The following is a 102622-nucleotide window of genomic DNA, read 5'->3' on the forward strand; positions in this document are numbered from 1 at the left end:
TGCACAGTAGCTTCAATATCCTTGTCCAGATATGGCCACCAAACATAATTTCGTGAAAAGGCCTTCATTCGGACAATTCCAGGATGAGACTCGTGTAGTAATCTCAGAATGCGTAATTGGCCCTGTGCTGGCACAATCACTCTACTTCCCCAAAGAATGACGTCGTCTTGCACACTCAATTCTGTTTTGCGGACAAAATATGGCTTTAATTCTGATTCATCCGCCCTTATACTCGCTGGCCAACCATGATGAATAAATCTTCGAACACGTGATAGGACTGGATCGCGGTCTGTCCATTTCTTAATATCACTTGCAGTCACTGGTGAAACATCTAAGAACTCCATTAATAATACAGTATCTGTTGGCATAGGAATTTCTGGTGGACTTTCAGGTAACGGTAACCTACTTAGCGCATCTGCATTACCCATCAGTTTTCCGGGTCTATACACGAATGTGTAGTCATAAGCAGACAATGTTAAACTCCATCGTTGTATTCGTGGTGAGGTCATAATTGGTACACCTTTGGCTTCATTAAATAATGACTGTAAGGGTTTATGGTCACTCAATATTTTAAAGTGCCTACCAAAGAGATAATTATGAAATTACTTAACCCCAAATACAACTGCAAGTCCCTCCTTTTCGAGCTGTGAATAGTTTTTTTCTGCTGGTGCCAATGTACGCGAAACGAATGTGATCGGTTTCTCTGAGCCTTCACTTGTGATGTGAGAGAGTAAGGCTCCAATACCATAAGGAGATGCATCACATGCAAGTAACAAATCCTTACTTGGATCATAATGAACCAACAACCTTGAAGTATTTAACAACTCTTTGAATTTCCTGAAAGCATCATCCTGTTTTTTACCCCAGAACCATTTTGTGTTCTTGTTTAGTAACAGGTGTAGTGGGGCTAACACGGTAGACAGATTACCCACAAAACGACCATAGAAATTGAGAAAACCCAAATATGACTAATTCTGCGACATTACGTGAAATGGGTGCTTCCATTATAGCACGGACCTTACTTTCAACAGGATGTAACCCTTCAGCATCAATTTTGTATCCCAGGTATTCTACTTCTTTTGCATTGAAAATACATTTTCTTTTCTTGCTCGAATCCCCGCTTCGGATAACTTGCACAGAACTGTCTCTAAATTCTGCGAATGTTCAGATTCTGACTCCCCAGTAATCAAAATATCATCAATGTATACACAGACATGTGGTATACCTTGCAATATCGACGGTGATGAAGAAACACCAAATGGGAGGCGGTTATACTGGAAGAGACCACGGAGTGTATTTATTGTGGTATATTTCTTGGAATCTTCATCCAGAGAAAGTTGTAGATATGCATTGCTTAAGTCAAGCTTGGTAAAGGTTTTTCCTCCACTCAATGTAGCATATAAATCTTCAATTCTTGGAATTGGATATGTGTTGACCTTTGACACCTGGTTTATTGTTACCTTGTAATCCCCACAAATACGGACATTTCCATTACCCTTCAGAACAGGGACAATAGGTGTGGCCCAGTCAGAGAACTCAACTGGTTCTATGATTCCATCACGGAGAAGTCGATCCAATTCTAGGTTAACTTTTGCTTTCATCGCATATGGTACTTGGCGAGGCTTGAAGAATTTTGGTTGGGCATTTGGGTCTACATGAATTTTCCCGGACATTTTCCTAACAGTGCCTAACCCTTCTTGAAAGACTTTAGCATACTTGTCCACCAGTGTTTCATGAAACTGTGAACTCTTAATATGACAAATATCAGCCCATTTTAGCTTGAATACCTTCAACCAATTTCGGCCTAATAAATTTGCACCACATCCTTTAACTACTAGGATTGGAACAGTAGCACTTTGACTATTATACCTAGCATGAACATTCATTGCACCCAATACTCTGATTTTCTCACCAGTATATGTACTAAGCACAGAGGTAGATTTACTAAGAGCTGGTGTATTTTACCTAAAACATTAACATATGTTTCTACGCTCATCAGAGACACAGATGCCCCAGTATCAATTTGCATGGTTACAGGCTTATCATTTATCTGAAAATCGACCTCTAGAGGGCGCACTTTCTCTTGATCTGACCCCACAACATTGAAAAGTGTATAACTAGTGTCAAGAGTTTCTGAACTAATGTCACTTTGTACTAAGTTTGTTGCATGTTGATCATCCTTTCGTTTCCATGCTTGTTTACCATGTTGTTTACTTCTGCATGCTTTGGCAATGTGTCCTTTCTTGTGACAATGATGACATTCAGAATCTTTGAAACGACACATTTCCTGTGAATGATATTTCCCCAGACAACGGTAACATGGTTTGGTATTACCTTGGTTGTTGCCACTGTGGTTTCCATGACTACCAGAACCTCTCTGTTTATTCTGGTTAGTTTTCTTGGGTTTGACCTCTTGAACTGTGTGAACTTTCTCTTCCCTCCCTTGTGGAGTGGCTGCTTTCAATACTTGAATATCTGTTGCATTTTTCGTTGCAATTTCAATACCTTGCGCAAGTTCCATGGCTTTCTTGAAATCAAGTGCTGATTCGGACAGTAGCCTTCTCTGTATGCGATCATCCTGGATGCCACATACTAGCCTATCCCGTAGCATCTCTTGCAAAGTAGCCCCATAATCACAGTGCTCAGCAATATGTCTGAGATCTGCTACAAACTCGGCAACAGACTGACCCGGTTTTCTAACTAGCGAATTGAACTTAAACCGTTGAACAATGGGTGAAGGCTTCGGGTGGTAATATGCTTGCATTAATTCACAAAGTTCTGTGTACGTCTTGTCGGAAGGTTTGTCGGGCGACACCAAGCTACGCATTAAACTATACGTTTTTGCCCCACAGACACTCAGTAAAACAGCTCGACGCTTTGTCATATCAGTAATTTCGTTTGCGATGAAGTATTGCGTCACGCGTTCCGTATACTGTGACCATTCTTCGTCTGCCACATTGAACTCTTCAATTTTCCCAAAAGATGCCATTTTCATTCAATATTGATAAACGAAATGAATCTTGGGGTACTTGCCAGTTTACCTCGTCGCCAATATGTAATGTATTCACACAAGTCCAACCAGTGAGGCAGAAATAGCTTTTATTCATTCACACGATGTTTCACACAGGCCGCCATTACAAGAATGTCGTCATACCAGAGAATAACTTACATCACGTGTTAGGGGTCATCTCCAATGACCTACAAGTAAGAGGCGTCTCACAAATATATATAACATGAGTACAAGTATACATTACAGTAAGTAAGCATGAGATAGGTCGATCTTGCTAAAGTGTTTACCCCCAGCGAGGTTTGCAAACATGTCTTCAACCCGTGGCATGGGATATTGCTGAGCAGACAAAACAGGGTTAACAGTTATTTTAAAGTCTCCACATATGCGAACTGAACCATTTGGCTTTACTACAGGTACAATAGGCGTGGCCCATTCACTGTTTTCAGTAGGTAGTAATACACCAGAGTTCACTAACCTCTCCAAGTCAGCATCTACCTTACTTCTTAATGCATATGGCACTGGCCTGGCCTTATAAAATTTTGGCTGGCATCCATCATCCACAAGCAATTTTGCCTTAATAGATTTCATTGTGCCCATCTCGTCTTTAAAGACAGCTTCGTGTTTCCTCAGTAAGCCTGCTAGCTTTCCTTCTGTTATGGTAGATGAAGCTACAGACATTGACTTTATAGTTTTCCAGTCAAGCTTTATTTTTCGCAACCAGTCACGACCAAGCAGTGGCGGTCCACCTTGTTTGACAACATACAACTTTAGTCTGTGTTGTTGTTGTTGGTACTCTACCATTACATTTATTACACCCTCAGGGGCAACCTTCTGACCAGTATATGTTTTTAAAAGAATACAAGTATCTTCTAGCGGTATATTTGTAAATTTTTCGTGATATTCTCTGTAGGAAATCACAGAAACACCTGAACCAGTGTCAAGCTCCATTTTCAGGATTTTACCATTAACCTTAGGCTTCAACCATATCTCTCGATCTTCATTACTTTTTAATGTGAACATGTTTGACATTGATGGCTCTTCTTCGCTGTCACTTTCAATTGAGTGATTGTTATCCAAATACTTGACTTCTACCCCTTTTTTATGAGCATTACCTTGCCAAGATTTAGTAAACTGGGGAGCTCTGGAACGACAAACACGCTTGATATGTCCCTTCTTTTTACAATTATGGCAGATCTCATTTTTAAAACGACAATTCCAATGCTCATGGTCTGTACTGCCACAGCGATAACAGGGGTTGTTTGAATCACGTGTTGTTTTTAATTTATGAATATCCCCCTTTGCATCATGGCTAAGTTTCTGTATGTCCTTGGCAGCAGTTTCCATAGAAATTGCAAGTTCAACTGCCTTCGTATAAGTGAGATCATGCTCTGTGAGTAGTCTTTTCTGTATTGTTTCGTTACGCATGCCACAAACAAAACGATCACGTAAAGCATCATCTAAAATGGGACCAAAGTTACAGTGTAATGTCAATTTCTTTAACACAGCAATGTACTGGGACAGTGACTCTCCCTCTTGTTGATTCCTTTTGTAGAATCTGAATCTCTCGGCAATGAGTAAGGGTGTGGAGTTCAAATGTTTCTCCAACACTTCAGTTAATTCTTCATAAGTCATTGTTGACGGTTTGTCAGGGCTGACTAATGATCTCAATAAAGCATAGGTCTTACCTCCGATAAGGCTTAAAAATGCTGCTACCTTATTGGCTGGCTTCACCTTGTTTGCAATGAAGTACATATCTATACGCTCCACATAACAGCTCCAATCACCAGTTGTTTCATCAAATGGTTCAATGCTGCCAATGGATGCCATCTTGTCACTTGTAAATGGTAGTCATCAAGAAAAAGGGAAAAAATATACTGTTCGTCTGGTTACAAATTTGAAAATCTATGGCTGTGCAAACTGAAGAAGTATCCCTTTTGCCTTTTAAGAACAAAGAGATCCCATCCTCGTCGCCAATTTGTTGGATTGCAACGGATTGTTAGACCATGTAAAAAAGCTGTACTCAGTAGACAGTCATCACCAGTGTTCTATTGTTCTGTGTTGAGCATGTGCAGGAAACCCAGGTGTACTCATTTGCATAAAAACAAGAGAATACATTACAGTAACTATGGCAGCATTCTGCTATAGGATGACTTATGCTTATAGCAGCCTTATTTAATAGTGGTTAGAATCATTTTTTCTCATCTTTAAAGCAATAATCCACTCCTATCTGTGGGGTATATATTCCCCAACTCATCCGCTATTCCCGGGCTTGTTGACTTTTCAAAATGACATTGTCTTCTTTCGTCTTTTGTCTGATGTACTTTAGGTTTCAAACAGAAACCATTTGATTATGACTCACAGGGGCGTCGATCCATTCTGAAAAGTGAAGGGGACACTTTTGTGTCCGCGTAAGCGGCCAATGTCCGCGCTTGCGCGAACAGGGGGTGTCTGAGAAGGGGGGACTGCCCTATGTTCCGACATCTCTATGTTCCGACACACAGTATACTTGTGTCAAACTTGATCTGACTAGCCGTGCGTGACCTTTTACTACTTTGATATAACCAGGATGTCCTGTGGGTTAATACTGGAAATCCAACTGTAGTGTAGTCCGGCCATGATGCTCGAAGGTCCGTGAAGGCGGGATCTTGCATAATGTTATTGGATAATTATCAGAGAATTATCAAACAATGTTGCCCATTGTATCATTCTAATAGTTCGACAATTATTTGACAATATCCGTGTCAGTTGGATGTGGTTCCAACCTTAAATCCTCCGATTGCTTAACTATCGAAGTTTTAGATCGATAATTATCGGAGAATTGTTTTACCTTTTTTATGAAAGTTGTACTTCGATATTCATCAGTCGCGGAATTGCAATGTTGCCGTTTACATCCGGTAGCACCTTTCCAAGTTTATCTACATATTAATTAAAATCATTTATATATTTATTTATTATACGAGAGATGAATAGGCACTGCATTTAGCATTCCGTAGTGTTTGCATAAGTTTTTGAGATTGCCAAAAAATACAAAGGTTTCACACTATCTCTTTCCATTCCTATATTGTGTGTTTTCGGCCAACATTCCTTGTTTACCTCCACACGTTATACGTTTTCCTATCAATCTAAGACATTGATAGGTCTCAGAGAATTCCATGTTTAAAAAAATTAAACCACCACCCAGCTGTAGACCCTGTCTAATATCAATCTAAAACATCGAAAATTATCAGATATTTATCCGATAATTCAAATGTACAATAGGCCGGCTTCCTCTAATGCGAGGATATTGCACAAGTTTATACTACCTGCAAATTTGATGCATAATTCATCGTTTAAGGTTAAGGTCCATATTAGACAGATTTCCTTAAGGAAGTCAGAAAGCACTATTATATTCCATTCTTCGTTGTTCCATTGCATTGTTCTGATATTCCTCTTTATTCTGAAAATATTCCCATATGTTACACTCATAAATTACAGTTGGTATAATACACAATTTAAATACTTATCCTTATATCTGCCAAAACATGTATATCCCGTATTTATACTTCACATTATTTCTTCAATATCCTTCGTGTTCCGCAGATGTATTTGAAACTGCCTATTCGCTCAATTGTGCAGTCGTCGATTTTGTATTTTACGTTTGTGTAAATTACCCAAACTTCTTTGCTACATATGTTTAATTTACTTATGTAAATCTTAGGTCAGGCAACGTCTCGCCATCTATTTGAATTCCATTTTTATCTATATGTAATTTCTTGGCAGTGTAATAGCGTTCTCTTAAATAAATAAATATATAAATAAGTAAATAAAATATTGACAAAGCATAAAAAGACTTATTTTCAAATACATGAATATGTCATGACTAAATCATTTTATCATAGACAGGATTTGCCCAGAAAATGCCATTTGATGATTTTGAATAACGTATAATAAAGTTAATGAATTTATAATGTCAATAAGTAATGGATTATACGATGTAATATCCAACGTAATACTTGTACGCTACACCAATATAGCATTAATTTGATATATAACATGATGGTGTTTGTCTGAGGTATTCCTATTTAATATATGACAGGCTATTACGTAATTATATCTTTGTATAAGGTTGACCCCATAAAATTCCCTTTTTATTTGACGCTGTGTATAATTTTGTAAAGCTAACATATTTACCCTGATTTTCGGGGGCAAAACGGCTCAGATTCTACAGCCAAATTGACCAAATTAATTCCCATGTTTCTGTCTATTTTATGGCATGTAAATTTGACAGCCTTGTCTTAATTTTAATTGTACAGTCAGTATTCTGTAACTAGACTGATCACGCTGAACAGAGAAAAAACATGTTGCTTTGTTCTACCATGGGAAGGGGTATTTATCCAATTTTGGCTTCCGACCACTGGCGTACATATTTACGTTGAAAATATGGCACATTCTGGCCGGCTCAGAATTTATTGGATGATCGTTGAACATAAAAGTACAAAACAATGTAATTTAGGTCTCCCCGAGTACAAGTTGTCAGGAGTCCACATGAAGACTGTTAGGTACATAGTTAATTGTTGATCTGAACGTTTGGCAATAATTAAAAAAAAAAAAATATTTTGCGTATGAAGCTTGATAGGATACATCGCATCTGAGAATATTGCCGACGATGATCACAAAAACACCTCCATGAAAGCCCATGGCCAGAAAAGTGGCAAGTATTATAATCCGGCATAGTTATTTTTTAATGTAAAGATGTAACATTGTGTTACAAAAGGTGAGCGTAGAATAATATTTGAAGAAGAATAATGATATTTTTTCTTATAGTAACGAGATAAAAACGCAGTGAAATGTCAAAAACGTTTCTAAAATTTCGTAGGTGTCAGAACCTATTAGCATCTCAACATAGGGTTGTCGGAATATAGGAATGTCGGAACATAGGGGTGTCGGAATATATGGATGTCGGAACATAGGGGTGTCGGAATATAGGTGTGTAACCCCGAGAAGGATGTGCCCCCCCCCAGAAGGTAGAAATCTTTTAAAAATGCAACCAAAATGAAGTCATTTGGTGCATACTTGGGGATTTTCATTCTTGATCATTAAGAATACAGTACATGTACACAGAACCAAAGGCCTTACACAAACGCAGGCTTTGACATAAGCCTATTATTGATATTTGGGTAAGTCTGGAAAGTGGAGGGGACAGTTGATATTGTGTCCCCCCACCCTTCAGAAAGTGGGGGGACGTGTCCCCCCTGTACCCCCATGATCGACGCCCCTGATGACTCAATATATGGCAACAGAGGTACATGTTGACTTTTCAAATGGATATTGTCTTCTTTCGTCTTCTGTCTGATGTACTTTAGGTTTCAAACAGAAACCATTTGATTATGACTCAATATATGGCAACAGAGGTACATGTTGACTTTTCAAATGGACATTGTCTTCTTTCGTCTTTTGTCTGATGTACTTTAGGTTTCAAACAGAAACCGTTTGATTATGACTCAATATATGGCAACAGAGGTACATGTTGACTTTTCAAATGGACATTGTCTTCTTTCGTCTTTTGTCTGATGTACTTTAGGTTTCAAACAGAAACCATTTGATTATGACTCAATATATGGCAACAGAGGTACATGTTGACTTTTCAAATGGACATTGTCTTCTTTCGTCTTTTGTCTGATGTACTTTAGGTTTCAAACAGAAACCATTTGATTATGACTCAATATATGGCAACAGAGGTACATGTTGACTTTTCAAATGGACATTGTCTTCTTTCGTCTTTTGTCTGATGTACTTTAGGTTTCAAACAGAAACCATTTGATTATGACTCAATATATGGCAACAGAGGTACATGTTGACTTTTCAAATGGACATTGTCTTCTTTCGTCTTCTGTCTGATGTACTTTAGGTTTCAAACAGAAACCATTTGATTATGACTCAATATATGGCAACAGAGGTACATGTTGACTTTTCAAATGGACATTGTCTTCTTTCGTCTTTTGTCTGATGTACTTTAGGTTTCAAACAGAAACCGTTTGATTATGACTCAATATATGGCAACAGAGGTACATGTTGACTTTTCAAATGGACATTGTCTTCTTTCGTCTTTTGTCTGATGTACTTTAGGTTTCAAACAGAAACCATTTGATTATGACTCAATATATGGCAACAGAGGTACATGTTGACTTTTCAAATGGACATTGTCTTCTTTCGTCTTTTGTCTGATGTACTTTAGGTTTCAAACAGAAACCGTTTGATTATGACTCAATATATGGCAACAGAGGTACATGTTGACTTTTCAAATGGACATTGTCTTCTTTCGTCTTTTGGCAACAGAGGTACATTAAGTAATGTGCTTCTGATGGCAATTAATTAACTTACTTGGTAAAAATGTTGTGCTCATATTCATGCGAATATTTCAAAAACTCTCTCTTTGTCTGTGGAAATCTTTTATTTCATGGTATACATCACGGACCAAGCGCTCCCACGGATTCACAATTGTTTAAATGTAGTATATCCCCCGAAGCACATATACAATAAACAAACAACATATTGCAAACAAGTCTTGGGAGTAAACAGAAAAGCTTCAAATAATGCTTGCAGGGTCGATATCCAATTATTATCAATGTCTATACTACAGTTATGAGTTATTTTCAAAGATTGTATTGTAAGAAAACAAGCAATTTTATTTTAGAAGTAGCTTCTAACTTTAGCAAGTCTAGTAGTTGTGATTCATGGTACATCTATGTCAAACAAATATTACAAGTTACACAGCTTACAGTTGATGACCTTAATCAGAATGACTTTGGTGAGATGTTCAAAGAAAAAATGGAAAACATTTACCTTAGTAAATGGAAGAAGGAAATCACCAAAACAGATAATAACAAACTTTGCACTTATAGCACTTTTAAATCTTGTATTAAATTTGAACAATATTTAGAAAACACCAAAAACAGGAAATTTAGAAATGCTCTAACCAAATTCAGGATTTCAGCCAATCAACTACCAGTCGAAAAGGGTCGACATAGAGGCATTAAAAGATAAGACAGATTCTGTCATCTGTGTAACTGTAATGAAGTTGGTGATGAAAAACATTACCTTTTCAGATGTAAGCATGACACAATTATGGAATTAAGAAATCCATTATTTACAGCAATCTATGTTTATGCCCCTAACCTACAACAAATAGTTAGAGATGATATTTTTGTTCTGATCTTTATATTAGTAGTAGTCTAACAAAATTTGTTTTTCATGTTTTAGAATTGTTTTAACTTATTTTGTTTGTGTTATTTTGGACTTTACACTAGCTGTGTATTGTGTACGTGCCAAAATAAAATATCATATCCTATCCTACAATAACATACAGTCGGAAAATTACTCTTCGTATGAATGTCAACTTATATTGAAAAACAGTGGCACATTTATTTCAAACATGCATTTCTAAGCTTGTTAAAATCTATTTCTATATGTAGATCAGGAGAGTTGTGTCTATAATTCCCGCTACTATTGATAAGTGGCGCCGTCATGTTTGCTGTGCGCAGGACCACACCAGGTGGCGCTGTGGTGTTCACTACAGTAATACACCTGATGGCGCTGTCGTGTTTGCTACAGTACCACATATAAAAGTCAAAAATATTTCCTGCTAATCTGACGACATCTCCAACATACGCAGTTTTAATGAATGCAGTGTGTGTCGCCTCGTTTATAATGATGGGCAGAATCGACTCTAACCGTTGTTGTTATAATGATGGGCAGAATCGACTCTAACCGTTGTTGTTATAATGATGGGCAGAATCGACTCTAACCGTTGTTGTTATAATGATGGGCAGAATCGACTCTAACCGTTGTTGTTATAATGATGGGCAGAATCGACTCTAACCGTTGTTGTTATAATGATGGGCAGAATCGACTCTAACCGTTGTTGTTATAATGATGGGCAGAATCGACTCTAACCGTTGTTGTTATAATGATGGGCAGAATCGACTCTAACCGTTGTTGTTATAATGATGGGCAGAATCGACTCTAACCGTTGTTGTTATAATGATGGGCAGAATCGACTCTAACCGTTGTTGTTATAATGATGGGCAGAATCGACTCTAACCGTTGTTGTTATAATGATGGGCAGAATCGACTCTAACCGTTGTTGTTATAATGATGGGCAGAATCGACTCTAACCGTTGTTGTTATAATGATGGGCAGAATCGACTCTAACCGTTGTTGTTATAATGATGGGCAGAATCGACTCTAACCGTTGTTGTTATAATGATGGGCAGAATCGACTCTAACCGTTGTTGTTATAATGATGGGCAGAATCGACTCTAACCGTTGTTGTTATAATGATGGGCAGGATCGACTCTAACCGTTGTTGTTATAATGATGGGCAGGATCGACTCTAACCGTTGTTGTTATAATGATGGGCAGAATCGACTCTAACCGTTGTTGTTATAATGATGGGCAGAATCGACTCTAACCGTTGTTGTTATAATGATGGGCAGAATCGACTCTAACCGTTGTTGTTATAATGATGGGCAGAATCGACTCTAACCGTTGTTGTTATAATGATGGGCAGAATCGACTCTAACCGTTGTTGTTATAATGATGGGCAGAATCGACTCTAACCGTTGTTGTTATAATGATGGGCAGAATCGACTCTAACCGTTGTTGTTATAATGATGGGCAGAATCGACTCTAACCGTTGTTGTTATAATGATGGGCAGAATCGACTCTAACCGTTGTTGTTATAATGATGGGCAGAATCGACTCTAACCGTTGTTGTTATAATCCGGATTGAGCGATAAAATAAACATTTTTTTAGGAGCCTACTTTCAAACTTCAAATCTTCAATATTCCTTGTCAAAATATAGAAGACTCGATTTAGCGCATAGATAAAATAAGGAAATTGAGTAAACGTTGCATTTAGTAGCGGACAAACTTAATATAATGCTGAGTTTGTATCTAACTAGACTGGCCCAGTCGTGGCAATTTTATTGTTTTATAATCTACAATATTTATTAGCCGCATACAATCTTTAGAAAAGGATAAAATGGGTCTTACAAAAATAAATTTAAAAACTATAACCAAAAAAAAAAAAAAAAAAAACTATTCTAAAAATATATAACAAAATCAAGTATGAATAAACAATTGCAACCAATGGTGAATACAGAATATAGAATGATCACTAATTGTAATATAATATACTGATAGTTGTTGCTGTTTTGTTTCATAGCTAAGGCTGGTGATATGGTTTCCCGTAATCAATAAGATAATTCCTGATAACGACTCTGTAGAATCTTCCGCGAAATTACGCGTCGGACCAAGATTTAAGATCAAACTACTTTTTGTCTATCGATTTTTATTTTATTTATTCTATAGCTAATTAACAGTGTCTAAAAATAAAATTACCATATCAGTAATAAATTAGCAGTCGAAACAAAGTTGTTTCGTTTAGATTCCATAAAAGACGTGTAGTAATGCGTGTTTTTTTTTTTTGGAGATAATGCCAGTTCCCTCACCTTCCAGCATAAGAGCCATGTTATGATACCTAATTCTGTTCGCCGTCAAGGACTTCGTTTTTGTCACGTTGCACCACGCAGGGAATAGAAAATATAGTAAGTATTTAATTTGCTGCATGTTGTAGTGTGTTACCTCCCTGCAAAGTGTATTTTTCTCATGTTGATTATTTGAGTAAATCAACTAGTAAAATGTGAAATACAATCGTCTAACCAAATTTAAATGTTATATCAGCAATGAAGAGTTAGAAAGAGTAACTTCTTACAATTGTGTAACTTTTCACATCAATAGATGAACTGCACACCAAATTTTACAAGATTTTGCTGAAAGTGAATAGCAGGGCTACCAATCTAGCGTGTTTACTTGAATAGGGAGCTATCCTCTCCCCATAGAAAGCACTAGACAAATGATGAAATATTGGATAAGGATAAAGGATATGCCTTGGATACTTGGGTATCTATAGACTGGCGCATTCAGGGCGATTAATTTGTTTTTGTAGTTTAAATAAAATTTAAAAAATCGCCAAATGGAGGTGTTAGCGCGGTTACAGGGGATTTTGCGCTAACACCTCCATTTCGCGAAATTCTTTATTTTATTTAAACTACAAAAACAAATTAATCGCCCCGACTGTGCCAGTCTAGGGTATCTAGTGTGATTCAAATATTAGATGTGTTAAAACACAGTGAAGCTTTATTAGAGATGTTCGTGAAAAACTTGAAACACAAAGACAGAAAAGATTTGTTTGTGAACGACGACAAACGCACAAACCATAAAATTAAGCTGAGAACGTACAGAAAATTAAAAACGGATTTTTCAATTTCACTAGAAAAATACTTGCAAATAATAAAAATCTTTATCGCTCTGTAATGACCAAACTGAAGATAAGTGCCCATCGCTTACAGATTGAAAATGAAAGGTATAAAAATGTACAAATCTAAGATAGAAAATGTTCAGTTTGTGAAAATAATGAAATTGAAAAAGAGCTTTTTGCTGTCATGTCAGTTATACGCTAAAGAAAAAGAAAGTTTCTTGAAAAAAAAACTCAACATTATTAATAACAACAAAAACAATGAACAGTTATTAATTAATATTTTAAACAATAAAGATAAAAACATTATAAACGATGTGGTGAAACACATTTGTAACAGTTTTCAAGTTTAATATACGAGAAAATTCAATTAAAAAGGATATGCTTAAACGATTCTTAAACCAGCTGCTTCAGAAAATACAAATTAATAATTTTTTATATGTTTAGACATTTGAGCGTCTTTTTTCCCTATATTATATTTTTTATATGTTTTCAGAATGTATTACTTTTATTGTACTTTGCAGGAAAACCTCAAATATGGGGTACGATAGCAATAAAGATTCTATTCTAGAATCATAATTACAGATTGACTGTTCGTTTTGACGCCTTCTATACACTTATATACATATTTTCTGTGTGTGACTGTTTTTATTTGTTTTTATTTGAGACTACAATTTTGGATTTTAGCGCTGAAAATGTATGCCCCCATTGAAGTAGTATCGCCATTCAAATGTCACGGAAGCGTCAAGTACTAGTAGATCGTAGGTATGCAAATGAGGCAATGGCCGGCTAACAACAACTGACTACTAATCTTGCCATATCTGTGAACTATGATTGAACTCGTTTTTTCGGCGATGTGATATTTCGTGTTCTGCATGATGTGGTGACAACATTCTGTCTAAAGGGCATTCATAGTTTGCTACGTGCAAAATGAGTGCTTCAGAACAGCGGAAGCATCAACAGGACGTCGCTCAATCTTGTGACTACGATGTTATCGTTGTCGGGGCTGGGTTATCGGGGTTGTCAGCAGCACATGAAGTGAAGAAGATCTACCCTGAGTGTACTGTGTTGGTTTTGGAAGCCAAAGGTAAATGAGATTATACGTGCACAATGACAAGATCGAACTGTACGTATTCTATCAAATCAAATCTGTGTTCCCTCAAGCATGAACTTGAATGTGCAAATGCATATCAAAAGTCAACAGGGTCAGGTCACTCCGATACAAAGGATGCTCCCGAACTCTTCGCATAACAGTATTAGACGAATGATTACTTTATGTATTGCATGGCCCTATATTGTATATCAGTAACAGTGTAACTGGATCCTCTTTGCAGTTGCCAGGGCCGTAGCTAGCTTTTTTTCACTAGGGGGCAGCAAATGCATTTTTTTAAATTGCGTATAAATGTATGAAGGCGTAGAAGTGTGCAGTTGCGCCATACGTTAATGGCTATGGGGGGGGGGGGGGGTATATCTATCTATTTTTAACAATAAAATCATCTTGATATATTTTATGAATATATACAAAACACTTTTGTTCTATCTTCATATAGGATCAACATTAATGTAATGTACAGGACTGATTGTAAAATACACAATTTATGTTTACAACTTTGGCGATAGCATATTAATTTATCTCCAGTTAGCTTTCCTCGAATAAATCACTTCTGGGGAAGGAATAATGTCTGTGCCTCGGTGTACTAGTAACATTGCAAGAGCACCGAGTCTGTCTTGAGCCATGCTACATCGTGTCCATAACTTCACCCGCCGAAGTGCAGAAAAAGAACGTTCACATGACACGCTTCCGACAGGTGTTGTAAAGAATATTGTGAGAATTCTGTGGATGGCTGGGAAATAGTTGACATCACAAACAGCAAGAGATGAAACAGCATCATTGGGCCTTTGCTCAATTGGTGTATCACTGAACTTTGTTATCCACTTCTCAATTTCAATATTCAAAAATTCATCCCTTTGCAACAATTTCCTATAGTAGTTGTTAATTGAGGTCACATGGGTTGATGTGAGCTGACCGATGTTGCATGGTAAAAGTGCTTGTGCAGCTATCAGATCACAGTGATGATCAGCAAATCGCGTCTCAAGATCTTGGATGACATGATCTGAAAAAAGATAATATACATTCAATATTTTTGAATATATTCCGCATTGTTTACGAAATTCTGTCAATTGCTTCCCACTGCCGCGAGGCATTGCCGACCCTGTGGAATCTCGACCACCAAGAAGATCATAATGAAGTGATCGAGCTTGATTAGTTGCTTCATAGCAACCAAACTAAACGGCCCTTTTCAGGGCCACCACATATTCCAATAAGAGAGAAGCCATAATTTAAATGATTTATATCATCAGATTGTGCCGCGTGTGATCGATTTTTCGTTCAGTTGAATTTACTGTCATACATACTGTCAGAGCGACGTCATACATCAATCATACTGGTATTACTCACTTTACTGCTTGTATTAGAAAAATTCAACATTGACAGTTGTGTGCAACCTTTCCTCGAAGCTGACATGGCTGACGTGTCAATCAAAAATACTTGAAGGTAACGTTTGACCCACTGTGCGTCAATGTGTTAACATGCTCAGTAATAAATATAAAGTACACGCAACTGGCTTACCATTTTTTATTGCTGTCAACCAATAGAAATTATTTCTAAGAATGCAATAAATTCATTATTATTATTATTATGTTTGGATAATTTTTATAAATGATCAGTTGCGAAAATGTAACAGTTGACACTAATTAAGCCTGTATTAATATTGATTGTATATAAATAGCTGTTATCCCCCAATGCAAACACAAGGTCCAGTGGTTGAAACCAGGGGTGACTCATACCCCTAAAATCAGAAGATACATATAAAGTGTGTGTGTTTTCATTTTTTCTGGTTCACTGTCTAATAATTATTAATTTCTGGATCTACTGCTGAGGTTATTGATGTATGACTAAAAATTCATGAAATTGTGTAATTAATTTCTACAGACAGAGTGGGTGGACGAACATTAACAACTGAACTTCAAGGTGCAAAGGGCAAAGATAATTGGGACATGGGTGGACAATGGATTGGAAGGTTTGTAGTTTTTAGCTCCGCTGTCGACTTTGTCGAGCGGAGCTTATCATATAAGTGATTGTCCGTCGTTGTCGTCGTCCGTCATCGTCCGCCGAACGTCGTTCGTGTCAATGTTTTACTTTTTCGACTTCTTCTTGAAAACTACAAGCCTGAATGCTTTGGTAGACCTCTCTTAGGTTTGTTCGTTTCATGTTGATATCTTCAATTCTCTAATTTTGGTGAATATTTTTGTCATTTTTGGTAAAAAGTGATATTTTCGACTTCTTGTTAAAAACCGCAAGTCCAATTGCTATGATATTACATATATAGGTACTACATGTGGACCTCTCTCAGATTTGTTCATTTTGTAATGATATCTTTAATTCTCCAATTTTGGTGAATATTTTTGTCATTTTTGGTAAAAAGTGATATTTTTGACTTCTGGTTAAAAACCGCAAGTTCAAATTCTTTGATATTACATATATAGGTACTACATGTGGTCCTCTCTCAGATTTGTTCATTTTGTAATGATATCTTTAATTCTCTAATTTTGGTGAATATTTTTGTCATTTTTGGTAAAAAGTGATATTTTCGACTTCTTGTTTAAAACCGCAAGTCTGATTGCTTTTATAGTACATATATAGGTACTACATGTAGACCTCTCTCAGATTTGTTCATTTTGTAATGGTATCTTTAATTCTCTAATTTTGGTGAATATTTTTTTAATTTTTGTCAAAAAGTGATATTTTCGACTTCTTGTTAAAAACCGCAAGTCTGATTGCATTTATATTACACTTATAGGTACTACATGTGGACCTCTCTCAGATTTGTTCATTTTGTAATGATATCTTTAATTCTCTAATTTTGGTGAATATTTTTGTAATATTTCGTAAAAAGTGATATCCCATTGCTTGATACTATACATATTGTTCATTTTCTAATGACATCTTCTGTTCTTTAATTGAAATGTGCATTGCTAACAGCGGAGCTATCTCAGTCGAGAGGCTGCTTGTTTACAGATGAACTGTAGACGATTTAGCAAATATGCAGTCCTCGTATGTACTAAATCTGTGTATGAATTTTAAAAAGAGTTCACATTAAACGATCTTCTTTAAGGTCAAAGGTTAAATTAAATATTTACAGTGTTGGAGACTAAACTACCTTTCATTATCTAAATATCTCGTTTGTTACACATCTCCTGTGTATACCTGTGGTGATAAACATTTCTGATTTCAGTATATAAATTCATTGTATTGTTAAAAACAGTTTCCATTTTTTTACAGCAATAAAATGTTAGTAATAGAATTCAATAAATTACTATTTCATATTTCAAATATTTGTATACTCCATATTTTCCAACTTTGCTTGACTTCTCTTAAATATATTTAAATATCTAAACATCACTTTTTAATTCTTCTGGAATATTGATATTACTAATAACTGTCTTTCTGTTTGTAACTTGAATCTTTAAGAACCTGAAAGTTTGTATCTTTACTCTAGGCCCTATGTTATATTCAAATCCAAGTTTTTATAAGTGTAGGTACATTCATTACCCATAAGTCTCTTGTGTTAACTTGTACAATTCTTCAATCGCTGATATTTATATGAAATAGTACAAGTACAGTAGTATCATTAATGTAATTGGGCACGGAATGTTTAAATTGTAAAACATTCATTTTCAGGTAGCAGAGAAATGTTTCTTATTAGTTAAAAGCCATACAGATAATTATAGAATTTTATTTAGGAAATTGCTAATTCATTTGCTAATTTTTTCAAGGCATTGTGATTGTTTTAAACTTCTCATTTAAAATTTATAAAAGATGTTTATGTTCATTTCTGACCAAAACCATTCACAGCTTTCTGAAATATAATGACACACGTGACCATAGTACATTTACCAATAAGTGTTTTTAATGCTATTAGACTTTATCGTTTTTAATCCTTCTTAATTTTGCAACAGTTTGGTGATTTTAGTGTGAAAATAGCCATAAATTGAATTATATGAAATCTGGTATTAATTAGAGCAATAAAGATATTAGTGTTCCACAGTTTACAACTGTAGTGCAAGTATGTAGCAATATATTTTTAAGTTTAGAATTCCTGAAGGCATATGGATTAATTATATCTATATTAAGTATTTTTTATTTGTTTCTATTTAAACCAGGAGACAGCCACATATTCTAAGTCTGATGGAGGAGCTGGGAGTTGATAAATACAAGCAGTATACTGATGGGATTAAATTCATGCAGATTGCGGATAAAAAGATTAAGACATACTCAAGTAACATTCCTTCCATGTCACTATTTGCATTGATTGATCTTCAGCTTTTCATTAACAGAGTACGTGTCAGTATACTTAAAGCGAGGGAGTTGTCACCTGCCCATGTGTCTTATGGCCATAGCGTGTCATTGTTTACAAAAAAGCGTCTACCCATGAGACTTTGTGTTTTTAGCGTGTGTTGTTATCATCGCATGGGACTCATTTCCCGCGTATACGCAGGTGACGACCCTCCCGCTTTAAAGGGCCAACAGCTGTATTTTATCAATTTGTATATCATGTATTGTTTTACTGTTTTTATATCGTAGATAATGGGAAAAGTGTACGAAAGATCTTTCCTTGTTATTGTTGTTTTTAATGTTGATGTTGTTATTATTGTTGACGACTCTGGTTACAATTAATCAAACACTTTTTATCAAATCATATTCAACTTGGATATATTAATTTGCGATTCAGCCAAGTTTGATTATTAAAATAGTGCAGTTACCCAATATGATAGTTTGGTTATGTCGTATAAATAATCCGCCATATTTTGGTGATTATTTTCCCTGCCCAGACTAAAATCGATGTACTACTGTGCTAAAATGATATCTCATGACTACATGCAGTGTAATATGTTAGGATGTGTTTTAAAATGATATCTATTTTCTATGTATCCCATTTATTATTAAATACTTTTGAACACATCTATCTCAATGGATTTTGATCAACAAAAGCGACCTCCGAAAAGAAAATAGCCTGAAAACTCAATAAATTTTTCCACATTCTACCATACATGATACACTGTTCGGACGATCCTAACATAATCTGGAATTGTTGGAAGTGCTTCTAGTGAAACAATTTTTCCACTCAGCTTAGGGGATTTTTTAAAGCAGTTAAATTTTATTCTAGGTTGAAAGAATGAGGAAAGTTGTTCCTTTAGACAACCCATCTAAAGCCAAGAAAGCATTAGAGTTGGATAGTATGACAGTAGAGACCTTTAAACGGCAACATTTAACATCAAATGGTGAGAAAGAAATCTTCTTATACTTTGAATATACATAGATTTACTCTATTTTGTTTTGTTTTCACATATTATATTAAATGTTACATTAACAATTCATTGGAAACAGTAACTATGTTCAAGGACAAAACATTGTCATAATAATAATAATAATAATAATAATAATAATTTAATTTATTATATATATTCATTAATTTTGCTTTCGATTTGATCAAAATAATATTTGAAATTGTCTGCAAGTAGTTCTTAGAAATAACTGGATTGGCTTCAATCAAACTTTGTACGTATGATGAAAATACATATTGAATTGTGCACTTTTTTTGTTGTTGTGATATTGTTAATTGTATATCTAGATTTTTTGGCATAATTTCAGAGACTTCATAAGTTTTAGAATTTTAACACATTCAACTGACTACCAAGTGTGAACAGGGCAACTGAAGAATAATACTACTAATAATATTTTTTTTCAGCTGCTCGTGAAGCTATAAATGCAGCTGTTCGTGTCATGTTTGGTATGGAGTGTTGTGAAATGTCAGTACTTTATTTCCTTCATTATGCAAACTCTGCTGGTGGTCTTACTGCATTAATTGAAGCAAGTGAGGGCGCTGGTCAAGAATTCAAAATAAAGGTGTGTGTATATTTTACCATATAGTAAATTCTGATTTGTATTGACATGTCACAATTACAATACTGATAGTAATATTACTTGTACTGAAATTATAATACGATATAATTACCCATTCGTAATGTTATAATCATTTGTGATATACTGGTAAAAAAATTACATCAATTCGCATAGCATCGCATCATATCACATCACATCACATCACATCACATCACATCACATCACATCTTATCGCATCCCATCATATCGCATCGCATCGCATCGCATCGCATCGCATCGCATCGCATCGCATTGCATCGAATCCCATCCCATCCAATCCCATAGCATCGCTCACAACGCTCACATTGCATCCCATCGCATTGCTCACATTGCATCCCATCGTATAATATAACACACTCTTTACAAAGTTACATCACACTATGGATATTCTTCAATAAGTAAAATTTATTTTTTCAGGGTGGAGCACAACCACTTAGTGAAAAGTTAGCAGACAAGATAGGAAGAGAAAATGTCTGGTTGAATGAACCTGTTGTACAAGTCAACCAGGAAGACAAATCTAAAGTAGTTATTACAACAGCAAGTGGTAAAACTGTTTCAGCAAAACGAGTTATAATGTCTGTCCCGCCTAACTTTGTAGGTAAGCTAGAGTTGTGATGTGTTTACTGCCAGACATTGCAAATAGAATGAATATAAAAGATAAAGAGCCTGTTGATCATTTCAGTTGTCAGTATGGTGGGTGTCTTTTATTTTTTTGAATTCCTGTGATATTTAAATATAAGTAAAAGTAAACCTTAATTGAAATTATATCACAAAAAAACTAAATTTACCATTCTGTAAAAACTGTATCTTTATCACCATCATTAGTTCTAACGTTCAAATTTGCCCTTATATGGGGTAAATATTGAACAAGTTCAAGATCATTAACATCACATTTGCTTTGTTTGACACAGAAATGCTACAGTGCATGATGGAGATAGAATCCCGTCATGTTTGAACAACACAAAACGTTTTTATTGGTATTACAGCCAAAACAAAGTCAGCTTGGACATTCAGTTGTGAGACAAAACAAATACAGCCAGTGTTACATTTCAAAAATAAAAATACAAAATAAACGCAATCAGAGGCGGCGACCACGCGTGTTGGAAATAAATAGAGCGCTTCGTTACATAGTCTCACCAGCCTCTTTCACTCACGCAATATAATTATGCTATTTCCCAACGCACTTATATAATACATCGACGGCGAAAAAAACACCGCAAAAAAATTTAAATCAGGCTTGTAATTACTAGTAACTCAACTCGACCGCAACATTGATCACTGTAAAAGTGGACAAATTCAAACCAGCCATCAAATTAAAAATTGAAACGATCTCGTTGAATGTCAATCAAAAGTAAACTCGATGTTTAGAAAGACAAAAAACAACAACATATAAATATTACAAACAAGAGTGCAAAAAAAAGTTGGAAGCAAAGGACGAGAAATGCATGTGGAAAAGCAATGAGTGAACTCGAGGAAAATTTTGCTATTGTGAGAAAACGCTATATAGCCCGGTGGAGTACTCGCTAATACATCAAGAAAATTTACCATTTCAGAAGGCATCCTTACAAATATTTGTCTGCGATTGTGTGAACTTGATAACGTGCAAACAAGGAACAGAGCTTGTGGTCCACCAAGAAAACTTAACGATGGCGAGGTTAGATGTATACGGCTGTTGAAAACAGACTCCTTTGATCTCATATGAGCACATTCACGTGGATGATGTATCATTTTCAACTATTACCAACACTACGATGATAAAGACTCTCCGTTTTCGACATTGTGAAATTCTTTTGTTTTTATGTAGAAAATTACAGTATTTTTACCAAGTAGAATCATATTTATTACAGTTATTGTTCATACATGAGTTGTCAAAGACGCTACATAGTTTGTAATTTCATCCAGCTCCTTTCAGTCATGATTCAAGATAAATAAAAGGCACAAATATAGATAATATAGCAAATTATTATATTTTTCTGTAATGTTCGTGTGTAATCAGTAATTATAAAAATAATTTATGGGTGCATATGGAATACATTTCGTTATGAATTATTATTAATATAAATTTCTAAATTATCTTGTCAAAATCATTTTTTTCAGGGTTTTTTCTCCTAAAAAATGAAAGAATTGTATAATGTTGAAAACGGAATATCTTTATCATAGTGTTCAACATTGTAAAATGTTGGCTTCCTGATAAATGCATGCGGATGACAAGACCATTGCTAAAAAGACTTTCGGAGGCAAATTTAATCTCCACTCAAGGCTCTCTTGAAAGACTGCAGGAAATTGACCCTTACCAAATCATATTTATCGATTAATTGGGATTCAGCAACCCAAGTGTTTGTAACACAGCATATCTAAAGATACGCAAAAAACCGAACTTTCGCGTGGGTTTTTTTCATGCAAACATCGTCAATGGTTCCCAGACACAGATTCCTTTTTAACCTTTAATATATCAATATGTTGTCTTTTTCAGTTAAAATAGATTTTTCTCCATCATTACCATTGGATAAAAGGAGTCTGTTACAACGCCAGCCAATGGGACATCTTATAAAATTCATAGCAACATACAGTAATGTAAGTATAGTAATGTTTTCCCACTATTATCTGGATTGTTTAAATAGCACATAATAGTTTTTTTACATTGAGAATCCTGGAAATTTCATCTGTGAAATTTTCTATGAGTGTGTTTTGGTATGTAAATTCGTTGTGAATGTTCCTTGCAAAACTGAAATCAACCGTTGATTTTTTTTTTCTCAAGCATATTATTGTTAGTACATTCATTCAATTTTTAAACATTTCAACATTTCAGGATGTATAATAAATTAACTAAAGGACTCCATGCTGTCTATTATTATAAATGGATAGGGATGTGGTGTAATAATGAGTAAAACGCAGTCAAGCCTGTTATTTAACAACCTTATCATGCAAACGGGTGTTATCCTTTATTCAGTAAATATACATACAGTTTTTGTTATGAAAAGCATAATATCATAATTTAATGAGCATTTACTGATACATAGGATGATAGATAGTGATGCAATTTTACATACTATTCATGAATATTATGATAAAGCGGATTGTTTCAAGCGTTGATTCAAAAAGGCATCCTTTCATTGGTGATATTGAAATATTCTTATTACATTTCAGACGTTTTGGAGAGAAAACGGTCAGTCTGGTGAAGTTGTATGTAGCTATGGTGACCCAGTATTAGCCCATGACAGTGGGCCATTATGTTTAGTTTATGATGCGACTAGTCCTAATGGTAACCCAGCACTTGTTGGCTTCCTTGGCAAATCAAGAGAATGGAGTAAAAGAAGTGTAAGTGATACTAGTATTAGAACTGTGTACAAAGTCAATTTTTGAAACCTTTAATTTTTCAACTTTTTGGCAAAATTTTGATCAAGCTGAAAAAAAATAAGACATTTTAGATAAAGCGTGGTGGTCGTCGTGCAGTGGCGAATTTCATCTAATAAACAATGTATTTTACACGCGTTGTATACGTCGCTATGAATCATCGCTATCGAACAGGACACGACACAACGATTGTCACCCCTTAAATGTAGAATGAAGTACCAATAATGTTTTATTTTACTGTAGTCAGAAGAACGAAAAAAAGCTGTCTTAGATCACTTGATGCAGTTTTTTGGTGAGATGGCAGGGACTCCTATTGATTATGTAGAGAAGGTGAAGTATTACCATATTTCAGTTATGTAATCTATCACAGGTAAAATAATTTTAGCTGGATTTAATTTTCGTCTTTTTGGTGTTTCGTATGGAATTTATTTTCACTGATGTTGAATGTAAAATACAGGAAAAAAGGTATATTCAATGGATTTTATTTTCACTGAATCATTCCTTCAGCGAAAATTAATTCCAAGCAAAAATACATTGTGGGCATCAATAATTTCAACTTTGACTTTATAACTTGAATTCTATTTATGGTAGGATTGGGGAGAAGAGCCATATAATGGTGGATGTCCTGTCAGCGTGATGGTTCCTGGTGCTATCACTTACTTTCACGAATCTCTTAGAAAACCATTTGACAGGTAAATACCTTGTATTCCCTGTATAAATTGATACAAATGCTCACCATCTTTGTGATCATTTCATATTTCTTAAATATTTGTATTTTTATGAAACATATTGCTCATCTTAATAATCTTAATACTGGTGTTGGGTGCTTGATTCTGTTACCATAGCTACATCATTTGTTTATGAATGCATATTGATGTTGTGTATTCACTTAGGCAACATCTATTATTATGATTGCCATGGTAATGTAGGGTTCATCAATGTGTGATATTCAGGCTCTACCCCAGTTTGGAGCTTCTCATACTCTCTGATCATTACAAAGGTAGCAATGTTTTACTAGCACAAAGCTGTTTCTGCTACAATCTGTTTTGCTCGCACCATTCTGTCGCTTGTATGCTATCATTGCACCTCACTTTCATTGACAGGTTACATTGGGCGGGTACCGAGACAGCTACTCAGTGCGTTGGATTCTTAAGTGGTGCTATACAGGCTGGTCAGCGTGCTGCAAACGAAGTATCAGCCAATCTGAATCTAGATGTTGAAGTAGCCATTGAAGCCCAGTAATGTGTGTAATTGCATTTTTAAGCTCTATTCTGAGTTTTATGGAAATATTTTAGAATTAACTTTTAAACTGTATAGAATTACACAAAATTAACAAGCATCTGGACGGCTGAGATAGCTCCGCTGTTAGCAATGCACATTGCAATTAAAGAACAGAAGATATCATTAGAAAATGAACAATATGTATAGTATCAAAGCAACAGGACTTACTGTTTTCAACAAGAATTCAAAAATATCACTTTTCACCAAAAAATTAGATAATTGAAGATATCACCACGAAATTAACAAATCTGAAAGAGGTCCACATGAAGTACCTATATATGTAATATAAAAGCAATCAGACTTGCGGTTTTCAACAAGTCAAAATTATCACTTTTTACCAAAAATTAAAAAAATATTCACTAAAATTAGAGAATAAAAGATATCACAAAATGAACAAATCTGAGAGAGGACCACATGTAGTACCTATATATGTAATATCAAAGCAATTGGACTTGCGGTTTTTAACAAGAAGTCGAAAATATCACTTTTTACCAAAAATAACAAAAATATTCACCAAAATTAGAGAATTGAAAATATCATCACAAAATGAACAAATCTGAGAGGTCTACATGTAGTACCTATATATGTAATATCAAAGCAATTGGACTTGCGGTTTTTAACAAGAAGTTAAAAATATCACTTTTTACCAAAAATGACAAAAATATTCACCAAAATTAGAGAATTGAAGATATCATTACAAATAGAACAAATCTGAGAGAGGTCCACATGTAGTACCTATATATGTAATATCAAAGCAATTGGACTTGCGGTTTTTAACAAGAAGTCGAAAATATCACTTTTTACCAAAAATGACAAAAATATTCACCAAAATTAGAGAATTGAAGATATCATTACAAATAGAACAAATCTGAGAGAGGTCCACATGTAGTACGTATATATGTAATATCAAAGCAATTGGACTTGCGGTTTTTAACAAGAAGTCGAAAATATCACTTTTTACCAAAAATGACAAAAATATTCACCAAAATTAGAGAATTGAAGATGTCATCATGAAATGAACAAATCTGAGAGAGGTCTACCCAAGGTACATATACACTAAGTATCAAAGCATTCGGGCTTGTAGTTTTCAAGAAGAAGTTGAAAAAGTAAAACATTGACACGGACGACTGACGCCGGACGCCGACGGACAATCACTCATATGATAAGCTCTGCTCGACAAAGTCAACAGCGAAGCTAAAAAGTGTGAAAGGTGATGTATGCAATGTCATTCTTTCCAATGTAGTGGGAAATCATGACGCATCTGCTTGACTTTTCAATAAAATCAACACCTCTAAATGTATTAATTCATACAGGTTGTGATAGACACATTTTATCTTTTCCAGTATTAAATAGTATTTTAAGCCCTTTTGGTTGAGACATCAACAATAATAAAAAAAATAAACCAGCAATCAAATTTAGTAATATCATTTATAGAGCCCATATTAGAGGTCAAAGCACTCTGAATGTCAAAATAATAAATTTTTCACACATTTCTCAAAATTCAACCCATAAAGATTTTGTACAAACAAAGAAATTCTAGAAATACATAAAAATGTGAAGAAAATTGCACTAAAATTGTTACTGTGAAAATAATGGTATTCAAGTGATTAATATCAAAGCTGAGAATGTGATATCATGAAAAATGTATGTGCATGATTCACATGTACATCAGTATCTAAAATAATTTTGGAAAATCTGTTGATATTCTCTAAATATATGGGGGGGGGGAAATCCTTAAACATGAATCAGATTTTGAAAAATTGAATGAACTTCCAAATGGATACAATATATGCTCTAATAATATTTAAAAAAAATTCTGTATTTTGTTTAGATGCTTTTACAACTTTATGCGGAAAGAGTTATATTTGTACCCCCATCCCTAACCCTACCCCTACCCTCCAGCACTCCCCATTTAATTGTACATGCCCCTCCTAAGGACATCTATAGTTATCTAGAGGAGGCATATACAAATGAATTGGGTAACTGGGAGTGAGTGTTAGGTTAAGGGATGGGCGTACAAAAGGAACTCTTGCCCTTTATGCTTATTTGACATTATATTGACTACATATGCAAAGTTCCTATGAATATATTGTTCAACAAATTCAGTTTCAGTAATTGTAATTAATAACTTTTCTAGCTATGATGTATCAGAACATGAATGTGTATAAATGAAAATCATATTTTATAATTTTTTTAATTTATTTCTACAATAAATTGTCCTATATATTTCATTACTGGTGTTTTATACATGGTTATTGTAAGATTCTCTGCTAAATATAAACTAGATTAAACAAGTTACCAATACTTGTTTGTGAAATGGTTTAACTGTCAGTTATATACACACATTTAGCTGCAGTGCAGAATTGATGACACTTTATTTTAACATGTGACTGTTACTATAGTAACTCATGTTTAACCTGCTGACTGGTCGACATACTCAGCTACGCTATATACTCATTTAGCTGCAGTGTTGTAGTAACTCTCCATGTTTTCATAGAAAACTTTTTCTCAAATTTCCTACCTCCTCACCTACCGGTAGATTATAAATGGTCACCTCCTATGATAATTTCCAAAACAGTAAGTCATGCATCCTGTCAATTCTTGTATGTGGTGTACATGTGTGTGTGAACAACTTTGATACATATTTGTCAATATCTGTTGAAATATTTGATGTTATTATTAAAATTATTGATGTGATGCATTTTTACTAGAATTCACTGGGCTGGGACCGAAACGGCTAGTATTGCTGTTGGATATCTCAGCGGAGCCGTTCAATCTGGGATACGTGCATGTGTGGAAGTTGTTTCCCATCTCCAACCATCATTGGTAAAAGACACAGACAGAACAAAAAAAACACCTTGTGGTTTTCAACACCAGCCTGCGGCTGAATCTAACTTCTTTAAATCAGTGGTAATTAATATGTTAATAGGTCTCACCTTGGCAATGATTGTTTATTTCATTTACAACTAATACAGAACAAAATTTTTGTTCAGAGAGCCCATTAATTTATGTTTGTTTGCAGTAATAATGTAACTTCACTACATAGGATCACACTCCACATGGTATATTTTGTGAATCTCCGTAGTCAATATGTGTGAAATAGAAACGTTTTGTTTTTAGGATGAGAAAGAGGTTATGATCAAGTTACTATAGATCAATAATGAAAGTATTTGTGAAAAATATCCAATTGAAAATAATTGTATTATAAGGCTTTTGTAAATACATAACCATCAATATAAATACAAAACTTTTGTGACAAATATTACAATAAAAACAAAAGTTCTGCATAATCAAATCTGTGGTGGTGCTATAACCTGAAAAGATGCATTCCAGTAACATTTATTCATAGAACCCTTTACGGTCTATAGCTTAATTAAGACATGAAGTTGAATTGAATTAGTACTGCAAACCACTTCTGTATATATTAACACTGGTCTGTATTTACTGTAAATACATGTTTTGTTGGATTGAAATGTTAATAAACAAGGAACATTGGAAACAATTTTTTTTTTCATCTTTCAAATTAATAGTTCTAACTGACTTTTTCAATTTTTGTCAATTTGTAATTTTTGTCTTTAATCTTAGCTAGATTTAATATACAATGGTTAATTGGTGTAAAGCTGTTTTGATAATTTGTTAAACTTCTTAATGTTTATTTTTTAAAAGCTTTTAAATAATTGTATCAATAAAGATTTCTCATAAAATAAAATCTACTGCAACAATAGATATATTAGTTATGAAATTGTCATTTTGTTTAATTTTCTGTTTCCATGACAGCTTTTGTCACATAACACTATTACGGAAAAGTTGAAATTGTTTGTATAGAACCTTTATTTGCCCCCAGGCATTTGGTGGTCCAATAGAGTATAGATTGCTGACATCCATTTTTATTCAAGATTCTCATTTGAACTTATTCATACTATTTGATATCAGGTTTTGTTAGAAAACAATGTACATCCATACTGGATGCAAAGGCCTACAAATAAATTAATTAATAGTGGGTTTATTAGAAAGCCAGTGTTAATTAATTGTGATAATCAATTTGGTATCATTTATTCATACACAACAGATTGTCACATTCTGTGATACAATCCTGAAAGTAATCTGTATTTTTGTTAGACTTTTCTGTACACACCCATTTCTTGGCAACCCTAATGGCTTCAAGGATCTTACTTTTGATCCAACATGGAATTAGATGTCCAGATATGCTCCCAAAAATCTCATTAGGTTTTTTCCTTATTTGAAATTTTATTCACATATGCTAGACATTAATTTCTTTATTCATGTTTTCTCATTATTTTAAATCATCTGTAGCAATTTGTGTTTTCTAGTCCCAAGTTTTCAAATTGATAACCCCTTACTTGTTTTTAAGTCTGGGTAATCCAATGCCATTTCCATTGCATGCTAGTAACAGGTGTTTGTATACAACATTACATTTGTTATTGCAAACCTTGTAAATGTCAACTAGGCTTCAAAAAAGTGTGGATTTACAGGAATAAATGAACAACTACATTAAATATAAAGTATTCATGTAATTTTTTTTATGACTATTTTGTTATCTCATTGTCATGTTAACACAGGACTTTAAATGACTAGCTTTGTTTTAAGTTATTGCACCCTTGCTGATGGATTCACTCGGACATGAACCACGTGGCATTAACTCATACCGACCAAGCATTAAAAGTTATATTATAGTATATAGGGTAAACACAAACTCACTTTTATACCTTGGCACATGGAGTAAAAACTCACTGAACAATCATTATACAAAAACAACACAACATATATGGCAGTTATTTCAATTTTATTGGCTAGCGATGTATAAGTATAAGCTGTCATTTAGGAAATATGAACGTTCATACGTTACAGTCTTCATGTGATATGAGTTGTTGCATATAGCCAATGCTGGGATGGTATTGTCTATATCGGACATGCCCAAATATGGTGTGTTCTTGAGAATAGTGTAGACAATTCCATGCAGGCACAGCAGAGCAATTGAATACTATGAATAAAATAAAGTAAATCTGGTTGCCTACTGTAAGATGTAAAGCTGTTTCTGATTGGCTACTGAAGCAGTTACTCTATATTGTAGAATGTAAAGCTGTTTCTGATTGGCTACTGAAGCAGATACTCTACATAGTAGAATGTAAACCTGTTTTTGATAAGCAAATTCAAATCACTTCACTGAGTGGCAAGTACTAGTACATTTAAACTCTGCTGTCACTGGTCTAGCATATTTTTTTCCTTTTATAAAAACCTTCTGTTGAAAGATCCCTATAAAGAAAATACTTTTAAAGTGAAAAATTGACAAATTACCAATACACCATATTACCATGGAAATGTAAAAAATAACTGCAAATAGTTTATTGTTAAAACCCAATACTATAATATATTATTAGTTAATATTTAATAATTTGTTACACATAATAAAAGTGATAACACTAATATTCAGCAAAGCATAGATTCATACTACTGGTAGATAATAAAACTTACTCCACAAAAAGAACTACTTTTGTATGAACCACAATTGTATATGATATGTAACCTTTTACACCGACTGTATAAATACAAACATGTACACAGTAAACAAGCAACATAAAGAGAAATGGTTTGGAATTAAAGTCAAATATAGTTGGCACAAGTTACTTCATACCGATGGAACAACTTAATTGCAATCTACTTTGTAATTGACTCATACCAACTATAGGAAGTAAAGTAAGAAAATAACACCGAATAAACGGCAAGGTAAATACTACGTCTAATTATAGTAAACACGTACTGCGTGCGTGACTCGAACCGGCGCTCGCGTACGGCACCTAATCGCCTAGCTTCATGCCACTACACGTCTTCCCCTCGGCCACCGGGCATCCCCAAAAAAGGATGCTTAATAACCGAGCTTATTACGTGCAGAGAACATGAAACCCGTCCATGCGATCCGCGCCACACAGCGTGGCTTATGTTAGGCTACAGTCTATAGGTTATAGATTAATGATGGACAGGAATTTTATAACATGGCTGAGATATTTCCACCAATCAGATCGCATGATATGCTCATTCTATTATTAACATATATACTTGAGGAATTTAGGAATATGAACGCCATCATTTGGATTGGCTGTTGAAAGGAATAGAATTGCTTGGAACTTTATTCTAATTGTTCGATTTGCAGTTCAAGTCACTTTGATTAAATGTCAATTTTGTTATCACAATTAACAATGATACTGAAAATAACGCTAACAATATCATTAGTGAGATCAATAGCGAAATTAACATGACATCAACAAAAGTCGCCCAAGATAAACACGACTATGACTGCATCCTTGTTCGAAGACAGGAGAGTAGTGAGTCATATCAACAATATATATTTTTTTTCATTAGTAATTCATGTTACATATGGTTACTATGTTTTGATCCTCCTGTCTTGTTTAGTGTCTATTTATAATACAATTTTAGGACTTTTTACTGTAAATATATTGTTTAGGTGCAATCACCTGTGTATGAGGTAATAACACCATCACAAGTGCTGACTTCACTTTTTTTTTGGATTATTATTTCTGTTTATTGATGTTTTAGAATGTTGTAGCTTTTGTTACTGAATTACAGAATGATATGTTGCTGATCGCCTTGTTTCAAAATTAATTTCTACACAAATTGACACACTCAAAAAGTAGGACAAAAAGCATATAGACAGAACTTGATACGTTGAAAAAAACCTGTCAACGAACAAGCTGCTCTCTGATTGGTCAGATTGTTAGGGATGGGTAGCCAATCAGATATGATCTTGTTAGTAGATTTGTATTGAAAAACAAGAAATACAATAAATATGGAATGCACAAACAAAGTTTATATGAACTAAACATTTACAAAAGACATGATAGTATTTATTTTAATCTTCAACTAGTCAAGAAAGTTAAATTTTAATGCATGCATCCCTGAAATTACCACAAAACAACATATACACCATATAAATATTTACATTTAATTTAAGCTGCTGCCATTTCACGAGACAGATGTTCACAACATTTTGTGAGCCAAATTGTTCATAACTACAAATCACAGTTCTTTAGAAAACACAACAGATTATCATATTTTCAGATTCTCAAAAACAATATAGTCGAAGTCAGTTTATTTTTATCACTAGAATCATAAATTTTTTTTCCAGGCTGGTGTAACTCATAAACATTTGCCTCTGAATTTTCTGCAGTTTACAGTATTTAAGATAAAGTCAAGTATGGATAAAGTTCAAAAGTCGTAAAGCTGCATTCATGCTTTGCACATCTGTGAGGTACCAATCCTCTGACCAATTTATATACCATAAAATGAGATTGTAGATGGATACTATAAAATATTTTATTTTAGCTGGAATAAATTTTAGCTGAAAAGACTTTTTGTGTGTTTTGTATGGAATTTATTTTCACTGATTTTTGGTGAGTTGAATGTAAAATATAGGAAAAAAGGTAGATTCGATGGATTTTATTTTCACTGAATCATTCCTTCAGCGAAAATTAATTCCAAGCGAAAATAAAGCATTTTACAGTATTGAGAAATTATCTGCAAATATGAATATAACCAAGCCTCACAAATTACCATAGATATATTTGTCTTTCAGAGCACTGGTACCCACAAAAGGAATGCATGGAAAGGTTAGGGGCAGGATAACTACTTTTAAACCATACATAAAACAACATAATTTTTACACATTTTTTTAGTTTGTTCTGGGAGTGATATTTCTCATAGTTTCAAAGTGTGAATGCAACTTTTAAGTGGCACAGCCATTGCACAGCGCATGTCAGAATGTTTTTACACAGGTTGTATACGTTGCCTGGCAACCATATCTAACACAACTCGCTATGACAACTGTGTCACTTTAAAGATGACAAGCAGATTGGATTGATGTGATATTTTAACTTTCCAAAATCTTCATTCTGGTCCCAACTCGGTACAAATAATACAAAAACCTCTACCCAAAGTGGAAAATAGAATATGATTCCTTAAAAATATATTCCCATTCATATATCATCGTGATTATTATGGACTCTTTGACAATGTTTTTTTTACCAAAACCAAAAATTTAATGTAGAGGTTTCTAAAAATGTATATTATAATAGGTAAATAATAGTTTGCATTGTATGTACCTGGCACTATTTAATGAGCAGCGATAATTTACCTGGGTAGGAAGTAAAAGAATTTTCTGTCAAAATTATTGAAAAGTTAACATTTCCTGTTTACAGTTTGTTTATTAAAATGTCTGCCTAACCAGTATTAATCTGTGTTAAGCAGAAACTTGTCTGAATGTCTGCCTAACCACTGTTAATCTATGCTAACCAGTGTTAATCTGCATTTACCAGAAACTTTACTAAATGTCTGCCTAACCTAAGTTCTGAACCAAACATTATTTTTACCCTTGTCGGTGTTTAATGTTAATAGACATATGTCACTGCAGTGAGAAAGATACATTATGAATATACAGAGACCTTGAACTGTTCAGCCACTGACACAAAGTCTGCATGAAAATGAATTTATAAAAAAAGTCATTTTTCTAATTTAAATATTGTCAAATATCTTTCACAGACTTTTTTACTGTCCTATAAATAAAATGTCTTTTAACATATTAAATACATGAATATACCATACCGTACATCCTTTCACTTGTGCAAAATACCCTTTTAAGACAATTTTATACTTTTTTATGTATTGTTCTATAAGTTCTTTGTTATTTTTTATACCAAATGAATATAGTATTTATTACTTATAAGTATAAATATGAAAAAAAGTATATTTGCGAAAGTTTACTTTGGCAATTGAAGGATTAGATTAACATCAACAACAGACATATTAGTCTGCATAACTGGATTCAACCAGTTTACCCAGCATGCATCACAACTATACACTTATTACTAGCCCATGAGAGCCAAGCTAACAAACCATAATTCCATATTTGTGTCTACCTTAGCCTACCACAAATAAAAAACACACATTTTTTGGTATGCAAAAAAACATTTTTCAAAGTGGTGCAATGTTTTCACTGTATTATCTGATGTGAGGTACAGTCGAGAGTGCGGTAGAGTAACTTTGCAGCAACTTTTTTTATTCCTTCTTCTTCTTGCGTAGGATGCCACCAATTTTTTCTAGTATGAGAGCATAGTATTTAGCTAACAGTCCATGATGTTTCAACCCCGGAAGTAAGACCAAGAACACACCTGAAACAAAACGACAGCGACAATAACCATTGTTCCTACAGGACTATTTGAGACCAGCCTCAAAAAGATACTATACAAAAATAATAGTAAATCATGCTATTTAAAATATAGAATATTCATTTCAAAACACCCTCATCATCAGAGTTGAATTGAGTTATAAAACACAGTCAAAAGTGAGCACAATTTCAAATTGCTAAGTCTGAGAATATAATTTAGGATTTATGGAATATCTGGTTTTCTAGACCTTTTTAAAACCTCAACAGATTTCTCATATTTTAGATTTTTTAAAATTGTTTAAAAAGAATAAAGTTGAGTTAAGATCATTTTAACACATTTGTGGGAACCCAGAAGAAAGACATTTTACTTGGCAAATTAAACACAGTGTATGGTATCCATTGTCAATATGAGTCGGAAATACCAGTACCGTTAATTATGTAGAATACGTCAATAACAACTTTGCACATGATATCACCAGGGCTCAGCTTGTTTTACATGTGTTCTAATAGTAAGTTTTTTGTGGAGATCCAATATGGCTGCCAATGTCTAGGCAACCACTCTCAAAATAGTACTGCAAAACATGTCTTTTTAGCTAGCATGTTATTTTAGCTAATTTAGCTAATCTGTAATTTCGCTAATTCAAGATGTAGCTATTTTAACAGAAAGTATATTCTCACAGGGAGAAAGTCAACACTTTAGCTAAATTAAGATTCTGTTAATTCATGCCAAGAGTCAAACCTGCTAAAATTGCATGCAGCTATTTCAACATGTTCTACAGTAACTTATTGTTGAAATGGCCATAAAAAGGTACATTCCACAATTTTAGATGTATTGTACCGTATTTGTCTTCAATTAGGCGCCACTTTGTTACACTTTCATGTCATGGTGGCGCTTATTTGTGGTTAAATTTGAGCAACTTTGTTTCAAATGGCGCTTATTTCAAGCACTTCAAGTTCTAGTACCGGTAACTGTGTTACAAGCCATTGTTTTTGCTCTATTCTGGTGATAGATTATTGACAATATTTTACATTACAGTCTGGCGCTTAGTCACTGTAGCCTTTATTTTAAATACTGAGTAAATGACCCGTTTTCAGACAGTTTAGAAAGTTATACAAAAAATATCATTCTTTAGAAAACATTCACAGTTTGCCGTACAATCAACAGAAAAATAAAACAAACACAAATTCAACGCTTAGTAGTCAATGATCACGGTAGCAAAATCCGGTCATGCTTCATTCCACGGTTACGATTATTACTCAGTAGTAGTTATAATAACGTACAAAAAATAAAATGCAAGTAAAATTCAACTTAATTTCATCGTAAGCGAATGATTCTGGTCGCATGTAAACGCTCGGCGCGATTCAATGTCTGCCATGCTTCCTGTCTAGGACTTGACCTGGAACGCGTTTTTTGACCTGATAGGTCAAGTCGTTAATTAACCAATCAAAATGCTGGATGATGCCAACGTGATCAAATTACCATAGCTCATTTAAATAATGTATGAACGCAATGCGGAAGTGATTTGCCGATGTTTGCGATATTTTGGCTTTGATTTTGGTGGGAAAAACGGCATGATTTTTTTTTTCAAATCAAGAAATTAGTTATTTTTGGAAAGTAAACTGAGCATTTAAAGAATAATTTAACACTGTTTACTGTGACAACAGCGCATTTGAAACAGAACATTTTCGCGTTGTTTTAATTTCGTTTTTATGGACTTACTGCGAAATTAAAAACCACGCTGATATTTTCTACAGTAGACTAAAAAGACATGTTTCAAGAGATTATAGACCGATTTCTTAAAAATTGTTAGAAACAAAACCAATTTTTTTTACATAAAAGCCATTCGTACAGTAACAGCGAGGGACTTCCGCGATCGCGTCCATCGCTACGAACCGGTAACCGGTAGTCGATCCGCCGGCGCCCAATTCACGATCATTACGTGCCAAAATTTCAACTTTGTCTGGCGCTTAATTGAGGTGTAAAATACAAAGTTTTTGTGGCACTGGCGCCTAATTGAAGGTGGCGCTTAACTGAAGACAAATACGGTACTTTATGTATGCAGGTGATTGCACCAAACATTATGGAACTCCCATGGTGAACCTTGAATCTAGAAATCTATCTTTTGTTTTTTACAAAAAGCAATGAACACACAAGTAAAATGAAGCATTGAGTTTAGAAGAGGAAACTGACTTACCAAAGAGATAACCCAAGAGAATATTAGGTATAATGTTACCGATGAATGCAACCACTGATAATATTATCATCACCAGTATAAAATACTGCTTAGGTTTCTCATCACGTAACTTCATCAATGAGTTGAAACGACCACGAATAAATCGTTTAGTGTCCACAATGTCCATGCAGACGTGTTGATACTGACGTTCATTATCAGGAGTCCTGTCAATAATAGCAGTTATAATGTTTTGTTTACAAGATGCTAGGTTTTCAATATAATTGTTTAATGTAATTGTTACATGACAACTTACCATTCCTTATTATCCAAGTATTTGTTACAGAATGTAGGAACGAGGTAATCAAGTAAACAGAGCTTCATAATAGTCAAAGAAATCATCGTCAACACAGAGGGATCAAATAACCACAACAATCTGGAGAAAATAAATAGAAATGATCAACATAAAAATATGAAAATAAAAGTAAATGTGAATTACAATGTATCACCTACTGTTGTGTTTTACCGAAAAAAATTATTTGCTGAACAATTTATCTGATTGCTCTGAATTTTCTATTATTTGCTGACATTGGCATCAAAAAAAAAAATAAATAAATAGCAGTAAAAAAACAGACAGTAACCATGGGTTGGGAATTGTAAAAGTCTTTATTTCAATTTTTTTTCAAATTTTTCGTTACCACAATGTTTGATCTTGAAAGTCGTTAATTGTCTGAGCATGAATTTGATTGCGTTTGAGTTTTCAGCATCTTTTCAGGGTGCCACCAAGTCACTGAATTGCATGTGAGATTCTGTGTTTGGTGATCGAAGATGGACTATACCATACTATGTCCAAGCAAACTTCAAACACCTCTTATGTTAATTGTGTTTTTCACACGCCCAAAGCAGAATTCAAATAGCAATGCATGATGGGATTTATTGTAGAAAAAACAAAACATATAGTCTATAAATGGTGCAATAGACCATTTTCCGTACACTGCGAGAATCACGCGTTATGCGTGAAATCGAACGTAAAAACAGGACAAACAAAGGTCATAGCGTCGTAGTGGCGTCAAACATCGCGTGGGATTCGACAAACGCGAAGTATTTTGGGGGACATTTCCATGCTTAATAATGTGCTGTTCACATTTGATGATAGGCAATTTCGATTAAGTAAGGGTATTCGGAAGCAATATTCCTCTGTCGAAGATCGGCCGGTCGGTTTGATCTACGAAATAAAGAAATTCGTTCGATTTTTGGGGCAGACGTTCGACGCGCGTCTTTCATGCATCTCGCGAGATCTCGCAATTGTACGGAAAATCACCTATTAGAATAACTAACAAATGTAACCATTCACATTAGTGGCAATAAACATTGTACTCTTGAGTAGGCATCAGTGACTAAGAAAAATTTAAATTACCAGGAAAGAGTGAAATGACGCCTAAATTTGATTATTTATGATATCTAATTTTTCTAGTATTTGCATTGTATCACAAATATTACAAATTAGCGAAATTCAGGTTCTGTGTTACTACTCAAAGAGAGGGTCCAAATGATGAGGAATGAAAATTTTGGTAAAAGATGCCATGGGGTTCCAATAATCCTTTGTCATCATTGTTATTAAACAATCCCTGAGTTCTTATCTGATCGCAATATTGATAAATATAGTAAATCAGCCAAAAAGAGCACTTTACATATACAGAATATACTCACACAAATTGGAAGGTAACAGCTCCAACCAATGCATAAGGATAGAATGGTTTTTGCCATGTTAGCACTCTATCTAAGAGTATAATCACATGTCTCCAACTCCGTAGAAATTTCTGATGTAGTAATTTCTCTACATCAAAAATTTCCTCATCCTACAATTCAACAAAAACAACAATTTTATTACATGTATATGTTGATACAAGAAGGCAGTCGTATAATTTAGCATTGCAGAAAAAATGAAGGATATTTATCAATTTTCAACCCATTACTATGCTTTCACAACTAACTTCACAACCAGTATTTCCCACATTTCACAACTCATGGTTACCCACGAAACTATCAATATTCACCCATTTCACAAACTCAGTTACCAACTTCACAACCAATATTTACCTATTGCACAACCCATGCCTAGCCACTTCTCAACCAATATTTACCCATTGCACAACCCATGCCTAGCCACTTCACAACCAATATTTACCCATTGCACAACCCATGTCTAGCCACTTCACAGTTAATATTTACCCATTGCACAACCCATGCCTAGCCACTTCACAACCAATATTTACCCATTGCACAACCCATGTCTAGCCACTTCACAACCAATATTTACCCATTGCACAACCCATGTCTAGCCACTTCACAGTTAATATTTACCCATTGCACAACCCATGCCTAGCCACTTCTCAACCAATATTTACCCATTGCACAACCCATGCCTAGCGACTTCACAACTAATATTTACCCATTGCACAACCCATGTCTAGCCACTTCACAGTTAATATTTACCCATTGCACAACCCATGCCTAGCCACTTCACAACCAATATTTACCTATTGCACAACCCATGCCTAGCCACTTCTCAACCAATATTTACCCATTGCACAACCCATGCCTAGCCACTTCACAACCAATATTTACCCATTGCACAACCTATGCCTAGCCACTTCACAGTTAATATTTACCCATTGCACAACCCATGCCTAGCCACTTCACAACCAATATTTACCCATTGCACAACCCATGTCTAGCCACTTCACAACCAATATTTACCCATTGCACAACCCATGTCTAGCCACTTTACAGTTAATATTTACCCATTGCACAACTCATGCCTAGCGACTTCACAACCAATATTTACCCATTGCACAACCCATGTCTAGCCACTTCACAGTTAATATTTACCCATTGCACAACCCATGCCTAGCCACTTCACAACCAATATTTACCTATTGCACAACCCATGCCTAGCCACTTCTCAACCAATATTTACGCATTGCACAACCCATGCCTAGCCACTTCTCAACCAATATTTACCCATTGCACAACCCATGTCTAGCCACTTCACAGTTAATATTTACCCATTGCACAACCCATGCCTAGCGACTTCACAACCAATATTTACCCATTGCACAACCCATGTCTAGCCACTTCACAGTCAATATTTACGCATTGCACAACCCATGCCTAGCCACTTCTCAACCAATATTTACCCATTGCACAACCCATGTCTAGCCACTTCGGTCAATATTTACCCATTGCACAACCTACAGTACAGTTCTCGCGAAAGCTTTGGCTTTTGTGGCATCATTGTCGCATATGCATGGCTTCAATGTCGCCTCAGCATCGCATCGTTGTGGCATCAGCTTCGCGTCATTGAAAATTGAAGCTGTGTTCGCTTCTCTTATTTTGTGGCATCATCGTGGCCTCAGCTTCGCAGTCTCATGGCATCAACATGGCATCAGCTTCAAAGTATTGTGACATGAGTATGACCTCATTATTTTCACATGGAAGGGCAGTAGAGAAAAAAACACATGTACAGAAGTTCGATATGTAATCGATTTGAAATTCAAAGCGGTAAGGGGAATAAAATAATATGACCAAGAGTAAAATTACATTTTAAAAAGATATCTTGTTTAATTATTTAATGTTGCGAGTATTGGGTACCAAAAACTATGTGAAGTACATTGCAATCTGCAAGGTGACGAGCGTCATATTGACTGCAAGAAAAATCGTGATAAATTTAAAACGCACGATGCAATCGTCGTTCGGAAACAACACAATTTGCTATACGAAATGAAACTGTTCTTGTTATAAAATTACCATATTTTCGTTCATTTTATTTGCTGGTAAGAGAACAGATTCAGATTCCTCATTTTGGTGGTATTTTTCTGTGTTTCGTTTAGTTTTAGCCGAGTCCGATCCCATGCCCGGACTACTAATACATGCAAAACACGCGAACGCCGCCTGGCGTTGTTGCCTGCCTGCCATCTTGATACAAAGTTCCAAAACAAGTGCGTACATTTCCAACTATGATTGGATGGTTGTGGTGGCGTCGGTCTGGTAAAATTTTACATCCAATTTTCAAAATTAAGTCACGATCAGTGACCTGAGCTCGATCTATACGTACTTTAAAAGTATTCTCACAAAAAAAATATTTTCGAATAAAAACGAGCCACAGGCCTGGTAAAAAATCGAATAGCACTTGACGTGCAGAAATAATTTATTGGGCTTCAGAAAAAAAGTGTTCATTTAGTTGTAACCGTAAATATTTGGTGACCAGTCAATGAACAATTTGAAACTCATTATACACGGAAGTCCTTCGATACTGAATATCATCGACCCCAATCTGGTTTACCTTATTTCCCAACTTGCAAAACTGATTTGTATCTCCGCCCAGTTTTTCTTTTTTCTTTTTTTATGAACTGAGGTCAAATCCCAGCCGTTTGTCAAAATATACCGATGTTTTTCAGTGAATGATTGTGAAGCCTGTCACAGCACAGTTAATCGACGCCGGAGATTGGACAGTACGACGACCCTTCAATTAGCGTCAAATATGCTTTGTTACAACATCATTGATTTGCTGAAAGTCACCTGATCGGAGCATGACCTGGGTTACAGAACCATATTTGTCCGTATTATCAACGGGACTTTGCGAGAGAACCACACCCACATTTTCAACCATTTTTAGTGCGGAAGTTGCCAACAAATGTCAAAAAACTCGTGAATTTTATGGATTTGAATAAAATAAAGCTAGCGATTGGTAAGACTGGTTAATAATATATCCCCCGATGCTCTTCGAATTTTTTAAATTTTATTTCAAGGCGAGAAATGGATAATTGAAGTTCCATCGATTTCAAGGCGACTGTTTCACCGCGACAACTCTACGCTGTGTTGTAGTTTCACGAGGTAAAAAAATATATATAATAAATAGTACATGTTTAATTATTTGGTTTTACAGCCCGCAAATTACGGGACATGATCCCCATGAATTACGATAAATAAATGCTGATTGTGTTGAATAATGGACGTCGGGACCGTTTGGAGAAACCAACGGGGATCAATATTCCAAACAAATTATTGGGACACGGTCGGTAGACATTTCAAACAAATGAAATTATTAACGAAAGACGAGATTTTTCCAGATATTTATGAACATGCTGTCACAACAAATATGCAAATTGACAAATACACAAAGAGATATTAGGTTTTATTTTAGCCTTAGAAATATTTTCTTTCACTCAGTCCATGCGTGGGACTTCTATTTAGTTTCATGGTCCTTCGGCTTGTGTTCTCCTTGGGGGAAATAACAATAATTATACAAATCGTAAACTCAACACAGTCAGGAAAAGAAACCCGGACAACCATGTCGTACTTCTGTTGAAATACATTTTGTAGCAGTGCGTCACGTCGGAATATTGTTTAAAATAAAATAGTCAATCCCAACCAAATCTAGGTCAAAGGGTCAGATTGCGTGCATATAATTATAGATAGTTAAAACAAAAAGTATTTGAACTTTTGACGGTTGTTTAACATTTATGCATCTATGATAAACTGTATATGAAAACCAGAAAATTGTTAGTAGTCAGAATTTTTGCATAGTCGAAAATAAAGCGGAAATTCAACAAGCGGTCGCAAAAGCGAGCGATTGAAAAGCGGAAGCGGGCGAGAGGTTGGGCGAAATGAGTTCTGTACTTCTTTGTTTGATGAAGCGATGCTGATGCCACATTGTCGCCATAATGAGGCCACAATGAAGCGAAGCGATAACCGCCTAACTTTTTAATGTCGCGACATTGAAGCGATGCTGAAGCCATAACAATGCCATAATGATGCGATGCTGAAGCGAAGGTGAAGCTGAAGTGAAGCCAAAGCTTCCGCGAGAACTGTACTGTATGCCTAGCCACTTCATAGTCAATATTTACCCATTGCACAACCCATGTCTAGCGACATCACAGTCAATATTTACCCATTGCACAACCCATGCCTAGCCACTTCACAACCAATATTTACCCATTGCACAACCCATGTCTAGCCACTTCAGTCAATATTTACCCATTGCACAACCCATGCCGAGCCACTTCACAATCAATATTTACCCATTATGCAAACCATGGTTACCCACGTCACAACTAATATTTACCCATTACACAACCCATGGTTACCCATGTCACAACCAATATTTACCAATTATGTAACCAATATTTACCCACTTACCATGTCACAACCAATATTTACCCATTACACAACACATGGTTACCCACGTCACGACCAATATTCACCCATTACACAACCCATGGTTACCCATGTCACAATCAATATTTATCTATTACACAGCCCATGGTTATCTACTTGACAATCAATATTTACCCATTACACAACCCATGCCTAGCCACTTCACAACCAATATTTACCCATTGCACAACCCATGCCAAGCCACTTCACAGTCAATATTTACCCATTGCACAACCCATGTCTAGCCACTTCAGTCAATATTTACCCATTGCACAACCTATGTCTAGCCACTTCACAGTCAATATTTACCCATTGCACAACCCATGCCGAGCCACTTCACAGTCAATATTTACCCATTGCACAACCTATGTCTAGCCACTTCACAGTAAATATTTACCCATTGCACAACCCATGCCGAGCCACTTCACAGTCAATATTTACCCATTGCACAACCCATGTCTAGACACTTCAGTCAATATTTACCCATTGCACAACCCATGCCTAGCCACTTCACAACCAATATTTACCCATTGCACAACCCATGTCTAGCTACTTCACAGTCAATATTTACCCATTACACAACCCATGTCTAGACACTTCAGTCAATATTTACCCATTGCAAAACCCATGCCTAGTCACTTCACATTCAATATTTACCAATTCCCCAACCAATATTTGCCCATTACAAAACTCATGGTTACCCACATCACAATCAATATTTGCCCATTATGCAAACCATGGTTACCCATGTCACAACCAATATTTACCAATTATGTAACCAATATTTACCCATTATGCAAACCATGGTTACCCATGTCACAACCAATATTTACCCATTACACAACTCATGGTTACCCACGTCACGACCAATATTCACCCATTATTACATATGTACTGCAGTTTATTTTGAGACGTCCCTGAAATCAATATCGGTATTTCCACAACCCATATGCAAATGAGGTCTGAGAGCAAACAAAGTAGTCCCTTCAGGAGTACAGTTTTTCGAAATAAACAATATTTAGAAGTATGATATTTTCCCCTTGGGGTACATGAATATACTTGCCGAGTGAAATGAAATTTGAACAACAGTTAAGGTACTTTTAGGCAGTCACTTATTTTGACCCAAACTAATTTGCATATCACCCATGCAATAATGTTTTCGGTATTTTCACGGTCGATATGCAAATGAACATGGTATTTTCATTGGCTACCGAACTACATTTTTGTATTTTTATTTTGTAAACACATTTTCGTCTGCTATTTTTATCCAGTTCAAATTGTTCAACAACATTTTTGGCATGTCAGGTGTACATCACATGGAATACTACGATTGGGAGAACTTAATGTATGTTGACCACCTGGAAACTGAGTTTTATAAACCTTGAAGGGCTCTCAGAAGATCCACCAGCAGTAAAATCAGCGATTACTATGCAGCCGCAAACATCAGCATTGAGATACCAGGTTTCTGCTGGCGACGTTGCAGCGTTACTCAGTTCCAAATAAAAAATACCAACGCCAAAAGAGCAACATTTTAACCGGTAATCAAGACTCAGTCAATCTACGACCAGCAAGCAACATCACACACGAAGTTGTAGCGTGCAGCTCAGCGACAACCGCTGTCGACGAAAGTCATCCCCGGCCGTCAGTGGAGTACCGCAGTTGCACGGCATGTTTGTCAATGCACAATTCTGTGGCGGAACTTTTAACTTCAACATAAACTGTGTATCATAGTCGTCCAGTTCAAGTTCTGGTTCTGCCGTGGTCCCAACTAAACGTCAACGAGTTATTTATTCGGACAGTGACTCAGATTAGACGTCTGATTATTTTAATTTCAAACAAACAGTGACACGCGTTCTCCGGGCGCGTTCTACACTGAAACGCGCTGCTAGGGCGTAACACTTATATTGGAACATATTAATGGGCAATGGGGTTCCCCGACCTAAATTCCATCCCGGTTTGCACATTCTTTCTTTAATACGAAATAATCAAGTATGGAACATATATAATAATAACAGAACCCCACACCCTCCCCGTGGCCTTCGTTGCGTATGGAAGTTATTTTCACTCGAGATGCGGTGTATTCTGCTGTACTTTCACTAGCTTCGCTCGTGAAAGTACGGCCACAGGATACACCGCATCACTCGTGAAAATAACTTCCATACGCAACGAAGGCCACGGGGAGGGTGTGGGGTTCTGTCATATTACACAACCCATGGTTACCCATGTCACAACCAATATTTATCTATTACACAACCCGTGGTTATCTACTTGACAATCAATATTACCCATTACACAACCCATGGTTACACACTTCACAACCAATATTTATCTATTACACAACCCATGGTTACCAATGTCAGAACCAATATTTACCTATTTCACAACACATGGTTACCCATGTCACAACCAATATTACCCATTACACAACCCATGGTTACACACGTCACAACCAATATTTATCTATTACACAACCCATGGTTACCCATGTCAGAACCAATATTTACCTATTTCACAACACATGGTTACCCATGTCACAACCAATATTTACCTATTTCACAACACATGGTTACCCATGTCACAACCAATATTACCCATTACACAACCCATGGTTACACACGTCACAACCAATATTACCCATTACACAACCCATGGTTACACACGTCACAACCAATATTTATCTATTACACAACCCATGGTTACCCATGTCAGAACCAATATTTACCTATTTCACAACACATGGTTACCCATGTCACAACCAATATTTATTTATTACACAACCCATGGTTACACACGTCACAACCAATATTTATTTATTACACAACCCATGGTTACCCATGTCACAACCAATATTTATCCATTACACAACCCATGGTTACCCATGTCACAACCAATATTTATTTATTACACAACTCATGGTTACCCATGTCACAACCAACATTTATCTATTACACAACCCATGGTTACCCATGTCACAACCAATATTCACCTATTACACAACCAAGGTTACCCATTTCACAACCAATATTTATCTATTACACAACCCATGGTTACCCATGTTACAACCAATATTTATCCATTACACAACCCATGGTTACCCATGTCACAACCAATATTTATCTATTACACAACCAAGGTTACCCATTTCACAACCAATATTTATCTATTACACAACCCATGGTTACCCATGTCACAACCAATATTTATTTATTATACAACCCATGGTTACCCATGTCACAAACAATATTTATTTATTATACAACCCATGGTTACCCATGTCACAACCAATATTTATTTATTACACAACCCATGGTTACCCATGTCACAACCAATATTTATCCATTACACAACCCATGGTTACCCATGTCACAACCAATATTCACCTATTACACAACCAAGGTTACCCATTTCACAACCAATATTTATCTATTACACAACCCATGGTTACCCATGTCACAACCAATATTTATCCATTACACAACCCTTGGTTACACATGTCACAACCAATATTTACCCAATACACAACCAATATTTATCTATTACACAACACATGGTTACCCATGTCACAACCAATATTTATCTATTACACAACCCATGGTTACCTATGTCACAACCAATATTTATCTATTACACAACCCATGGTTACCCACCTCACAACCAATATTTATCTATTACACAACCCATGGTTACCCATGTCACAACCAACATTTATCCATTACACAACCCATGGTTACCCATGTCACAACCAATATTTATCTATTACACAACCCATGGTTACCCATGTCACAACCAACATTTATCCATTACACAACCCATGGTTACCCATGTCACAACCAATATTTATCCATTACACAACCCATGGTTACCCATGTCACAACCAATATTTATCTATTACACAACCCATGGTTACCCATGTCACAACCAATATTTATCTATTACACAACCCATGGTTACCCACCTCACAACCAATATTTATCCATTACACAACCCATGGTTACCCATGTCACAACCAACATTTATATATTACACAACTCATGGTTACCCATGTCACAACCAATATTTATCTATTACACAACCCATGGTTACCCATGTCACAACCAATATTTATCTATTACACAACCCATGGTTACCCACCTCACAACCAATATTTATCTATTACACAACCCATGGTTACCCATGTCACAACCAACATTTATCCATTACACAACACATGGTTACCCATGTCACAACCAATATTTATCTATTACACAACCCATGGTTACCCATGTCACAACCAACATTTATCCATTACACAACCCATGGTTACCCATGTCACAACCAATATTTATCCATTACACAACCCATGGTTACCCATGTCACAACCAATATTTATCTATTACACAACCCATGGTTATCCATGTCACAACCAATATTTATCTATTACACAACCCATGGTTACCCATGTCACAACCAATATTTATTTATTACACAACCCATGGTTACCCATGTCACAACCAATATTCACCTATTACACAACCAAGGTTACCCATGTCACAACCAATATTTATCTATTACACAACCCATGGTTACCCATGTCACAACGAATATTTATCTATTACACAACCCATGGTTACCCATGTCACAACCAATATTAATCCATTACACAACCAATATTTACCCATTACACAACCCATGGTTACCCACATCACAGCCAATATTTATCTATTACACAACCCACGGCTACCCACATCACAACCAATATTTATCCATTACACAACCCATGGTTACCCATATCACAACCAATATTTATCTATTACACAACCCATGATTACCCAAGTCACAAATAATATTTACCCATCTCACAACACATGGTTACCCACGTCACAACCAATATTTACCCATCTCTCAACACATGGTTACCCACATGACAACCAATATTTACCCATCTCACAACACATGGTTACCCACGTTACAACCAATATTTACCCATCTCACAACACATGGTTACCCACATCACAACCAATATTTACCCATCTCACAACACATGGTTACCCACATCACAACCAATATTTACCCATCTCACAACACATGGTTACCCACGTCACAACCAATATTTACCCATCTCTCAACACATGGTTACCCACATGACAACCAATATTTACCCATCTCACAACACATGGTTACCCACGTTACAACCAATATTTACCCATCTCACAACACATGGTTACCCAAGTCACAAATAATATTTACCCATCTCACAACCCATGGTTACCCAAGCCACAAATAATATTTACCCATCTCACAACCCATGATTATCCACTTGACAATCAATATTCACCCATTACCCAACCTATGGTTACCCAAGTCACAAATAATATTTACCCATCTCACAACACATGGTTACCCACGTCACAACCAATATTTACCCATCTCTCAACACATGGTTACCCATGTGACAACCAATATTTACCCATCTCACAACCCATGGTTACCCACATCACAACCAATATTTACCCATCTCACAACACATGGTTACCAAAGTCACAAATAATATTTACCCATCTCACAACCCATGGTTACCCAAGTCACAAATAATATTTACCCATCTCACAACCCATGATTATCCACTTGACAATCAATATTCACCCATTACACAACCCATGGTTACCCAAGTCACAAATAATATTTACCCATGTCACAACACATGGTTACCCATGTCACAACCAATATTCACCCATTACACAACCCATGATTGTCCACTTGACAATCAATATTCACCCATTACACAACCCATGGTTACCCAAGTCACAACCAATATTTACCCATCTCACAACACATGGTTACCCAATCTACAGCTTGTATTTCTGAACTAAAAGGTTGGTGGTAATTAATCACAGATATACAAAAAATACTTTATTTTTAAAGCAGCACTTCAACATAATTCATAGAAGCTTTTTGGGGTCTCAAAATTATTGTGTGAAAGATTTGATGGGTTGAATATGTGAATTTGTAATTCATAACAGACAGGGTTAGCAAATGAAACACACAAAGTACACGAGCTAAAAAACATGTCTTTTGATTCATATTTCACTGAAAACTGAAACTGAAAACTTAACACTACATGCTGGAATGACGTCAGCAAGGTATCGATTTACGATAATTGGGAATTTATTAATTGACCTGCCCTGACCTAACTCAGTGACCTAACCAACTTGCCCTGAATAAGTAAATTTTGTTTGCAATTGTGAGAGAGAATTTATAATATATTATTTTCCTCAGTGATTTTTATTTGACCTACATTCAATACAGACAGACCAATATTTCTTTTAACAAATTCAAGGACAAATGCAAACAAGCTAGTGACAGGCACAGAGATGTCTGGTAACATTTTTCATCCTAAATTTGATAACAGCTGGAGACATTTCAAGGTGACATATTTCAAAATTCACCTCATAACAAAGATTCTTCTCAGACACAAATCGTGAGAATGCATTTAAAATGTGATTTCCAACACATATCACCAGATCACTGACAGCAATTAATAAGACCATGTGGTAGGTCCAGGCTTCAAGTATAAACAGAAGCTCTCAATTTGATATGCACATGATATACAGCAAGCATGTGTAGAATGCGGAGGAGTTCTTAATTTGACCACAGATATTCAGGCCATTCATCGGCGTCCTTTCAGTTTCAGGCACACCCATTTTTAACGGAATACACGACGCCGATCATATCTGTACTAGACGACAAATAAACATGTCCCTGGGGCCCAGTGACTTCCGGACGCCCAGTGCTGGGTACGATTCTATCAAGAAGTACACACTCGTTATTTAATCAGCAGGCGCCCGGTGAAACGCATCGCGATCATGTCATAAATTTGATAAAGGATGAATAAAGAACGGCAGCACAAAGAATGGGATACTAATTCTCAAACAAGTTCTTTGAAAACGCCTAAAGCAAGGGCAACTTTTGTTTGACGCATAACGGAAACAAATGCTTTCAAAACACGTCACAAAAGAACGGAAGTGCGAATCGTACATGTTTTCACAGAGGTTCGCGAAAGAACAAAACGAGGGTAATTTGTCAACAAATGACGATGACCGTTACTCATCATCGCGGGAGATGAACCTAATTCCGTTAAACTTGCCGATTACGGTGTTCCCGAGCGTTTAAATACCTAAGTGAACATACCGAAAATGTCTAAAGCCACAAATTTGTATCCTAATACTCATTACAGCAAATAAAATGCCATTTAAGCGACAAAGACACTTACTTTCTGTTGGTTTTCCGTTACATTGTCTATTTCAGTCGCCATTTTGTCTTTTTCCAGTGACGCAATATTTTTGTTTACTTCCCTTTAGTGACCGACAGATGGCGCAAAAAGATCTCTTAGAGTTCCAAGAACATAAGGTTTCCTTAAAATATCTTTATACCAAAAAAAAGGTATTAACAATTAGTTGACATAGCCACCGTCAATACTTCATTACTTATTTGGCTCAGTCTTGCTGAGTATGTTGATTGCGGAAAAATAATATTGTAAATTACCATAATCTGTCACTTGGTGGCGCCCATCGCTTTCAAATTCAACCTTTGACCGACATGCGCTATGTTTCCAATGACAAGTTCGTCCAAAAATGGCAGCGCCCAGATTATAGTACAGCTACAGATTTCCTGTCAAATCAGACGTTATGTCGAGCACAAATGGTGAAATCGTGAGTAGTTTTCGTTTCCTTATATGTGTCTGTTCAAGTATCGTTTGGGGAATACCGATCGATTGTTTGCTTATCAAAAGAACACGTCAACGTCGTTGTCTTGTTTACCAAACTGACACCACGTCCTGAAATCGGTCGGAAACAGACAGAAAATAAATTATTTCATATATTATTTTCATGGAAAATGTCCAACTGAAATAGTTGTACAGTTTACTAAAACTCGACGATTCTCAACAATTGTAATTCATAAACAAGATTCGTTTACGGATTGTTTTAGAGTTTTTTGTTTCACGGGTCGTCTTGATAGACGCCGGAACTCTCTGATTACATTGGTTATTATCTCACATATCTATTATTACCGGTCTGTGATCGCGGAAACTGCCGAGTATGTGAAATTAAATGCTTCACCAACACTCACAGACTTGCTGTTTTGGGAATTCAGATTATTCATGGATATTTTTAATATGTAAGCTATTTTTCTGTCAACTGTCTGGGTTTTCCGTGCAAAATGCGTGAGAATGTTAATCTGTGCCGGTCTACGACGCTGTAGTACGACATTGGTGATGAATACGGAAATATTTGCATGAATTTCGCGATTCTCGTGGTATCGAGTTTCTAAATATTTGCACATTTTTGTTGAAAAAATATTGTTTCATAATTTGTATGTATTAATTAAATAGCTATGATCGTCATTTCTGTATATACTGCTTCATGCGAAAGACTTCATCCATGTCCTTGGCGGCAAACTCTATCGTGTTGGGTTCCTTTGTTTACTTTATTCTTTGTTGGTGATCACTAAACAAAAAAACTACAAACAACAATAAGTTTGGAATTTGTGGAATGTGTAAATTTTAATTACTAGTTGCCTGTGCTGTGGTGGTGGTCCACGCTTTTAGGGATGATGCCAGTGTGGTCACAGAGATATAACATCACGACTGACACTGATTAACTGTTTGAAGGTCATTCTCGCTCAATGGCTTGTTAGGGTGGCTTGTGTGGTCTTACTCACAGATTGCGATAGCACACCTAATGTACATTGCCAAAATGGGAAAAAAGTGGCAATAATGGCAATGGCAATAAAAGTGATTATTGATTCACTTTCAAATGTTTTTGAGAGCATGTCAACACATAAAGTGAAATATGTTTTGTTCAACTGTTTGAGTAAAAGTGCTATATAATCTGTTTTCACAGCCCCAAACAGGTGTAATTTTATCATGGTCTTGGATGGAAAAATTAAAATAAAATCAATACTTTTTTTTATTTGAATATAATCCTTAGCTTCGTTTTTGTGGTTTTATCGAAAATATAATTATCCAGAACTATATATATATATATTAGTGTATAGTTTTGACCAGGTTATTTATTGGCTATTTTGTATTATTTCTTTTTTATTCATCAGCCAAGCGCTAAACTTATCATTAGTGACAAAACTGATCAAATTGTTGAGAAACATTTAATTAAGTCTTAATCTTGTATAATTTATGTTATATTTTTACAATTAGTTGACAGCGTTTTTTATCTCCAACATTTATTTGAAAGCTGGAAGGATGAAAAAATGACAATAAGATTAATACTTTTTTTTTATTTGAACACCATCCTTAGCTTCCTTTTTGTGGTTTTATCGAAAATATAATTGTCCAGAGCTATATATATGTTAGCATATAGTTTTGACCAGGTTATTTATTGGCTATTTTGTATTATTTCCTTTTTATTCATCAGCCAAGCGCAAAACTTATGATTAGTGACAAAACTGATCAAATTGTTGAGAAACATTTAATTAAGTCTTAATCTTGTATAATTTATGTTATATTTTTACAATTAGTTGACAGCATTTTTTATTGCCAACATTTATTTGAAAAGTGGCAAGAGCTGGCTGCGCACAGCATAACAATACATGTTTACTAGGTTTTGGAATGTGTTTATGTCAATAGAGTAAACCAATAGGGTAGGTGACATAGTTTTGCAAAATAACATAACTATACAAAGGAAAGTGTAGCAGTTTCAGTGCCTTGCTTCAATACACAAAATCGTTGAGAAAAAAAAGGCGTTTTAACATTTATTTTAATTAATTTATTTTATGATCTCAGCAATTGCCAGTTATAAGTTTCACTTTTCTGCCATCACTAAATGATTTTTAAAATATTTATTACATATGAATGTTTAGAAGTCTTTGCCACTCTTCTATATCTAAGTAAAACAAATATGACTAATGCTATTCAGTAGAGAGAAGTGTTTACTTGGCTGTGAGAACACTAATTATTATTAAAACTGTTACAAATTAGATCAAAACTTCTCATACCGATTTTTAACATCTGGTTGCGAGAAATTCATATCCTAGTTTGTAATATATTAAAAATAACTTGCACTCATGAATTATCATGTCAGGTGCATATAAACATACGAGGCACATATTACTTATTTCACAGTCATAGGTTTAACTTGAATAATAATAAATAATTTTTATCATCTTAAAATCACACAATATAGCATTCTGTTTAGCGGTACTACATTGTTTTTTATTTTGCAAAACGCAATCCTATGAAAACCTGTGGCCTCATAATTCCACAGGGTCTCTGTTTTGTTATCAAGTGATATTAAGTAATGTACGCTTTGCGAGTTGCAACAATTTACGAAAAAATCTACATCCATTAATACCTGGTACATGTAGTTGTAACATTTATGTATAGAAGGGTAATCAGGTGTCGAAGATGTGTATAGATAGACTTGTATAGACCAGGAAATGATCATCAAATGCATACTATGTGAAAAACATGCTAAGTCACAATGCAATACTAATACAATCAGCATTGCAGACAGATTGGTTCATTATGTAATGTGACACAGATAAGAGAAATGCGATCTGCACGTTGTGCTATTGTTGTCTTTTGAGAGTAGGTGTATCTGATTATATGTATGTTTTATATTGTATGTGAGCAGCTTATGACATTTCACAAATCATGCGATATAAACACATGTCTGAAATACAATGAAAATGCATAATTTGTTTTAAGTGACACTTTAATTTGTATATTATTTATATTAGTAACCTTCAAAAATATGACTTTTTAGCCTTTGGCCATAAATACTAGTAAGTAATTTTTGGTCATTTTTATATCATATAAAGATAATGCATATGATAACAAATTATATATGTATGATTGCACTTTGATTGTCAATTGATGAACAATTTATATTTAATCACATTTGTCTTTAGGAAACAAAGAATCTTTTTAGCATTTAGTGACGTATGAAGAGTTGATTAAATTTAATTAATATTCTTTCCAATATTATTAGTTTTAATCAATATATTTTGTTTTCCCTTCAGTTTTTTTCACTGTAAAAATGTTATTGCTCTGAAACCAGATAAGAAATGTCTTTTATGAATGGTTGCAGTAAAATGTTGTATTCTCTGCAAGAACCAGTGTCACATTGATATGATTACAAACATTGATATATTCTGCTGGTTATCCTTTCAACCACATGTATTTTAAGAATCCTAATATTGAGTCATCTTTAATAATTAATAATAACATCGATTCAGATTCAGTCAACATGTTCATAACACAGCAGTTCTGTAGGTGTACACTCTTCAAGGTCCTGTCTACTAGATTAGCTGGATGTTTTCATCGTATCATGCAACAGAAGCCATACTACTGTTGAGAAAAACAAGCTATTTTTATACTGGTGAAAAAAAAAACTCCCATACTGAGACCTTGAGGTGGAGATGTTGTTATCTAGTGCAGTGTGCCTGGAGTTTCAGTGATGAGCCATAGGGTGAAGATGTTGTTGTTACCATGCCATGCGACTTAAATTATGATTCCTATCAATGTGTTAGTTGGTTTCTATTTTTCACCCTCAGAAAAAACGTGCTCTATTATGTTACCTTGACTTTAAATGAAAGTGACACAGGGTCAAGGTCAGTGTCATATTCTATCAAAACAAAACTGTTTCTAGTTTCATATCAATACTGAACTCCTCTTCAGTAGCTTTCTTGTTTTTATTGTCTCTCCTCTATGGTAAGTTAATACTGTAAAGGGGGTAATTATTCACTGGGTTTTAATTTAGCTTATTTCGCTGACTGGAAAAATGCGCTAAATTAAAACACAGTGAATATGTAAAATTTAGCATAGAACACATTATCTAAATGACGAAACCGTGAATTTAAAACCCACTGAATATGCCTGAATTGGTAAATCAGTGAAATTTAAACCCAGTGAAAATTAGTCATTTTACAGTATCACAATATTGATAGCTCAAACTAGGCTGAGATAAGAAGGGTGCAAATATTGACCAAATTCTTATTTTTGACAGTGATATAGTATTTTAAGTACATTGGAGGCATATTATAGAAAACCAGCGTCTCTCACAAATTCCTGATAATAATTGTTAATTACTATTAATTACAAATTACTGTACACTGTTTTCCCAGAATTCATATTCTGACTTACAATACATCTAATCTAATTTTTCATTTGACTAATATTGGGTGTAGTACGTATGTTTTGTTATTAGTCAGTTCATATTTCTAAAACTGATTAATGACATTGTGATGTGCTATGACTCAGTATCTGGTGATTCATTTGTTTTTCTCAAAGCTTTTCAAATATGGGGAAAAGCTTATTTGTGTAAATTAGCTACTATCGGTATCTTTATTCCGTATAGTGATAACTATGGCACTGAATGGTTTGATAATTGGTATTATATATTATATAGGGTAGGGTATGTGTATTTATTTATATAGTGTTTTTTGATGATTTTGGATTATTATATGTAAACAATCTAATTTTTCATTTTTTAATAAATAATGGTTTTTTGAATATATTACATGTTTATAGAAAACATGTTTTTGTTTTAGAAATTATTTAATTTGTGGTATATATATATAATGTCTTTATATACACATTATTATTAATAAATTTACTTTCATTTCTTAAATGTTTTTCAATACATGTAAAGAAATTTTAAAGGATGGGTTTGATTCCATGAAAACCATTGGTTTTGCAGCATTTATTTACAAACTTCTTATATTTATGGAAATTATATATAAAAAATTATGTGTTGTATATAATTGGAGAAAATTATATTATTTACATATTTATAAATCAATTTAAGAAAGCTGTTATTTGTAAATAACAATACAGATTTGTGTATTTCCTATTTCATTGCTAAATCAATCTGCATAAGCACATTGAATGTAAATAACAAGGCGTGAACATCAAAGTGTACATATAATTGAGACTTGATGACAATAACATTATATGCAAACCATGTACGTTGGTGGCACTTTCATGATTTATATAAATTCTCAAAGTTTTGTATAAATACTACATGCCAGACTTGTACAGAGATTTTGTATACAAATAATTTAAATATTATTATGATACCTAAAAAATGATAATTGACATTTTTGCACACTCGGAACAACTAAAATCATTGTATAGCAAAACTGAGTTTTTTCTTCACACATAATTCTAACATTAATTCCATAATTCTAGCAGAACAATTATTTATTTGCTTGCTACATTTAAATATTATAAATGCAGGAATCTTTTTAAACAAGGGAACAGGGGCGCAGCGCCCTCATGCCATGCGCCCTCTCACCCTGGGGAACAGATCCTCTGGCAACCATAAAATTCTGATTGACCAGGGATCACATGTGGCCACTGTCTTCAACTGTGACCTGTCTGATAGTACCAGTAATTTTGGCCCCAAGGAAGCCATAGAATGCTCCAATTTAACTTAGAATTATCAAATACTGCACACCCTGGTAGGGAGAACTCTATCTCCCTTTGGTGGCACCGCTGAATTGCAGTGCTCCCTCTTGCATTTTTTTTCTAGAAAAACTCCTGTACATGTACCATACCATTCAGCAGTCATGCATGGATTGCGTAAGAAAACACAATAAGCTACATGTACTTATGTTTAAGAGTTAAGAGTGTTATAATTTCAACCCAGAGTCAACTCTATTTTTAAAAGAGTTCAAAGTTTGAGTATAGACAACATGTGGAAAGGTTTTTTTTTTTGAGTGAAACTGTACTTTCTATTGTCAGCACGACAATGATGTTTACGTAAAAGTCATAAACTCTAGTCTTACTTGCTTTGGAAAATCTGAATAATGAATCAATGTTCAACTAGCACTCTTAGATTAGCATATTACAGTTACATACATGAGTAGTTTTGATATATTATTTTCAGTAAATTCCTTTTGATACAAGTTTGATTCAGATTCCAAATCTTCACTACCGAGTACATGTGTAATGCATTATATGTGAGATCGTTCCTTTGAATTTACTGCAAAATAGAACACTGGAAAACTCACTAAATTAACAATGATTAATTAATTTCAATAACGAAAGTATCTTTGCTTGTTTGAAGCACATTCATTGCATGCTGTATTATTATAATATGACTTATTCTAGCCATTTACATAAATACATGTAATACTAATATATTTCATCCGTATGTCACTGAGCAAAACTGTTGAGATATGAAGAAATTCATTTATCAAAAGGATTAAAAAGCATAGATAATAGGCAAATTTTGATATTTGTATGACATTTCAAAATATTGTCTTGTGACCCCAATTTGTTTTTCATTTTCTGTATCCTAATGCATGAACCCATTATGGAGAGAATGGCATATAGTCTTTAATTGGCTCTCAAATCTAATAACAGCATTTAAATTTCTCAAAATTGTGTAACAGACTCAGTGGGCAGGTAACTTTCAATCTTGGCAGACAGTTACGAGCTGTGCATTAAAGATTATTTTTGAATGCCTCCATTCTCATTCCAAGTAAGTCACTTTATTCAGCCAAAGAAGATAGTGACCATAATAGTCTAATACAGTGTTCACATGTGTGCCAAATTGGAGGCCAGCTATAAAGCTGATGTTGAGACATATATGAACAAGATAAGCCGCCACCATGCCGATTTAGTTTAAGATGTCGTAAGATGACATGTCTCGACCGACACCTTGTATTTACAGAAACGATTTTAGGACGTTTGAACAATAATGTTGCCCTCAATTTCAGCCTCGCTCTGGAGTTTCAACACTTGCTTGGTTTAGTCTTTATGCACGTATGAACACAGGATTAATTAAAATCACAGAAAACAATTGTTTACCAAGTTAGTCAAGTCGGCTCTGTGGCACACTTGTGAACATGGTATAAATATGGTCATCATTTTTATCTAGATCTGAGAAGTGTTAGTGGGAATCCATAGTCACAATGGCTGCCTGCTCAATCCTTAAAAAACAACTTTCTAAGTAAGAATTTTAAATTGCTGTATTCTTTGTTTCATGATCTTTGTTTCAGCCATCGGAAGCAAGAATGGCTTTATATAATAATTTTATTTAGCACCGATATCATTGTCAAAATTATTACTACGGTAGTATCAGACCCCTGGGCAGGTTTCAATTTTCACTTGTCTGACTGATAAGTTACCTTTCTATTGTCTTCAACTAACTTTGAAAATAAACAAGAAAACTGGGAAAACAATAGGGTATAACTTGGACAAAGCATATACCCTAGGATGTATGGACAAAGAAACAAAATCTAATATTTAAGGTAAACGCCTTTCAAATAAATAACCAAATGTTGTAAAGATTCCACTAAAAAGATTTTTGGCTTTTATAAATAAGCAACTGGATCATGCCATTCTGTAAACAGCATCATCTTAAAGACAGGTGGTCGTTGATACGCTTTATTTATGTAAACCACATGATTAGCTCTCAGCTAGAATTGGATTACAAAAAAAACATGTATTTACATGTGATGTATACATTGCATGTAAATCTGAGCATTACTAATTTGCTTATTTCTTTAATTTCGTTTAATTAATGCTTTTCAATGGAGGCAGCCTTTTTGACAATCATCAATTCAAGAAATATTTAAATTTTTCGCATTTCCTCACATATGCACATTCTTCTAACATTTAGTTTATTGTTCATTTTCTTCAAGCAATAGATACATTGACAACATAAATATAACTAAATATGTCAATTTTTAAAGATTTTATCTTTTCAACACTGTGCCGAATGCATTGACAGCCATCAGATTTAAATGTGTGCATTGCTGAATCATTCCGTTAGTGTTTTTCAGGTGTGTCCAACACTGGAAATGCAAACATTTTGAACACAGAATGAACTGTGTTCCATCTATGGACACTAAGCATCGATTTGATTGGTCGTTGGATTTTCTTGCACACAGCATGGAAATTAATTAATTCTGTTGTCTTCACTGATAAATACCTGTGTGTAGTGAATGTATTTTGTGTGGAATAGTTTAACATAATGTTGCACCAAAAATGTTAACTAAATAGATGAATTGTGAAATTTTGTCCAATTCGTCTGTAACAAATTCTGATTACACATATGCAGATTTTGAGCTGTGCGTAAATCGGGGTTTAGATTTTCTTTGCCATGTTTTTAACAGTTTAATCATGTCTACTTTAAAAAAAAAAGTATTTCAACTAAATTTTCATTAGTATGTACATGTAGGTGATATTTCAGTTAATATTTATGAGATGCAATCTCAAAGACGAGAGTGAGGCTGTGCAACAAAATAAAATAAAATATGCAAATATGGATAGCAACCAGTGATGGGACCCAAATTGCCAAGAATGCAGTGTGACAGCTGAGACACTTTGATATGCATATTAGGTATTAAATCTGCATAATAATGATTTTTATGATATTTTCAAATACTAAACAGTTTATCTTAATCAAGTGTGCATGTTTGTATTGAACATCTGGAAGTAGTATTTCTCATAATTGTCAGCACTGAACTAGCCAGCGATAAACATTCAAAACAACTGTTTTGCTGCACATTAAAAAGTTTTCATTACCAAATACATACATGTTTATCCTCTATTAAGAATTTTATCGAATATTGTGATAATACTCGGGTAGTATTGTATAATTCCTTTATGCTTATGTACTTAATCATTAATTGTTAATACCTTAAAGGTGTAGTAGTCTTTCTTTTCTTTCATGGTTTACATGTAATTTGCACATTTGTGAGAAATAAAAAAAGATTTGCATTATAATCATTAGCTGAATTTAATATGCCAATTAGTTATTCTCTTGACTTTCATTGGAAAGATTCAAACATTTTCATCTAAATATTTAACAAGATATGATTTAACTTGGTCTATGCAGTGTAGAGTTACAATTCTTTTAATAGGCTAGTTTTAACTTTTAATTACTTAAAATTTCCAAAATCTGTGTCATGCTATTCTTTATTTTTCTAAAATCCCTTGAGCACTACTGAGGTTTTTTTGGTTGTCCCTGTGATGGGTCATTGGTATATGACATTAAGTCTGTTGTGATAGTTTCTACTAATCTTCATTAGTTGTAGACATCAGCCCTCTGGCTGTCTCGAACATCTGTCTCCTATGTTATCCATCTATTTTTATTTTCCTCAGCTTTTGAATCTGGATTGTTTACCAAAAAATGATTGCATTTTTCATTTTTTCGGGTCTTGTGTTCAATACAGAAATAAATATTGATGTTTATAATTGTAGCTTTTGTTGTATATTACATCTAGGTACATCATAGACTCTTGAAAGTATTCGTACACATTTCAACAATTTGGTCAGCCAAAAAAAATATGCGTGTTATATCATTGCTGTCTTGAATTGGCCAATAGGCATTCTAGAATCTTTGTGGCTATGTGTTAAAACTTGGTTCCGGTCTGGTATATACACAGTACATGCAAGTAATTGACTACAAATTATGCTACCAATAATCACAGCAAGAATTTGATTGGCCAAAACTTTGTAATTCGCAAAAGCCATGGTACAAATAAGTTAAATCATGGTCACTTGATGTTAAAGCCAGGGGTTTCACAATTTAATAGCATTTAATAGCAGGCCATCATCCTGTGACAACAGGCCAAAAAAATAAAATAAAAAAGCTCTCGACAGTGCGAAGCGCTGCATTGAAGCCAGTGTAGGCGGTCAAGGGAGACCAGAAAGTAGAAGGCTAATTTGGGCTTGCAGCAGGCCATATGGGCGGCGGCTGGTTCTTAATGAAACCCCTGTACAGCACCTAAAACAACACATGCTTCATACTGCAGGATTGTGCCATAACATTGTATATCAGGTTGAAAACTACCGGTATGTGTGTAATATGTATTGTTTGTTTACACAAAATTGGAATGTGTACATTAAAACAAATGCAATTTTTTAAATAATGTATAATGTATTCAATACTTATACCTTCAAAATATTCTTGTACTGTAAAATATATGGATTATTTTTGAAATAGCAATGTTTATTTCCCGCTACTATTGTGCTGTTTTGAATTATCAAAAACCAAACAACTGAGAAGAAACAATTAACATGTTATCGATGTATGGAATGCAGTAATGAATAAATTCTGATTTTCACACTGGCTGTTATGTAAAATAAAATGAATCAATATTTGTTGTCAATTTCTATTCACATCCATATCTGTTAAAAACATGTTTGATACATGTAAGTATACCTAGCTGTATGATGTACAATGTAAATAAATAAAGGGTTTTATTCTTTGTTTACATACTTTGTTTACGTAATTTGTAGCTTCTTGCAACACACACACCCACCTGGAATAATACGTACAGTAATTAAATTCTGTAGCGAAATTTTCATTTGAGCTCATAACACAAAATTTTTTGTTTTGATTTTGTTTAGTATGACATGAATATAATACATGTATCTGTAAAATTAAGCTACGAAGTACATTCAAAATGTATGTGTCAAACCAATGTGTTGATTGGGATGCAATCTGTTACACAAATATTTTGTTATGAATTCCAGACCAGATTAAAATATGGAGACAAATTCTTGCACATTAATTAGATAATTTGAATAATAATTAACTACTTTCAACATGTATTTTGAGGATAACCGTTTGCTTAAATGGAAAAAGGTATTTACAATGGATTTTATTTTCACTGATTCATCTCTTTAAAAAAAAATAGTGAATTCTAGGTGAAAATAAAATAAAAAGTATTTTACAGTAAGCATTGTACTGTGGCAAAAAAAGTTGTATATATATGTTAGTTGTTCAGTAAACTTTATAGAATATTAAATTCACTTCAAACAGGACCACTTTGTAACATCTCTAGTTTGGTAAATATATTTTGTCAAAATATCCCAAAGAAAGATTCATGCCTTGTTTTAATACATGTATAATCCATAAGTGAAAGTATGGTGTTTTTATAGAACAGTCATCAGGGTGCTTGCTATTGCATTGAAGTCATGTATGTTATGTAATAGGAACTACAGAGATTTGTTGTTATAAAAGATCATAACTATCACACAATTTAATTGCTTCCATGTTTTAGAAAATTATGTGAATTAAATACTTCGTAAATCTACCCAAATGTGGAATTTCATCCATGACATTCAATATTTGTGTAATTATTTCCTATTTTTGTTTTGTTTTTTACAAAAAAGGAAGAACAACATGCAATAGTAAAAACACCCAGAGACTCTCAAATCAGAAAAGTTGACAAAAAAGAAATTAAATCTGCAACTACCACCTCCCAGCGTCCCACTAGCACTGGTAGTATGAAGACACAAGAACCGAGCAAAGCAGGGCAAGGAGACTCAACAAATCCACAACAAATTAAGAAAAAGAAACCTAGTGACTTTCACTATGGTAAAATAATCGGTGAAGGATCTTATTCTGAGGTTAGTGGGGTTTTATTTATATCAACATCATAACTTATGCTGCCCAAATTATTATTGCCCAACAGCTGTGTCAGTTAAAGGCTGAATCATATGGTCAGATCACTCTTAAGACAAATCTGATCATTAATTCCAATTTGTCAGCCTTCAATGCCACTGATTAATTTGAATTAATCTGACGGAGTTATTATGCCATATTGCAGTTAATTCAAATTCATTATATGACTTGATTTGTTTATTTTTTCTTCATGGCAGGACTAGCCATACTCAACTTTTCCAACGCAATTCGACATTTGAACGTCTATGTGTGTGATGTTACATAATTTTGCATATGTTTCCTGAAATAATTGTTTAGGTGGTTTTGTGTTCATAAAATTGATGTACAGCTCATGTAGAAACAAATAGGCTGGGAGACCAATATTCATATACCGATATATTAGGTTTTATCTGCAGTATTTACCTTATTTTTGTCTCATTGCATTGTCTTAATGAACATTTACTCATTTGTCATCATTCAACCATGGGTAAAATAGTTGTGCAAGGTAAAAAAGTACACTTTGTGATGTTCCAACTTACCTTTACAGGTTGTCTTAGCAAAAGACATATCCAGTGGGAAGGAATATGCAAGTAAGTTGAAAATATGCTCAGCACTGCCAACATAAAATAAGTTTTTGTAAATTATGTCAAAACATGTGATTACACTATTCTAAAATTTATGATTTAAGCCAGGACTACATCAAATATAGAATCTGTAAAATGGTCCCACTCAAATTGATAAGATGACACATATTTTTATCTTCATGTAAATGAAAAGATAAGTATATGAAGTAAAAAGATGTCTGTCTTGTCATGCTTATTGTAAACTTTTTTTTCTTTTGGTTACAATAACTAAAACTATTTCCATCTCACTGGCTCCAAATTCAGATATTTTTTTCTCCACTATGAACTCTCAATTAAATTAAATTTTTATGTGTTTCATATGAATATTTTTCATAATATCTGTGAAAATGTAGTTTGCAAATATGTTTCTCTTAGCTACATTAAATCAAGAATTTGCATCTGATAGTTTGGATATGATGTTCATTACTTTAGCATCTAGATCATTTAGGTCTGATTAGCATGTTTACTTTTCAAGATAAAAAATCATTTGTTATATAATAGTGTAGTCACATGTTATGTTATTTTCATTGTTTGTGGGGAGAGAGGGTTCCTGTTCTAAATTTTTATTTTATAGTTACAATAATTCTAACAATTTAAATTCAGTCTTTAATGTATTATATTATGATATTTAATATATTATTAACTAGTTTTTTTTGTTACAACAACAAAATATATAAACTCACTTATTTTCAAACTTAATTGGAGGCTTACTGATTAATTACTTTGTCTGTATGATCATAGATGGAGCTCAAAGTATATGAGGTGAAAACATCTGTCCTTGTTGTTGTCATTGACTCACCAAGTCTGATTTTTTTTGTGTGGTTACAATTATTGAAACATTTGTTATCCATTATCAAACTTGGATATTATGTTAACCATTTTGAGATCTCTGTCAAGTTTTACTGTGGTTTGTGTTCCATGTATATGTTTTCCCATATAAAGTATTGTTAGCTATTCCACCTTCAAAATAATTTTTCCTAAACTAAAACTTTTGTCTATGAACTAGGGAAAATTTATAATTATTGCATTATATTCTTTTCTTAATATTTTGGAATGAATACTGACAATCAGTGACCTCAAAATACTAGACACAGCTGTCATTCCTGTCATAGAGGGTGTAGTGTTATCGAGTTGAATTGCCAATAAAAAGAGTTGAAGCACAATTAGTTTTGTTGACACAGAAACAAATAATTTGTGTTTTCCTTTTGTAGTGAAAGTTGGGCAATGGTGTATCAGTGTTTTGGTTACAACTGAAGTAAATTGTTCAAGAAAACCACTATCTGCTAGTTTACCTTACAACATTGTAATTTCCTAGAAACATTGCCGGTAGTGTTTGTTTTGATTCCATAATGCTCTACACATATGATCATGCTCAGTTGACACTAATATGGAATACATGAATTTGCGTGTAAGTTTTAATTGTTTTACACAATAGTTTTGAGACTATTCAATTTGTTCTTTTCTACTTCCAGTTAAAATACTTGAGAAGCGACATATATTGAAAGAGAAGAAAGAGAAATATGTACATAGAGAGAAGGAAGTATTGAATAAATTGTACAGTCATCCGTTCTTTGTTAAGCTGTATTTTACATTTCAAGATAGCAACAAATTATGTATCCTTTGACTCTTACACTCTTCAGTCGATAAAAACAGATTGTTAATTGAGTGGTTGGAAAATGTTATCACTAATGTTATATTTTAACATATCTGAATGTAAGTTGTGGATATATGTGGCACTATTGTGAGAGGAGAATAAGTAGTCAAACTTATATGATGAAATTGAAACGATGTTAAGTAATGTGTGTTTTCAAAATAAACCATGCAAATGCAAGATACTTGAACCATGTGTACTGCAAATTGCATAGTATTCAATAAGACTATAATGGGTACAACTGCTTCTATTTTTAACACTAAGATGTTCTAAAAATAGCAACATAATACTGAGTTTGTGTCTGTTTAGCAATATGATCTGTCATGTATTAGACACATCCAGCTTTGCTCTTAACTGCAAATCTATTCACAAGTTAATCTGTGGAGCTGTCCTTTGATATATACAGTGGCTGGCTGTAATGTATGTGCTGTATGTCACTTTAGGAAATGTAATCTTTGAAAATATCAAAACATTGTAACATACCAAATGTTGATCCCAAACTGGTCGAGTACGTACTTTGTGATATTCTCTTGATAATCTTATTATCATACATGCTGATGTTTGCATTCAGTGATGACATTCTGTCACATGATATAGTACTTCTGCATTCGTTGTAAACTAAGTGTTTAAATGTTATTCAATTACCCACAATGCATCAGTAGATGTATATAAAGGTATTTTAGTTTATCCAAAATAACTTCCCAATCTAATTGTCTCCTGAAACTGAACCCCAAATTAATATGTGAGAGATAAGGTAATTAAAAATAAATATTCATCTGAAAAGTAATATTGAAAATACACCCATCTCCTTCCTATCAAGAGTGAACATTGCTAACTAATGACAAATGAAAAAAATTTAATACAAATTTCGGATATTTTACTAGATTTCTTTAAATAAATGACGAAGACTAAATGAAATGAGAGGGTACTAAACCTTAATTGAAATAGTAACATTGTGATTCCCCATAGCGGTGAACCTAACTTACTCTGGTGGTCAATATACATAGGTTAGGTTTATTATTCAAAGCGAAGTTTGAATATGTACCCATTGTTTTTTTTTAGAACTTTCAAACAACCAGTCACTGGGAATAACCTTCCAAAATGCCAGAACATTCGTGTATCAACAATATTTTAGTCACGTCCACTCGTAAATAGTGATTACATCCCAATCAAAACACACGTTTGTTTATTGATGTAAATACATCCTGTTCTGTTGCTGTGCACATGTTTCTTCTTTCAAACTGATCTCAAACTGAAATGATCTTGTCTCCAATTACCTGGGTATACCTTCTGCTATTCCATGGTTCCCATAGCAACAACTGTTTTCCAGCTAGGAATGACTGCATGAATTTAATTTGAAATTGGTTGCATCATGAAAATAAGACCCCCCACACAATTGATTCTACCTGCAGCTTATGTGTGTTCTTCTAGGCTATTCCTGTCAGAAATTGGATTGATATTAAAAATAAAATGCCAGTTAGTGGACACTTATTGAGAGGAGCAGACTGCCGGAATCTAATTACTGACTTTCAATTATCATTCAGTCAGCAATTTATCATTTGTTTGTCTTCGTTGCTATGATGTCAGCTAGACTAAATTCATCACGAGAATGATTCTCAAATTCCCACAACAGTTAGGTTATTTATATACTCATTATTTTGTTGATTAATGTCATTGAACAAAATGAAGATTTAATTTATTTTAAATCTTTTTTTTACTTTGTTGTCATGAATGAAAGCAAAAGTTTGTGAGGGAAAAATATCTGTCCTCTCCGTTGTCTGTGTCGTCAACTTTTTTGTTATTGTTTGAAGTAAGCTACATCATAAGTAGGTTGTCAAACTGACCGGGGTAACCCATTCTCCTGATTTGATGATTTATCGTGCACAGAGGCATATTATCCATATCACAACATTTCATTTTCTGTAACAACAAATAACAGTAAAAATTTCTCACTTCTATGTTTTGTGGATTTATTTACTGAAGAAGAGATTCACTGAACAAAATATGCTGAACAAGTGATTTGGATGTGGCCTAACAACCATTACAAATTGATGTCTCATAGATGTTCCAGCAATGGAATCAGTCATAGAATTTATTCCTTAAAAATCAATGGACTATATCTCCAAAACTATAAAACACATCTTATAAAGCAACAGTGAAAAAATCAAGAAATGGTCAATCTTGCACAAAAAAAGCATTTTTAGGAGGTTCACAGTAATGTCTGTAAATTAATTTCCTGAGCAAATATTAACACAAATATACATTTGTATTCTCCTATCTCAGCTTTCTGAAAATGTATACATTGCCATGCTTAATTAAAAGTCAATTAGGTAAACTAGTACTCATTTTTGACTCCCGTGTGCGAAGCACAAAAAGGGAGTCTTTGTTGTTAGTGTGTGTGTTCCACTGATATCTCAAGAACCATACATTGATTTTTGATGAAACTTGGTGCATAGATGCTCTGGGCCAATGCGCAGATTTCATTAGGTTTTGGTAAAAACCATGCATATTAATTACCTAATTTGCATGATAATTAGCTGATTTTTAGCTGTTTCATGACTGTTCCGCTGATATCTAAAGAATCACTCATTGGATTTTGATGAAACTTGGCACATAGATGCTCCAGACTAATGCGCAGATTTGATTAGTTTTGGGTTAAAATCTGTGCAATATTAATTACCTAATTTGCATAATCATTAATCAATTTTCAGCTTTTCCACTGATATATCAAGTACTAATCATCACATTTCAATAAAACTTGGTACATAGATGTCATAGGACACTGCACAAACCTGATAGTTTTTAGGGTAATATCAGTACATATTGATTACCTAATTTGCATAATTAATTAATTTTCAGCTTTTGATATTTCAAGTAGTAATCATCACATTTCAATGAAACTTGGTACATAGATCAGAGACCTGATTAGTTGTAATTGGATATTAATTACCTAATTTACATATTGTTCCACTGATATATAAAGAACCACGAATTGGATTTTAATGAAACTTTTAAAGAGAACTATACAGAGACCCAATTAGTTTTTGGTAAATATTTATGCTTATTAATCACCTAATTAACATAATTAATTAACACTGATATCTCAATTACTGATCATCACATTTGAATAAAATTTGGTACATAAATGCTCTGGGACCATAGACAGGCCTGATTAATTTTGGGTTAAAATTTGTTCATATTAATTTTTTGTTTAGTTCTGTTCATAATAGTTACCTGATTTACATAATTAGTTTTCAGCTTTTCCATCAATATCTCATGTACAAGTAATTTTGAATTAATTTTTAAAGTGTCCTCAATACTCTCAGCACACGGGAGTTCTTTCTAAGCTTTCTTTGATTCAATCTGCTGCCAAGTTGACAGAAACACTAATGTTTGCATATACTTTCGTGAATGATTATCCTGTTAACACCTTTCCTTGACCAGTGATTCTCAGATTTTGGATTAAGTTACGCCAAGAATGGTGAATTACTCAAATATATCAATAAAGTGGGATCTTTTGATGAAAAATGTACTCAATTTTATTCAGCTGAAGTGACGTCAGCATTGGAATATTTACATAGTTTAGGAATTATACATAGGTAGGTAACACCTTATTTTTTTACCTTTACTACCTGTGATTCAATGGAATGACCCATATTTACCTGTACATTATGAGCATCTACTGCCTAATGGATTTTTGTATGAAAATGATTTGAAAGATTTGAATTTAATAATAATTTATTGAATAAATTTGTTTATAAACAGATATAAACAGTTTGAACTAATTGCAAATTAATGTATTGCAATAAATAAGCTAAGAACCTTTATTGCAGTTGTGTCATCCTGTTTTTTCTTTTCCAGGGATTTAAAACCAGAGAATATATTATTGGATGAAGACATGCATATAAAAATTACAGATTTTGGCACCGCCAAGATATTAGAATCTAAGTCACGAGAAGGTATGAACAGATTGGCTTTATTTACTATATACTACAGACACACTGATTACACACTTCAGATTTACTATATACTACAGACACACTGATTACACACTTCAGATTTACTATATACTACAGACACTGATTACACACTTCAGATTCACTATATACTACAGACACACTGATTACACATTTCAGATTTACTATATAATACAGACACTGATTACACACTTCAGATTTACTATATACTACAGACACTGATTACACACTTCAGATTTACTATATACTACAGACACACTGATTACACACTTCAGATTTACTATATACTACAGACACTGATTACACACTTCAGATTTACTATATACTACAGACACACTGATTACACACTTCAGATTCACTATATACTACAGACACACTGATTACACATTTCAGATTTACTATATAATACAGACACTGATTACACACTTCAGATTTACTATATACTACAGACACTGATTACACACTTCAGATTTACTATATACTACAGACACACTGATTACACACTTCAGATTTACTATATACTACAGACACTGATTACACACTTCAGATTTACTATATACTACAGACACACTGATTACACACTTCAGATTTACTATATACTACAGACACACTGATTACACACTTCAGATTCACTATATACTACAGACACACTGATTACACACTTCAGATTTACTATATACTACAGACACACTGATTATACACTTCAGATTCACTATATACTACTACAGACACTGATTACACACTTCAGATTTACTATATACTACAGACACACTGATTACACACTTCAGATTCACTATATACTACAGACACACTGATTACACACTTCAGATTTACTATATACTACAGACACTGATTACACACTTCAGATTTACTATATACTACAGACTCTGATTACACACTTCAGATTCACTATATACTACAGACACACTAATTACACACTTCAGATTTACTATATACTACAGACACACTGATTATACACTTCAGATTCACTATATACTACTACAGACACTGATTACACACTTCAGATTTACTATATACTACAGACACACTGATTACACACTTCAGATTCACTATATACTACAGACACACTGATTACACACTTCAGATTTACTATATACTACAGACACTGATTACACACTTCAGATTTACTATATACTACAGACACACTGATTACACACTTCAGATTTACTATATACTACAGACACTGATTACACACTTCAGATTTACTATATACTACAGACACATTGATTACACACTTCAGATTTACTATATACTACAGACACACTGATTACACACTTCAGATTCACTATATACTACAGACACACTGATTACACACTTCAGATTTACTATATACTACAGACACACTGATTATACACTTCAGATTCACTATATACTACTACAGACACTGATTACACACTTCAGATTTACTATATACTACAGACACACTGATTACACACTTCAGATTCACTATATACTACAGACACACTGATTACACACTTCAGATTTACTATATACTACAGACACTGATTACACACTTCAGATTTACTATATACTACAGACACATTGATTACACACTTCAGATTTACTATATACTACAGACACACTGATTACACACTTCAGATTTACTATATACTACAGACACTGATTACACACTTCAGATTTACTATACACTACAGACACACTGATTACACACTTCAGATTTTACTAGCATACTTCAGAAATAAACAAATCAGAATTAACAATAATGATTCATCATTCATGTATTCTTAGATATATTCACAGGAGATTTTTACTCACAATGGGGGTTAGTGCCACCGAGTGATTGCACACTGGATAGTCTCATTAGTTAGTTCACCACCTGGACAGTTTTATTGCCCATATATAACTTAATAATGACTGTTCCCACTGTTCATATGTTATCACAAAAAATATAACTGGTTTATTAAGCTTTGTACGCTTTTGCCAGGTTACATTCTGGTGTTTTCGTCAGGCTGCAATGCATTTTGGAATTTTGCCAGGTTGTATTCTGGGATTTTGCCAGGGTGCATTCTGACGATTGTCTCTAGTCTCTGTTATCAGTAGATAAGGAAATCTTGAAAAGTGTTTCCATTGAACCTACCTACCTACATATATCTTCTTTGGATTTTTAAAAAAATAGCAATATTCTGTGTAAACATTGAGAACTCATTAATGCACTGAACCGCAACTGTGTTGCCATTACATAATTTAATCTTTCTTTGTTTAATTTCAGCTCGAGCTAATTCATTTGTTGGCACAGCACAGTATGTTTCCCCAGAACTGTTAACTAATAAATCAGCTTGTAAAAGGTGAGAGCAATATTCCGAAAAAATATTATTTATTGTTCCATTTCCTAGCAACAATCAATTTCTCTCTGATTTAATAATCAAGAACCCAGTAAACCAAATTTCTTTTCTTTCCTATATCAGTTGCAATCATATTTATTGTTATCCTAATGTAATCCCATATTTATGTATGTTATTTCCCACTAACATTTTAGTGAAAATTTGACATTTCTGTAATTACAATATTTCCAATAGATAATTATTTCCAAAATACAAAATTATAGAAAAAAAAGAATAGAAATGAAGAATGAGAATAAAATATTTTTTTGTGGGGTGTAATTGATGTTCCCACCATTCCCCCAGTGAGAGTGATTCAGTCTACTCTGTTAAGTCCTAAATTAATTGAAGAATGCCCACAGCTGCAAGTATGTTATTTGGTTGCTAGGAGACATATCCTATGTGTCTGCCAGTAAGGAGGTGTCTGCTGTCTATAAATCTAACTTTCTTTCATTTAGTGTTATATATATAATGTGTTGTATTATACTGTGGTAAGCCCTACATGTATGTAGGTTTTGTGTACAAATGTATGTATAGTGATTATCCAAGAGACTTCATTAGAAGGGTCTTTATAGACAGTTGGTAGTACAGAAATAAAAGCACATTTATCTGATCAAAATTGAATAAGTTTGACTGATGCTGATAATCATTTGTCTCCCCCTTCCAAATTTTTTTGGGGGTCGCCCCTTCAAAATCAAGCTGAAACCCTTTGTCTCAACAAGATTTCAACATTTTTAAGAGGGAGCATGCCCCTGCTAAGGTCTCACCTTCTGCGCAAGGTTGGTGAGCAGATCTCACCCCCTCATGTAAAATTATGTGCCACTGCCTCTGCAGGTAGTCTTTATAAAGATGTAGTCACTAACAAAGGTTTGACTGTACGACCCACCTTCCGGTGTACAATCAACAAACCACCTCCCTGTGCACAATCAACAACAACCCCCCCCCCCCTGTGCACAATCAACAACCGCCTCCCTGTGCACAATCAACAACCCCCACCCTGTGCGGAATCAATGACCAACCTCCCTGTGCGGAATCAATGACCAACCTCCCTGTGCGGAATCAATGACCAACCTCCCTGTGCGGAATCAATGACCAACCTCCCTGTGTGGAATCAATGACCAACCTCCCTGTGCGGAATCAATGACCAACCTCCCTGTGCGGAATCAATGACCAACCTCCCTGTGCGGAATCAATGACCAACCTCCCTGTGCGGAATCAATGACCAATCTCCCTGTGCGGAATCAATGACCAACCTCCCTGTGCGGAATCAATGACCAACCTCCCTGTGCGGAATCAATGACCAACCTCCCTGTGCGGAATCAATGACCCACCTCCCTGTGCGGAATCAATGACCAACCTCCCTGTGCGGAATCAATGACCAACCTCCCTGTGCGGAATCAATGACCAACCTCCCTGTGCGGAATCAATGACCAACGTCCCTGTGCGGAATCAATGACCAACCTCCCTGTGCAGAATCAATGACCCACGTCCCCGTTCACAATCCGCCATCCATCTCCCTGCACAAACTTGTTATACCATGTGCATCAGTTTATATGCAAACTGTTTATAGTATCCGTATTATCAAAGCATAGGATGAGTTTTGTAGATTCAGAAAATTTGTATTTCTAACTACGCAAATAGTAAATGTAGTTTCTATATGGCTTTTCGCCAAATATGTTTATTTTAATACACATGTATGTTTTCCCATTTTTATATAACTGTTCATTACTTTATGAGAGTACTAAAAATTTGTTTGATTCTTTCAGTTCTGACTTATGGGCATTGGGATGTATTACCTACCAGTTGTTAGCTGGATTACCTCCGTTTAGAGAAAGGTAATATGTCTCTATTGATTTCATATATTTCTTTCTTACCTGCAATTGACATATGGCTTTTTGGAAAAATTGTGAGTGAACCCATTCAGCTTAAATACCCTTGATGGCCTTAGTATCACCCATTCATTTTGATGTCATGATCCCCTATGTTCTTGTTCTCAGAAACTCAGCCAAATTAATAGTTATTGATTGTATTCTACAATAACATATTAATTCACATTCAGTGTTTTCATTAAGAGCCTCCAACAAAAGGTTTTGCCTTCTAGTTGAGTCTAATACTGTAGAATACTTTATTTTCGCTTGGAATTTATTTTCGCTATTTTCGCTGAAGGGATGATTCCGTGAAAATAAAATCCAGCGAATATACCTTTTTTCCTATATTTCACATTAAACTCATCAAAAATCAGTGAAAATAAAATCTATAAAAAATGCCCAAAAAGCCTTTTCAGCGAAAATTAATTTCTCAAAATGAAAGAAGTACCTCAATGGAATGAAATGTACTGTACTAATTCTGAGATTAAGTTTAATCATAATAATCATCCAACTACTGACTTATAGAGGGACTGTGCCCTGAGCAACTTTAAAGAGTCCTCACCCACAATACTGACCTTATTATCCTTTATTATTCAACCTATCTATCCTGTATATAGCTTACTTCCTAATGAGTTACTTGTCTCTGCAGTTTATTTGGTTTACGTTTCTTTTGAGGACCGTTTTTTTATTAGCTAATCCGGCTGCTGTTGCTGTTTAATTTTAATGACAAATTTTTGTCAAAAAAAATTTCGTGAAAAATTCCTAAATATTGTAGCAGTGACAATTATTTCTGAGGTTCTCAATACAGAGAGTCACAGTGAAATGTTTCTCAAAGTCATTAAATATTCAGAGATTCTAGTCATGAAAATATAACATCTGACAGTATGTCAATTCTGCAATAAAATTCAGCCTTGCAAGTGTTGTTCTTGTATAGTAGTATCACAAGTTAAAATGCTGAACGAAATAGTTACTAGAGGTTCGTTTGATGATTTAAAAGCTTGCCTTGGTGATTAGACTTTAGCTAAAATGTAATTCAGGTGCTCTCACCAACGAATTGCTTAAAGCACTAGGCCAACATTTGGAAAGTTTAATTACAACTGCAAAAGGCATATTAACGGATGTAGTTTATAATATCAAGAAATTGTCCGATTATCTCCCAATTGTTGTCTTATTACTCGGTAGCCTTATTTTGTATTTGTATCATTACAGATAATATATTTGTGTTACCCAATCAGCAATTGGGTGACTAGAGCAATTGTCTATTTAGTTATGTGATTGGTGAAGATCAGCAATGCATTGCCACTGATTGGTCAATTTAGAAGTCCAGCTGGTCTGCTTTTAGCTATATAGATTAATAAATAACTTGTAATTATACCTTCTTAATTCTTCCAGGAATGAGTATTTAATATTTCAGAAGATAGTCAAATTAGAGTATGATTTCCCTGAAGGTTTTCCTCCAGTAGCAAAAGATTTTGTTTTAAAATTACTGGTAAGTAAACTGCCATACAAGTTGACCTCTCACCACTTTAATGTTATTGAACAAAAATCTTATTTGATATAAATAAAATAAAATAATTCTTTATTACCATTATATAAAAAAAAATGTTACATTTCTATTTTGATGTTTAGAATTCAACCACAGGTATATCAATTAACTAAAGCAAACAATGAAATATGGAAATCAGTTATAACAAAAATAAAATACTGTAAAATACTTTATTTTCGCTTGGAATTTATTTTCGCTATTTTCACTGAAGGGCTGATTCAGTGAAAATAAAATCCAGCAAATATACCTTTTTCCTATATTTCACATTTAACTCATCAAAAATCAGTGAAAATAAATTCCATACAAAACACCGAAAAACTTTTTCAGCAAAAATTAATTACAGCAAAAATCAAGTATTTTACAGTAATACAAAAATAAATGTCAATGTTGATTTAAATCATTGTCTTGCAGGTGTTAGACCCAACTAAAAGACTTGGTTGTGATGAGCTTGGGAGTTATCCTCCATTAAAATCACACCCATTTTTTAAAGGAATCAATTTTGACAGTCTTGCAACCTCCACGCCCCCTCCATTAAAACCCTACCTGAGATCACCAACAGGAGAAGAACTGCGCAGTGATTACAATGTAAGTCATACTTAAATGTGTACTTATTACTGCAACACTTTCATGAAGAAATATCACAAATCATTATACAAATGTATCGACCTCACACCAATGCCATAGCATCATACAAACACCACATCAGCATCTCAACATCAACCTCACACTAATGCCATAGCATCATACAAAACCACATCAGTATCTCCACATCAACCTCACACCAATGCCATATCATCATACAAACACCACATCAGCATCTCCACATCAACCTCACACCAATGCCATAGCATCATACAAACACCACATCAGTATCTCCACATCAACCTCACACCAATGCCATATCATACAAACACCACATCAGCATCTCAACATCAACCTCACACTAATGCCATAGCATCATACAAAACCACATCAGTATCTCCACATCAACCTCACACCAATGCCATATCATCATACAAACACCACATCAGCATCTCCACATCAACCTCACACCAATGCCATAGCATCATACAAACACCACATCAGTATCTCCACATCAACCTCACACCAATGCCATATCATACAAACACCACATCAGCATCTCAACATTAACCTCACACTAATGCCATAGCATCATACAAAACCACATCAGCATCTCCACATCAACCTCACACCAATGCCATATCATCATACAAACACCACATCAGCATCTCCACATCAACCTCACACCAATGCCATAGCATCATACAAACACCACATCAGTATCTCCACATCAACCTCACACCAATGCCATATCATACAAACACCACATCAGCATCTCAACATTAACCTCACACTAATGCCATAGCATCATACAAACACCACATCAGCATCTCCACATCAACCTCACACCAATGCCATATCATCATACAAACACCACATCAGCATCTCCACATCAACCTCACACCAATGCCATAGCATCATACAAACACCACATCAGTATCTCCACATCAACCTCACACCAATGCCATATCATACAAACACCACATCAGCATCTCAACATTAACCTCACACTAATGCCATAGCATCATACAAACACCACATCAGCATCTCCACATCAACCTCACACCAATGCCATATCATCATACAAACACCACATCAGCATCTCCACATCAACCTCACACCAATGCCATAGCATCATACAAACACCACATCAGTATCTCCACATCAACCTCACACCAATGCCATATCATACAAACACCACATCAGCATCTCAACATTAACCTCACACTAATGCCATAGCATCATACAAACACCACATCAGCATCTCAACATCAACCTCACACTAATGACATAGCATCATACAAACACCACATCAGCATCTCCACATCAACCTCACACCAATGCCATAGCATCATACAAACACCACATCAGCATCTCAACATCAACCTCACACTAATGCCATAGCATCATACAAACACCACATCAGCATCTCCACATCAACCTCACACTAATGCCATAGCATCATACAAACACCACATCAGCATCTCAACATCAACCTCACACTAATGCCATAGCATCATACAAACACCACATCAGTATCTCCACATCAACCTCACACCAATGCCATAGCACCATACAAACACTACATCAGCATCTCAACATCAACCTCACACTAATGCCATAGCATCATACAAACACCACATCAGCATCTCCACATCAACCTCACACCAATGCCATATCATCATACAAACACCACATCAGCATCTCCACATCAACCTCACACCAATGCCATAGCATCATACAAACACCACATCAGTATCTCCACATCAACCTCACACCAATGCCATATCATACAAACACCACATCAGCATCTCAACATTAACCTCACACTAATGCCATAGCATCATACAAACACCACATCAGCATCTCCACATCAACCTCACACCAATGCCATATCATCATACAAACACCACATCAGCATCTCCACATCAACCTCACACCAATGCCATAGCATCATACAAACACCACATCAGTATCTCCACATCAACCTCACACCAATGCCATATCATACAAACACCACATCAGCATCTCAACATTAACCTCACACTAATGCCATAGCATCATACAAACACCACATCAGCATCTCCACATCAACCTCACACCAATGCCATATCATCATACAAACACCACATCAGCATCTCCACATCAACCTCACACCAATGCCATAGCATCATACAAACACCACATCAGTATCTCCACATCAACCTCACACCAATGCCATATCATACAAACACCACATCAGCATCTCAACATTAACCTCACACTAATGCCATAGCATCATACAAACACCACATCAGCATCTCAACATCAACCTCACACTAATGCCATAGCATCATACAAACACCACATCAGCATCTCCACATCAACCTCACACCAATGCCATAGCATCATACAAACACCACATCAGTATCTCCACATCAACCTCACACCAATGCCATATCATACAAACACCACATCAGCATCTCAACATTAACCTCACACTAATGCCATAGCATCATACAAACACCACATCAGCATCTCAACATCAACCTCACACTAATGACATAGCATCATACAAACACCACATCAGTATCTCCACATCAACCTCACACCAATGCCATATCATACAAACACCACATCAGCATCTCAACATTAACCTCACACTAATGCCATAGCATCATACAAACACCACATCAGCATCTCCACATCAACCTCACACCAATGCCATAGCATCATACAAACACCACATCAGCATCTCAACATCAACCTCACACTAATGCCATAGCATCATACAAACACCACATCAGCATCTCCACATCAACCTCACACTAATGCCATAGCATCATACAAACACCACATCAGCATCTCAACATCAACCTCACACTAATGCCATAGCATCATACAAACACCACATCAGTATCTCCACATCAACCTCACACCAATGCCATAGCACCATACAAACACTACATCAGCATCTCAACATCAACCTCACACTAATGCCATAGCATCATACAAACACCACATCAGCATCTCCACATCAACCTCACACTAATGCCATAGCATCATACAAACACCACATCAGCATCTCAACATCAACCTCACACTAATGCCATAGCATCATACAAACACCACATCAGCATCTCAACATCAACCTCACGCTAATGCCATAGCATCATACAAACACCACATCAGTATCTCCACATCAACCTCACACCAATGCCATAGCACCATACAAACACCACATCAGCATCTCAACATCAACCTCACACTAATGCCATAGCATCATACAAACACCACATCAGCATCTCCACATCAACCTCACACTAATGCCATAGCATCATACAAACACCACATCAGCATCTCAACATCAACCTCACACTAATGCCATAGCATCATACAAACACCACATCAGCATCTCCACATCAACCTCACACCAATGCCATAGCATCATACAAACACAACATCAGCATCTCAACATCAACCTCATACAAATGCCATAGCATCATACAAACACCACATCAGCATCTCAACATCAACCTCACACTAATGCCATAGCATCATACAAACACCACATCAGCATCTCCACATCAACTTCACACCAATGCCATAGCACCATACAAACACCACATCAGCATCTCCACATCAACCTCACACTAATGCCATAGCACCATACAAACACCACATCAGCATCTCAACATCAACCTCACACTAATGCCATAGCATCATACAAACACCACATCAGTATCTCCACATCAACCTCACACCAGGGCCATAGCACCATACAAACACCACATCAGCATCTCCACATCAACCTCACACTAATGCTATAGCATCATACAAACACCACATCAGCATCTCAACATCAACCTCACACTAATGCCATAGCATCATACAAACACCACATCAGTATCTCCACATCAACCTCACACCAATGCCATATCATACAAACACCACATCAACATCTCCACATCAGCCTCATACAAATGCCATAGCATCATACAAACACCACATCAGCATCTCAACACCAACCTCACACTAATGTCATAGCATCATACAAAACCACATCTTCAGTATCTCCACATCAACCTCACACCAATGCCATATCATACAAACACCACATCAACCTCATACAAATGCCATAGCATCATACAAACACCGCAGCAGTATCTCCACATCAACCTCACACCAATGCCATAGCACCATACAAACACCACATCAGCATCTCCACATCAACCTCACACCAATGCCATATCATCATACAAACACCACATCAGCATCTCCACATCAACCTCACACCAATACCATAACATCATACAAACACCACATCAGCATATCCACATCAACCTCACACCAATGCCATACCATCATACAAACATCAACCTTGCATCATCCTATCAATAAAACATCAACTTCATTCAATGTCACATCAATATTATCAGACCACCACACAACATTGAATCAGTATCACCTCAACATCACATCAACGCTTCACATCATTACAACACCTATATCAGATCACCTATCGAACATCACATCAACATAAAATCAATACCACAATAACAACTCACAGATACACCACACAAACATCAGGCCACATCAACTTCAAATCAACAGTGCTAACATTTGACTGACAAAATCACAAATATCACACCACTTCACAAACTCGAGGCAATCTCATGTCAACACCAACATAACAACTTAAAATTAACTGAATATCAACAGGTTCCTGAAGTTTATGATCCCCACCTTGGAGACAAAGAACTGACTAAACTATTTGGGGTTGGTAACATAGAACTGCAGGACCAGGACGTTGAGGATCAAAAAACCAAACCACCTAAAAAGAATTCAATATTAGATATTAGTGATGAAGACAGGAGAGAGAGACTACTAAAGCAGAAAAAAGAGAACAAATGGCATAGATTTGTGGAAGGAAATCTTGTTTTAAAAATGGGTCTAGTTGACAAGAGGAAGGTAAATCATGCTTTTTCTTATTAGTCCCTGTTCGGACGCAGTCCGAAAACGGGGACTTAAGTTTTGACCTCTGTGTGTTCGTCTGTGCATCTGTGCGTGCGTCCGGACCTGTATCTTAGAAATGCCTGGACCAATCACAATCAAACTTCACAAATACATCATACATGATAGTATACATATACACATCAATTTGTTTCACGATCTGATTAAAGATGGCCGAATGGCAGCCATTTTTGTGCTAAAAATCATCAAAAACAAGCATTTCTGAGCTGTTAACAGATGGATTTTGTTCAAACTTGGTATATACATTATACATTATAGGACCTTGATGCATATCATTTTGTTTTAGGATCTGATTCAAGATGGCCGAATGGTGGCCATTTTTGTGCTAAAAAACCATCAAAATCAAGCATTTTTCGGCTGTTTACAGATGGATTTTGTTCAAACTTGGTATATACATTAGACATTATAGGACCTTGAAGCAAATAATTTTGTTTTTCAGATAAGATTCAAAATGGCCGACTGGCGGCCATTTTGTTTTAATGAATGTGGTTCTCGTGCCATATCTCTGACTTGCTTTCACTGATTATGTTCAAATTTTAAATATTCATTATACATCATGTCATTAGATAGACATTAGACATTACAGGTTCCTGATCGATGCACATCATTTATTTTTCAGATCGGATTCAAAATGGCTGTCTGGTGGCCATTTTGTTTTAATGATTGGGCTTCTAGAGCCATATCTCTTAAATGCTTTGACTGATTATATTCAAATTTTATATATTCGTTATACATCATGTTATATATATACATGTATTCAAAATGGCTGATTTTGAATGCTGTTCCAGAGCAATATCTCTCAATATGGACAAGTACTTTTTTGACGATCAGATACAAATGTCAATCATTTTAATGTTAAAAAATCATATTCCTGACATGGTTATATTCCAGCTATATTACTATAAACAAAACTATACATCTTAAATTTGATAACTAATGGGGACTGTGTGCAAAGCACACAATGGGAGTCTTTCCGGTTAGTGCATCTGTGTGTGTGTCTGTTCCGCTGATAGAATGTATCTCAAGAACCAGTTATCAGATTTTAATAGAGCCCTGGGATATTTACAGACCTGATCAATTATTGGATGAAATCTATGAATATTAATTACTTAATTTTTCATATTAGTTAGCCAAATTTAAGCATTTTCACAATTTTTGTTTCATGTGTATCGCTTCTAATTGTCTTTATTATAGTAAAAAAAATATTCCTTATTTGTACTTCATGCCTCCAATACTTTCTAAGTTTACTTTGATTTCATTTTGTGTTTTAATAACTGAAATAATTTTTATCTGATCATCTTCAAATTTGAAAATCTTATCAATCCCTATAAAATGTCAAACAAGTTTGATTCTAGTGTGACTAGCAAGTATAATTCTCAAGATAAATGTATCAAGGCATGATGGGATTAAGTTGGTAGCCTTTGACTGACTGGTGGCCATTTTTGTCTCCAAAACACCAAAAATCAACATTTGAACATGTCATCAATCTTTTCTAAGGCATTCCCTGATGGATTTTATTAAAACTTAGCATTGACTTCACTTTAGGTGAGCTACTGATGCACATCAGTTTGATTTGTGATTTTCCAAATGGCTAACTGGTGACCATTTTTAACAAAAAAAATCAACATTTGAACGTGGCATTAATAATTTTTTAGCCATACCTTGTACAATATTGATGAAACTTGGTATTGACATCACTCATGGAGCATGCCTGGTCCGATCACATTCAAACTTCAGACATACAAGTACAAAGATGGCCGAATGGCAGCCATTTTAATGTTACAAATTCATCAAAATCAACATTTCTTTCATTCTGGAACCTATTATGGGATCTTGATGCATGTCATTTTGTTTTTCAGATCAGATTCAAAATGGCAAATATCTCTGACATGCCTTGAGCAATCATGTTTGAACTTGATAGATGAATCATACATGATGATACACATTAATTTATTTGATGATCCAAATGCATCAAAATCAGGCATTTCTGCCTTTCCTAATCAGGATCACTGTGAAAGCCTTCCAGATACAAGTTGCCTGGATCACTTTGGACTGAGAGTTGCATTGTATCGCACACTGTTACTCATTGTGTACTTAAAGTTAAATTAAAATGCAATGTCTTGTTATATGAAAAACAATGTATACTAATAATGTTTTACACTTACAGGGTTTGTTTGCCCGGAGAAGGCAACTATTACTAACAGAAGGACCTCACCTTTATTATGTGGATCCTGAAAACATGGTTTTGAAAGGAGAAATTCCCTGGTAAGTTTGAAAATGTGTACACTGATCACTAATATGCTGCTACCTCAAATATACACTACCTTCATATAGGAACCGATCAGCAATGAAGGCTTCAAATTGGTTCCAAAAATAGGTACTTATTCAAAGTTGTGTTTACAATAAAATATATTTTCACACAATAAAAAACAAAAATGGTCTATACATATATACTATATACATAGATCTACAACAGGTCTATTCATAACTACTATATACATAGTTCTACTACATGTCTATTCATATCTACTGTATCCATAGATCTACAACAGGTCTATTCATAACTACTATATACATAGTTCTACTACAGGTTTATTCATATCTGCTGTATACATAGATCTACTGCTGGTCTATTCATATCTACTATATACATAGATCTACTACAGGTCTATTCATATCTACTGTCTACATAGATCTACTGCAGGTTTATTCATATCTACTGTCTACATAGATCTACTGCAGGTTTGCATATCTACTGTCTACATAGATCTACTACAGCTCTATTCATATCTACTGTATACATAGATCTACTGCAGGTCTATTCATATCTACTGTCTACATAGATCTACTGCAGGTCTGCATATCTACTGTCTACATATATCTACTACAGCTCTATTCATATCTACTGTCTACATAGATCTACTACAGCTCTATTCATATCTACTGTCTACATAGATCTACTACAGCTCTATTAATATCTACTGTCTACATAGATCTACTACATGTCTATTCATATCTACTGTCTATATAGATCTACAACAGCTCTATTAATATCTACTGTCTACATAGATCTACTACATGTCTATTCATGTCTACTGTCTACATAGATCTACTGCTGGGCTACATAGATCTACTGCTGGTCTACTCTTGTCTCTAGAAATTTGCACAAATTATGATACATCTACTGCTCTACCTCTGTCTATTGTGATTTCACATTTTTGGTAAATCTATGGTAGGTCTACTCACTTCTACTCACTATTACTATGAAATTGCAATATCAGTTCCCTTCTGTTTTTCTTGCAGGTCTCCAGAGCTCCGAGTTGAAACTAAAAATTTTAAAACTTTCTTTGTACATACAGTAAGTGACTCAAATAATTTAAAATATATTTGTAATTGACTTCCAATTTTGAATGTTTCATATATTTCTATAAGAAAAATCTAATATTTCTTAATATCTTCTCCAATGACCTCACAGGTTGAAACTTGAAATTTGCACCATTTTCTGAATTTTTGTTTGGCTGTCATGGGATAATCATGTTCTTTAAACTAGCAAATATTGTAATTTATTATTTTACTAATAATGTAAACATTGTTTTGCTTTCAGCCGAATCGTACATATTACTTGATGGACCCTCAGAACTATGCTATAGAGTGGTGTAAGGCAATAGATGAAGTCCGACGAAATACATATGCCAGCAAACCGTGAAGAAAAGATACTCTTTTCCCCACAGCTTGATAACAACAACATATAAATATATATTATAAAATCTGTGTCATCGGATGTCATTCCAAATGTACTGGCATCTGTTGGCATTATTACATACATTTTACCTATTGACAGACAAATCTCAATAATAATTTTGAGAATAATTTTAAAAATCACTCCTTAATTTAACTACTCTACCTGTACTGTTTCCATGCGCATCTGTTCTGCAAAAAGGAAATGTTTCCTCTCAGTTTTGCAATATGCTTGAATGTATTATTGATCAAAATGAAGAAGAAACTTGAGTGTTTCCTCCTAGGTTAGGAATACTTGAATGCATAATTGATTAAACTAAAGAGGAAGCATGGCCTCACTCAGCTGTACACTTATATGGCAATTAAATATTTTTCCCAATGAGACTTGATTTTATCATGTTTGTGAGTGTGTTCTGTGTTAGCAATATTTGCTTGGTGATAAATATGCACTTCTCTTGGTTTAGGTTTGAAATATATCTTGAATGTGTGATTGTGCATGTCACATTATTATAGTATGAAGATGAAATGCTATGGGTTATATACAGATATCAATCGAGGTATACTGAGTCATTTTTATTATTAAAGAAGATGCATCCCAGTGTTCTCGCTTATAGGATCAAGTTCAGTGACCCCTGCCCTTGTTTACATTCATTTTCAAAACCTGCTTGAAAAAAAAAAGTTTTTGTTACAATCTTATGAAATTTCTTATTTTTGTGTAATCTAGTTTATACCCTCACTAGCCAATCACTACCAGTAGTTGAATATAGTTAGACAAAGTCTAGTCCTCCTAGAGACTTTGTAATTGTTTATTATTATAACTCTTGGTTGCCGAGCAACACATGTTCCATTGTCAACAAGTATTGTGAACTAGCATTTGCTTCTTGCATGGTTTTTACCTTGCCCGTACCATCAAAGATGGAAGGGAAAGGTATATTAAGGGAAAAATTTTGTCCGACATTGTCGTTGTCGTCGTCATCGTCGTTGTCGTCGTTAATAATTGTTATTGTGTGCATAATAACTTTACTAATTCTATTCCAAACTTCATCAAACTTGGTCACCTTATTCATCAGTATAAAGTCTTCCTTGAGTATGAACAACAGATGTTCTGTATGAAAATATCATGCAAAAATTGAGAAAATCTGATAAAATATTTTGACTGTTTCTACTTGACTGATCACTGGTGATACACATCAAAGGTCACTGATCTCAGTGGAAATATGCATTGTTGTATGTGTTCAATGAAGCAAATGATTTATCTTGTAATAATATCCTTGGTAATGTACCGGGGTATCTCAGAATCCCATACTGGGTTTCAAAACCAACTCATGGAGAGATTGCACAGTCTGATACACATTTGCAAACCTACCAATAAAATCTTTACAGAAAACAAGATGTCAGAAAATCAATATAAGCACTCCTATGAACTGGGTGCCAAACTTTGATCAAGATCTGAAGCTAATAAAAAATCTGTTTAGTTCAAAGTTATCAAATCAAAAACAATACATAAAAAATACATAAAAAGCAAAACATTTCATCTACATTTTAAAAAGAAAATTGTTCTAAAATATATGTATTCTGTATTTGACAAACAGTTCATTCGACAAATGAAACTCACAGGAATATGTTTCAGCTATTAGAACAGAATGATATAGTTTTTATAATACTGGTTTAAAAGCGCACTTCAAAGATTGCAGTGTTTGAAGATGTAGATTTTCAGGAGGCAACAGTACTGTTGACTTCTTTCTCCACTGGACACCAACTAACTATTTAAGTTGATTTGCATACAAAGCAGAGCTTGCAACATGATAGCTATTCATAAAGGGTGTTTTTTTTTTACTTTTCATATAATACAGTAGTCACACAATGAGGCAGTTCATATTTGTCTCAGTGAATCATTAATTTTTGACAGACACCTGTACAAAATACTTGGATAAAAGCCAGCTAAGATTTTCTGTTATCTTGCATGTTTTATGAATCTATTCACGTCTAAATGCAGCACTTTTTTTTTGCGATGAGGCATTTGTTTTTATACTAAAATATCTGAATTACTTTGAATAAAGCTGGAAATTATGCCCCTTAAAATAATTAAACAAATAAGGCACCAATGTTTTTGTAAGATATTTACATCTTTAAAGGACATTCGGGAGACTGATTCCCCACTGTTGGTTCAACCCCAAAACTTGTTTGTATTCAAAATTAATTATGACAATGCATATTTATATTGAAACAAAATATGTTAAAGGGAATTATATTATATAACAAAGGGCAAGGTCACCAGAGTTCAACTATGTTTTGTTTTTGTTATAATTAACAAATCTAAGATGGCTACCACCCCTGATTCTGAGACTGAGCAAGAGCTCACACCAGCTCAAAAAAACCTAGGAAATCTTCTTGTACATTGCATACTTTTCTTACCTGTCATCTTATTTATGTTTGTGTGATCTACCTAATAATTGCTATTCCTGTGTTTATGAATGTGCTTATTATTCATGCTATGCTGTTTGTATTAATTGGGATAAACAATGAATCCCACCAAAACGCTAATTTGACTGTGGAAGACAAGTCTAAAACCTCAACTCATCCATGATGCCTGTGATGATAGTTGTCCTTCATCCTGTTATCTTGACAACCACCTCATCAGTCATAGTCACAACAATTGGTAGATTTTGGTGCTATTCCTGTTTCCATGTCTGTGCTGAACGAGAACATACCAGAGGTTATTCATGTTTAGTATGGCTGTAAGATAGTATGACATCTCCACAAGTGAGTATGGACTCTGTACTGCCTATGTTTTGATGCTTCAAAGTTCCCTTAGACTGGTTGTCAAGACGTTTCAAACATAGTAGTAGTAGGCCAAAACATACTTTCACCCATGTGTGGGTACTGGTTACCACATGACCAAACATACAACAGTATGCCAAAACATACTTGCACCCATGTGTGGGTACTGGTTACCACATGACCAAACATACAACAGCAGGCCAAAACATACTTTCACCCATGTGTGGGTACTGGTTACCACATGACCAAACATACAACAGTATGCCAAAACATACTTTCACCCACGTGTGGGTACTGGTTACCACATGACCAAACATACAACAGTATGCCAAAACATACTTGCGTTAGTGACAGATCACATTACTAATTTTAGTAATTTTTTTTCTAACATGTTATTTTGAAAGAAAAAAAATTGGCTTGAGGTGTTAACAAAAACTGTCAATTGCTGCTACCTAGTGTTAAGCTCACCTATTAATAATATGACTTTGTCATCATCATTTAATAGGATTTTCCATCTTGTAATCTGTTAAATATTTACATGTATCATGTATGCGGCTCTAGAATTGTAGAAGATTGGAAAAAGTAAGATGTACGCGGTGAGATGGCCTTCCAGTCATAACTGTGTGCAAATTCTTCTCAGAATTACAAGAAAACCATTAAAAATAAGATGCACACTCATGGATAATTGGCATTTGTCATTGTTTGGGGAAGTGCAAAAACTAAAAAAAATTCTTAATTCCATCATTATTAATACAAAAAAGACTTAATAAATAAGCTATGAGGCTTGATTGTCATGGGTGGATTGATTTCAAGCAGGGAGGAGCTTTATATTCAAGACTACATTTATCTCTATCCAGGAGGTAGACTAGATTGTCGGGAATATATTGATCCCTAGAAGGGGGCTTGATTGTCTGGATTACATTAATCCCTCACAGGGAGTGAGGCTTGATTGTCAGAAATACATTCATGCCTAGAAGGGAGGGAGGTCTTGAAATCTTGTTAAAAGTAGGGGTGGGACAGAGGAGGCTTTATTGTGAGGAATATATTAATCTCTGGTAGAAATTGAAGTTTGATTGTCAGTAATACATTAATCCATAACAGGAAAGGGGGCTTACATGTCATGGGTGTATTGATCCCTAGCAGAGGGGGACTTAGTTGTTAGGGATACATTCATGCTTGAACATGCCCAATTCACATGTAATGAACAAGCTACAAAGAATGTTGTGATTAAAATGTAATTTAGATTCGCATTTTGATTACTAGTACCCGTGAAAATGTTGGATGGACATGGATAAACAGCTTGACAGTTAGGAGTTAAAGCGGGAGAGTCGTCACCTGCGCACGCGCGAGAATTGAGTCCCAAGCAACGATAACAACACACGCTAAAAACGCGAAGGCTCATGGGTGGAAGCTTGTTTGTAAACAATGACACGCTATGGCCATCTGGGGTATTTAAAACTAAAAATTGGCATTTCAGCTCAGCAGCCAATCAGCGACGGCCTAACGCTTGACAATTTCGGTTTCAAATACCCCGGTTTAGTGTTCTAGGTTCTTCGCGTAATTAGGTGTTCGTATGCAAGGGATTTTTCCACACAAAAACGACGAATTTTGTCATCGGTTGGCTTAATATAACCCCAACGGATCCTATTTTTGTGAAAGATTGGCATTTTTGTCCAGATTTGTAGGAATCTGAAAAACGCGTTTCACAACTTGTCTCTTATTTAGTTGTATGCGTCATTCAAGATGGCGGCCCCCATATAGTAAATATCGTATTTATTTTATTATCACGTGTGCGCCAGCTGACTATGGTTTGTTTGTAAACAATGACACGCTATGGCCATCTGACGCATGCGCAGGTGACGACTCCCCCGCTTTAAATAACTGTAGAACCCGCATCCTAGTAACAATACCGCACCCTAGTAACGATACCGTATCCTAGTAACAATACCGCACCCTAATAACAATACCAGTTGAGAACAACCTGTGAAATTTAACATAATCTTCAAGACGCCAGTAATGGAACTTTTTAAACAACATAAAGTCGATTATATTTGTAAATGTCGTAAAAGTTGTACAGAGAGTTGAACATTTCATAATATTGCATTCCTGGCATGTTTTAATCAAAACAACACTATATATTTGGTTAACATGTTTTCGTCTCACCTGGCGCTAATTGGTGTAACTGTTCAGTAACAACCATTCTTATTATTCTTATGCTTATTTGTTTCTATGAGTTGCGCCCCCTAGCGAAGAAATATTGTTTTTGCAATTTGATGTATAACGAGCAACTGCACAGTTGCTTTAAAGCGCGGTGGTCGTCGCGCAGCGCGTGTTCGAATTTCATGTAAATAAACAATGTATTTTACACGCGCTGTATACGTCGCTATGAGTTTCATATCGAACAGGACGCGGCACGACGACTGCCGCCCTTTAATACACCATTTTTGCTACTTCACGTCACACCAGCGATTCGTCGTTAGAGGGCGCTACACTTCTTGTATTGTTACTCTCATGTCTGCTCCGTTTTGAATATCAAAGCGTGCAAAAATTATTCCGAACACTCACCAAATGAAAAATGTCTGAAAATTTAAAGACCATCGACAGAAGTGTTAAAACAATTTTGAATATGTAGCAGGAAAATACAAAATGTGTAAATACAGTCCTAAATATGTCAATTAATATGAAATTGTTGCAGGTATTAGGGTACCGTATGACTACGGGGGAATTATTGCGAAGTCTTCGAAAAGTGAGTTTTATTCATGTAGAAAGAGACATGCATGCATATATTCATTACATAGGTAAATACGACCGAGAAATATTGCGTTTCGCAGTATATCCTCGGGGACGGAGCTACGTCACGGACGTTCTACGTTGCTAAGACGCGCACCACTGTACCACGTATTTTCACAGGGAGCCCAGGAACTATAATCAACTGTAATACGCAGCCTCTATGAGCGGGGGGGGGGGGGGTATCGGCTGGTATCTAGTGTAAGAAATAGACAAGGGATGAAGGTTCCAGCCAGCTCACATTTTTTAAACTCGAAAAAACAGACGAAAAAAATAAAAAATAAAATCTAAAAAAAATACCAGGTTGAAGAATATTAGTTGCTCCTTCGAATTTCGCCAAAGCCTTACCTACATTTTGCCGATATCTGCAGAATAAATCAAGAAAACTACACAAATTTACTCCATTTAGGAATTCCTAACGGTTTGCCCGAACGCACGGCACAGTTGGAGGCGTGGCCTAACTCGGTTAGCCTTGCTCAACTGGTTCGTAACCAGTAACCAGGAGCAACTAATATTCTTCAACCTGGTATTTTTTTTTAGATTTTATTTTTTATTTTTTTCGTCTGCCTTTTTCGAGTTTAAAAAATGTGAGCTGGCTGGAGCCTTCATCCCTTGTCTGTTTCTTACACTAGATACCAGCCGATACCCCCCCCCCCCGCTCATAGAGACTGCGTATTACAGTTGATTATAGTTCCTGGGCTCCCTGTGGTATTTCTATGGGCTTTGTGTGCGCTGCTGTGGAACGCCGGTGGAGCCGGTGAAAACTCGAGAAAACAACACAAACTCAACTTTGAAGTAATCCTGAACAACCAAATTCATATATGTTACACACGTAGGACTAATCTTGTTACACTGTTCAGGGGACTCTCAACAACCATCGCAAAGTACCGTTTTCTGCGAGTTTTTGGTCTTTGTTTTCACCGCGAGGGTTGCCAGGCGGTAGAAAATGCCCGGATGTCCGCCCCCGAGGATTGGTAAACTATTTAATTTGTTTGTTTGTAACTCGTTTATTTTTCGTTGTCATAAAGGATGACACCCGCCACCTTCCCATGTGACGGTGCGGCGGGTATAGGTTTACGGGATTTTTGTTGTTTCCTTTAGGGAAATGTTCATTTTTGTTAATGATCGCGTTTTTTATTTTGTTGTTATTTTGATTGTTCTGACCTGGCAAAGCGCCAGTGTTCGACTTTTTAAAGCCCGTGTCGTTTTTTGTGGATGTTTTTTTACAATTTAGTTTTATTTTCAAAGAAGTATATTTGTGCACAATATCTAATGTAATGGTAGCCATTTTAGTGTGCTATTAGTGTGTCTTGGTGAACAAATGGATCACCGGACTGCATATAATTAGACGCACCTCGCATAAACCCAATCTTATGTGTGATGTTCATTGTTAGATGAGTGAGTCTGGATATGACTTCCAAATAACCTGTGTTATGAAACGACTGTTTCCCAATAGAGGGCGTCCGACTATAAATTACTTTCACTCCGCCAGGCTGCTAAGACCTTCTTGACATTTCAAGGTATTGGGGAGTGATTTCTGAACGACAAACATGCGAGCGGACGGTGGTTAAGACAGTAACAGATGTAACTACCCTCACATATATAAAGATATTGGCGTCTACTTGAAAAACATACGCGTTCTTTGGAGATCGTCTTGTATATATTGTAATAGCCCACTCAGGATTGGGGATTTTTTCTTATTTTTTGTTTTTGTTTTTTGGCTTTCAATTCGGGTTTTATGTTTCACCCATCTGCACAATACACGTCAAGGTTCCCTGATGTTTATCACGTGGGCTTGTGCATCTTTTAATGTAAGTATGTGTTTGTGTGTGACAATCCGGTTGGCATTGAGATAAAAATCAGCGCAAAAAAATCAAAACTGAATAATACTTCCCTCAATGTGTGTTTTTTTTTAATTTGAATTTCTTAGCCACAAATATCTATGCAATGTGAAGTCAGGAGACTCAATAACAATAGTAACAGCATACACTATATATGAAGAACAAAGTCCGCTGTGTTACAAGCCAATGGACGTCAGCTCCAAAACTATGTCTCCTTGGCAACGTTCCTTGCGAATTATTCCTGCACACGCGCATTTGATTATCAGAGCGGCGTCTTGTAAGGTCAACTAATTACATCCGCCATCGCGATATTTACATATCAATATATGAACCAACTGTTATATTGTCGCTATCAGAAGGACAACAGCACAGCTCCTGACTGGTCGCCAATCCTGGTACTTCACAGAAGACAACACAGCCATCGTCAAGGTATAAGGTAATGTCCCAATAATGTTTGTTCAAGAGTTGAACACTACAAATCCATACGTACGACTTGTTGAAATGACGACAAGTGCTCGTGTTACCATATTTACATATCATCGTAATTACAGTGATTGGAATGTTATCTCAGTTGAGCACACGAGATGAATGGTTTTGCATAATAAATTGACACGATTTGGGCAGCTTGGTTAAACGGTTGTCTATCGCCTAAATTAAATGTTCAATAAATGCCAATGTATAACTAGAAGCAGTGTTACTGGTGTCGTTAGTGTTATTAGGAATATCTTCCATAACGACTTAATCGCATTCCCAAATCCGTCGCCGCTTTCATAGCAACGCATGACGATATAAAGCCATTATATACGAATAGACGATTGTCAGCAAAAAAATTAAAGTAATCACCTGGCAGCAAATACCGAAATTCGATACCTAATAATCAATACTTTGCTTCAGAAATCCGCTTTAGTCAATATGTATGTGGAACTCATGTCATTTATATGATTCTCGGTATATACTTTACGTATGTTACCCCCCCCCCCCCCACCACCACCACCACCATAAGTTATTGTGATAAATATAGTGCTGTGCTTGGAGCTGGCGGTACGTGTCACTAAGGTAGTGACAGATAAGCGACAGATATGAAAGATAGGCGTTCGTATGTTTGTATAAATCACAATGTTACCTGGGAGACAAAATCTTCTCACCGAGAATGTCTGATATTAATACGATAGCTGTGCGAGAGACGCAGATTATAAACCTTTGACACATTTCAACAAAACAAAAACGAGTCATGGGGGTGTTTCACGCTAAACACACAGTAAAGAGTTCGTGTATCCCGCGTTTACAACTTCGTTTCGCACTGAGTGGTACACACATTGTGTCGAAACGCGATTACATTTATAGCCGCATTGACGAATAAAGTTCACATTTGAAAGATTCATTATTGTCCCAGTCCGCTCATGTATAATCAAAACTGACGAATAAATGACATTTCAATTATTTATTTAAATCCTTATTTAACAGCGATGATTTATAATAATTTAACTATTATTTTCAATTTAACTTTCCTGCGATTTTTCTTTTCGTGTGAATGTATAGATTTCAGTGGCGGATCCAGAGGGGGGCAGGGGGGCCATGCCCCCCCAAACGCATGACGATTCATGTTATCTGGACTACGCATAGCTTCTCTGCGATTTTCGCTCCGTATATCTTAAGCGAAGCCCCCCCCCAATACATTTTGCTGGATCCGCCACTGATAGATTTGAGGTACTGTTTTCGTACTGAAAGCATTCAAAGTATATAATTGTGAAGTGATTTATCAGTATTCACGTCTGGCCAGGCCTGTGCAAGCTATCACGGCGTTGCTATGTACAAGTGACAGATGTGCCTGGGAACCCGAATCAATACGCACTAAGGCTTTAGTTTTACTTGTTTGCTAAAAGTAACCCCGGTTTCCAAGGAGCACTGCAACAAAAATGTCGACGAACTACAAACAATCACGACCGAGTTTGCAAAAGTTACTTGTAATGGGGCGAATCGATATAAAGACTTTTTTTTTATTTGGGGATAGTGTTTACATTCTCAAAACCGTGAAAACACGTGCTTTGTTCTTTATAAAAATAAAACTTATACTATGGCGATGTGGAGGACGCGATTAATTTACTACTATTATAACCGACACGCACCATTGTTACCGTCATGGTTCTGTGTGCACCACGCTTCAAGCATAATATGCTTTCAATCAATTCAGTATATACTTTGAGAGGGGGGTATTCATGGCTACCGTACCGCTCCATGACTGTAATTTGTTTCTCCAACGTTTTGATCATCCGGCTATTGAACTGTGTATTATGTCAACGCACAGGGAACAGTGAACTTATGCAATGTGCATGCTTATGAGTACGAACTGGGGGGGGGGTCTAAAAAACATACTCGATATGGATATTACATGCCGTTATAACGCATACTCATCTATTGTATGTTTACAAATGTTTGATTAAAATTGTACAGACATTCGTTTTGTTTATACTTTCCTGTATTTTTGTTTTGTTTTAAATAGTACTGTTGAAAATTCAAAGAACCCCTTTGGCCAATCCACGCGACAATCATCACCATGGCAACCGTGGCGGCATCGTATTATTCAACACCGATGTCTACGTCCGTCGCTTTGTCGTCGTTATCACAACAGAGCCCACGACGTGAACAGCAAATACCACCTAAGAAAAAAGGTCAAAATACGGTCCCGAATATCGTCCGAACCAAGAAACACGCGGTGACACAGGATAGCAATGCGAAGAAATGGAAAAGGAGACATGGTAGGCAGAATTGTTTAACTTATATCTGCTACTATTCACGTTTATTTGTCCAATAGTATGTCAAAATGCAGGTGTTGATGTCCTAGTTATCCTGCTGTCTTTAATACCCATACTTCGAAATTTATATTGCGATATATTTATGCTGCAAAAAATCACCATGTGACGTGCAATTCACATCTTACGTTATGTTATTATACATTTTACATATATTTACGAAAATATTAATATTAATTTTTTGTTTGCTTGTTGCCATAGAAGGTTTGCCTCTGGACGACATGGAAACTGTTATAGCAACGCAAATGAAACAAGTGCAGAGAGATAAACTCAAATGTTGGCCAATCGGTAAAGAGCACCAAGATGAGCTAGACGATTTTATGAACTGTGTCAGGAATGAAATTAATCTGTTAACCTCTCTGGCTCGCGTTTACCTCGAAAGAAGCAAAGTGGGTAAACAGGTTGACGACGTCATACGGGCAGCGGCACTTTACAATAGCGCCCTCTCAAGATGTAATAAATATGCAGCATTTTCTTCTAACACTCGGAGCTTAGAGAAACGCAGAATGGACACAGAGAGTGTGTTACTCAATATTCTGACTGGTGAAAGCAAACACAATACTGTGGAAAACAATGGGCAACTCAGATCTCAGATTGTAACAATACGTAAAATGTGTGAAACTGAGATAAAGGATCTGGATAAAAACTGTGATCGTTCATCGGCAGCCGGGAATGAAGATTGGTTGCGAATACAGGAGAGCAAACGCCTACGAACTGTCCAACGAATATACCAAGAGGTCAACAATAAAATGAAGAAAGTAGTAAAAACACTGTGGAATGAATGCTTGAATATGCTCGGCAAACCGCTCTGTCGCTACGCGTTGGTAAGCATTGGCGAATTCGCTCGAGGAGAAATAACTCCGTATTCAGAACTGGAAATTGCTCTTCTTATAGAAGAAAGTGGAAATACTGCCAGTATTAAGAGACACTTTCGCAAGGTTGTCCAGTATTTTCATTTTAAATTGGTTAATTTAGGTGAGACATTGCTACCATCTCTGAATATTAGGTCATTGAACGATGTTTCCAATCCTGAGAACAATTGGTTCAGCGATCTGGACACACCGCGTGGAATCAGTCTTCACATACCCTCATCAGTGTCCATCCAGTCAACATTGAATGGGACAATGCTTGTCAAAACACCGACACAGCTGTGCAAGTTGGTAAGGGACAACTCAGAGTCAAATTGTTCAATGTCTGAGTCATTATTAGCAGTGGACTTGATAACAGGGCATGATATTCTTGTGCATGAATACAAAACCCGATTAGAAGTCCTTCTGGAAAATGCGAACCAGGATTCAGATGGTACTCAATCAGTGGGAACTTGTTTTGCAGAGAAATTTCTGTTGAAATTGTGCCAAAGCTGTATACCGAAATTAGGTATTGGTGACATGGGAACGCACATCAGAGATGACATGTGGATACCTCATACAATCATCACCATAGTAGCATTGTATTCAGGTCTGCCACTAGGAAATATATGGACATTATTGGAGGAAATTCGAAAGAAACGTGTCCTCAACCCTGACCTTGTCACTGATATCAGTTACATAGTATGCATCATGGCAGAATTGAAACTTCGTATGCACATGTTCAGAATATCAAAAACTGTATTACCTCTGGGTGAAAATGAAGGCGAACATGTGCTAAAGGGTCCAACAACTGAATTTGACACTTATCGAAGATTTTATGAGATAATTACTCATATTAGTGATGCTTGCAGAGACAACTTGTTAGACCACAGGCACAGTAAATCATCTACCCTGGTCCTTAATAAAGTTGATGACGGAATGGAAGGCAAGACAAAAGTTAAAATCCACATGAAATTATCTCAGTATGAGGATGCATCGAATGTGATGGTTGAAATGGTAAATAATGATTTGAAAAACCACCATATGCTGGCAGATATGGTGGGTATCTCATTGAAGACAGGATCACTTGATTACATCCGTGGTCCCTATTTGAAGCTATTAAATGAACACAAAAAAGGTGGAAAGGGAGATAAGGTTGAAAGCGTTGATCTCCAACGAGCTGGGGAAGTTCTCCTGCAGAGAGTAGAAAATGCACTGGAAAAAGAAGAAGATGCTGATGATACAATGAACCGAGCTGTCGAAGTCAACAATCTTGGGGTGGCATGGTATGGATTGGGTCAGTACGAGAAAGCCCAATCTTCTTTCCAAGATTCCTTTCTGAGATGGAGGAGGCTATATCAACACAATGGTGGTCTCCATGACAATGTAGCTGACTGTATGAATAAGTTAGCACTCTGTTACATAAAAACAAACGATCTTGAAAATGCTGTATATCACCACCAGTTAGCTCTACAAATGTATACGAAACTTTTGGCTGGTGATAGGGTTAATCCGAAGATTGCTGACACATTGGTCGCTTGTGCACATGCATTAGGTCTGTCAAAACGATTTGATGAGGCATTCCAATGTCAGAAGGAAGCCCTTGCTGTGTACAAGTTATTATGGAGTGATACAAAACCTCATCCAGATGTTGCAAGCTGTCTTCATAGTCTTGGCAAGACTTATTACGTCCTTGGTAAATACGACAAAGCTTTAGCCTGTCATCAAGATGCAGCTACAATGTATGTCAAATTATATGGAGAAGATGCCATGAGAGAGGATGTTGCTGAATGTCTGGAAACTCTGGGTGAAGATTACACAATGGCGAATGATACAATAAATGCTGTGATGTATTTAGAAAAAGCGCATCTGATATATCAAGGTATATATGGGGAAAATACTCCCCATCCCAAATTATCTTATTGTTTGAACAATCTTGGTGCTGTGCATTACAGACGTGGGGAATATCAGAATGCAGTAATGTGCTATGAGCGGTCAATCACTATGTCAAGAGTTTTGTTTGGGGAAGATCATGCAAGTCCAACAATGGCAGCTTCACTGAAGGACTTGGGGAATTCATGGATTGCTCTTGGGGATTACACCAAGGCAGTAGATTGTCACAGAAGAGTGGTTGAAATGTATGATAAGATTTATGGTTTTGGAGTTCCTCATCAACATAAGATTACCGCCCTTGGCGATTTAGGATCAGCCCATGAGTTGATGGGTGATTTCCGACTTGCCATTCAGCGGCATCATGATGCGTTGAAAATGGCTAGCATGCTGAATGAACAAGAAGATGGAAAAATCGTATGTACAGTAGCCAAGTGTCTCAGTGATTGTGGCGGGGCTTGGTGCCTCGTTGGTAACGCACATACTGCAATAGATTATCTACAAAAATCCTTGGTGATGTTTAAGGATGTGTATGGTGAGTGTAAAAACCACCCTGACATTGCCTCCACACTAAGCGATCTCGGTAATGCGTATGACACCCAGGAGGACTATCAGAAGGCTCTGAAACACCACAATGAATCACTTGAAATGTACAAGGAAATATATGGTGAAGATGGTGCTCATCCTAACATCGCCATGTGTATGGTTAATCTAGGCTCAGTCTGGTCTTATCTTGGAGAACCAAAGAAAACGCTTGAGTATTACAAACAAGCTTTGGATCAGAATAAGAAAATATTTGGCAAGCACAGTTGTCATCCTCGAATTGCAAGCTGTTTGACGAATTTAGGCCAGGTATATTGTATAATGGGCAAACCTGAAAAAGCAGTTCCGTTTCTGGAGAAAGCGTTGCTGATGAATAGAAGTTTGTATAGAGCGGAAGGAGACAATATACATATTGCAAATGCTCTCAGTAACCTTGGCAACGCTTACTATGAAATGAAAGCTTATGATAAATGTATCACTTATTATATGGAATCAATTACAATGAAGAAGCAGTTGTGCGGAGAGGAGCAGGATCAAATCACCATAGCGGCAGCGCTTAATAACCTGGGAAGTGCCTTAGATTTACTTGGAGATTATGATAAAGCTGTTGGTTGCCATCAAGAAGCGATACGAATGAAACGCGCCATCTACAATACCCCGTGCCACCCCGATCTTGCCGATTCATTGCACAACTTAGGCATCGTGTTTTTCCACCAGTGTAACTATAAAGGTTCTGTCAAATGTCACCAGGAAGCACTCGACATCCGGCAAGTGGCATGTGAAGGCAGCTCGAGATGTGATGTCATTACGTCATTGAGACATTTAGGAGAATCGCTGAGGCTGGTGGGAGATATGGAAGGTGCTCTCGAGAATTTCAAAGATGCATTCATGCTAAGTGTTGATCTTTTCGGAAAAGATAGTTCTAAAACAGTTGAATTAATGTATCTCGTACTGTCTTTAGATGAATCCTTAGAAAACGAATTCAAGAACAAGGGACTGTTAGATGTTTCCAAATGAACCTGCAACATTTCACTTATTCAAGATGATGCACCGTGGGAGGAAATAACGTCACAGCAGCTACGTGGTGTGAATCGATTCAAATTCATTGTAACGCTAGAGATAATATGATCATTTTTTTCTTTGAATTTTATTCACAGTGAACGTGGTACATTTAGTTATTTTATCACGTGAAACGTAGCTGATGAAAATCACAGCGAAAATTGTGCAAAGTTGATTTTCGAAGCACTATTCCCGTAATCCGTTCATTCTCTGATTTTGATTAATGTTTGGCGTCATTTTTATAGAATCTATCCTTGTGACTACGATAAAATATTATACGGATAACATAAGGATTGCCGTTACTGATCTCAGTGGCACTTTATGTCAAATCAGAACAGTGTTCAGCAGTTCTAATATGATCTCCCTATATACCGCAGATATTCACGCATCGTCTATTCTGCTTACTTAGTCCTAGTACTCACCGCGTTTTATCATGTATATTCATCGATAAATCCAAATCCAAATGCGTTTAATGCAAAGAACGAGCATATTGACTTATAGGTCATAGGGATCACTCTGTAAGAACTGCAACAGGCAGTATAAGGTCAATAATGACATATGTGTTGGAAAACCACTTAAACCACCAGGTTTTCGTTGTTGGGGAATAACGGACAACGTGCTGCCGGTTATAGTTATAAATCACCACAATCAGAGGTTTCTGTGACGTTTTACATTATCACATGATAACGTTTTTAATTTTGGTGGTGGTGAGTAATAACAGTAATAATAAATCCCCGCACCGTGATATTGAATTCGGAGAAAGTACTAGACGCGATAATAAGTTTGACTTCACCTCATATTGCCATAGACCCTTCTCCTCATCCAAGACGCTATGGAGGATATATTATTGTTTAAATAACAAGATAACGACGGGAATATGCGCAAAAATGGGCGACGGGCGTTATTTTCAGTAACCATCATTGATCCTCGTACTTTGGTCTACCCGATATTAATTTATGATTGTATATACCCAAATGTCCTCGTACTTTAAATGCAAATCCCCGGTCGAATCCTGTTGTCATGCAATAATGGACAAAGCGGAGTTCTTTATTTCAATTATATTGTAATACACCGAAATGTCGAAAAATTGATTTATGTGTAGTTATAGCATAGGAATGAAGAAATCAACAGTGTGGTAATGTTCGTATTTCAATAAATCAAGTTACGCGAAGAGCGTTCACTAGAACATTTTGAAACATGATGAAAATAACCATGACTTTTAACGTGAAAAAATCACGGAGGCTTTGTTGTTGTTTAAACAATCCATACAAATTTTGGAACATATTGGACATGGCTGAGTCACACACATTCTTGTTTGTATGTTCGTAAATTACTTATCAGTTATCGTCTGCTAACAAGGCTGCACGTGGTTCCAATCGAATAATGAGAACGCGGCATTTTAATATTCGGCAGCCGTATACTAGTATACGAGTACATTTTCTAAGCAAGCAAAGTTTTTCATATTAAATACATGTAGTAAACTGGTAGATGTTGCCTGTAATAAAACAATAAGTAGTACGTATTTATTCATAATAATATATCATTCTGAAATGTGCAGTACTATTTTATAAATATTGATTTTCGATTTGTCCAGTCTTAATGTAGTTGGGGGAAATCATAAGTACTAATCGAATATTATTTCAAGTTTCTACTATTACAAATAAGTATTAGCTTTTGCTAAATTGCTTAAAAACTCGCATAACTAAGTCCATATGCCAACCATAAGAGTGTATTACCTACCATGGAGAAGGGTCCATGCATTATAGCGATTATGTGTATTTCCTCAAACAGCTCGGACTGTTAGTTTGACAATACACCCTTGTTTGCCCTTTCTGTATTTTCTTCAAACTATGTAGTGTGTGTTTGAGCTGTAAAACGACGTCCGCCCGTAATATGTTTCATGTACATATTTTTTTTTCAAGGTGTACATATTGCTTCATAATAATGATGTAAGCATTAATTCCACAAACTCGCTACATGTTTAGCTATACCACGATGACATGACTCATGAATGACTTCAAAAGTATGGGAATTATACACCGGCTAAGTGACTGAGAGTGCAAATAGCCAATCAGCGATAGCGTTGCAGCTGGTGATTTTTTGCATTAATGCGAGACAGGCCATGGTGCTACTGGCCATAATACCCAATTGTAGCTGGCCTGAAAATTCCAGTGTGTTGTTGAGAAAGTTATTTTAAGCCGCGAAGTCGTAAAGCAAGTGTAGTTCTGAGTGGTCAGTGTCAATTTGTTGATGTTCACTTTGCCTAGTACTTCAAATTAAATCAGCCAGTGTATACGTAGCTAACACCTCTAGACATGGAAGGGTTGTTTCGGGCTATACTAACACAACATTTTCCTGTTCCTTGGTGTTTCCTACGCTTATGAACACGTGACCCTTGATCTGTCCGTTGGGTTATTTCTGTAACTTGTTGTTCTTATACAGATTGTGAACATCGGTATCGCGGGAGCACTTTCTATCCGAAGACATTCAATGAATCATGTAAACTATTCTGCACGACATTCGTAATGGGAAAGAGGGGCTAGTCCTCTAATTTTAAATGGTATTTGCTATAAATGTCATTGAACGTTAATTGCACAATGCGTGAATACCGGCGGCGGGGGTATTTTTATAGTAGAAGTATGTGCCACTTATTTGGCCCCCGTGTTAAGATTTTCGGTCATTTTCGCATTTAGTATTTTATACCTGTTTTAGCCAAAAAGCGTCCCTAACGCCGATCTTTTTAAGACCAGTTTTCAAATGGCTGCGGAACACTCCTACACAAAATCCAGGTGAGTAAATGTAGTACACGCGTGCTTGAACGTTGACCTGTAGTTTTTGTTTTTATACAATTTGCATACAGGTGTACCCTATGCAAGATCTGCATAAAACAATGTATACAACTCGGTTAGTACCTTTTTTACACAGGTTGAAAATGTGCTGTTCGGGTCAATGTGAGTGTTCGCACTGGCTAAATCGACGTATTTTGATTGCGATCACACAGAACTAAAAACGTCCTCTGGATTATTTCTTTGCTTGGATATACACCGAGCGGTTCATAGAGTTGAATAATATAGTAATGGTACAAGTAAACTGTTTTTTGGTATTTTTTTATTTGATCGAATTGACACGAGTTCCTGATAAATAGCTTAAATAAATGTTCACATGTACATTTTTTAAAACTGCTATAAACTGTAAAAATAATACTGTGGTACTGCAACAGCGTAAATAAATAAATGAACAAATGAATGAATGACTTTATTGAAATTGTATCTTCTCCCAGGTATTGTACGAAAATACAATGAAGTTACAGAGAAAAAACAATTGATTCAAAAAAACAAAACAATTGAACCAGAAAGGTTCAATAATTAAACTATACAATAAAGCAGTACGATATATCATCAAGATATACTGATAATATTGTATTCTTAGGCAGCAGATAATTTTTGTTTAAGGCTTTCTTCTCTCTTTTTGATACGTTGGTAAATAAACTTGCTAATTTTATCATAGTTTTAGGTTCTTGTCTTTACGGTCATAAAGTCATCTGTGGACGTGGCATTAGCCTTCAAGTTGCAGTTTGTTATAAGTTTCTCATTCATTTTCGTATAATTGACAGTTTAAAAGTAAATCTTCTATTTCATGTAAGTGGCAAATATGAACAAGGTAAGTGTATCGTCGTTGATATCACGCATGAACAAGGTGAGCGTATCGTCTTTGATATCACGCATGAACAAGGTAAGCATGTCGTCTTTAATATCACGCATGAACAAGGTAAGCGTATCGTCTTTGATATCACGCATGAACAAGGTGAGCGTATCGTCTTTAATATCACGCATGAACAAGGTAGGCGTGTCGTCTTTAATATCACGCATGAACAAGGTAAGCATGTCGTCTTTAATATCACGCATGAACAAGGTAAGCGTATCGTCTTTGATATCACGCATGAACAAGGTAAGCGTATCGTCTTTGATATCACGCATGAACAAGGTAGGCGTGTCGTCTTTAATATCACGCATGAACAAGGTAAGCATGTCGTCTTTAATATCACGCATGAACAAGGTGAGCGTATCGTCTTTGATATCACGCATGAACAAGGTAAGCATGTCGTCTTTAATATCACGCATGAACAAGGTAAGCGTATCGTCTTTGATATCACGCATGAACAAGGTAGGCGTGTCGTCTTTAATATCACGCATGAACAAGGTAAGCATGTCGTCTTTAATATCACGCATGAACAAGGTAAGCGTATCGTCTTTGATATCACGCATGAACAAGGTGAGCGTATCGTCTTTGATATCACGCATGAACAAGGTAGGCGTGTCTTCTTTGATATCACGCATGAACAAGGTAGGCGTGTCGTCTTTAATATCACGCATGAACAAGGTAAGCATGTCGTCTTTAATATCACGCATGAACAAGGTAAGCGTATCGTCTTTGATATCACGCATGAACAAGGTAAGCGTATCGTCTTTGATATCACGCATGAACAAGGTGAGCGTATCGTCTTTAATATCACGCATGAACAAGGTAAGCATGTCGTCTTTAATATCACGCATGAACAAGGTAAGCGTATCGTCTTTGATATCACGCATGAACAAGGTAGGCGTGTCGTCTTTAATATCACGCATGAACAAGGTAAGCATGTCGTCTTTAATATCACGCATGAACAAGGTAAGCGTATCGTCTTTGATATCACGCATGAACAAGGTGAGCGTATCGTCTTTGATATCACGCATGAACAAGGTAGGCGTGTCGTCTTTAATATCACGCATGAACA

At 35.4% G+C, this 102622-nt stretch overlaps 5 protein-coding genes across 5 annotated transcripts; 3 read left to right on the forward strand and 2 right to left on the reverse strand.

The window, feature by feature from the left end:
* Nucleotides 1-1882: 1882 nt before the first annotated feature.
* LOC144342207 (uncharacterized) lies at nt 1883-2989 on the reverse strand. Its single transcript, XM_085502673.1, has one exon. It carries the CDS (start codon nt 2987-2989, stop codon nt 1883-1885), a length of 1107 nt encoding a protein of 368 aa, XP_085358799.1.
* An 11091-nt stretch (nt 2990-14080) lies between these two features.
* LOC102809169 (putative flavin-containing monoamine oxidase A) lies at nt 14081-28671 on the forward strand. The gene is made up of 11 exons (XM_085502135.1): nt 14081-14394; nt 16300-16387; nt 18531-18705; nt 19535-19649; nt 20117-20274; nt 20728-20908; nt 22784-22884; nt 23458-23628; nt 23908-23994; nt 24256-24356; nt 27657-28671. Exons 1-11 carry the CDS (start codon nt 14238-14240, stop codon nt 27913-27915), a joined length of 1593 nt encoding a protein of 530 aa, XP_085358261.1. The 5' UTR covers nt 14081-14237; the 3' UTR covers nt 27916-28671.
* A 1059-nt stretch (nt 28672-29730) lies between these two features.
* Nucleotides 29731-49880, reverse strand: LOC100377228 (ADP-ribosylation factor-like protein 6-interacting protein 1). The gene is made up of 5 exons (XM_002735354.3): nt 49781-49880; nt 38023-38171; nt 36629-36748; nt 36337-36539; nt 29731-34145 (listed from the first exon to the last, which is right to left on the reverse strand). The coding sequence occupies exons 1-5, from the start codon at nt 49820-49822 to the stop codon at nt 34033-34035; spliced, it is 627 nt and encodes a 208-aa protein (XP_002735400.2). The 5' UTR covers nt 49823-49880; the 3' UTR covers nt 29731-34032.
* Nucleotides 49881-50074: 194 nt separating this feature from the next.
* LOC100377375 (3-phosphoinositide-dependent protein kinase 1-like) lies at nt 50075-83671 on the forward strand. Its single transcript, XM_085502134.1, has 14 exons — nt 50075-50219; nt 61661-61897; nt 62479-62521; nt 64027-64167; nt 67660-67804; nt 68067-68164; nt 70434-70509; nt 72309-72377; nt 73803-73899; nt 74368-74541; nt 79240-79488; nt 81719-81816; nt 82855-82909; nt 83156-83671. The coding sequence occupies exons 1-14, from the start codon at nt 50196-50198 to the stop codon at nt 83255-83257; spliced, it is 1608 nt and encodes a 535-aa protein (XP_085358260.1). The 5' UTR covers nt 50075-50195; the 3' UTR covers nt 83258-83671.
* Nucleotides 83672-91043: 7372 nt separating this feature from the next.
* On the forward strand, nt 91044-97806 carry LOC144350046 (uncharacterized). The gene is made up of 3 exons (XM_085502674.1): nt 91044-91134; nt 93199-93454; nt 93710-97806. Exons 2-3 carry the CDS (start codon nt 93253-93255, stop codon nt 97804-97806), a joined length of 4299 nt encoding a protein of 1432 aa, XP_085358800.1. The 5' UTR covers nt 91044-91134; nt 93199-93252.
* The last annotated feature ends 4816 nt before the right edge of the window (nt 97807-102622 follow it).

Source organism: Saccoglossus kowalevskii, chromosome 8 (assembly GCF_978046115.1).
Source record: "Saccoglossus kowalevskii chromosome 8, keSacKowa6.1, whole genome shotgun sequence".
Taxonomy (NCBI): domain Eukaryota; kingdom Metazoa; phylum Hemichordata; class Enteropneusta; family Harrimaniidae; genus Saccoglossus; species Saccoglossus kowalevskii.

What these genes read in the sequence shown, in the direction of transcription:
- LOC144342207 (XM_085502673.1), bottom strand. Translation starts at nt 2,989, where the DNA reads ATGGCATCTTTTGGGAAAATTGAAGAGTTCAATGTGGCAGACGAAGAA.
- LOC102809169 (XM_085502135.1), top strand. Translation starts at nt 14,238, where the DNA reads ATGAGTGCTTCAGAACAGCGGAAGCATCAACAGGACGTCGCTCAATCT. An exon ending in GGTGGACAATGGATTGGAAG is followed by an intron (nt 16,388 to 18,530) that starts GTTTGTAGTTTT and finishes TATTTAAACCAG; the next exon opens with GAGACAGCCACATATTCTAA. An exon ending in CTATTGATTATGTAGAGAAG is followed by an intron (nt 23,995 to 24,255) that starts GTGAAGTATTAC and finishes TATTTATGGTAG; the next exon opens with GATTGGGGAGAAGAGCCATA.
- LOC100377228 (XM_002735354.3), bottom strand. Translation starts at nt 49,822, where the DNA reads ATGGCGACTGAAATAGACAATGTAACGGAAAACCAACAGAAA. An exon ending in GCTGTTACCTTCCAATTTGT is followed by an intron (nt 36,749 to 38,022) that starts GTGAGTATATTC and finishes TATTTTCTCCAG; the next exon opens with ATTGTTGTGGTTATTTGATC. An exon ending in TCTCTTGGGTTATCTCTTTG is followed by an intron (nt 34,146 to 36,336) that starts GTAAGTCAGTTT and finishes GTTTTGTTTCAG; the next exon opens with GTGTGTTCTTGGTCTTACTT.
- LOC100377375 (XM_085502134.1), top strand. Translation starts at nt 50,196, where the DNA reads ATGTCGAGCACAAATGGTGAAATC. An exon ending in CGAGCACAAATGGTGAAATC is followed by an intron (nt 50,220 to 61,660) that starts GTGAGTAGTTTT and finishes TTTACAAAAAAG; the next exon opens with GAAGAACAACATGCAATAGT. An exon ending in ATTTTGTTTTAAAATTACTG is followed by an intron (nt 73,900 to 74,367) that starts GTAAGTAAACTG and finishes ATTGTCTTGCAG; the next exon opens with GTGTTAGACCCAACTAAAAG.
- LOC144350046 (XM_085502674.1), top strand. Translation starts at nt 93,253, where the DNA reads ATGGCAACCGTGGCGGCATCGTATTATTCAACACCGATGTCTACGTCC. An exon ending in GAAATGGAAAAGGAGACATG is followed by an intron (nt 93,455 to 93,709) that starts GTAGGCAGAATT and finishes TTGTTGCCATAG; the next exon opens with AAGGTTTGCCTCTGGACGAC.